The sequence below is a fragment of the Macaca mulatta genome, chromosome 2, assembly GCF_049350105.2.
Source record: "Macaca mulatta isolate MMU2019108-1 chromosome 2, T2T-MMU8v2.0, whole genome shotgun sequence".
NCBI classification, from domain to species: domain Eukaryota; kingdom Metazoa; phylum Chordata; class Mammalia; order Primates; family Cercopithecidae; genus Macaca; species Macaca mulatta.
The window spans coordinates 142,542,718-142,686,896 of record NC_133407.1 but is presented as its reverse complement, the minus strand read 5'-3'; the positions used below and the strand labels follow the sequence as shown (position 1 = coordinate 142,686,896).

Here is a 144,179-nt window from a genome sequence, read left to right as displayed (position 1 = left end):
TACATAAGAAGAGAGTAGGCAGCCACCAACAAATATGGTTTAAAGGGTTCAGGCAGGGCTCCTGTTTTTCAGTATGTTTTCTCTTTACTCTTTGATGTGTAAAATTTCTTTGAGGTCAGAACATTCCTCTGAAATTAAAAAAAAAAAGAAAAAAACCTTTGTGAGGGTATAATAAATAGAAATGTGAGTTGGGAGTCAGGAAACAGAATTCTTTCTTCTGTTTTGTAAGTACATCATTGGCTCTGTGAACTCAGCTAAGTCCCTTAACCTTTCTGTGGCTTGGTCTCCACATCTGTAAAATGACTGAGTTCAGAAATGGTTTCTATCATCCTTTGCAGCTCAAAAATCTGGACTATTGGTGGAAATTCATGCTACTTCATAAATGACAGGTGTCATATTGTTTCTTAGAATTCATTGGATGGGAAGAGAGAAGTAGACAAAAAGGAAGATAAGTATCAAGGCTAGGAGAATCTGAAAGTGGCCTGGGGACACAGAAAGGATGAATATGCTTCTTTACAATTTCACCTCTCATGTGTATTACCACTGCATCTGCAGCATTGCATAAAATGACATGAAATACAGGAGGAGGCTTGCAGTAGTCTAATAGCAATAGTTTAATACTTTCATTTGAAAGACAAACTTCAATTCTGATCCTGGTTCTGCCACTTATTAGTGACTACAGGAAATGACTTAGTAGTTTTGAGCCTCAATTTATACATCTGTAGAATGGGGAAGGAAGGAAGGAAGGATTTATAAGCATTTATAAGCTGGTTTTTGCCCTCTGGATGACATTGTGTCTCTCTAGTACAGAAGATCATGAGCTCTGCTCTCTGCAGGATATTAACTTGAGAGATAGAGGGAATCATCAGACATGCTAATACTTTGGCAATTTCACCAACAGTTAACCTACATTAGTACTGCTCAGTGCTGCATCATTTCAAAGATAGCATGCAGTGCTAATATCTTTAGAATCAGCAACATTTTCCAAAAGTAGTGATGCATCATAGATCTTATCAATATCATTGAAAATGGACTCATATCTAGGTATATGAAAAGTTAAAGCTTAATTATGGATAATTGCTGTGCAGTAAACATAGTCTGTGTTCATGTAGCAAACAGTTTCAAATAACTGAAACCATTATTTTGAAGAGAATAGTCTGAAGTGAAATCCACATTTATTATTAATGTTCCTGATGTTGTCAGAAAAGCTCAATGTTTTCTTGTATTCTAATTGGTTTGTTAAGTGTAAAGCTTCAACCATAGAGAAGAAAACATCTCAGAATATATCTTTAGTTGACTATGAAAATTCATCATTCCATAATGTATTTTTTACACCTTGGAGAGGACTTGATGATTAAAAACTCCTTTTATAATTATTGATATTTTAACTTAAAAGCTCTTTAGAGCCTTTAATGCTTCTTTAGAAATCATGAATCCCAATTCTTCCAGTGATATGTTACCTTAACTGACTACCTCCAAACCAAGAGAAGTTGAATTTCATCTTAACTCTGAGGATGACAGATTTTGAAAACCTTAAAACTTCTTGAGCAGTTTGGATCTAATATGTGGACCTCTTAAGTGGAAAATGCTGTGACTTTTCAGCTCCAGCTATTATAGAATCATCAGAATTTATTCCTCCTTTTATTTCTGCTCAGTAGGAATAGTATTCAAATTTCCTGCAGCTCATTGCTGCAAGATGAGGCAGATTACATATACCTACTATAAAAAGTTTGTGTGGGAAAATATGCAAGTTTCCAGTAATTTTCATTACCCAGTTTATCCATTCATAAATATCTTCCAGTGAAACAATGCAATATATACTTTGTAAGTATTACATATTTCCTTATTAGAATTGGAAAGGAGAACCATAAAATATAACTGGCCACCTCCTTCTTGGTCATTATAGTGCATTTACTGGTGATACTACCAAGAAACATACATTAAGCTCCCATCCAATAGATGTTTTTCTTTATGAGAAGAACAATGTATACATCTTCCCTTTCTTTGTAACCTCTAATGCCATGTACCTGTGTGAAGAGGGGAAATCTAGACTCATTCAGGAGCTCACTGATGAGCACAACAAGGACCCAACTTGCAGCATCCCTACAACATCATTTTATTGAGACAATTGTTATTTATCAGCAGAAGCAGCAGTGGGCTGTTTGTTTCATAAGAAAACTCCCCAGCTCTTATTTAATTACCTTGGAGGACCTTATTCTCAGAAACAACACTATAATGAGTGTACCATCAGACACCAGATTTATTTCCTGAAACAGAGGGGATTTGAAATGTACAGTAAACAGGGAGTTCCTGTGAGCAGAGAATCCAAACAGTGGAGAGAGCTTATTAATGTAGGGCATGGTATTTGACCTCTTTTAATTGGTTAAAATTTCAAAATTGGCTACAGTTTCAAAAACAAGGCTGTGAGGAAGAAGAAACAGCATGGGTGGTGATGGAAGAAGTGACTGGATCTCTAGAAACAACTTGAACTCTTTCTGCTCTGCAGCTTGTTGAATCCTTTGAAGATTTTTCTGCATTATGGCTAGGTTGCTATGCTGATTATGAGACAGATCCTGGTTATGAGCACATCACAGGGTGACGGTCTTGGTACATGATTGCATTATTGTTTTCAAGTATTCACTGTGTATCATGAAGTTGTTATCAGGTAAGTCTTACCTAGATAGACATCCTTGCTTTGACAAAATAAGTTCTTAAGAGATTCGTTTGTTTTATTTTGGCTGATGTGAAATAATCAGAATGACAGAAAGAATGAGAAAGAAAAGAATCAGACAGGAAGAATGAGAATCACTGTATATGTGATATTCACAAATCTTGGCCTCTTTTTCCCGAAGGTAGCCAGATCTTTTGTGTTCTTTGTGTCAAGGGCATTTATCAAACTTAAAGTAGAAGCTGCTTGAAAATAAATTTTCTAATTGCCTTTTGTGACTGTTATTGAGGAAGGGGAGGCAGAAGAGGGAGAGATATGAGAAATTCCCTAAAGTAGAAGTGGGGCAGAGAATGACATGATAGGTGCCAAGTGTATCGGAGACCAGCACCATAAAGCTTGGCAGCATGCCAGGTGGCGGGCTCTGGAAAGAGAATGGTGGTGTGTCCAGACTGGGATCCCTAGGTAAGCTGGTCAAAGGTGACCCTTTTTTCTAGGCTCACTTCCCTAGGGTCAGCCCCCTGGCTTGGCCTGGTTTTTACACTGGAGTCTAAAGACATCTCCAGAGCATGATGAGGGAAGGGTGGAAACACCCCTAAGGGTTGAAATTCAACCTCCTATCAACTTGGCAGAACAGGGGCCTGTATTAGATTTCCAGGGCTGCCAAAACAAAGTACCACAAACTAGGTGGTTTAAACAACAGAAATTTGTTCTTCCATAGTTCTGGAGGCCAGAAGATAAAGGTATCAATAGGGTTGCTTACTTCTGAAGGCTGTGGGGAAGAACTTGTTCTATGCCTCTTCCCTAGTTTTTGGTGATTGGTTGTTAATCTTTGATAATTTTTGGCTTGTAAGCCCATCACCCTGATTTCAGTCCTTGGCTTAATCAACTATGTACATAGTGATGCCACTTGCTGAGATGGGGAAGATTGTGGGAGGGACAGATCTACACAGGAAAAATCAACAATCATATTTTGGCCAAGTTCAGACTGAAGTGCCTATAGACACATAGATAAGGATGTCAAGCAGTTAGCTGAACAGATAAGTTTCGGGCTGAATTAAGAGGTCAGGGCTAGAGAGTCCTTGTTGTACATATTATATTTAAAACAGAGGTCTAGATGAGGATGAATGTAGAGCTTGAAGAATGTAGGCACAGAAAAGAAGACTAAAGGAAAGCTTGGTATAGTCACACTTCAATGACTGAAACAGGAGAGAGAACTAGCGAAAGTGATTGAGAAGTAATGGTCAGTGAGATGGAAGGCAAATCGTGAGAAATCAAGAGAAGGGAATATTTTAAGAAGGAGGGAGTGGACAACAATGATAAATACTGCTGAGAGGTCAAAAGAGATGAAGAGAGAGAGAGATGATCATTTGAGTTGGAAATATGGAAGACACCCTGTTAAGACTGGTTTCAGTGGAAAGGGAAGGAGTAGTATGGTGGGAAAGAAGCCTGGTTTTAGAGGATTGAGGGAGAATAGAAGGAGAAGAAGTAGAGACAGCAGCTTAGAGAGCAGAGAAACATGGATATATAGAGCTAGATGGGATTATACTGCAGTGGCGAAAACCAACTAAAAGCTTCAAACAAAATTGGTTTGTTTCTTGATCACATTCCATGACAGTAGCTAGAGGTCAGCTATGCCCTGTACCATGTGTCTTATGTCTGGACACAAGCTGACAGAGTTCCCCCAGTCTGGGGCACATCCTTTTGATAGAAGAGAGAAGAAGCAAGAGACAGAACCATGCCATGCAATGTCTCAAATCTTCAGCTTGAATTTGCCATACTACACATTTACACACATTCCATTGACCAAATCAAGTTACAGGCCAAGCCCAATGTCAATGGGTAGAGAAGTACACTCCTTCTGTAAGGCACTTCACTGCCTATGGTAATGTGCAGAAATGAAGAAATAGTGAATACTTGAAGACAATAATGCAATCTATCCCCTCACCTCTGCAACCACCACATACACACACCTTTTTTTTTTTTTTTTTTTTTGGTGGGTGATATAGACCATGTTTGCCTGCTGTTGGAAATAATGCAGTAGATTGACTAATTGAAGAAAAAATCCTGTGAGGAGGTGAGGTTGCTTTCTTAGGGGTAAGAATACTATACTATTAACAGGAAGAAAGGTATAGAGAGAGTACAGAAACTGAAAGGTTGGTATGCTTGCCATGTTTTTTATATGATGACTTCTTGATTCTAAATTTTGGTTCTGTTTTTGCTTCCGAATAATGTGTAAGATCAAGGTACTTGGGGAGTATGTTTTCTGAAATTTGAATGTTTAGACATCTTTTGTTCCCTGTTGCCTTCAACAAAACAATTTGATGGGTCTGGAATTATTTTTTTAATCTCCAAATGTCTAGCCATGTTGCTACATTGTCGTATAGTAGTATTTCGGTTATAGAGGTGTTTAATACCATGATCTCGTTATCTCTAGGACATGCCCCCCGCGGGTTATAGCAGCTCAATGCCTACTTATTGAACGAGTGCGTGCATGAACTGCATGCATTACATTTTTTCAGACAACTCTTTAATGGCTCATTCTTTAATATTTTTAATTAGATCATCTTTTTTAGCTCTGGCAGAGTAAAATGCAATTCTCTTTGATGAATACTAAGTATGAAAGGAAAAAATAAGTGTTATAAGCATGTATTTTGAGAATGAAGTCCTGTAAAATGTAGATAGATCAGGTACAATTAAAAACTAACATGTAGGTTGTAGTCTCCTTTCTTGCCTGAGAGAGTATGAAGAAAATCATGTGTCTATTAAGGTGGTAAAGCAGCAAGGCTTTCAGGGTGAAAACTGGATCTTCCTTACAGTCTGTATATTAAGATCATCAATCTTAGTAATAACTTCTACTAGATGAACAAATATAAGAGATTTCACCTACCCAGAGTTAAGAAATGAACTCACTTCCTTCTCATAAAATATCCTTTCCTTCATAGCAATGGTAAAACGTGGTAACTCAAGTAATTATCATTGAAGAATGAGAACACCTACTTAAAGCATCCTTGCATAGATGGCTTCCTTGCCCTCTTCACTGAGCAAAGCCGTTGGGATTGGAGAGATGGGTGTGAATGCTCAAGTCTATGGCACTTCAATATGCCATGGCATTTTTCAGTAAGTTTTGAGCTATTGAGTTGCTAGTTGTCTTCTTTTAAAACCATGATTCTTAATTATAAGAAACCCATTTTGACAAAGATTGAGAGCGGCAGAGACTTAAGTGGAAAGTTAACTGTCAGAATATCATCTGCCCCGGCCCCCCGGCCCCCATTTTTCTGTGTTCTGGAGAGTATTTGGGAACAAAGTTCCAATTTCATAGCTATTGCTCTTTAGTATATTAATTGGCAGTGATAGGAGGGGGAAGTTCATGACATTTCTGCCCAATAACTTTTAAATTATTCCTAAAACAAAAAAATCACTTGGTTCATTTTTGAAATTTAGGTGTTGTCTAACCAATAGGAAGCTCAGGGACCTCTGGGAGACAGCAAGCCTTCTTCTGTAGTTTGGCCGTGGAGAGACCCAGGTTTGAAAAATGATTTTGTCACCTACTACTTGACTGAAATTGGGAACGATTTTTGTTTTCTTTTTGGAGGCTGGTTTTACTCATGTATAAATATGAATACTAGTGTTTGTCTTATTAACTCATCTATTTACTCTTTTAATTATCGCTGAGTAGTTACCATATACTCATCCCTGGTTTGTGGATACTAAAAATGCAAATAACAATAGCTAACATTTGATGAGTATTAACAAAATATAAGCCACTCTGAATACATCTCTTTTATTGTTCCCATCAGATTTGTGAGAAAAATCGATTACCATTATGTTCATTTTACAGATAAGAAAGCTGCACTTAGAGTTCAAGTACCTTGTCCAAGTTACATAAATTAGGAAGCATGGAGCCGAAATTCAAACCAAGACAGTCTTCAGTTGAGAGTTTATTTTCTTAACCACTGTGTTATACTGCAAAGGTGTAATGATACACTCTCTGCTTGCTAGTATGGACACAGACAAGAAAGTAAGCAATTATAATAAATGGATGTGCGAAGTATCCAGGCATTGTAGAGGAAAAAGCATTTACTTCCTTAGAATCAACTTTATTTTGAGATCCAAGATCCTGATGAATCTACAGAAGTCTTATCTGATGTGTTGGATTTTGTGCTGATATCAAAGCCGTTGGCATCAGAAACACGCATACATACTATATTGTTGGAAATGTCAATATTTAACATCAGTCACTCTCTATAAAAATTCATGATGTTATAGTGATAGAGTACCAGAAATCTTACCAAATTTCTGCTACTAGGAAATACTTAGCACAGGCCGCCATTTATATTAAGAAGATGATTAGACTATTTTAAAGATTCTGATTTTGTTAATGACTGATGCTATTAAGAATACAATTCACAGAAAATATGCTAAAAATATTTTCATTAATCAAGTGCATATTTTAATAAAAACCAAAACATAATTTTTATAAGCACATTATAGGAGGATGTGATGTGTGAACTGTACTATAAAGGCACCGATAAATCAGAATGAAACAAATGAAAATAATTAATTTTTAATGACTTGAAGTTTGGGTCAGATAAAAAGTGAAATTAGAACGTTTTGAATTAGTAGCAGACCGCGAGCTTGAAGACCTCGATAACAATCCACCCTTTGTATGTACGGTGTGCTATTAACTTGAAAGCAAAAATGGCCTCTGTAAAACATTGCCTTTTGTTAATTAGACAACTTTGAGCCTTTGAACATGAATCATTAACTACTGATATTGCCCTAAGGCCAAATATTTGTGATCTCCTGGGGCTGTGAGAGAGAAAGAAGAAAAAACGATGAGGAAAGGAAAGTGCTTATTTCTCAGTTTTAGATTATCCAATTATTTCAAGTAGAGAAATATCATTAATAAGGTCACTTAAAATAGAGTAAGTGGGAAAATAGGAAGACAGCATCCCTGTTTCAGCATGGAATTTTATGACAATTACAAAAGCCTAGCAATCTATCATTTTAATGGTGGCAGGAGAATAGTGGGTTGCAAGCTCCTCTGTGTGAGGAAGATGTGACATGTACCAGTAACATCTCTATTACTACAAAGTAGGGGACCCAGCTTTCAAGCAAAGCCTAGCTACTATTATTAAGGACTTCTGTGATGTTCTTGGCCATGTGAGACTGTAGATTGAAAGGGAAATTTCATTATATCTTTAAACATTTAAATACTTGGCTTCATAGTTCACTGATCTTGAGCAGCCTGACTCTCATTTTGATTCAGGTTTCCTTTGTTCCTTGGTTATTTATTGATGGTGCCTTTCTCATTTATTGTGTCACATTGAGAGGCGCTCCCTCCCTAAATGTAGAATTACTCTGGTGTGCTGATTTTGCCAGTGATGTGACAGATTTCCTGGGATAATTTGTAGGATTATCTCTTTGAAGCTCTGGTGTCAGGATCCACTGCACACGTGGTGAGGAGAGTATTCTTTATCTGCAAAACTACAGATTACTAGGAAGAGCCTGCTTTACTCTGCTCTTACAGCTCTTTTGTGGCCTCTGTTTCTAGGAAGCAAAAGAAGTAGAGGTGATAGGTAAGGACCAAAGTGTTCTCCACTCTGTTCACATCAAGAGACTTCAGCACCCAGAGACTATAAGCAGCGGCTGAGGAGAAATGGAGTGAAGAGGTAGTGTCAAGGAGAAAATGGCTCTGAAATACTTCACAATATAGAAAGTGCTGTATTTAAGGATTGTAGGTATTAGTATTATTTTTATTTCTTGCTTTGACAATTTAAATTTCCTGTGCTCCCTCTGAAATGAAGCAAGGGACCAGGCTGTATTTTTCCTTCTAACACTTTTCTCTTCCCTGCCACTTTCTTTCCTCTTTGGTACTTTTCATGCTATGCCCCTTACCCCTCCTCTAATAATGAGGTCCAGTAAGCGGCGAATAGAAGGTCTGGGCATATCCACTCCCTGTCTCTGTTCCATGACCCCTGCCCCTTCAAACCATGAGAAAACTAATGGTGATCTTGTCGACTATTCCTATGTTCAGAACCTTCCACATGAGTCACAGCTAGTTTCTACTCCAGCATCCCAGCCCTCTAAGTGCCTCTCCCAATGTCCTCTCCCTCATATCTAGCTTTTTCTGTGGCCTATTCTTTGTCTCCATTGGCAGGTACTTTCTTTTTTTTCTTTTTAGTCTCTTTATGTGCTCAATTTTAATAAAAATCATGGCCCTTTTGCACCGTTAGAGGCATTTTGTCATAATCTTCAGGCAATAAAAGAGAGAAACATTTCAAATGAAAGCAACAGGGACTGTGCCCAGATCATCTTTGTTGGATACATGCCAGTTTGCACAGCTAATGGTCTTCTTTGTGCATGGGTGGTTATTAGATGTTTAATGACCATTGCTCTGTTAGAACTCTAGATGGTCTTAGCTCTGGGTGAACAGTTTAAAATCTGGCTGCGTTAGCAAATACCTCATTGTAAGAAGACATATTTCTTCCTATTTCTAAGTGAGGACACAAGGAAGATTTAGTTTTTTATTTTTGTGGGGGATGAGATTCGGTGGGACAGTGGATCTGTTCCATCAATAATTCTTATTGAAAGACTGCTAGGTAAGGATATCATAAGCACCTGGGTATTTAGAATGAAGGGTGATATAAATAGAAATAAATCTTGTTTATAATTTTATTTATGGAGGAAACACATAATTTCTTGATCAGAGATTTTGGGATTCTGTTTCCTTCTGTTTCCCTGGACCTAGGAAAGGACTTGGTCCATAATGGATACTCAATAAGTGTCCTAGCCAACTACATAGTGAATGAATGAATGCAAAATGTAAACACAGGAAGAGAAATACATGGCAAGCAGAAGGTAAGTACTCAGACACTGCTAATGAAACCATCAGTCAAGGAAAGCCAGCAGTTCAGTGGCAGTATCTCTGGTAGAAAAGGTGAATATACATGGAAAGCAAGTAGTTTTCTTTTTGTGACCTCTCTGTGCCTCTGTTTCTTCATCTGTAAAAATAAACAGTCTGAATTAGATCAATATTTTTAAAACTTTAGCTTTGTGCATGATAATCACCTTGTTGAAGAGTAAGTTTGGGAACCTACTCCCAGATAATCTGATCTGGTGGTTCTGGGGTAGAGGTTAGGAGTCTACGTTTTTCAAAAGCCATGTTCAGTTACCTCCATGGATTGATGGCCAGTCTTTGAGTTGGCTGACCTTGGGTCAAGCGTACAGAGTTCTGGCTGGAGTGAAGCTATTCAAGTATACAGAAGATGGCCTTCCCAACTCAAAGAACTGCTTTTCTCAAAACAGGCTGTGAGTGTAGCAAGCACTATGACTGACCTACCCACTTCAGTATTAACCAACTTGGCTCTCACATGCTCACGTGGTAGAAATGGCCTTGCTCAAAGCACCAAGATTCTTCTGATGGAGCTGAAGTCACAATGGGTTTGGCTGCTTCCTGTTCTGGTGAGGCACTTCTGCCTTCCAAATGCCATGCTTTATGCTAACAAAACTGACAAGACTCTGTGTCAGCCTTTGCTGATGTTATTGCTGAAAAACTGGTACCTGTTTTTACTTCACCTTGTACCTTCCTAAGTTCTTTTCAGCTGAGTTGATGGACTGTGGCACTCCTGACTTGAGCTCAAGTACATATGCCTTAAGTAAAATGGCATTTATTTTCCTTATCTTTCATTTTTTATGTAATTTTTACAGGAATACACTTTGTAGTTTTATAGCTAGGAAAAAAGTGAATGAGCCCAGGTAGTCTTGTTAAATACCTCTCTTCTCTGGGTGTAATGGAATTTAAAAAAAAAATTCTGATAAATCTCTCCAATCAGCTTGACATTCCTCCCATCTCTTCTTTAGGTGACTCTTATTTCCTGGTTGGTGAAGAATATCTATGGCATTCCATAAGTGCTTCTGTCTTAACAGGGTCTTGTGAAACATTTATTATTGTTCATTGGCTCCAGTTGCAAATATTGTAGTAAGAGTTCATTTCCATGATATGTTTTGGGAACTGGGGTGATGCTGACAAAAGAGCACAGTGCCTGGCACATAGTAGATACCCATAAATGCTGTTGGATGAACAGATTAATGCCTAAGTTGGGGATGTCAAGTCCTGACTCTGCTATTTATGAGTTCTGCCTTCTGAGGCAACTCATTCAGCCTTTCTGAACTTCAGTTTCCTAATCCGTAAATGAGTTCAGATTAGGTGGCCTCTTTCTGCTAAAAAAAAAAAAAAAAAAAAAAAAAAGTTGCAATTCTGATATGACTCTAAGCATAAAAGGTACCTTGGATAGTTGTGATTGTATATTGAATATTTGCCTTACCTCTCAGGATGCTTTCTGCTGCATATTCAAAGTAATAGAATCCTAGACTGAAATGGCCTAAAGGACATTTATTCTCTTATATAATAGGAAGATGAGAGGTAGTGCAGGCTTTATATTTCAGTGATTCAGCAGCTCAGCAATGTCACAGGAACCCAGGAGCTTTTGTATCTCTGCTCTGTGATCTTCTGCATCAGCTTCATCTTTTTGCTGGTTCTCCTGGAGACTTTATGTAAATTGAAGTGTCATGCTTTTCACATCCAATGTGAGAGAGAAGAAAAATCTCCTAGCCAACTACATAATATAGTTCCTTTTCTTCAGTCTGTTTGGGCCAAACAAAGACCTGTGCTCCTCGCTGGACCAACTGAGCCCCCACAGGATTAAATAGGGTGATTAAATTTGACTGATCATGTGGGATGGAATAGACATGAGTCTACTCATGCAATGTCTACTTAGGTTTCTTAATCATTTCTGCAATTGCTCTTCAGGTGCCAGTCATATATCTTCTGTCCATTATTAACTATTATATATCTGGTCTTGCAGTGGTAAATAGAAGGCAAAATCTACTTTGATGCCTTTATGTATGTACTAGTAGGTATTAGGCTTGCTATTGTAACTATGACAGACCAAGAACCCAGTTTCAACTTGGTTACTATATTGAAGACACCTTTGATATATTTCAAGTTATTCCTTCTTTTCTCAGTATTTTTTAATTCACAAAAATTTTATATCATGTACAACATCAATCCTTTTTGGCATCTGTATTTGTCAGGGTTCTCTTAGAGGGACAGAAGTAATAGGATATATATAAAGGGGAGTTTATTAAGTATTAACTTATACAATCACAGTGTCCCACAACAGGCTGTCTGCAAGTTGAGGAGCAAGGAGAGTCAGTCTGAGGCCCAAAACTGAAGAACTTGGAGGCCAATGTTCAAAGGCAGGAAGCATCAAGCATGGGAGAAAGATGTAGGCTGGGAGGCTAGGCCCATCATTGTTTCACGCTTTTCTGCCTGCTTTATATTCGTTGGTGGCTGATTAGATGGTGCCCACCTGATTAAGGGTGAGTTTGCCTTCTCCAGCCCACTGACTCAAATGTTAATCTCCTTTGGCAACACCCTCACAGACAAACCCAGGATCAACATTGCATCCTTCAATCCAATCAATTTGACACTCAGTATTAACCATCAGAGCATTATATAGAAAATCCAGATTAAGTAAATAGCACATTTCTTGCTCTCCAGGAATTCAGAGTTTCATAGAAGAAGCAAGAAAGAAATACTCAAAAAGTTAAATTAGAATACAAGGAGAGTACATGTGAAGTGCCAAAGGACCCATAACAATATATAACCAACTACTAGACACCTACTGTGTATGAGGCGTTGTTTAGGTGTGTTGTATATGTGGCTATATTTAATTCTTGCAACAAACCTACTAAGTAGATGGTGATATCTCCATTTGATGGAGGAGAAAACTTAGGCTCACAGGGATTAAGTACAAGACCCAGATAACACAGAGCTGGGATTTGAACCCAGAGCTCTGTTTCCAAAGCCTGTGTTAATTTTACTACATCATGCTTTGAACAATATGTAAAAGTAAGACCAGAAACTTCCAACCAATTAAGTATTTTTTATCAACTTATTTTGGGGTGTTGGGCTAAAGGGGATGCAATTAAGAGGAGTTAAGGTCACAGAACAGAAAAGGGTGATTGTCACAGATTGAGTTCTCAAGAAGCAGATGCTAAAATGGAGTTTGAGATGCAAGACATTTATTGGGTTTCAACACATGCAAAGGGGAACAGCAAGCAAAATTGGACAGAGAAAGAAGTTAAACTGTGGTGCAGGCCCAAGAAACTCATGGCCAGGTTGGCAGGGAGTGCTGCAGTGAGCATTGCCCTGCATAGTGTCCTGCTACAGGCTGAATGGCAAGACCTGTCTAGCCCCACTTTGCCCAACCACTGGATAAAGCTATCCTGGGAAGGGCATGACCTCTGTGAACCAGCTCTCTGCAGCTAAGGTGGTCCTGCAGAGGTTGACAGCTGGAGGCTGCCTGCTGGCAATACTCCCTGCAGCAGGGAAGCAAGGCCTTCCTTGAAGGGGACCTGGACCATGCCTTTCTATGTCTGCCACAGTGATGCCAAGGGCAAATTCTGCCTGTATCCCAGTTCTACCCATATCCTAGTTTGTGTCCAGTGGGTGTTACTGAAAGTGGTGAGTGGGGACCTATTTGAGTGAAATGGATAGGGGCCTGGGAGTGATGAGCCCACAGATGTCATTTCCATGCTTGCCAAAATGCTTAGGGAAGGACATATTTCAGTCTGGCCTCATTTCTTTCAAACTAGGATCTCATTTACTTTCTCAGAAGCAATTTTGAAAATGGGCCATGGTGTATCAAAAGACAGGAGTCATGCTTTTTATCATAGCAGTGAGGTTGGGCCAAACCAGGTCACCAGAATTTATTGTTTTTTCAAAGCTGATGGATTTCTAGGATTGGGCTCTGCTGTGGTAATCACCAGATCACAGAAAGCTTCTTGAGGTCAAAAGTTTACTCCCATCATTCAGGGATCCTGGCTGACTCACTGACTCATCTGCTGAGGCCTAGGTTACTAAAGTGACCTGGAGATCTTTTCTTTCCCACACTGCTTGTTTGAGTTTGCATGTAATAATTAAGAGATATTACAGAATCTAAACCACACTAATGAGCCCATGAAACAAGGCTGGAGGAGAAGTGTAGATTCTCCTTTCTCACTCAGATATCACACATAACATTCCACCTTGCCTTGCAGCGGTCAGACAGGTCTGGAGTAGTCTTTCCTGGCTCTCTGAGATGCTAGGATAACTGAGTGCCCAGCATACCCAGTGCAGGTTAGTGGGGATATTTGCAAGCAGGCAGTGTGCATCTATGAAAGAATCCTCCAAAAGAAGCGTTGGAGTTGCTAATGGAAGCTGTTTTTCCTTCTCTCCTTTCCTGTCCAGAATGTGCTGCCCATCTCCTTCTTAGGCTCTGTATTAGTCCATTTTCATGCTGTTGATCAAGACATACCCAAGACTGGGAAGAAAAAGAAGTTTAATTGGGCTTACAGTTCCACATGGCTGGGGAGGCCTCAGAATCATGGCGGGAGGCAAAAGGCACTTTTTACATGGTGGCAGCTGGAGAAAATGAGAGAGAAACAAAAGCAGAAACCCCTGATAAACCCATTGGATCTCATGAGACTTATTCACTCTCAGGAGAATAGCATGGGAAAGACCAGCCCCCCATGATTCAATTACCTCTCCCTGAGTCTCTCCCACAACACGTGGGAATTCTGGGACATACAATTCAAGTTGAGATTTGGGCCACAGCCAAATGATGTCAGGCCCCATCAGGTTCCTAGGCTTGCTAGGCGGATGTGAAAGGCCTTGATACACTGAAGCTGAGCTCTCAAGCATCAAGCCACACACAACCTCAGCCAGGAGAACAAGGGAGCTAGCTTTTGGCAGGGTTCCACATGGGCTCTATTGGAGAGACAATTGGTGGTACTGTCATTAGGTACCTCTTAATGGCTTTCTTAAATGTGCTGACTTAAATTTATTTAGTTCTAGAAGTTCTCTGAGCATCATAACTATATTTCAAATTGTGATTTCTATAAATTAGAAATGCCACTTTTCTTCAGCTCAAGAATTTCAATGAACCAATTATTCAAAACCAAATTTAATCAAGTGCATTTTTTTTTCCTTTGCAAGCGTATGTTCCCTGGGCCTGCAAAGAAACACAATGTTGCCATCGGATTGGCTGAACAGAGCTGATAGATGGGGCTGTCAGAATTTATTGCTAATTTGGCTGTTAAGCCTTGCAAGGACTTGACACAGAACTGGTGCCTTACATAATAATATTTAGTGTCTGGCCTTGGGTTTAAACTTCAGTTTTCCCAGGTGTTGGTAAACACATGGCTTTGCTGTGCTTTTGCAAATACCCTCGACTTGGTTGATTTCCTTTGACAGAAGACAATGTACAGTTGTGGCAATTGTTTTAGTGCATTCTGTCTTTGTTCTCATTGTGCCCCATGTGCTATAACTTGTGCGTGCATGTGTGTGTGTGTGTGCACTCATGCACACAGGTGTTTCAAGTACCTCTGACTGTGGCATCCACAACCTATTTTATTGGATAAGGGTATAAATTCTGGCCAAGGAAAAAGGATTGCAGAAGGTTACCAGAGTAAGAGAGTATGGGAAATATTATAAATTCTTTTGTCATATTTAGAGACCAAAAATGTACTAAGAGCACAAAATAAGCCCAAGATTCCCTAGGCTGAATCCTGGCATCACTATTTACTAGTTGTATTACATTGGTGAGTGACTTGTTGTGGGAATATGATCCATGTAAAGTGGTTACTCATTGCCTGGTTAGAAACTGCCCACTTTATGCTGGCTATTGTTACCATCAATACAAGGTTAGAATGTGCTACTGAATGATTGCTTCACAGAATTCATGGACAAAGGTAACCCCATACAACAGAGACAAGGCTTATAGACCAATAAATGATGATCTTCCCACCTTGCACAAGCGTTCATTGAGTTTGACATATGTATAACCTTGTAATGGGATCTCTGCCTCTCCAAAAACTAAATAATAATAAAGGAACAAGGTCTTGCTCTTGAGGATTCCAAAATCAAGATATGTTAGACTACAAGATATCTGAGATATTTTTCAGCATAAAGGTATATGATTTACAGTCTCTTTACCCACAAATTTGGTGATTGTTATCTTCTAATACTCCCAGGGAACTCTGGGATGAATTTAATAGTGTAGCATTCGGTTACAGCTTTCAGGTCTATATATGGAAGATTTTGGAAATACAACCAGAGCGCATTCCTCATCTTCACCTCATGCCTTCAGGACCTATTCTGGCCCAGTGTCTAGTGTCTAGGAACTGAACTGAAGGGGAGGATTTCCCCACGTATTATGGCTGGCTCCAATTTGTGTTCTAGGATGGGTCTCTATCATGGATAATAATTCTAATAGTTAACATTTATTGAGCACTTACTATGTGCCAAGCATTTTGATGATTATGTGCATGTCATATTTAATTGTTACACTCACCTTGTGATCTAGGCATGATTAGGATCTTTATTTTACCTGGGACAAAGTTGAAGCTAAGCGGGATAAAATAAGTGGCAGAGTTGGAACCTCACCCCAGATTGCCAGGCCCCAAAGCTCTTCCTGGTACAAGCATGGTGGCATGGACAGTTCTTTCCTGGCTCTTTTTCACCTTTCTCATCTATAAAGTGAGGGTGCTAGGCTCTGTCTCTAAGACTCTTCCAGTTATAACATTCTATGACTTTAGATGTGTTGAATGCTTTATATCAAATAAAATTTTTGTAGAATCCACAGTCATATACATCATCTCCCTAACTCTTTCTTCTCTTCTTTGGCTTGCTTTCAAATGACCTGAGAGTGGATTGCAGAGTAGTATACAAGCATTTTATTTTCTTCTTTTTACGTGTGAACTCACCCCAGTGGATCATTATACACTTTGGGCTTTGCTGGTTTCTGTGTCTGATTCTGGTCCTGACGGGGACCCTTTCTTGCCTACATTGATGTCTGAGAGCAGCTCTCTGGGGACATTTGGCAAGTCATGGCTTAAACAAGGTAATAGTTGTGTTCCGTAGAATGTTTTCAGCCAAGTTAGCACTGAGGCTTGAGGAAAATAGGTGATAGTTGGCCCTCTATTAAACAGAAGCATTTGAAAATATGTGAGTTCTTTGGAATGCCTGATAGTAAATATGTGGTATAATTTTTTTCAGGTTTAGCCTATCACTCCTTCAGGTTTGATTATTAATGAGGAAGCTATGAACTTTGGAGAGTGATAAAGCACTCCCTGCTCTCTGATAAATGACATGTGAAATCAAATGACATGTAAAGACACAGCAAAGAGAAAAGGAAGGTGAACTAGAAAAATTTCAAATCCTGTTCAAGGAAATGTTTAGGATAAGCCTTTTTAGGCCAGGTGTGGTGGCTCATGCCTGTAATCCTAGCACTTTGGAAGGCCAAGGCAGGTGGATCACTCGAGATCAGGAGTTCAAGACCAGCCTGGCCAACATGGCAAAACCCTGTCTCTGCTAAAAATACAAAAATTGTCTGGGCATGGTGGTACATGCCTTTAATCCCAGCTACTCGGGAGGCTGAGGCATGAGAATCACTTGAACCAGGGAGGCAGAGCTTGCAGTGAGCTGAGATTGCACCACTGCACTCAAGCCTAGGCAACAGCATGAGACTGTTGAAAGAAAGAAAGAAAAGAAAGGAAAATAAAAGCCTTATTAGTTTCTCAGAGATTTTACTCCCTTCCTTAGAACAATGCATAATATAAATGTAAACTTATTCAATACCTGATGACTATGATATTTATAACAAAAACAGCATTACAGAAGGCTTTTGATTTCAACTCAACAATTAATAGCTAAGAATGGGATGATAAGCAAGTATCCATCTTTTATTCTTATATTTTGTCATCACCCATCAGTGTCTAGAATCAGAATCATTCATGTAGGATTGTGTCTGAACTTTGGAAAGATTTTTGTTACTTTTACTTCAGTTTCTTTCTTTGTGAGATAAATTAGAAATTGCTAAAACCCAAAGACCTTGACATTTGAAGGCCAACATAAATTTTTAGGAGCTTCCTCTAAAGGCTGGATATCTTGGTTTCTTAGCTACCTGACCCTCCAAAGACTGAGAAACTAGTTTTTGGAGCCTTCTGATGTCTAAAGCACACATGCACACACACAAAGTTTATATATAGGGAGTATAAAAATGAGGACCAAGGGATGGAAGAAGCAGCAAAACTATGATCATTGGATTTTATATAGTTGCTAAATATAAGTTTAGCTAAGAGCTTCCTGGTTGCCAAGACAAAAATGGCAACACTAAAAATTATGAGCTTCCCCAGTTTCCTTCTGGTGGCAAGAAAGAAAAATATTTATTTTACTTCCGGTGATATTTTACTGTTAGAATATTCCAGAAGGCAAGAAAACAGTAGAAACCCTGTCAGTAACTGTAGAGGCATGCCTCGTTCATAGCTCAAATATATACAGTGGTTTTATAACCCAAGAATAACCCTTAAGTGAGCTGCCTTCATGGTTCAGATTTTTTCTCTCTCAGTTTACTTCTACTCCCTTACTGAGTTGATTGACAATTCTCTATGTATATCTTACATTCCTCTTCCCCAAGAGAGGAGAACTGGTTGGAATTGTTGGTCACTATTCAATATGGAGCATTCCTGTTGGGCACACTTCTCAAGTTAAGTAACCCTAGAAGTTATTTCCCAGCATATAGAACACCAGTTCAGCCATGTATGGCTAATTCGACCTGGTCCAGTGGAAAGAGCATGCCAAACCTCTGAGTAAACATCGTGTTGTAATAGTTTCCTCAAAAGAGAGGAGTGTAACATGTAAGAACTTTAGGTTTTGTGACCATTTGATACACTTTCCTTGCCAGAAAGGAAGAAGCCAGTGTTGACTCTATCCCTTATTCCCCACCTTTGAGCAGACACACCATTCCTGGGAAATGGTAATGGCAGGGTGTGCAATTGTTCCATTTTACCCAACTTATTCAGGGCACCAGATGAGTGAGTATTCACCCTTTTCTAGTCCTAGGCTACTGGGATTTGTTTTCAAGTAGCAATGCTAACAAGTGAAATAGATGGAAGGATCTGAGTTACAATGACCTTATTTTTTGCCTAAAATGACTTAATCAGCATCAGTGAGAGAAACAACAGGTCTACAGAATCTAGAAATCCACTTAATAGTGTAATATCAAGTTAACTTTTTTGTATATAACAAATTCTTCTCCTTCCTGACTTTTTAAATCTCCCCAAATCCTCCCCAGACTTTTTCTCAAGATGGAGACACTAGATCACTGTGGCACCAGTTCTAATTACTGTTTGTTTTATTCACATGTGGTTTTTCTTATTTTAATGCCAGGACAAGCAGGAATGAAGTATGCAGAGGGAAGCATTTAGCAAACACCACATTTTCATTTATTCAGCTTCATACTGTGTTCTTAGTCAAAAGAATGGAAACCATCCCAAAGTTACTTTGATTTCTCCCACTGTATTATTTCCCTATTTAACCACAATTCCTGACCTGAATTTATTTATCTGAATTTATTTACTCTTTTTATTTCTACTACCCAACTTTGATATTCCCTCTTTGTATACAGTTATTTCCTCTTCTATTTATAATACTGCCCATTTGATATGTAACACTTTTACAAAAGAAACAAAACTTTTCCTGGAATTGACTTCAAAAATAAGGTTCCAATATGGACTCTTAACTGGGGATTTAGTAGTATAAATGAGGAACAACTAATGATGAGTTTTATAGCAAAACGAACACAGTTTAAGTTTGATCAACACCCAATATTCCTGGGCAGGGAGTTGAGGAGTCATGTGTTAGACTCCCATGAGTGTAAGTATGAGAATTCCACTTTTTGCCTTGCTTTTCTTTGTCTTGCATTTCCTGCCTGTGATAAATGTGTCCCAATATTTGTCCTTTGGATGTTGTTGTTGAGAATCATTTCTCATGATGGGAAATGTCAAGTCAAATAGTGTGACAGAACTTGTTGAATGATTGAGTCAACTCAACCACCAGTGGTATTGTCAACCATGGCTGTTGAATTAATGAGAACAATTAAAACTCATTTTTCAGAGGTCAAGAGAGGCTCACTTTTGTGACTTCATGTCAGATGATTGATGACTTTGTTTTTGAGATGGAGTCTCACTCTATCACCGAGGCTGGAATGCAGTGGCATGATCTTGGTTCAGTGTAACCTCTGCCACTCAGATTCAAGCAATTCTCCTGCCTCAGCCTCCCAAGTAGGTGGGATTACAGGCATCAGCCACTGTGCCCGGCTAATTTTTGTAGTTTTTAGGAGAGATGGGGTTTTGCCATCTTGGCCAGGCCAGTCTTGAACTCCTGACCTTGTGATCCACCTGCCTTGGCCTCCCAAAGTGCTGGGATTACAGGCATGAGCCACTGTAATGAGCCACCCAGCCTGATGACCATTTTTCCACCCTTTATTTTGACATTTTTGATATTGAAAACCACCTGCAACAGAACACCATTTAAGATCAACGACTAGTGTCAGAATGAAAGAGACACTGTTCAGATTTGAGAGGCAGAATCTTAGAAGAAACTGGGTGTTAGACGATTTGTGTTAGAATTCTAGCTGTGTGATTAGCTGTGTGACCTTGGAAATATCATCAAACCTCTAAAAACCTACCTTCTATTTTTTTTTAACTTGTAAAAGCTAGGTAATGTTCTTGCTTTATTTTAATAATCAAATAACATGATAAATGTGAAAGTTTGCAATCTGTAAGTCACACTGCAGATCTATTATATATTATAATTTTCTTATTTTTTTACTTAAAATCTGTTCTGAAAACATTTATCAAACGTTCCTTAAATTAACTTAGTGAGTGCTATATTGGGTCTTCCTTTGGCAGGGCTGTGTATTAGTCCCTTTTCACACTGCTATAAAGACATACCTGAGAATGGGTAATTTATAAAGGAAGGAGGTTTAATTGACTCACAGTTCTGCATGGCTGGGGAGGCCTCGGGAAACTTACAATCATGGTGCAAGGCGAGAGAGAAGCAAAGGCATGTTTTACACGGCAGCAGGTGAGAGAGAGAGAGGGTGTGTGTGTGAAGCAAAGGAGGAAGAGCCCCTTATAAAACCACCATATCTCATGAGAACTCACTCATTATCATGAGAACACCATGAAGGAAAACACCCCCATGATGCTGTCAGCCTTAAACTAGGTCCCTCCCTAGATACATTGGGGATTATGGAGATTACATTTTACAATGAGATTCAGGTGGGGGCACAGCCAAACCACATCAGGCTGTTAAGGGCTATTTCACAGGAGATGTGATAGTTTCAAACAAAAGGCAAGAAAACTTTTCTTTGAACAAAAAGCTTAATTGTATGCCAGGAAGATTGACTAGAATGCTGAATAAATGTACATCTACTTAAGTAATATGGCTGTATTAGTTTTCTCTTGCTACATAACAAATTACCCCCAAATTTAGCAGCTTAAATGATACATATTTAGTATCTCACAGTTTCTCTGAGTCTGGAATTCTGCTTAGTTAGATGTTTCTGGTTCAGTGTCTCTCATGAAGTTATAGTCAGAATATCAGCTTGGGTTACAGTCATCAAAAGACTTGAGTGTGGCTGTTAATAGGAGGCCTCAGTTCCTCGCTAGCTGTTATCCAGAGGGCTCAGTTTTTTACCATATGGGCCTCACCATAGGGTTGCTTGAATGTCTTCACGAAATGGCAGCTGGCTTCTGCCAGAATGAGTGATCCAAGAGAGAAGGAGGAAGCCACAGTGCATTTTATGACCCAGGCTCTGAAATCACACACTACCACTTCTACTAGGGTTGCCAGATATGACACAAAATACCCAGTTAAATTTGAATTTCAGATAATAAATAATTATTTTTAGTATAAGTATGTCCCATGCCTGGCTCACCTGCAGTATTGTTGATTCCTAACCACATCTTTTCTCTCTTTGTAGCTATCAGTGGTGCTAAAATCTGAGTTCAAAATGCAAAGAATTTCATATATTTAAAATTAAATAAAATGCAGAGAAACTTAGAGGCAGAGAAAACGCCATGTCAACCACAAGTGTAATTAATATTTTCCAAGTAATTATAATTCTTGAAGGACTGTGGTATTATCAGATACTCTCCATCCTGAGCCCTGAATTCTATGTATAGTGTAACTGCACCCCATCAGGGGAAAATACAGGGTGCCTCTAAGTTCAGAAGCACAGGAGAATGAATATAATGTTGTTCACGCCACTTCTCTCTCTCTCTCTCTGTGTGTGTGTGTGTGTGTGCGCGTGCGTATAAGCATATATAAAATTTACATTTTTAGACTTTGTAGACATCCGATAGTTAAATGTCAGACAATGTAAAGACAGAGTAAGAACAGTTAAGGTGTAGAGATAATGCCTGAAGAACAAAGCAATTCTTTTTGAACAGCATTCTGGGATGATGTACATTTATTCCAAATTATCCAATATATGTAGTCTGCATTGATCACAGAAATTAAGTCAATGTGGAGGCAGTATGACATAGTGGCTAGGAATATAGCCTCTATGGGTCCCATTATGGCTCTGGGACTTTAGGCAAGTTTCTTATCTCAGAGGGGCTTGATTTCTTTATCTGTAAAATGGGACAAATAATAGTACCTCACAAAAAAATTCTTAGAATCAAATACATTAAATTTTCTACATAGTAAGAGCTCAAAAACTGTTGGTAATAATTATTTAGGAGTGATTGAAATATAGAAATGAATAAGAATTGTTCCCAAGGAAGAAAAAGTCTGGCTTTGAATAGCTAATCGGAAAGAACTGGTGGCTTCTACATTTTTAGGTTTTATGTGCTTGGTTATCATGCTTGTATAAGACTGATGTGCTGATTGGTAGGGTAAAAATGCTTGCGTCCTTCAGTTGCTGAGTTTCCTCCCAAATAGCAGCGACTGCTTTGTTTTCCCTCAGTTCCTTTGCTCAAAGACTCAAAGACATTCCTGTTTTTTCCACACATCTTCTTCCTCCTCTTCTCTGCTACCTATTGCAGTTAGTGGGAAAGTTTTCTGAAATAAATGAGAACTCTTCCTCCTCTTCTGTCATTTATTTTCCAGATCTTTTCTAAATTATACTTCAAATGCTACTTCCCCATTTGTCACCCACTTTCCTGTCAAGGTTGACAGTGATGATTAGCATACCCTTACATCCTGCCACTCATTCCCCGCCTACCCTAGCGTCATCCTGTGGAAAGGAGTCTGCATTTCCACAAGAGCAACGCCAAGTATCCTTGAAAGGGGCCATGAAATGAAATGCAAAATAAATATCATTGGTGCGCTTCAGAGATGCTGTAGAAGAGACACTTGCTTTGGGTAAGAAAGGGGACTAATGACTGATAAGTTATCATTCTCTGCAAGGACTCCATGAATGTTATGGGAGATTTATCATAATTCACTATGATCTTATTTTATGATTCTTTATTGGCTCCCTGTGGCAAGTTTCTTAATTTTTCTTTCTCACTAACAAGAATGATAATTTGGGGTATGTGAGTGAGATAAAAATTCACAAATAGCTCCAAGACCACGGAGAAATTAGAATTTTTTATTTTGCCTTTTCCTTCTCTCCTTCATCTTTTATCATTGTACTACTTATTTAAAGCTGTTAGAGTTCATTGATTCTAAGGTGCTTTTTCTCCCATACAATTTTACTTCTCTGCAATAGGGCTATGTCTCATGTTTGATGGTGTTTTACAATTAATTGACAGAATTTTTTTCTTTTGCAGAATCACATGCCACAATGGTGCATCTTATAATGGATGATTTCTTAGAAGCAATGAAATAGGGCATTGTCCAGGCTTTGTGCTATGTCTGTTGCATACATTTTCTAATTTAGTCCTCACAATAATCCAGTGATTAATTAACCAGTACGTTTACTCTTAACAAACATTTAGAGTAATTGTATTTGAGCTAATACAATTAATAATAATATTTAACATATATTGAGGAGGCACTATGTAAGTCCTTTACATATACTTTCTCCATTTAGCACTTAGATGACCCTGGGAGATAGATATTGATATTTTCATGTTTGCATGTCATAGGCCAGCAAAGGAAATACTCAGGCATTGAAAAACTTGCCAAAGTTAGAAAGCTAGTAGCAGGCAAGGCAAGATTCAAGACTGGGTTGTTCTGACTTCAAAACCTATGCTATTAACCACTACCCTACATTGTGTCAAATTATTATAATTAACATTGGTGAAGTACTTTACCATTTACAATAGCTTTCACAAACATCTAATTTAATCCTAGCCTAATAACAAGTCAATGCAATTCCTTTTATATATTTTACTTTTAAAGATATAAAACACTGTTAAAAACATTATTAAAAGCCTTCTTAAAAAGGTATTAGCAAACCAAAGAAACATTAAGGAAAACTGAAAAGCTGGGACTGTTTCACTTTATTAGGATAAAGTAGAGAAAAGCTGAATCAGAGTTCATGCTAAATAGTATCCAAAGGATAATTGTCTACTTTATTATAGAAAATCAAACTATTGCACCATATGAGCCTTTGCTCTGAGATCTAAGTTTGCATTTCCAACTAACCAAGGAAAATCAATTGGAGTATTAAAACAATGGGTAATAATAATGTGTAAAATGGATCACTGGAGTTGATAAATATGATAAATGAACTTAGGTCAATGACTCTTTTGTATAGCTTCAACTTTACAGGGAATGACTTGAAAATTCACACTATTAATGTATTTGGGTTAAATCTATTGTCTTGTTATTCTAGTGATTTATGGCCAACAAAAAAATACCCTAAAAGAGGCATATGTCTGGATGAACAAGGGAGCTATAGTTAGATTCACATTGTCCCCAAAGAATTCTAACCATTTAGAATTCTTGGTGGCTGGCAAGGTGGCTGAATAGGAACAGCTCCAGTCTGCAGCTCCCAGCAAGATCAACGCAGAAGGCGGGTGATTTCTGCATTTCCAACTGAGGTACCCAGCTCATCTCATTGGGACTGGTTAGACAGTGGGTGCAGCACACAGAGGAGGAGCTGAAGCAGGGTGAGGCGTTGCCTTACCCGGGAAGCACAAGGGGTCAGGGAACTCCCTCCCCTAGCCAAGAGATGCCTTGAGGGACTGTGCCTTAAGGAACAGTGCATTCTGGCCCAGATAATATGCTTTTCCCACAGTCTTTGCAACCTGCAGACTAGGTGATTCCCTTGGGTGCCTACGCCACCAGGGCCCTGAGTTTCAAGCACAAAACTGGGCAGCCATTTGGGCAGACACTGAGCTAGCTGCAGGAGTTTTTTTCATACCCCAGTGGTGCCTGGAACACCAGTGAAACAGAACCATTCACTCCCCTGGAAAGGGTGCTGAAGTCAGGGAGCCAAGTGGGGGTCTAGCTCAGTGGATCCCACCCCCACGGAGCCCAGCAAGCCAAGAACCACTGGTTTGAAATTCTCCCTGCCAGCACAGCAGTCTGAAGTCGGCCTGGGATGCTCGAGCTTGGTGTGGGGAGGGGCGTCCACCATTACTGAGGCTTGAGTAGGCAATTTTCCCCTCACAGTGTAAACAAAGCCACCTGGAAGCCTGAACTGGCTGGAGCCCAACATAGGTTGGCAAAACCACTGTAGTCACACTGCCTCTCTAGATTCCTCCTCTCTGGAAAGGGCATCTCTGAAAGAAAGGCAGCAGCCCAAGTCAGGGGCTTACACTACAGATAAAACTACCATCTCCTGGAACAGAACACCTGGGGGGAGGGGCAGCTGTGAGCACAGCTTCAGCAGACTTAAATGTTCCTGCCTGCTGGCTCTGAAGAGAGCAGTGGCTCTCCCAGCAGAACACTTGAGCTCTGCTAAGGGTCAGATTGCCTCCTCAAGTGGGTCGCTGACCCCTGTGCATCCTGACTAGGAGACACCTCCCAGCAGGGGTTGACAGACACCTCATACAGGAGAGCTCCAGCTGGCATCTGGCAGATGACCCTCTGGGATGAAGCTTCCAGAGGAAGGAACAGGCAGCAGTCTTTGCTGTTCTGCAGCCTCTGCCGGTGATACCCAGGCAAACAGGGTCTGGAGTGGACCTCCAGCAAACTCCAGTAGACCTGCAGCAGAGGGGCCTTACTTTTAGAAGGAAAACTAACAAACAGAAAGGAATACCATCAACATCAACAAAAAGGACGTCCACACAGAAACCGCATCCAAAGGTCACCAATATCAAAGACCAAAGGTAGATAAATCCACGAAGATGATGAAAAACCAGCGCAAAAAGTCTGAAAATTCCCAAACCAGAAGGCCTCTTCTCCTCCAAAGGATGACAATTCCTTGCCAGCAAGGGAACAAAACTGGATGGAAAATGAGTTTGGCAAATTGACAGAAGTAGGCTTCAGAAGGTGGGTAATAACAAACTCCTCTCAGCTAAAGAAGCATGTTCTAACCCAATGCAAGGAAACTAAGAACCTTGAAAAAAACGTTAGAGGAATTGCTAACTAGGATAACCAGTTTAGAGAAGAACACAAATGACCTCATGGAACTGAAAAACACTGCACAAGAACTTCCTAAAGCATGCACAAGAACTTTGTGAAGCATACACAAGTATCAATAGCTGAATAAATCAAGTGGAAGAAAGGATATCAGATATTGAAGATCAACTAAATGAAATAAAGCATGAGAACAATATTAGAGAAAAAAAATGAAAGGGAAGGAACAAAGCCTCCAAGAAATCTGGGACTATGTGAAAAGACCAAACCTACATTTGATTGGTGTATCTGAAAGTGATGGGGAGAATGGAACCAAGTTGGAAAACTCTTCAGGATATTATCCAGGAGAATTCCCCAACCTAGCAAGACAGGCCAACATTCAAATTCAGGAAATACAGAGAACACTACAAGGAAGCACCTCAAGGAGTGCAACCCCAAGACACAAAATCATCAGATTCACCAAGATTGAAATGAAGGAAAAATGTTAATGGCAGCCAGAGAGAAAAGTCGGGTTACCCACAAAGGGAAGCCCATCAGACTAACAGTGGATCTTGCTGCAGAAACCCTGCAAGCCAGAAGAGAGTGGGGGCCAATATTCAACATTCTTAAAGAAAAGAATTTTCAACCCAGAATTTCATATCCAGCCAAGCTAAGATTCATAAGCAAAGAAGAAACACAATCCTTTACAGACAAGCAAATCCTGAGAGATTTTGTCACCACCAGGCCTGCCTTACAAGAGCTCCTGAAGGAAGCACTAAATATGGAAAGGAAAAACTGTTACCAGCCACTGTAAAACATTCCAAATTGTAACGACCATTGACACTATGAAGAAACTGCATCAGCCAACGGGCAAAATAACCAGCTAGCATCATAATGACAGAATCAAATTCACAAATAACAATATTAATCTTAAATGTAAATGGGCTAAATGCCCCAATGAAAAGACACAGACTGGAAAATTGGATAAAGAGTCACGACGTATCAATGTGCTGTATTCAGGAGACCTATCTCATGTGGAAAGACACACATAGGCTCAAAATAAAGGGATAGAGGAATATTTACCAAGCAAATGGAAAGCAAAGAAAAGCAGGGATTGCAATCCTAGTCTCTGATAAAACCGACTTTAAACCAACAAAGATCAAAAAAGACAAAGAAGGGCATTACATAATGGTAAAAGGATCAAGGCAACAAGAAGAGCGTACTATGCTCAATATATATGCACCCAATACAGGAGCATCCAGATTCATAAAGCAAGTTCTTAGAGACCTACAAAGAGACTTAGACTCCTACTCAATAATAATGGGAGACTTTAACACCCCACTGTCAATATTAGACAGATTAATGAGACAGAAAATTAACAAGGATATTCAGGACTTGAATTCAGCTCTGGACCAAGTGAACCTAACAGACATCTATAGAACTCTCCACCCCAAATCAACAGAATATACATTCTTCTCAGCACCGCATCACACCTATTTTAAAATTGACCACATAATTGGAAGGAAAACACTCCTCAGCAAATGCAAAAGAATGGAAATCATAACACACAATCTCTCAGACCACAGTGAAATCAAATTAGAACTCAGGATTAAGAAACTCACTCAAAACCACACTTGGAAACTTAACAATCTGCTTCTGAATGACTGCTGGGTAAATAATGAATTTAAGGCAGAAATAAATGTCTTTGAAATCAATGAGAATGAAGACACAACCTACCAGAATCTCTGGGACACAGCTAAAGCAGGGTTTAGAGGGAAATGTATAGCACTAAATGCCTACAGGAGAAAGCAGGAAAGATCTAAAAATCGACACCCTCATATCACAATTAAAAGAACTACAGAAGCAAGAGCAAACAAATTCAAAAGCTAGCAAAAGACAAGAAATAACTAAGATCAGAGCAGAACTGAATGAGATAGAGACATGAAAAACCCTTCCAAAAAATCAGTGAATCCAGGAGCTGGTTTATTGAAAAGATTATCAAAATAGATAGACCACTAGCCAGACTAATTAAGAAGAAAAGAGAGAAGAATCAAATAGATACAATAAAAAATGATAAAGGGGGTATCACCATTGATCCCACAGACATACAAATTACCATCAGAGAATACTATAAACACCTCTACACAAATAAACTAGAAATTCTAGAAGAAATGCATAAATTCCTGGACACATAAACCCTCCCAAGACTAAACCAGGAAGAAACTGAATCCCTGACTAGACCAATAACAAGTTCTGAAATTGAGGCAGTAATTAATAGCCTATCAACCAACAAAAAGCTTGGGACCACATGGATTCACAGCCAAATTCTACCAGAGGTACAAAGAGGAGCTGGTACCATTCCTTCTGAAACTATTCCGAACAATAGAAAAAGAGGGACTCCTCTTTAACTCATTTTCTGGGACCTGCACCATCCTGATACCAAAGCGTGGCAGAGAAATAAAAAAAAGAAAATTTAAGGCCAATATTTCTGATGAAAATTGATGCAAAAATCCTCAATAAAATAGTGGCAAACCAAATCCAGCAGCACATCAAAAAGCTTATCCACCATGATCAAGTCAACTTCATCCCTGGAATGCAAGGCTGGTTCAACTTATGCAAATCAATAAACATAATCCATGACATAAACAGAATCAATGACAAAAACCACATGATTAACTCAATAGATGCAGAAAAAGCCTTTGATAAAATTCAACACCCCTTCATGCTAAAAACTCTCAGTAAATAGGTATTCATGGAACTTATCTCAAAATAATAAGAGCTATTTATGACAAATACACAGCCAATATCACACTAAACGGGCAAAAGCTGGAAGCATTCCCTTTGAAAACTGACATAAGACAAGGTTGCCCTCTCTCACCACTCCTATTCAACATGTTATTGGAAGTTCTGGCCAGGGTAATCAGGCAAGACAAAGAAATAAAGGGTATTCAATTAGGAAAAGAGGAAGTCAGATTGTCTCTGTTTGTAGATGACATGATTGTATATTTAGAAAACCCTATTGTCTTAGCTCAAAATCTCCTTAAGCTGATAAGCAACTTCACCAAAGTCTCAGGATACAAAATCAATGTGCAAGCAATATGAAAAATCACAGGTATTCCTCTACAACAATAATAGACAAACAGAGAGGCAAATCATGAGTGAACTCCCGTTCACACTTGCTACAAAGAGAATAAAATACCTAGGAATGCAACTTACAAGGGATATGAAGGACCTCTTCAAGGAGAACTACAAACCACTGCTCAAGGAAATAAGAGAGGACACAAACATGGAAAAACATTCCATGTTCATGGATAGGAAGAATCAGTATCACAAAAATGGCCATACAGTCCAAAGTAATTTATAGATTCAATGCTACCCCTTTCAGGCTACTATTGACTTTCTTCACAGAATTGGAAAAAACTACTTTAAATCTCATGTGGAACCAAAAAAGAGTCCATATAGCCAAGACAATCCTAAGCAAAAAGAACAAAGCTGGAGGCATCTTGCTACCTGACTTCAAACTATACTACAAGGCTACAGTAACCAAAACAGCATGGTACTGGTACCAAAACAGATATATAGACCAATGGAACAGAACAGAGCCCTCAGTAATAACATCACATGTCTACAATTATCTGATCTTTGACAAACATGACAAAAACAAGAAATGGAAAAGTATTTCCTATTTAATAAATGGTGTTGGGAAAATTGGCTAGCCATATCCAGAAAACCGAAACTGGACGGCTTCCTTACACCTTATACAAAAATTAACTCAAGTTGGATTAAAGGGCTTGAATGTAAGACCTAAAACCATGAAAACACTAGAAGAAAACCTAGGCAATACCATTCAGGACATAGGCATGGGCAAACACTTCATGACTAAAACACCAAAAGCAATGGCAACAAAAGCCAAAATTGACAAATGGCATATAATTAAACTAAACAATTTCTGCACGGTAAACGAAACTATCATCAGAGTGAACAGGCAACCTATAGAATGAGAGAAAGTGTTTGCAATCTGTCCATATGACAAAGGGCTAATATCCAGAATCTACAAGGAACTTAAAGAAATTTACAAGAAAAAACAGACAACCCCATCAAAAAGTGGGCAAAAGATATGAACAGGCACTTCTCAAAAGAAGACATTTATGCAGCCAACAGACAAATGAAAAAAGGCTCATCATCACTGGTCATTAGAGAAATGCAAATCAAAACCACAATGAGATACCATCTCATGCCAGTTACAATGGCAATCATTAAAAAGTCAGGAAACAACAGATGCTGGAGAGGATGTGGAGAAATAGGAACGCTTTTACACTGTTGGTGGGAGTGTAAATTAGTTTAATCATTGTGGAAGACAGTGTGGCGATTCCTCAAGGATCTAGAACCAGAAATACCATTTGACCCAGCAATCCCATTACTGGGTATATACCCAAAGGATTATAAATCATTCTACTATAAAGACACATGCACACATATTTATTGTAGCACTACTCACAATAGCAAAGACTTGGAACCAACCCAAATGCCCGTCGATGATAGACTGGATAAAGAAAATGTGTCACATATATACCATGGAATTTTATGCAGCCATAAAAAAGGATGAGTTCATGTCCTTTGCAGCAACATGGATGAAGCTGGAAACCATCATTCTTAGCAAACTAACACAGGAACAAAAAACCAAACACTGCATGTTCTCACTCATAAATGGGAGTTGAACAATGAGAACACATGGACACAGGGTGGGGAACATCATACACTGGGGTCTGTCAAGGGGTAGGGGGTTAGGGGAGGGATAGCATTAGGAGAAATACCTAACGTAGATGACAGGTTGATGGGTGCAGCAAAACACCGTGGCATGTGTATACCTATGTAACAAACCTGCACGTTCTGCACATGCATCCCAGAACTTACATATAATAAAAAAATGAAAATTTTTAAAAAATCTAGAATTATCATAAAGGCACAGAGTTGTAGAATTTTAGAGATAGGAGGAGTCTCAGGAGGTTGGGCATTTCCCACTTACACAGATAGAACATGAGCTCTCTTAAACAGCCATCAATATTTCATTTCTTCTTTCTTGGGCATCTTCTTTAATTGCAATTTGTCCTTGTCTTATAAGTCTTTATAGGTACCTGACCTGGGTTTGTGGTTTTGATACTTTTATTTTCTGGAACAATACCCTTTCTAATCCCTTTCTGACAGGGGGAGGGGAGGCAGTGATATGGAATGTAATGTCACTTTTGACAAAGGGGTAGAAATATTACCATTTTGAACACCAGGCATCCTTTTCCAACATGTCCCATGTTTTATGCAAGAGATGGATTATGTTTGGCCCTAAATGCCTGCCTTTTAGTCAAAGATCTCTAGGGTGAATGAAGCACCTACCAACTAGGTAAAGGATTAGTAACCAAGGTGAGGAAAGGAAATCTTTCTTTTATCCAATTCCAAACTTTCCCTTCTTCCTGTCCTTCTGTCTATGGAGCAAAACCCTCACAATAAAAAAGCCTGTATAGCCCAAGAGACAGGCAATAATTTTTTATCTCAATATTTAAATAAAATTTCTTATATTTTTCTTTAAAAATATTACCCAACATTATTTGCCATGGAATTACAATGGATTTAGAACTGGAATATACCTCAGAGATTATCCATTCCAAATTCTCTTATTTTGCAAATGAAAGATTTTGTAACTGGAGTGATTAAACGCCTTACCCAACAACATATAGCTATTTGTGGCAGCTGTAAATCTAGAACCTTTGTGTTACAGTCTGTTTGTGCTGTTGTAACAAAATACCACAGATTAGTTAATTGATAAAGAACAGAAATTTATTTTTCACAGCTGTAGAGGCTAGGAAGTCCAAGATCAAGACTCTGGCATATGATAAAGGCTGCTGTCTGCTTCCAAGATGGCACTTTGAATGCTGCATCCTTTGGAGGGGTACAGCGCTGCACCTTCACATGGCACAAGGTGGAAAAGCAAAAAGGAACAAAACTCCATCCATCAAGCCCTTTTATAACAGCATTAATCTATTCATGAAGGCAGAGCCCTCATAATCTAAACACCTTCCAAAAGACCCCACCTTCCAACACTATTGCAATGGGGATTAAATTTCCAACACATGAATTTTGAGGGACACATTCAGACCATAGCACCTCATTTGCTGACTCTCAACTTGACTCTCCCCCTACAAAAAATTTTTCAATTTTCAATTAATATTGTAAACTTCTTACAAGTAAGAACAATTCCCATAAAACTTTTTTCTTTGGAAAACTGGCAAAAGATCCTGACTAGGTTGCGAAAGAGATTGCTCTTTAAGACAAAGTTTCAGAAATGACCTTTGAGGGCATTTTCCATATTTCTGATTAGTGGGTGCAATAACCTTTAGCTGAAGAAAAGGGCACCCCAAAGAGCAGAGCAATAATAGAGGAATTACTTTGGCAATTACTATTACAAGTCCACCTTTGAAAGCAGGTGGAGAAGTCAGTGATGGAAAAAGCCAGCATCACAACCTATGATAAGAACAGAAATGTCAATATCAACCATCTAGGGCATTTCTTTGCCTTCTCTGATTGGTAGCAAAAAACAAAACGAAACAAAACAAGCAAAAAAAAAAAAAACCAGTATGGTTTTTTCCAGTTTAGTGAAAGGTATTTTCTATGCAGCTAGGTGTAATTAAACCTAAGAAATTACTTGGTATCTTTTAATTAATATAAGCCATAGCCTTGCCACCTCTAAAATGAAAGTAGTGTAACTGAACCAGCTTACCTCATATGATAAACATAAATTTAATAAATGATAAGACTGAGAAAACCATTCTGGTTTTGAGTGAAATGTTTGAACTCTGTTTAGAGCTTCCTCTTAATGAGAGTAGCCTTTAGATGCATTTCTTTAGATTATTTTATTTAAGTGCTGACTCCTGCTTCCCAGTTCTCTATAAGATATGGAAGAAGACAGAGCGTATCTTACTTAAGATGAGAAAAGCTTCAGGTCATTTTTATTTAACCTATTCAGCTGAGGACAATTGAGTGAGGGAATGCTAGATGTACCCAAGTGTATGCCTTCAACATTTCCCGCAACACAGGCTTGGCTTTGCCCATGGTGGGCATACCGATCATAAACAAAGCCCATCCTAGCATAGCAGAACACAGATTAGACCAATAAACCCTTTATTTGAGCAAGTTACATTTGCTTTAGTTTCTTTTATCTCACCAAAGAATGCAATGAGAAAAAATTACCTTTTCTCTGACATTAGTTTTTCTAGATTCCCAAATCCTTCTTTTTCTGTTTCCACCCCCCCCCCCCACCAGAATTAAGAATTTTTGGCTTGTGGTGACATGGAGTGTCAGCAGTTTAAAAAAAAAAAAAAAGACCTTCATGACTCTGCCATCCATCAGTTCACACTCCCACTTGGGACCATGACAGTTTTCTTGCAATTTCTCTTCCCTGTTGCCTCCTTGAAGGAGAAAAATACTGTCTTTTATCCATAGTTTACCCATTAGGGATATCCTGAGAATAAATGAAACCATCACATGTTGAGATAATCCTCTGAATAAAGATCTCTTAGAATCTGATACCATTCAGAGTTTTAATAGAGTTACAGAGTCCAAAATCTCTCACTCTTTGCCGGGCTATCCCAGCTGTAGTGCCAGAAGAACACCACCTGTCAGCTCTGTGCCAAGCCTTCCCTTCTCCAAAGCAGCCACCATCATCTTTTGACATCTTTTTTTTTTTTTTTTTTTTTTTAATTGAGACAAAGTCTCACTCTGTTGCCAGGCTGAAGTGCAGTGGCATGATCTTGGCTCACTGCAGCCTCCACCTCCTGGGTTCAAGTGATTCTCTTGCCTCAGCCTCCCAAGTAGCTGGGACTACAGGCGTGCACCACAATGCCCAACTAATTTTGTATGTTTAGTAGAAACATGATTTCACCATGTTGGTCAGGATGGTCTTGATCTTTTGACCTCCTGATTTGCCTGCCTTGGCCTCTCAAAGTGCTGGGATTACAGGCATGCACCACCTTGCCTGGCCCATCTTTGACATCTTAACCAGTGCTCCTAACCGGTTCCTGACCTCCAATTTAGAATAGGACTCTACCTGGACAGATGATTTAACAAACCATATAAAACAAAAATATTTATAGCTATATAGCACCTTTTTAGATATAAAAGTACTTCCTCATTCATTAACAGAAAATTAGGCCAAGATTTTGAGGAATATGCTTTCTCAAAACCTGAAGTAATCTTCACAAACCAGCTATCTTAAGGCATCAGCCTAGCTTTGCCACTGGACTTAAAATTCCTGTGTTAACAGCTTTCCCCTCTGGGGAGAGGCCAGAAATGTTATGAGAATAATGAAGCCACCACTGGATTCAGACAATTTCCTGGACAAAAAATGAAAATGTCCTGTGAACTCAAAATAATGTTAGTTATTCTGTGGACTTCGTGGGTTGCTGTGCATGCATTTATGCATATGCATTTTTATCTCTGTTTCCCTGGACACTCCTTCATCAAATTTAATTGTTCTCATTTTTTTCTGTTAATACCCCTTGACCACATCCAAATCCTTGATTTCATGCTAAGGCTTTGAGACACTAAGAAGGAGCTATGCTACTTGGTATAAGTGGAGGTTCCACTTCAATTTGAGAATTTCTGAAATTGCCTTAAGCTGTAATCAGAGCAAAGGAGCAAGTGTCAGAATATTTCTGTCTGTAATGGAAATAACCAGAGAAATGCAAAATATTTTTCTCTAGTCAATTCTCACCAATTCTATTTTAGATTCCAAGGCAACTGTCAGTTTGATACCTGGGTCCCTTTAAGCAGAAGTTTTGACTTGCAATAAATTTAACAGGCTGCAGGTTATTAAATGACTGTTTTCTTTATAACAGCTCCCTCTCCCTTTTGTTTGAAAAATTAAAAATGGAAATCATATAGTCAAAAAATCCTGATTTATTTAGGTTCCTCCTTAACCTCACTTGTCCAACCAATTGGGAGAAACAGTGCTTTTAGAAGAATGTCTTAATTTTGGTTTCTCTGGAAGCAAACTCTGAGAAAAGAAATTGAGTACAAGTAGTTGATTTGGAAGGTGATCCCAGGAAACAGCAGTCTAGATGTGGGGAAGAGAAAAACAGAAGGAGTCAATAAAGCCTTTCTGATTAAACAAATTACCACTGTGGATAACTGAAGCTCATTCCTGCTGGAGAACTCTGGGAACTAGTGTAGAACACACAGCTCCATGCTCTCTCCCTGGAGGAGTGAGAGAGCTGGGGCATTTATAAAACAACTCCAAAACCATCAGATTTTGTTTGAGAAATGCTGGTGGGGATGTTTTGCAACTTACCAGCAATAGGTCCTTGATTATATCACTTAAGTCCTTGAATTTCATTTTCTTAAGAACAAAGTGAAAACAAGAATATTGCTTCACAAGATTGTGGTAAGAATTCCATGCACTAGTGTGTTAAAGGGGTTTGTAAATTACTAATTTGCTAGACAAATGTTATTTATTATTAATATAGGTGAATAACACATGCTCTACACCACCAAGGAGCTTGAAGTCTTATAGAATGAAGACATAAACATAAATAAATACAGCAGTTCTCCCTTATCCTTGGTTTCACCTTCCACAGTTTTCGTTACCAAAGGTCAATCACAGTTCAAAAATCTTAAATGGAGAATTTCAGAAATAAACAATTCATAAGCTTTAAATTGTGCACTGTTCTGAGTAGCATGATGAAGTTTCACACTGTCCAGCTCCATCTTGCCTGGGTCATGAATCCTCCGTTTGCCCAGCGTATTCATGCTGTAGCTGCCACACATCCACTAGTCACTTAGTGGCCATCTCAGTGGTCAGATTGACTATCGCAGTATCGCAGTGCTTGTGTTCAAGTAGCCTTTATTGTCCCTAATTGTTCTATTTTATTATGAGTTATTATGGTCAATCTTGTACTGTGCCTAATTTATAAATTAAACTTTATCATATGTATGTATGTACAGGAGAAAAAATGCATAGTATATATAGGTTTTTGTCCTATCCGTAGTTTCAGGCATCCACTGGGGGTCTTGGAATATATTCCCCATGGATAAATGGTGAGTACTGCAACTATCAAAGACAAGATGTAATCCGTGCCATTAGAGAGGAACAAATTTGTCTGATAGTACAATGGATTAGGAACCTAGGCTTTGGAGTTCCAACCTTTGCTCTGCCACTTATTAGTTTTGTGATCTTGGGCAATTTACTTGCTCCCTATGAGTCTCAGTTTTCTTATCTACACAATGGGAATGCCAGAAATGTTCATGAAGTTGGTACAAATATTAAATTAGACAATACAGGTAAAGTGCTTAGTACTTATTAAATGGTGGTATTATCACTATTATTATTATTTCTGCTGCTACTCCTACATGGGACTCAGAGGAGGGAGAGATTACTAGTTTGGAATGTGAAAGGCTCTGGGAAGTCTCCTGACATGAGGTAGTGAATATGGAAGTCCTTCATTAACTACTTTCTATCATCAATTTCAAGGTATGATTAATCATACATAAGGTTACATGACTGGGGCATTATAGTCTGTAGAACTATGGAGGCAGACATAAGAGAGGAAAGGCATTTTAAACATGAGAAATGGAACATGGAAATGAGAAAAGACTGCAGTGTCTCACGCATGTTTTGCAAAGAGTGAGCAGAGTGGTGGGCATGAGGAGGAGGAAGAACGAAGTGGGAGATGGTGTCAGTACAGGGAAGGTCTCAGGGACCAAGGTAAAGAGCTGGAGACCCAATTAACATTTCGAAGAGATGAGTGACTTGGAGTCATTGCTCTCACAGCCTTGCAAGCCTGAGCCTTCAGATCCACTCATGTGTGGCCTCTTCAGTCCTGAATCCAGAGCCACCATTGTACTGCCTGGCTTGATTTCCTTCTCCTTCCTCTGTCCTGGGTGCTTCTCTTCTGACTCTCCCACTTGTCTTCTTGCTAGTCTTTGCTAATGCTGCACTCCTCACCTGGAGTCCCCTTTCCCAATTGCATCGTCCTTAATCACAGCCAGCCATGCATTTCCCACAGCGATCCCTTCTGCCTTAGCACTTTCAACACTTTTAGTCCCTACCTTCCACTTGACCCATTTCCCAACAAGAGTAAGGCCTTTCAATGCAGAGAATGTATTTTCTATTTTCATATTTCACATAATTTTGGATTCACAGAGAGTTCTTAGCAAATACTTGGCTGCTGAGACCAGTGGCCATACCTTCCCAAAAGGGCCTCAGCTTGTGTTTGTTAGGTCAATTGTGTCTTTCTTGAATGCACCTGGTCATAGTCAGCGTAGTAAAATGACAGGCCTGTCTCGACTTCTTTAAAGAAGGTCTGGTGATGTTACCATTATATGGCAATGTGAAATGGGATCCATGAAGCTCCAGGTAGCAATTTGGGAAAAAAGACTGATGTTTTCTGTGATATTTTGGATGTAACTCTCTTGTGTGCTATTAAATTTCACCTCTATTCACTACTAGCTTTGAACCAGAAGTCAAGAGATCCCATTTTAGTTCCAGATTTTCCATGAACTAGCTGTGTGCATTTGGGCCAGTGTTTTCCTCTCTTTACCAGTAATGGCTGTCATTTATTTGACTGAGTGCTAGATACCCTGCTAAGTGCTATACATTCATTATCTCAATCTTCACATCACCCCTGTGAGGTGGGTACCACGACTCATCCTATTTTCGGATGAGTAGAATCAGGTTCCAGTCAGTAAAGTAACTGGCTCAGAGACACAGAACTAGTTAAGTGGCAGAATCAGAACTTAAAGCCCGGGATGTCTGATTCCAAAGTCTATGAGTTTAACCACTATGCTTCATTGCCTCAGTTTCTTCAATACTCTGCATTTTCAGCCTTACATAAAGACATGGGACTCAGATCTTTAGGATAATTTCTAAGTTTATGACTGTACTCTAGGATCTCATGTTATTTCAGGCATGAAGTAGAGATCTGTAACTTGTAACTCTGCCATCATCCAGCTTCTAGCTAAGGCTATTCCCTGAGGAAAGTCTCTCACTCTCACTTTGCAGGGTGTGTGTGGTGGGGTGGCTGACCTCTGCTCCTCCCACCACCTCTGGGGCTGGCATGGGACCAAGGACCAGGCTGATCAGCTTGTTGTATCCTTGGGCCACAGTGCTTGGTTCAGATTTGACCATGTGATTTAATTCAGGCCAGTAGTAATGAGGTTCAGGAATTTTGTTCTGACTTTGGAGGGAAACAAGTACTCATTTGCACTGAAATTGAACCTGGGAAGATGTAGATTCAGAGCTCGTAGCAGTCAGCCACATTGCTGCTTGTGGAATCTGGGAATAAAACTACACAGAACAGAGGAGAGTCAAAAGAGGGAAGGACTGAATCTTAGTGACATTGTGATATCCCCTGAATCCAGCCCTGTCTGAGGTCAAGGTCTAAGGCTGAACTCTGCAGATAATTGAACCAATGTATTCCTTTTGCAAGGTTCAGTTTTCTGTTTCTGAGCACCAAAAGATAAGAGGAGATCATGAATCTTTTCTTTTTGGCACAAACCTACCAAAATCTGATTGAACAAGCAGTTTCTTCAGGATCACACCCAGTCAGAGTGCATCAGGCCTGGAATCACCTCTAATTATTGTAGGACATATATTATTACAGTGGATGGAAAAGTACCTAATTTATCATGTGATAAAATATCTGTTAAGTGGTACGATGAAACTTTATGATTCCCTTCTGCCAAGAGGCTTCCTGATCATTTGCTTGTCTCCAGAAGACGTTAATTGCTAATTGTCAATGTGCATTTCAGGAAAGTGAGCTGCTGACCGTGATGCCTGTTAGCTTCCAGTGGCAACTCATGTCTGTCCTCTTCATTTCTTTGTAATTACATTTGAACTTTGAAACCCAAAATCATTTCGATTGAGGCAATATAACTTGATTGAATGAATTATCTCTGTATTTTTACATTAGTCATTATATTTCACTGAATCGTGGAATGTTAGGGTCAAAAGAGACCTTTAGAGAATAGATTTTCCAACCTCTCTAATTTAGTAGATGAGGGAAATGGCAGCCAGATGTTGACACTGAGTCACAGGGTAGTGAGAGGCTGTTGGGGACTAGAATCAAGGTCTTCTGATGAAACCAGGATAATTTTCACTATACTATACCATCTCTCTTGACCCTGTCCTCATGTGTTACATGAATATAAACTAAGAAAAGCCCAAGAGACATGCTGAATAAGTGTAGTCTGCCAGATATGAATTTACATCATTGATAGTTCCCCCTCCCCAGTTATTTTTCCCCACCTTCTGTTCTTTCCCTGTGTCAGGCTAAGGGGGTTGAAATGTCTCCTGGGTAGCCGATTCAGTCAGGAAACCTACCAAGAAGTGAATGCAAAGTAAGGTAAAACCTTAGGCATTTGTCTCCACAATTTGTGATGAGTTTTAAGGAATTTGTGATGAGTTGTGGTGCCTGGAAAAGAACAAATTTTTCTATGTGATATAAGAAGATTTATTTTCTAATTAAAGGTGGTTTTTGAGTTTTCATTACAGTAGGTTTGATCCATTCTGTGCCTGGCAATACTGTTAGAACTTCAATTTATATTATTATCCTTGAAAATAAGAAGATCCTAATTATTAGTTACATTCTGTAATTTATCTATTTTTCTTTCTTTCTGTGTGTGTTTGTTTTTGTTTTTGTTTTTTTGAGACAGGGTCTCACTGTATCACCCAGGCTGGAGGGCAGTGGCATGATCATAGCTCACTGCAGCCTTGACTTTCTGGGTTTAAGCAATCCTCCAACTTCAGCCTCCCAAGTAGCTGGAACCACAGCCTCCCAAGTAGCTGTTTTTCTTTTTTCCAGATTTACTTTGTGCACCAAGATTTCAACTGTTTCAATGAGAGAGAAGATGAAATTTGTTTTGGGATCACCGAGTCCGTTGTAGACTAAAGCCACTTAGCAACACTGCAAAAATGCCATCTTAATTCATCATTAAGCGTCTCCCTCCTAAAAACTTAATTAGTACACTGCTGTCAGTAGTTTTTCAGAATAAGAAATCAGAGAAGAATCAGAAGGAGGACCAATAGGAAACTTGGATTTCCTGTTGGATTTATAAGGACACATTTTAAAAGATGGCTTTCACTTTAGTGACAGTAAATAACTGGAAGTGCTAACAACCATCCCTGAGGTTGGTTAACCAAGGGCATAGACTGTCACTCAGACTCTCAGAGTGAAGAGGGACAGCTGCAGAAATTACCCTTTGAAAATGGACGTGTATAAGTGATGGCCCTTTTCTGTTGTCTCTGAAAATTTACATTGCAATTCATCAGTACAGCGTCAAAGACAAAATTTAGGCTCCCTGAATTTTTGAGCTTTTGATAGACAGGCTTAATAATAAAAAGTGAGAGCCTCAGTTCAGAATTAGAAACATAACTTAGCAATTTATAAAGTAAAGTTAAATTTTGACACTAAAAAAATCACATCACAAATACCTGTTTAATTATTGATTCTTGCTAGAAGTATTAAGGTCATAAGAAGAAGAAAGGTAACTTTGGAAAATATCAGAATGAAGCCCAGTGTAACCTTTCGTAAAGTAAAATGATTGGGAGGTGATTGTATATTTTTTTAAACAATTAAGCAAGTGATAATATTGATCCTGATAAACTGGGTTTCTAACCAAAGGTGATAATCTTAGGACCCAGTTCTATTTTATGGAAGATGTATTGAGAGCTTAGTGGATGTCTTTTAGAAAGTGTTAAATCCCTGTGAAAAATTCTGTCAAGCCAATAGGAAAACTCCCCACTCTCTGCTAGCAGTAAAGCATATTTTATGGACTTGAAATGTTAAAGGTAAATGGACAAGTTTACTGCCGATTTAGTGTCCTGTCTCTGCCGAGTTCTAAAGCTTCATGTAGTAAAGAAAGGAAGGGCCTTTTAATAGGAACTGCCCCATTGGACCCCTGGAAGGGGGCTGAAGGAGGGCAAGGGACTGAGCAAGGGTGGCCGTTTAACACAGGTGGCAGGTGTTACAAAGATGGCTGTGTTAAGAGTGCAGAAATGCCCTTCGGAGCCTTTTCACAAAACCACTACCACAAAACAAACACCACCACAACAAAAACCAGCCAGGACGGTGAAAAAATGAAAAAGTGCCAGATTGCAGGCCCCCAATCACATCTGACAGGTGGGCACAATGCCAGCCCTTCCTGAGGACCCTCCCAGCCTCCAGGGCTCCTCAGGGTCCACAGTCCTACAAGCGTATGGCACTCTAGAGTTGACCTTTTTCTGCTGTCTGTGCCATTATGTTGACCCATGTTTGAAGATGAAATAATTAATGCAATCTTCAACAAATCCTTATTGGACACCCATTCAGTGGCATCCTATGATTCTTATAAAAGTATCCAAATATGGATTAACATAACTACATTTTTCACTGATACAGTAGTAGATTGTAGACCTCTAATCCAACTAGTTAATTACATTCCAACTAGTTAGAACTCTTCACTTGAATATTAAATAATTAATGCAAATCTTAAATACCGAGTGAACACCTATTGGGTGGCAGATTTTATTGCCTCACACCCCAGAAAGACTCTTTATTTATTGAACAACAATGACATTAAATTAATAAGAAGAACATAGTCCCTGCCATTTGGGTTTAGTGAGGAGACAGGCAATAAGCAAGTAAACAAACAAACAGAGAATTTATAAATTGTTGTAAGTACTAAGAAGGAAACAAACAGGGCTCAATAATAGAGGACATTAGGAGAAAGAAGAAAGCTGAGACCAATAGATGGACCATTACTTGTGCAAGACCAGCCAAGAAGTTATTGGTGGAAAGGAGATTTTAGAATCTATAAGCAATTCCTGAGCTCTATGTCCCAGGTATTGTTCTAGGCACTGGTAGAATAGCAGCAAAAGCAACACCGACTAAAATGTTTGCCTCTATGGACCTTTAATTTTAGTTTGGAGATATAGACCACAAATAAATGAGCAAATAAAAACATATAGTATGCTTATATTTCTAATTACTATGGAGAAATAAAGCAAACCAGGGAAGGTGGATGAAGAGTGCCAGGTGGCAGTGACTTACTCTATTAAGTACTTTGATTGGGAAAGCCTCACTATTAAAGTGACATTTAAGCAGATACATGAAAGAAGGGAGGGAATGAGTCATGCAGGTATCTCAAGAAAGAGCACACTAGACCTGCTTTGTCTAATATGGTATGCACTAGCAACATGTGGCTGTTTACATTTAAAGTAAATAAAACACGTACAATTAAAAACTCAATTCCTCAGTTGCATTGGCCATATTTCAAGTGCCCAATAACCGCAAGTGCCTGGTAGCTACTGTACCTAAAACAGATCTAGAGCAGATCTAGAACAGCACAAATCTAGAACATTTCCATCATGACAGAGAGTTCTATTGGATAGACAGAGGGACTAGCCAGTGCACAAAGACTTTCAGAGGAAAGAGGGTATGGAGTGTTTGAACAATGGCAAGAAGACAGGCACAGTAGTAGAGGACTGACTGACGGAGGGTGCGAGGTCTCAGCGGTAGCTGGCAATGATAGGAGCACAACTGGGCCTCGAAGGCAGTTGTAAGAATATGGGCTTTCACTCAGAGTGAGTTGGGAAATCACTGGAGGGTTTTGAGCTAGGGAATGCCATGCTTAGTCTTACATTTAAGGGGATCATTCTAGCCTAGGGTCAAGGGCAGGAGCAAGGGGACCATTTAGGAGTCTCTTGTAGTCAACCAGGCAAGAGATGATAGTGAATTGATCCAAACCAATCATAGTCTGGATATTTTTAAGGCAGAGCCAAGAGAATTCGCCAATATTTCAAGTGAGAAGTGATGGTGGCATGGATTGGGTTTGTGTCATTGGAGGTAGTGAAAGGGTTGGATTCTGATTTTGCACCAAAGGTAGTGCCAACAGGATTTACCAGTAGAGCAAATGAATGGTATGAGGGGAACAGAAGAAGCCAGGATGTGTCCAAGATTTGAGACTTAGACAAAATGCAGGTGGAGTTGCCCTTAGCAGATATGGGGAAATTTGGGGTAGAGTACGTTTGGGGGGAAAATTAGGAGTTCAGTTTCAAACATGTTACCCTTAAGAGGCTTAGTAGAAATCAGGGTAGAGATGCATATTAAAGACTAGAACTCAGGAGAGAGATGTGACCTGGAGGTAGAAATTTCAACTATGAATGTGCAGGTGACAATCAAAGCCCTGAGACTGGAGTGTGTGCAGATGGAGGTGTAAGGACTGAGTCTTGGGGTACTCCACAGCGAAGAGTTTGGGGAGATAAGGAGAACCAGCAAAGGGGCTGAGAAAGACTGGTCTGTAAGGTAGGAAAATCAAGAGGGCGTGGAGTTCTCAGTTGCCATGGGAAGAAACTGTTTCTGGGAGGAGGGAATGATCAACTGTGTCAAATGCTGCTCACACTTCAAGTAGGATGAGGACTTTAAAGCAGTCATTCAATTTAGCAGCATGGAAACCACTGGTGTCTTTTTCAAGATCAGTTTCAGGGAAGTGGATTCAAAAGAGTATGGGAGGGGATGAACTAGAGAGTTTTGCTTTAAAGGGCAGCTGAGAAATGAGGTGATAGCTAGAGGGAAAAGTGAGTAAAGATTGTTTTGTTTTGTTGAGATGTAAGAAATTACAGCACACTTGAATGCTGATGAGGATAATTCAGTAGAGAGGGAAAATTTAATTATGCGTGAAAGACAGGGAACAACTGCTAGGGAAATATCCTAAAGTAGGCAAGAGGGGATGGCACCTACTGCGCAATTGTGGGGAATGAATTTAGGTAGAAGCAAGGACAGTGAGTCCAGGAAGCAAACAGGAGTGACAGGAGGGAAGGCAGGGCATATGGACACAAATGCAGGTGGGAGGGTAGATGTGGTTATGAGAGCATTCAGAATTTCTCTTCTTATTGCGTCTGTTTTCTCCATGAAATAAGGAGCAAGGGCATTCATTAGCTGGGAATGAGGGAATGGGAGGAGTTGGGATGCTAGGGGAAACACAAAGCATGAAATACTTCTCTTAGGAAAGGGTGAGAGGGAATGGACTGGGGGATGCAGTAGGATTACTGGGTACTGCTATAACCCTTTGAGGTTCAAGGTCTTTAACTTAAAGGCAGAGCATTTTTAATGGTTGTAGTTTTCTTCCCCTAGCCATTTCAGCTACGCAGGTATAAAATCAGGGCTGGTAAAGAGTTGGATTTACCTAGAGTAGGGTTTGGTTGGAGAATACAAAAACAATAAGGGGCATAAAATTGGGGGTTGTATACACATCAAGGAATGACACACCTGGCATAGAAGCTGGGTAATAAGGAAGTGAGGACATATGAGGTTTAAAGGACAGGAAAATGGCTTTAGAACTAGCAGACTGCTTGTCCTAGTTGGGAATGAAGAATCACAGGAGGCGATGGATCTGCTTTCCAGAGTGGACTATTTGGAATTGAGATATGGAGCATTGTTAGGAATGATGAGGTCCAGAGAATGACTGTGGGGTAAGTGGCTGAGACTGTGTATGGGACAAGGTCATTGGAAGACAGGAAGGAAGTCAAGGAATTAAGATGCCATGCAACTGGAAGGATTCTCTACATCAATATTAAAGTCATCAGGAATGATGACAGGAGCAGTATTGGAGAAAGCAGCAGTAAGTCAGGACCTAAGAAAGATCTCCAAGAATAATGGGGAGTGACAGGGATCTGTAGAAGCCTGTAACAAGAACTAGTAGTAAGGGGTAAAGCCAGATCTTGTGGTGTTTATAGAGGAGGGGAGGAGAAAGGTCTTTAAGTAGAATGAAGCATAGGATGCCTTAGAACCCTATTCTTTCCTTAAATGCCTTTATCTTCACCTAACTACCATAAATACCTTTTTCCTGCTGGGTCAGGGGAAAGAGCTGGGTTGGCACCAGACAGAGTTGGCACTGCTCATGATTTTTGTCAGTTGAGGACAAATTGTGTTCTTATAATATTCCTGGGTCTCAAGGTTGTGAAGACACATAATTGCAGAGATGCCAGAGGGAACATGGCCCATTGGTGAAAGTTTTCAGTTCTAGAATCAGAAAATCTATATCCAACCTGCCTTTCTCTACTTACTGTGTGACATTGGGCAAATCACTAAATCTATTTTTGTTCTCCATGTTCTCATCTGTGTGACAGAGTTAATAGTAGCAATCCTTACAATTGCATGGCATCTTAATCTATTTTATCAAATTGTGGTGAGGATTAAAGGAAATAATTTACATTAAGGGCCTTGAATGTAGGATGTAACTGGTAAGTTTTAGCTATTGTCAATGATATTCAGATTGTGATGTTCATCTTTACTCAGCAAAATGTACTTTGCAAAGTACCTTCATTCCTAGATTGGGAACTGGTTGGTTCCTTACAGATACTGGATTTGTAATTCAGGTAGGTCTCACCAGAAGTAAAGGCCTCTTAGATTTCCCAAACAGGACTTCTCCCCAGGCTGACCTAGTGGATTATCTGTCCTCCATTCAACAGTTGAGAAATCTCCAAACTGCTTTCCACAGTTGTTGAACTAATTTACATATACACCATCAGTCTGTGAGTGTTACCTTTTCTCTGCAGCCTCACCAACATCTGTTATTTTTCGACTTTTTCATAGTAGCCATTCTGACTGGTGTGAGATGCTATTCCATTGTGGTTTTGATTTTCATTTCTCTATGATTAGTGATGTTGATCATTTTTTCATGTTTAAAGAAACATAAATTATTCTACCAAAAGGTACATGCACTCATATGTTCATTGTAGCACTTTTCACAATGGCAAAAACAGGGAATCAATCTAGATGCCTACAAATGGCAAATGGGATAAAGAAAATGTGATACATGTACACCATGGAATATCATGCAGTCATAAAAAAGAACAAAATCATTTTCCTTGCAGCAACATGTATACAGCTGGAGACCATCATCCTAAGCAAATTAACACTGAACAGAAAACCAAATACCATATGTTCTCATTTATAAGTGGGAACTAAACAATGAATAGACATGGCTATAAATATGGGAACAAAATACACCAGAGGCTGCTATAAGAGGGGGTGAGGAAGGGTGACAATGGTGGAAAAACTAATTATTGGGTACTGTGCTCACTACCTGGGTGATGGGATCAATCGTACCCCAAACCTTAGCATCACACAATATACCCTGCACATGTACCCCCTGAATCTAAAATAAAAATTGAAATAAAAAAAGCTGGTTGAAAGGAGAATTTGCTTGTGACCTTGAGCAAACTATTTAATCTTTTGAACATTAGTTTTGGTATCTGTACATTGAGATAATAATACTTCTCTGATCTTACTCAGGTACTCAATAAATATTTGCTGAATCAGTCAATTCGCTACTACTTGGAGGAAGCCTATCTTTACAGCCTTATTTCTAACACTCCCCACCTTGAAATCCATGCTGTAGTCATGCCAGACTATCTGCATGTCCAAGAGCACACCATTTACTTACACATCTCTGTCCTTTGGCTGTACTGTTCTGTCAACTGGAATTTCATCCTTGCATTTCCAAACAGCTACATTCTGCTTTTCTTAAAGGATCAATCATAAAATAATCTCTTTTTTGAACCTTCTCATTGTCTTCACTGAATTATTCAGTCTCTGTTTTCCCTCTCCAAGGCATTCTGCATGTAGAGTTATGTTTGTATTGACCATAACACTGTATTATAGTAGGGGATATAGGTGTTTTCATTATTAAAGGATGGGTTCTTTATGGGGAAAGGTAAGTCTTCCTTATAATTACACCTCCAAAGGCTAGCTCAGTACCTCAAAATTAGAACATGCCTGATAAATGTTGGCTAGGTATATAGGTTATAAGCAGGCTCTGTGTTGGTTATTTTACATCCATTTTCTTTCAGATTTTTATAGTAGTATCCCATAGGGATAATTACTATTATTATCTCAACTTTGAAGATGAGGTTAAATTCTTGTCCAAGGTCTCAGTAACTGGCAGAACCTGTATTTAACCCTAGACAGTTTGACTCCAGAGCCCATAATCCTTAGAATGTAGCTACTAAAATGGGGGTTTCAAATACAGAACTCTCATTTTGGGCATCTCTCATGTTCCAAGATGCCAACTTTGCAAATCATTTTTGTGAAAAATAGGATTTGCTGAAAATGTGCAGTGCAGAAGTCTGCCATCTATTCTTACATCAGTACAGTTATTGCTGTCTCTCAATTTTGTTTCTTTAGGAACAAAGTTACTTATTTTAATCTCTTCATTAAAACTTAATTTTCAACTCCGAGAGCTACTATGTTTCGAGCGAGAGGGGGCAAAAAAAAAAAAAAAATGCATAAAAGCAGAATTGGAAGAACAGGATAATTAGAAAGAGTCGTGTGCAGCTGGGCCTATTTCTATATCCATAATTTGGTAAGAAGCAGATCCTAGCACGTCATAGAAGAGCCTCACTTTATGTTTTCTTGGTATTTCTGCAAAATTCCCCATCCATTCTCTCTTCCTCTGAACTACTGACATAGGAATCTAGATTACACAATTTATTATTTGATTTCGTGGTGTCTAGATGTTTTTGGGGTGCAAGATTTCCTAAAATTCTAAGATTTTAGAAAGTTGGAGCTAAGAGACAGCTAAGACATCATCTGTCCAAGTCTATCATTTTTTATTTATTTATTTATTTTTATTATACTTTAAGTTCTAGGGTACATGGGCACAATGTGCCGGTTTGTTACATATGTATACATGTGCCATGTTGCTGTGCTGCACCCATTAACTCATTATTTACATTAGGTAAATAATGTAATTACATTCCTCCTAATGCTATCTGTCCCCCTCCCCCACCACACGGCAGGCCCCGGTGTGTGATGTTCCCTTCCTGTGTCCAAGTGTTCTCATTGTTCAATTCCCACCTATGAGTGAGAACGTGTGGTGTTTGGTTTTATGTCCTTGTGATAGTTTGCTCAGAATGATGGTTTCCAGCTTCATCCATGTCCCTACAAAGGATATGAAGTCATCCCTTTTTATGGCTGCATAGTATTCCATAGGGTATATGTGCCACATTTTCTTAATCCAGTCTGTCATTGATGGACATTTGGGTTGTTTCCAAGTCTTTGCTATTGTGAATAGTGCTGTAATAAACATACGTGTGCATGTGTCTTTATAGTAGCATGATTTATAATCCTTTGGGTATATACCCAGTAATGGGATCACTGGGTCAAATGGTATTTCTAGTTCTAGATCCTTGAGGAATTGCCACCCTGTCTTCCACAATTGTTGAACTAGTTTACACTCCCACCAACAGTGTAGAAGTGTTCCTATTTCTTCACATGCTCTCCAGCACCTGTTGTTTCCTGACTTTTTAATGATCCCCATTCTAACTGCTGTGAGATGGTATCTCATTGTGGTTTTGATTTGCATTTCTCTGATGGCCAGTGATGATGAGCTTTTTTTCATATCTCTGTTGGCTGCATAAATATCTTCTTTTGAGAAGTGTCTGTTCATATCCTTCGCCCACTTTTTGATGGGGTTGTTTGATTTTTTTTCTTGTAAATTTGTTTGAGTTCTTTGTAGATTCTGGATATTAGCCCTTTGTCAGATGGGTAGATTGCAAAAATTTTCTCCCATTCTGTAGGGTGCCCATTCACTCTGATGGTATTTTCTTTTGCTGTGCAGAAGATCTTTAGTTTAATTAGATCCCATTTGTCTATTCTGGCTTCTGTTGCCATTGGTTTTGGTGGTTTAGTCATGAAGTCCTTGCCCACGCCTATGTCCTGAATGGTATTACCTAGGTTTTCTTCTAGGGTTTTTATGGTTTTAGGTCTAACATTTAAGTCTCTAATCCATCTTGAATTAATTTTTGTATAAAGTGTAAGGAAGGGATCCAGTTTCAGCTTCTACATATGGCTAGCCAGTTTTCCCAGCACCATTTATTAAATAGAGAATCCTTTCCCCATTTCTCGTTTTTGTGAGATTTGTCAAAGATCAGATGGTTGTAGATGTGTGTTATTATTTCTGAGGGCTCTGTTCGTTTCTATTGGTCTATATGTCTGTTTTGGTACCAGTACCATGCTCTTTTGGTTACTGTAACCTTGTAGTATAGTTTGAAGTCAGGTAGAGTGACGCCTCCAGCTGTGTTCTTTCGGCTTAGGATTGTCTTGGCTATATGGGCTCTTTTTTGGTTCCATATGAACTTTAAAATAGTTTTTTCCAATTCTGTGAAGAAAGTCACTGGTAGCTTGATGGGGATGGGATTGAATCTATAAATTACCTTGGGCAGTATGGCCATTTTCACAGTATTGATTCTCCTATCTATGAGCATGGAATGTTCTTCCATTTGTTTGTGTCTTCTTTTATTTCACTGAGCAGTGGTGTGTAGTTCTCCTTGAAGAGGTCCTTCACATCCCTTGTAAGTTGGATTCCTAGATAGTTTATTCTCTTTGAAGCAATTGTGAATGGGAGTTCACTCATGATTTGGCTCTCTGTTTGTCTGTTAATGGTGTATAGGAATGCTTGTGATTTTTGCACATTGATTTTGTATCCTGAGACTTTGCTGAAGTTGCTTATCAGCTTAAGGATATTTTGGGCTGAGACGAGGGGATTTTCTAAATATACAATCTTGTCATCTGCAAACAGGGACAATTTGACTTCCTCTTTTCCTAATTGAATACCCTTTATTTCTTTCTCTTGCCTGATTGCCCTGGCCAGAACTTCCAACACTATGTTGAATAGGAGTGGTGAGAGAGGGCATCCCTGTCTTGTGCCAGTTTTCAAAGGGAATTCTTCCAGTTTCTGCCCATTGAGTGTGATATTGGCTGTGGGTTTGTCATAAATAGTTCTTATTATTTTGAGATACGTTTCATCAATACCTAGTTTATTGAGAGTTTTTAGCATGAAGGGCTGTTGAATTTTGTCAAAGGCCTTTTCTGCATCTATTGAGATAATCATGTGGTTTTTGTCTTTGGTTCTGTTTATATGATGTATTGTGTGTATTGATTTGTATATGTTAAACCAGCCTTGCATCCCAGGGATGAAGCCAACTTGATCGTGGTGGAGAAGCTTTTTGATGTGCTGCTGGATTCTGTTTGCCAGTATTTTATTGAGGATTTTCTCATCAATGTTCATCAGGGATATTGGTCTAAAATTCTTCTTTTTTGTTGTGTCTCTGCCAGGCTTTGGTATCAGGATAATGCTGGCCTCATAAAATGAGTTAGGGAATATTCCCTATTTTTCTTTTGATTGGAATAGTTTCAGAAGGAATGATACGAGCTCCTCTTTGTACCCCTGGTAGAATTCGGCTGTGAATCCGTCTGGTCCTGGACTTTTGTTGGTTGGTAGGCTATTAATTATTGCCTCAATTTCAGAGCCTGTTTGTGGTCTATTCAGGATTCAACTTCTTCCTGGTTTAGTCTTGGGAGAGTGTATGTGTCCAGGGATTTATCCATTTCTTCTAGATTTTATAGTTTATTTGCATAGAGGTGTTTATAATATTCTCTGGTGGTAGTTTGTATTTCCATGGGATCAGTGATGATATCCCCTTTATCATTTTTTATTGTGTCTATTTGATTCTTCTCTCTTTTCTTCTTTATTAGTCTTGCTAGAAGTCTATCAATTTTCTTGATCTTTTCAAAAAACTAGGTCCTGGATTCATTGATTTTTTTGAAAGGTTTTTGGAAGATGTTTTGAAAGATCAGTTCTGCTCTGATCTTAGTTATTTCTTGCCTTCTGCTACCTTTTGAATGTGTTTGCTCTTGCTTCTCTAGTTCTTTTAATTGTGATGTTAGGGTGTCGATTTTAGATCTTTATTGCTTTCTCTTATGGGCATTTAGAGCTATAAATTTCCTTCTGCACACTGCTTTAAATGTGTCCCAGAGATTCTGGTATGTTGTGTCTTTGTTCTCATTGGTTTCAAAGAATATCTTTATTTCTGCCTTCGTTTCGTTATTTACCCAGTAGTCATTCAGGAGCAGGTTGTTCAGTTTCCATGTAGTTGTGAGGTTTTGAGTGAATTTCTTAATCCTGAGTTCTAATTTGATTGCACTATGGTCTGAGAGGCAGTTTGTTATAATTTCTGTTCTTTTACATTTACTAAGGAGTGCTTTACTTCCATTTATGTGGTCAGTTTTGGAATAAGTGTGATGAGGCCTGGAACATGTAAATGACTTGCCTAAAGTTACATAGCAGGGAAGTGGCAGCACCAGAATTGGAGGGCAGATCTGCTCACACTCAAACTAAGACTTTGGACACTAGATCAAGGTGTCTCTTGCCTTCCAAATTAGATGTTGAACATCTCTTCAAATATTTACTCTTGCCTTCATATAACAAACATTGACAGAATGTTTTCTATGTGCCACACATGTACTAGGTATTGAAGTATGAAGAGGAATATGTTCCCATCTCGAGAGCTCAGCCATGGGGCATCCTTACCTCAGTCCCTTGAAAACTCATTCTTACAGGCATGAGCATTAACAAAGGTGTATACAGAATCCTCTCAGATCTCTGTGTGTACAAATAAGTTTCCAAGCAGGAGCTGGGAGGCAAAAGTCATCCCAGCAGAGGGATGGACATTTGCAGTGGCGTGGTGCATGAAGGAGGATGGTTTGGCTGAGAGCAGAGTGTACAACGTAAGAAGGTATGAGAATGAGACGGGAGGAAGAATAAGGGAGCCACTTGGGGAGTGCGAGCAATGAGGCTGATGACTGTGGACAAGGGTCAAATTTTGAAGGGCATAATATGGTATCCCTAGAATGATAGACTATATTCTATAAAGAGTAGGAAATTACTACAAGTTATTAAGCAGGAGAATAATCTGATCGGGCAATATTCTCTTTACTTTTCTTAAACGCCCGTGTAGAGTCAGGGTTGTGTTGGGTAGATAATAACTGATATGGTTGGCTGTGTCCCCGCCCAAATCTCATCTTGAATTATAGTTCCCATAATCCCCATGTGTTGTGGGAGGGACCTGATGTTGTGGGAGGGGTAATTGAATCATGGGGGAGTTTCCCTCATGCTATTCCATGATAGTGAGTGAGTTCTCACGAGATTTGATGGTTTTATAAGGGGTTTCCCCCTTTGCTTGGCTCTCTTCTTCTTTCTGCCGCCACGTGAAGAAGGATGTGTTTTCTTCCCCTTCCATCATGATTGTAAGTTTCATGAGGCCTCCCCAGCCTTGCTGAACTGTGAGACAATTAAACCTCTTTACTTTTTAAATTACCCAGTGTCTGGTATGTCTTCATTAGCAGTGGGAGAATGGACTAATACAATAACATGAACTTAATTGACTTAGAAACTAGACTCAGTGGTAAGTTTCCAATCAAATATGCACTTTCTCTTTCAGGAATTTCTGGAAATGATCATGCTTTATTAAAATTTATTGGCTTTTTTGGACAAGTACAATGGTTTATACGTATATTGGTTGCTGCAAAAATTATAGCCTTTAGAATAAAGAAGTAGCCCACCTATTCTGTCTGTCTCACTATTATACTTCCCTACTGCCATGCATGTAAAATGAAGGCAAAATGTAGAAGGAGGCACAATGGATAAGCCGCGGATGCTCAAGAGGAACTTCAGGGATTCACATTGGGCAACTAACTCTCATAGGTTGAGAGTTAGTGGATATTTCAAACCCATCTTGGCCTTCATTTCTCCTTGAGTTGTTTCCTTATATACTGCTTACATCCTGTATTCTCTTCTATAGAGAGTTCCATAAAATAACATTCTCCAAGTTTTTTAAAGAACATTTTTATAGTCTTTCATTATTCTAGTATAAATCCACTTTCCCTTAGGTTTGCCATGTAGATGTTTGTAAACTGACCTTTGGTCTTATCTGTGATACTTGTTAAGTATTGCAGAGTATATGGTGAAGCTAAGTTTTACCAATGATACCAAAATTTTATAAGCCTCTGTCTTTCTCTGGGGCCTTTTTCAGTCATAATAGACAACGTCCTCTATCTCAAATTGCCAAGAACCCACAGCAAGAAAGTAACACATTGAGATGAGATCCACAGAGAGACACATCAGAGTGTGCTGCTTTGGCCTCTTTCAGTAATGCTCCTCACTGCTTATTTAACGACTGAATTGTTGTAACAGAAGAGAGTGTTGGAGGGGATTAGGAAGTCTGGTAGTATGGGCAGTCAGTGCTCTGACCTTATGTTGTTGAATTTACACCAGTCTGAGTATAGATGTCTACATCTGTGTCTCGTTGCCTGAGGCCTCCTCCAATCACAGCATGCAGAGTGGAAGTGCTGGTGAATAAATACCCCCAGAACGATCCTTTAAAAATGGCTGATGAGAGTTGGTATATATATTAGTTTCCTACTGCTGCTGTAACAAATTACCACACACTTGGTGGCTTCAAACAATACCAATTTATTATCTTACAGTTCTGGAGGTCAGAAGTCTGACACAGGTCCCACCAGGCTATCTCAACAGGCTGTCAGGGGTGTGTTCCTTTGGGAGGGTCTGGGGAAGAATCTGACTTCTTGCCTTTTCCAGCTTCTAGAATTCCACAGTCTGTGGCTCCATATTGCTCTGACCTCTGCTTCCTTGGTCACATTTCCTTTCCTGACTCTGACTCTTCTGCCTCCCTGTTGTAAGGACCCTTGTGATTACATCGGGACCACCCAGTTAATCCAATCTAATCTCCCCATCTCAGTATCGATGTCCTTAACTTAATCATGTCAACAAAGTTCCTTTGGCCTTGTAAGGTGATATATCCACAGGATCTGGAGGTTAGGGCATGGACATCTTTTGGTGGGTGGTGGACATGATTCTGCTTACCACAGTGTATGAATATTCTAGTTTCCTCATTCTTTAAGTGGGGTAACTGAAGCATATGTTCTGCTGTTTTCAAGGTCTCCAAGTGAGATTTAGCCCTAGCTGTTCATATTGGTTACTTGCGCAATAAATACCCTTTCCTGGTTTCCTTCCCTTTCCCATTTCACTGCCTCATTTCCTGCCCAATGGCTCCCAGAATTACCTCCCAAGTCCAAATACTTGTATTTAAATCCTTTTCTCAGGGTCTGCTTCCTATAGCTTGTTTAACTTCTGTCATTTCTTATGAGTAAATTTCTTTGAGTGCTCAAATAATGGTGGACAAAGGGACAGGTCAAAAGGACACAGGTGCCAGCTTGAAGGAAATCCCACTGGCCAAATCTGGGACAACTGGAAAACCAAAATAAATAATCATAATAAAGAATTACAATGTATTGAATAGAGTATTATAAGAATCCATGAGTCCATAGATAAACAAAAAACAAACAAATGAAAATGGAAAACTCTTTCTTATAGTCAAAATCCAACTAATAAATGTAGAAAGGAAGATGAAATTATCAAATCATTATTTGGCAAACATCATAATAATAACTAATCCAGACAAGAATATTCAGTGACTCTTAAAACTAGTAGGTGAAAGTTTGAGGAGTAGCAGGATATTTACATAGTCTCAAAGCATTTCCCTCATGAGACAATTACGAAGGGTAAAAGAATAACTTTATAGTGGAGAAACCTGATACACTACCTTAACCAAATGACCTAATTGACTTATGGAATATGGGATATATATGTAGCATGTGCCTTCTGATATGACGCACCGAGAAGAACTCAGCATCACTTCTGTGATGTTTCTGCCAAAAGTGTGAAACTTGAATCTAATCTTGAAAAAAGATCTGACAAAACCAAATTGAGGGACATTCTATAACCTTGGCCTGCCCTCTTCAAAAATGTCAATGTCATAAAATACAAAGAAAGACTCAAGAACTATTCCAGATTGAAAGAAACTAAAAAGACATGAACACTAAGTGAAACACTTAATCTTAGATTTTTTCTTTTGCTATAAAGAACATTGTTAGGCAATGTGATAAATCCAAATAAGGACTCTAGATTAGATAATAGTGTTATCTCCATATTAATTGTCCTGATTTTATAAATTGTACTGTGGTCATGTAAGAGAACATTCTTTGTTTTAGGAATTACACACTGAGGTATTTAAGGATAACTGGACATCGTGTTTGTAACTTGCTCTTAAAGAGTTCAGAAGAGAGAAATGAAACACATGTAGTCAAATGTTAACATTTGGAGGATCTGGGTAAAAAGTACATGAGAATTCTTTGTATTATTCTTGTAATTTTCCTGAATGTCTTTAAAATTATGATAAAATTTTAAATGCACAAAAATTGTATGGTGTTTTGAGTCATTGGGTCTTTGTGCTTGCTTACCTCCATGATGGATCTTGTCATTATGAGATAAGTGAAGTGTCCTCAGAATTCTTGAGCCACGATATCTCTGTCTATATATGTCCATTGGGAAACCCAAGGATGTACTGACTATTAAGGAGACTTTCTAATACCTGTACCAGAGCACAGGATTTGGATTAAAGAAAACAGAATTTGAGTCTTGCTCAAAAGTTGTAAGACCTTTGATAAGTAATTTCACTTTTGTTGGCTTTAAACCGTGTCTGGAATGTGAAGGGCTTGATATCAGTGATTCTTCTTTAACCCTTCCAGAACATTAATTTATTATTCTCATATGTCCTTGAGTATTTAAATAACTGAGTCTGTTCTTCTGAATGTGGCTCATGATGGCTGCCTTATAATAAATTCCACTTGATGTGGTCATGAATTCATGTGAAAGAAACTTCTGTTGTAAGGTTACTTGTTTGTTGTTTTAAAGGAAGAAAAAGCCAGATGAAGCAGTCAACAAAATTATTCAGTTTGTGATTCTGTTGACTAGATTTTCTCACATAGGAAATTGTATGAGTTTAGGCAAACAAACTTCGTAATAATAATTATTGAAAACAATTTACTTAGTGTAACAAATATGCCCCATTTGTTGAGTTGGGATTGAGTTGGTTTATTTCTAAAACCTTCGGGCATATGTTAGTTCCCAATTTACATTGAAGGATAGAATTAAATGGTCTAATGTAAAAAGCTAGGAACAGGGGGATCTGAGCTGAGCCACAACATCAACCCCACAGCTGCTTTGCTCCTTAATATTTGGCAGAGGGTAGTTCTCCAGTCATTGCCCTTCCTCTTTCTTAAATAGAAGTAATGAGGCTTGAACCTCTCTTGCCTCTCAGGAGTGCTGCAGTGATGAGTGGAAGTGCCATTTGAAAACTGCTGTGAGTTCTCTGCTAGGAAGATATTTAAGTAACAAAGCATCCTCATCAGAGTACAGTCAGTTATTCCTACAAAGCCAGCACCAGGGGACTGAATCTTTTCATAAGAGCGTGATCTAGAATGTGCTGTAGATAGCCATTGGCCAGGGACGGGGGGGCGGGGCGGGGAACGGAGGGAGAAACGGGGGAAGGAATAGGCTACCTTTCCTCTCTCACACCAAGTATTCTTATCTCAGTACTCTTATTTTTTTATGGCACTTATCATAAACCGAAATTAACTAATTATTTAACTTATTATCTAGTTGCCCTTCAAAAACATAAATTCAAAGACAGCAAGAAACAAGCGTGCTTTGTTTTCTTGTATCCCTTGACAAATGGTAGCTCAATAAAGATTTATTTAGAGATTAATGAATGAATTAGAAAATCCATGATACAATTTTGCTATTCTTTTTTGACAGAATTTGAGCAAATTTGCTAATATGCTTATAATTGCTCTTAAACATTTGAATTTCCATGGCCAAATAGGCAATTTCCCATGCATGTGATTTTTAAGATACCAATTGTAGACAACAAATAAATAAGTTGGCATGAGATGCTTAAAAGTGAGTACTTCATCAGCACAATCTTCTTAAGGAGCTTCAGCATGTATACCTAGTATCAGTGAAATGGATAATTGAGAATGTAGATTTTTTTTTTTTTTTTTTTGGGAAAGTAATGTGTGTGTGTGTGTGTGTGTGTGTGTGTGTGACAAAGTCTGGCTCTGTCACTCAGGCTGGAGTGCAGTGGTGTGATCATAGCTCACTGCAGCCTTGAACTCCTGGGTTCAAGGGATCCTCCTGTCTCAGCCTTCTGGGTAGCTGGGACTACAGGCACATGCAATCACACCCAGCTAAGTTAAAAATAATTTTTTTTAGACATGGGAGCTCGCTATGTTGCCCAGGCTGGTATCAAACTCCTGACCTTAAGTATTCCTCTGCCTCAGTCTCCCAAGTAGCTGGGATTACAAAAGTGAGCACTGCAACCTTGAAGTAATTTTTATATCTGTTTTTTCTGCTCCATATCTTATCACATTTTGTTGCGTTACATTGCTATAAAAAGCGCATCATCCACTTTATATCCATCTCTTTATATCCAGCTCTTTATATCCAAAGAGCTAAGGGGCTCATACGACTGCAGGCAGAAAGGGAGCAAGGTGGCAGTAGGGCCACTCACTGGGATTAATCATTTGTCACAGGTAGTCCCCATACTTCTATGGGTAATTGATCTTTACTTCCATGCTGGTTTTAAAGATGAAGAAACTTGTGTGTTGCACCTTCCAACAGCCACCAGTGAACATTTGCTTCATCCGTCCCTCTGTACTGGTGCCCCATAGTCTGATGTCCTTAAGCAATTCATGAAATACAGGTGGGGAAGGATGAGGACTGTCTTTCTTTTATTAACTGCCTCAGTTCTTTAATGGTAGCTGAAGCAGGGAAATGACCTTGGTGCTTGAAAGCTACACTTTTATTTATTTATTTTTTAAACTTTTTGTAAGAAGCCTTGGTGGGGGTCTTTTTTGCATGTATTTTGGACACTTGATCCTTGATCATTGTATTATTACCTTGACCCTCCTAAAGAATGACATTGATTATGTCATTCTCATTGTTCAAAGTCCTTTAGTGGCTCCCCTCTACTTAGAGAAGATAGTCTCAGGCCTTCACTCCAGCATACAGGTTTCCTCATAATATAATTCTAGGATAGTGTCGTGGTGATGAGCATTGATTCTGGGTTAAATACCTGATTCTGCCTCTTGTGACTTTGAACAAATTGCTTAACCTTTCTGAGCTTCCTGTTTACTCATGTATAAAATGGAGGAAACAAGAGAACCTGTCTCATAGGATTGTTTTGAAGATTAATGCAATCATTCATATAAAGTGCTCACCATTGTCCCTGGAACATTGTAAAGGCTCAAAAAAGTTTGTTATTTTTACTACCTCTCCTCCCTGAACCAGTCCAGCAACTGAACTAATTATTGTTGCAAGTACCCCATAATTTACATTTTCCTTCAGACTTCCTTTGGTTCATGCTTTTCTTTACTCTTTCCCCGACTTTCCCAAGTTCAAATGCTCCCCGTTCTCTGAGGCCCTGCCACAGTGTTACCTCATCTCTAAATCCTTCCACAAAAAAATATTTGCCCCTGTTTTTCCCTCTACAGTTCTAAGAGATCTCTCCTTTCCCTGAATTCCCTTAACACTTTTTGAAAGCCACAGCCACTTAAATCAAGGAGGCTCTCTGGAATTCCACTTAGGTGAGGTCTGAGGGATGTGTCTTCTGTGATGAGGTAATGTCAGTCCTCTCTACCATGCTGACTCTAACCAGTAAAGGGGACCACCCATAATTATGCCCAACACATAATAGTTGCTCAAAAAGTATTTATTCAGTGAAAGGACCTTTCCGTGACTACTGTACAGATCACTCCACCAGAATCCCTAGTTTCATCCCAAACTGAAATTCCTCAGAAAGCGTGTGTTGAGATTTCAAAAACTGTTGAGCCTTGGGTGTGGGGAGGATTTGGTGACATGTCAGATATATTGTATGACTCATGAATTTAAACTGGTTTGGGGGATTCTATATGCTAGAACTCGATCTTTTCAAACTAAGAGTTCTTTTCTCCATGACAGCTATCATTTTTGCTCATGTTAGAGCTTCAAAATGATTGCGTGGGAAGTGGAATGCTTTGGTATTTGAAAAGATTAGGAGGAGTTATTTCTGTCTTGCTATCTTCCCTTACAAGATGGCAGGGAAAAAGATGACACCCCTATATTTTGAAAAAAAAATGTATTTTTTATCCAGAAGAATAGAAATGGGCTTGAGGGTTGCTGCCTGTGGTTTTGCTCAGCGCAGTTGATCGAGGCAGGGTGTTGGGGTAAAAACAGAATGGAACTTCTACACGTTATAGGAGGTAACAGCAAGACTGGTTATCAGTGTTATAAGATAACACTGACTGGTGCCTGTTGGAAGGTGCAATATATGTATAGCCAGAAATATATATGACCGTAGATTATTCCTCCACAACAGACTTAATGAAATTAGCCTCAGGCAATTTTCCTCATAATGCAAGGTGAGAAAATTTGGGGGGAAAGCTTAAGTTTTCCTATTTCTAAATAGGAAAGGCTTTAGTTCTAGTTTCAGCTTCTCCAGTCACGGGTTGAGAGTGCTCGGCTAAATTATTCTCTTTCCCTGGGCCTCCGTTTCTCCATCTGCAAAACAAGGGTATTGAACTAAATGGTCTATAAAGGTTCCTCAAATTTTTATCAATATGCCGTGATGAGACATATCAGGTTGGGAGCACCCATTTGGTGAGTGAGAAAAGCCCAACTTGTTTTGTATGTCATTGTGAAGGGTATGCCCTACCCAGGATTCACAATGACAGTCAACTACCTAGACATAGTCATCCAAGCAGGACCCCCAACTGTTGTGGTTGAATTGTCTCCCAAAAGTTCCTAACTGCCAGTACCTCAGAATGTTACTATATTTAAGATGGTCTGTTTCAAGAAAATCAAGTTAAAATGAGGTCATTAGGGTGGACCCTAATATAATATGACTAGTGTCCTTACAAAAAGAGAAAATAGGGCCAGAAGCAGTGCTTCATGCCTGTAATCCCAGCACTTTGGGAAGCCAAGGCGGGTGGATCACCTGAGGTCAGGAGTGTGAGACCAGCCTGGCCAGCATGGTGAAACCCTGTGTCTACTAAAACTACAAAAATTAGCCAGGCATGGTGGCGGGCACTTGTAATCCCAGCTACTCGGGAGGCTGAGGCAGGAGAATCACTTGAATCTATAAGGTGGAGGTTGCAGTAAGCTGAGATTATGCCATTGCACTCCAGCCTGGGCAACGAGAGCAAAACTCCATCTCCAAAAAAAAAAAAAAAAAAAGAAGAGGAAATAGGACACAGACACATGGAAGGAAGATCATATGAAGACATAAGGGGAAGACAGCCATCTACAAGCCAAGGAGAAGAGCCTCAGAGGAGACCAACCCTGCCAACATTTTGCCTTGGACTTCTAGCCTTGAGGACTATGAGGAAATAGATTCCTGTTGTTTAAGCCACCCCGTCTATGGTACTTTGTTATGGCAGCCCCAGCAAATAAATACAAGGACTGTGCTCTCTAAGGAAAAGTAGAAATGCTATTGTGGTGGGGGAGAATAGCAGGAAAAAATTGGGGTGAGAGAAAAGAGTTTGCAGGGCTGCTCCTAAAATTGTGTTTCCTAAGTGCCCGGTCCTTGGGTCAGAAGTTGGGCATACATTTACTCATTATTTAGAAACGGGGGAGAAGACAATTGAGAAGTTACCTGGGGCCATGTGTCATAGGCCCTGGGCATGCAGTAGTGAATAAGGCAAATATCTTCCAGTGGTGAATAAAGTCAGCAGCCAAGATGGTTGCTAAGATGGAGAGAACGGCCTAATATAAGACGGTATGACAGGCAAAACTAACTTAATCTGAGCTCTTTGAAGGCTTTGTCTAAAAAGCTCCAAGGAAAGAGTGAGGATTAAGCAGGAGAAAAAGGAGGAGGCATTTCAGTGAGAGGATCTATGTGAATGTGAGAAGGTATGACCAAGGTTCTGAAAAGCAGTCTAGTGGAACTGCAATACAGCGAACAAGAAGTAGGGATGTGGAAGTATAAGCCAGTAAATTAGAAAAGATAAGTAGCTTAATTAGCTTAATACTTTTCATGGAGGAAGAGAAAAGACTAGGGTTAGAATTTAATTGACCAAGCCATTTGGCTCTGACTGCTAGCCATTCTAGACTTTATCCATCATTCTTTCACCTTCAAGATGACTAACCAAGGGATGGTCAAGCCTATCATATGCATTTTTTTTTTAATGCATGGAAAGAGCTTTTATTCTGGATTCCTCTTTCCATATTCCCTGGGGGACTGGCCAGGACAACTTAAAAAGAAAATTTTAGGATCCTTAGAGTCCAGACCTCTGCCTCCACTCTTCTACATCCAACTTTGAGTTTTCCTCGCTCCCCAGAATGGATGTTGCCTACAGAGAAGAAGAGAACCCAAATGAGAGAGGTGTTATGAGTAATTGTAGAAATTCTGAACAGCTTTGCTTAGAGAAAGTGAAAAAGAAGAGGGAAAAAGATAAGGACTGTTTCCTAAGAGGCCAGTTTAAAAGGCTCTTCTTTCAGCAAACTTTCAATTATAATTTCTCCACTCCCACCAGGATCTCCTGTTACAGAGCTTTGAGGGGGAGAGAGAGATGTCTACCACTCTGCCCCTAAGCAGTATTTTCTGACTACACCATCTCCACGGTTTGACATTTCCACAGTGGCTGTGTGGCTTTCTTTCCCTTCCTCCTCTGGTGTCATTACTCCTTCCCAAACTTCTCCCTAACCTGACCTTTGGTAGTTGTGATACAAGAGGAAGATTGTGTGTTAATTTCTGGTATTCATTTCCAAAGTGCAAGATTTGCTGGGGTAAAAAAAAGATGGCTGTACTCTTTTGAATAAGGCTTCCAGAGTTTGAGGAACTGTGAAAGTGTACCCCACTGAACTATGAAGATTAGGTACTCATCTGCATGGTTACCAAATCTACTGAAAGTTGGTATGTGCCCAGAAAATGTAAGCTGTTACGTTGTACGTTCAGAGTAGCACCTTGGGGAGCTGAACACAAATCCAAACAATCCCAGATCATTACAAGTGGCTCAGCCCAAGCAAGATGTCCTGGGTTGTATGATTTCCACAAACTTGGAATGAAGTTAAGGGAAATTTTCCCAGGTCTCAATATGGAAGAAAAGAAAGAAAGAAAATTTAAGAAATGCAATCTGTTTCCCCAAATCAACCAAATGCCAGCTTGCTCTCTGCAACAGTCCAAAAATCTATTACAAGACAAAACAAAGTATAACCAGGGAGATGAATGCATTTGCTTCTAGCAAAAACTTATTATTCACTCCAAAGTCAAAGTTGTGAATGAGTTCATTCATTCAACAAACCTCTATTGGCTTTTGGATGGTCCAGTGTTTTTCATTGTTTACAAATTGCTCCTCTCAATTTATGTAGTTAATGGGAAGCTAACTATAACTTGTAAGTCTGGGGAAATGAACTGAAATTAAGCTTTTTGTAAGATGGCCAGTTGAGTATTTCTCCAGAGAGAGACCAATAATTCAGAGGAGGTGGTGATGGAATCTGCCTCGGACAAATCTCCTAATGATCAAAACAACAAGAAGTATAATGTCCACCCATATACTTGTTGAGAGCAGAATTCGGGAAAATAACCTTTTCTATCAATCTCTTCTTGCTATCAGGAATTTCTGTGATCAGAAGTCAATCCAATTAAAAACCCAAGGAAAATCCCATAGGAGTAGAATCTAGATTCAGAAGTATTTTGTATTAAGTTATACTACAATGTCTTTGACCTGTTTTACTTTTGGAAACGGAGGGATGCAATATGGAGTTTGGGGGTACATGTATCCAAGTATGAATTGTTCTTTATTACTATTCCAAGTATAAGGCCTTGTTTGTTACACTAAGAAAAGGATCAGAATTTTGTCTAAGCAAGTGAACTAGAAATATTTGTATTTAGTGGGCAAAGGACAAGCTGAAGAGGATTCATTTGTGCTTTTAAACACCACAAAATCAGTTTCAATTTTCCAAACATGCACTTCCTATTTTCTTTTCTTTCTTTTTTTTTTTTTTTTGAGGCGGAGTCTCGTGCTGTCACCCAGGCTGGAGTGCAATGGCCGGATCTCAGCTCACTGCAAGCTCCGCCTGCCGGGTTCACGCCATTCTCCTGCCTTAGCCTCCCGAGTAGCTGGGACTACAGGCGCCCGCCACCTCGCCCGGCTAGGTTTTTTTTGTATTTTTTAGTAGAGACGGGGTTTTCTTGACACCACAGACACCAAAGAAAGCCTGTACTAAGTGGAAGCCACTGACTGGGATAGTCTTAAGCAATTAGGGCAATCTCACATCTGTTTAGTGCTTGTGTCTTACATATTACCACAGCTGAGGTTCCACACTGAGGCCCCAGGGCTTGGAAGGTTTATCAAATTGCTCTTGCGAGCTTCTCTTATCTCACCAGGAAGGCACTCCCCCCAGTGATTATGTGGAATGGCTTAAAAAATTAAACTGGGAATAAAGCTTCATCTGGGGACCATAGGCTCCTCATACAACCCAGCCTCTCCCTCTCCCCTCTGCACAAAACCTTGCTGTAGTTTCTCTCCTACTTCAGCTTCCAGTGTAGTTACCCTGTATTTTTAGGAGCCCCTTCTCCTTTATCAGAAGGCCTCCAGAGTCCCCAAGTCCTCCGGGAAGACTTCTTCCACATCCTTGGAAAGTCTGTGATCACGGCAATTTGTTTGCTGCGTAGGATGCCCTGTCTCGGGATGCTTGCTTCTGAAGCCCTCAGCTCATCTTTTCATTCTGAGCTTAAGTAGTGAAATCTGAAATTTGAGCTCCCCAATCTGACCAGGGATCTTCTTCCCTGTGCTGTTGTGCCGTTTCATCTTCTCCGTGTAGTCATCATACTGGATGGTCCTTTACGTGGATGTCTATCTTCCTCTGTGACTACACCCTGGAGAGCAGGGGCAGGGTGGGCTCATCTTCATGTCCCTGGTGCTTGATATGGAAGAGGCAAAATGCTTCCAAAAGGACTTATTCCATTACTGAATATCCGTATGATAGATGGTTATACAGCCTTTAATACCATGGTTTCCAAGATAGTTTAATAATATAAAAAGATGCTTACATTTTGCATAATAGAAAAAAGTGTACAAAGCTATATATACTATGATGCTAATTCTATACTCATAAAGGTATATATTTTTATAATTATATGTATATCTACATATATAAATACATACACAGAGAAAAAAGAAACTAGAAAGAAGTGTACCAAAATCTCATCTGGTTTTGAGTTGTGGAATTATATGCTATTTGTAATAAATATTTTTCTCTAGATTCTCTATAGTAAACATATACTACTGTTACAATCAGAATAAAAAATGCGATTTTTAAATGAGTTGCAAACACGAACCATCTTATGATGGTGGAAGCACCCCTAAGCCAGTTAGAATAAAATTTGGTAAAATCAAGTACTGTTAATAAGTGTGTGGTGCTCTGATAAGTGGGAAAATAATATAAGAGCATATATTTTGGTTAATATTCACAGTCGCCTTCTTTTCATAGTTTCCTCAGTAGCACAGGAGATACTTAAACCAGTCTGCCTCTTACAAGATTGAAAGTAATACATTTTTAAACTAAGGGTGACTGAGATCACAAAGACACAGGATTAGGCATAAAACTCTTCACTAACAGTTCTCCAGGGAATTTATCCTCCTAGCACCCTCAGCCCCCAGAATGATCTATAGGAAAGTTAAGATGCAATTACTTACAGCATCAGAACATGTCTTTGCTCTGGATGATGTGGTATATGATTAAAATGGGAGACTAACTTTAATGGTTAAAAAATAAAAAGAGCAAGGTAGCATTTTCTTTTTTATCTAAGGCTATGGCATTAAATGCCACATTAACAAGCCTTCTGTGGGGAGGTTCCTTGCAAGATTATGACACCTACTCTTTTCTTTGTTCCTCATTCTCAGGAAAGAACTGAATTCACCAGGCCAATGAGATGGCCAGTCCAGTACTCTGAGTGCCTTTTCAGCTAGAACAGTTTCATGGTTAGTCTTGGGCCTGGGAGTCTGACAGCCAGGGCTGCTTGGCTTCATCACTTATAAGTGATGAACTGAGGCTCAGTTTCTCTATGTGAAAAATGGGGACATGAATACCTACTTTACAAAGTTATTAAGGATTCCACAAGATAATACAGGCCAGGTGCTCACCACGGCATCTGAAGCATAACAAGTGCTCAAAATGTGGCCATATTTGGGACCTACTTTTACTCCCACTCACTTTCATTTTGACTGATTGCTTGACTAGTTTTTTTTTTCTTTTGCAGCTTCAGTTTCTTCCAGTTCATTGTATGGATTTGTTGTCACAGCCATGGAAGACCTGTCCTTTACTTTTTCCTCTTTGGCTTGTGGTTTCCGCATATTGATCTCAGGTTTGAGTCTTAAATTAGACCTTGCCTCTGCTCCATTGTTCCTGACTCAAATGCTGAATATTTGGGGGTTATGTGTTCTCTATTCCTGACCTAGATTTGGTTTGTGGACCATTATACAGGTGGAAAACTACTGGTTTTAGTCATACAGTCTTGAGTTAAGTCTCAGTTGTTTCTTACCAGCTGTGAGATTTCAGGCAAGTTGCCTGGCTCTGTGAGGCTGAGTAAACACTATTCTCTAACATAGGGACAACACGGGCAACTGAAAGGATTCAAAGTAATCTATGTGAAGCTCCTAGCAGAGGGCTTGATGCACAATAAATGCTTCTCCTCACTTTTCCTTAAGTCACAGCTGTAAAAATGTAGTCCTGTGTGCCCCAATTATATGGTTTGTTTTCCTTCTCCTCATGACCACTGTCTTCTATTTACATGAATGAGGCATGCTAATATGCAGACTGATGCATTAAAATGCTACCTTATTAATTCAGTATACCCCCCTTATTAGGAATTCATGATCATTCTGTCAGGGCCCAGGCTGAAATTTACCTTGTCAATCTAATCTTATGGGAGGGAGACAGGGAGGCCTAGGTGGAAAGGAGAGGCATGATCTGACCCACTTTGTGACCAGAACTACTTTCATGAGGTGCATGATACTGGATTTGCTTCATATTTAATATATAACTGATGTAATGGGCTGTCAGGCGGGCAATTACATAATGCCACTTTCATGTCTTACGGCATCCATATAAACTTGGGAGGGGCCTAGATGATTTCCTAAATATAAACATATCCACAGACTCCGCAATTTGGTAATTATGCAAGAGCCATTGTGTCTGGCTCTTCCCTGTGTTTTCAGGCATGTCAGATACCCTTGCAAACTGCTCAATTTATATGAACTTCACATTTCCCCATTTAAGCTTTGGAGCTAAACACTTGAGTTTGTCATTAATTTTGTAAAAGCTTTCCATGGTTTAGTGCTAAAGAAAGAGTGAGTTTGGTGTCTTCTCCACAAAATCTATACATTTCAAAATTTTAGGAGTGTGTAACAGAAAATAGTATTGGGGAGTTCAAGATTAGAAGTAACATTTAGCCTGATATAAGTATAGTTTTGGAATATACCTCAGATTCCCAGCATATAAGGTTTCTTAAAGAAGAAAAGATAAATAAATCTGAAGACATAAAGAAAGCCTGCATTGTCATCTCCCGCTGTCAAGTCTTCTAGGAATTCTTTAATATGAGAAACCCACTGAGTTCTGTTTACCTGTTCTGGGCAATGTTGAACAAGCAGATGTAAAAATCATTAGTTCCCTCAGCATCTCCTTTTTACTAAAGAAGTTGGTATCAGTGCATATGGGGGAAGCGGGGGTGGGGGCAGGGGGACTGTCCACACCAGATTAGATCAAGTCCTGCAGAGATTCCAGGCCAAAATTATTCTAGACCTCCTGATAATGATTCTGAATCACCAATTTTTAAAGAAACATTTTTTTTTCCTCCAAGCTAATCCCTTTTGAATGATTAAAAAAAAAAAGTCTATTTGCAAGCAAGGCGAGAGTGAAATAACTGAGGTGAAGAAAGCATTTGCAATTGTACTTAGAATGCATCAGAAGTAGTTACACTTCCCCTTTCAGTGAATAGAAAGGGAAAAAGTATGGTTTTTCCCAGCAAAGTGTTGGAGATCTAAAATGTTTCCCCCTATCCCAACAATGGTGAAAACAGTAATAGAGAAAATGCCTTGGAAAATGAATACAGAAATAGAAAGCAAACACCAAGTAAAGGGTTGACTATGGTGTCCTTAGCAAACGAATGATTGAATAAATAGAAACCACATGAGAGAAAATATGCACTTTGATATTCTTTGCAAAAAAAAAAAAAAAAGCCGATGATTCCTTTTTGCCAAATCAGAAACACTGGCAATCAAACATTGCATTTGTTTTTATATCCATGGCATCAGTTCAATTTTTCATTAATTAAATGAGCAAGTTAGGGAATGCCTGTTTTAAGAAACTGCTCCAAAAATAACCTTGAAAAATCAGGTTAGAGATACACTATATACCCTGAGGGCAGCAGAAAGCAAAAGAGAAAATATGAAATTAGAAAGTGACCTATAATAACCGCTTCACTGTTAAATGTGACATAACATTCATTATCAATCAGGACCTAGTTTGATGTCTAATTTCACTGGCTGTCTAATTTATCAAATTAAATACAAATGAGAAAATACTTGGCCACGGAAAAAAGTACTCTATCATTTTGTTTTCTATCAGCTGAAAATCAACTGATTAGCACAGACAGGGAAAAGTAAGCTCCAGTACTTTACTGAAGAAAAATGTAAAAGGGATTTTTTTCCCCTAAACTGGGCTGGCAGAAGATATTGTTGATGAAAAATCTCGGATTTCCCAGTGCTTGCTATATCTTCAGAATGGAGAAATGGCTGAGGTTTTCCCCTTCATTTATTGCACCAGTATTTAAGTGCTCATTCTGTCTAAGTTCAAGTATTTGCTTTATGGGCTGAGTGAAGCCTCGCAGATTTGCAACTGCGGGCTGCTGAGGGTCTAATGCATCAGTGCCACCCCTTTTCATAGTTCACGGATGGAAAGGAAAGTTGTAATATGGTCCACTACTCTCTGCATGGTCCACTACTCTCTGCAGACGTTTGAAGACAAGAACTCCTCAAGGGAAACACCCCAAATTTGCATTCAACGCAGCTCCAATTCTGTGTGTTTGCCATACATACTTTGCAGTACTAACGATAGAGACACCATCTGATCTGCCCTGTGATAAAATGTATCCTGAGTAACTTGAGGAACTTGAGGATGTACTGCATTTTTGAAGCAGGCGCACCAGAGGTTATTCAGAACTGTAAAAGAGGGGCCCCGCACAAGAACCTAAAAGGCTGCTGGGCCTAGAACAATCCATGGAGTGCAGAGCACTGAACCAGCAGGAGTCCGACCTGGGTAAGCTGCAAGCCCTCCCTGGGCCCAGGTTTTTCTCACCAATAAATGAAGGCTTTGGGAAGGGATGCTTTGAGCTCGGGTACTTCTTATTTTTCTGTTGCAGCTCATTTGTTTCAAGATCTGAAATTCTGTTTGCCAAAACCCCTTAAGAATGGGAAGAAAGTGATTTTTTTTAAGTGATTCACAAAACCAGGATATTGCCAAAGAAAAATACCTCAGCCTACATCACCTGGACTTTCTGTCAACTTTTCCTTGCTTTTGCTTGTCTGGCACCTGTCTGATGGAATGGTGTGTGCCTGGTGGCAGCTGCCTTTTGAAACAACCTTTATTTTCAAATGGGTTCTTCTTTACCTATTAAATCCCATCCCTCTGCCCTTTGTGGAACTGGCCTTCTACCTAAACCTAGTTCCATCTGCTCTAAATGTTACACACGTTTGCTTTGTAATCCTGAAACAATTCTCCAAAACTGTCTATGTATATTTGGATGAAAAACGTCAATTGTATGGAAGTTGTTTTGTTTTCTGTTAATCATTTACTTGTCTCAGCAGATATCGCCACACAGATAGAGAGACTAATTAGGGTCTAAGCATATAGACAACTGTTAAAAAGAAATAACATGTCATACATTTTGGGACACTTCATAGATGTTTTTGTACTTTGATGAAGAATGTGGATACTACAAAAGAAAATCAGGTTTTAACAAAACTCTTACAGAAATGACATATCCAATATATTCATATATATACACAAGAATTATGTGTGACAGGTTGGGATGTGTGCGTATATGAATATATTGGGGGGTGTGTGTGTGTGTATATATATATATATATTTACCTTTATGCAAGGGATACAACAATACACCTTTTTTTCTTCATATGAACTATCCTCCCACTGCCCATTATGTGCTGGTCAGTACTATTTAAAATACAGAAATCCTGTTCATTAAAATATCTTAATTAAAATAGACATTTCTTCCCTTAGAAAAAGAATTAAAACCTTTTAGGGCCTAGCTTTAAAAAGCAACATGCTACAGCTGATTTATTTTGGTGGTTGTTTTTATGGATGTGAAAAATATTACCACTGCAACTAGCAAGAACTATAAATGATACATTATTGCAATTGTTCTAAAAAATCAGAACAAAACTAATTTATTATAGTTCTGTCTTCATTATACACCACGTGTTGGTGAGTGAAACACAACAAAATTGTCTTTTCTTTTAAAAGTGTCTACTAAAGATAAAAAGAATAAGATAACAATTAACATGTAGTTTGTTACATTAAAAAATTTGATATACATATTTCTATTGCCTGTTAGCTTGTTCTAAGCCTCTTTATTACAAAAAAAAGGAAAGAAAAAGAAAATTCATTGTTTAAAGGCAAACATTCAATTCAGTTGATACAACATTACAGTACAGTCAACTAACATCATTCAACGAAGGTAACAAGTCTAGCCTTAGCTTCTTGAGTTAAAAGTCTGTAGACCAGATTGCTACAAAAGTTTCAATGCTGCTTCAAAACTGTATGTTAGCTTTTTGGAGGACAAGGTACTTTCTACCAATGGCTTCAGAAGGGGTCATGCTACTGGTAAAAGCACAGGGGAACCCCAACCTGTCATTAATCATTTTATTGAGCACTGTAGTTAGAAGAGCATTACTGAGCTTAGCACAACAACTAAAATAAAATAATATAATAATAATCATAATAAGAATAAAAACCAAACACAAACTGGAAGCCTAGAGTCGCTGCCAGCCGTGTCAAACCCTTGCGATACGCTATACTAAAAAAATTTGAAATATCCACCCGTCCTCTCCACTCTGCCACAAACTAGCAAAGTCAAAAATACAAAAGTCTTCAACTGGTTTACTTTTGCAGAATAAAGCAAAAACGTCTTTGTGCTCCTTACTACCAGAAGCAAAATATCCTCTGAGTTACCACATGTAATAGCTTCTGGATGTGTCAACCTGGGTTGGCTTGGTGTCTGCAGAACCATCTTTGTCTTTCTCACTGTCGCCTTCCCAGAGGTTAATGAGTGGTGGGTACAGCTCATTTAGTGGGATTGAAGAGGTTTTTTGCATATACTTTTTTAGTGAGTGGTGGTAGTTTTTTCTCTTAAATCTTTTGGCAAAGTACACAGCAATGGACGCAAGGCTAATGACGGCAAACATAGACCCCATTACTGCAGCAAGCGCTGTACTGGTTTCTTGATCAGAGATGTCCAGCGCGAAGGCGGCATTTTTGGTTGTGACATTTACGCATGACTTTTGAGTCTGCTGATGAATATTGGACACCGTGAGACACACTTCATAATCTGTGGAAGGCTGCAGATGTGTTAGGTTGTATTCATGGACATCTACTGGGACCCTGGCAGTATATGTTATGTGGGGGTTATCAATCTTCATGGTGGCGGACGACCATTTTAAGTTTGACGTCATGACGTTGGAATTAACTTTCCAGGACACTAAGATGGAATGGGATTCTGTCTGCTTGACGTATATTTTTAGCACCTGGGTACCATCCAGAAGGGTCCCATTAACCTTAATTGTTGCTACCCGAGTGTCTGCCCCTTGGACATTCTGGGCAACACACGTGTATCTTCCTGAGTCTTCAATTTGTATGTTAGATATTTCCAAGGTGCCTTCGCTACTTAGCTTGTATTTATCTGAAAGGGTTTCCACAGTTATCTTATTTCCAATGGGCGTGACCCAGTAAATTTCAGGTTCTGGCTCAGCCATGGCTCGACAGTCTAGGAAAACCGTCATGCCGATATCCATGTTTAAACGATTTGGGAAGGTGTCGTGAGATATCATTGGGAGGCACTGTTCACTCGAATCCTGGATTAAAACTTCCTTCACCTGGTGCCCTTTATATTCGGGTGGCATGGCACAGAACATGGATAGGGGCTCCATGAAGCGGATGTTGGTTTTGTTGGAGTTAATCCAGTGGATCACACAGTCACACCTCAGGGGATTGCTATGGATACTGATCTCACGCAGATTGGGGAGGGATTCGACTGTCTTTTGGTAAATGGCATTCAAGGCATTGTTGTTCAACATCAGGCTTTCCAGAGCAGGGACACTTCGGAAAGCCAAGCGGTGGATATAAGAGAGTTTAGGGTTATTGGTGGCTTCCAGCTTTGTGAGTTCAGGCAAGTTATCCAGGGCATAGCGGTCGACAGAAACGAGTTCTCCCATATTGTTGATTCCCAGTTCTTTTAACCGAAGCATATTTTTGAAGTCCCCTTCTTGGATTTTGTGAATGGGGTTTTTGTTGAGGTCTAAGAATTTCAAATTTGGAACTTTTTGCAGGGCAAGTTGAGGGACTTTGACCAGTTTGTTATCATAAAAAGACAGGCTCTCAAGGCTATCCAGACCCACCAAAGCATTTCCAGGAATATCAGTGAGATACATTCCTGCCAAAACTAAGCTTCTCAAATTTACAAGGGGTTTGAAGTTCATATCCAGAATTCCAATCACAGGGTTTTCTCCAATCATGAGAATTTCCAGGTTGGGTGTAGAATCAAACCAGCGACTATCAATAACTTTCAATTTGTTGGAGTTCAGGTGGAGCCTTAATAGATTTTTTAAGCCTGCAAAAGCATTAGCAGAAATAGTGCTAATTTGGTTGTGGTTGATGTAGAGTTCTTGAAGGTTGCTGAGGTCTTGTAGACAGTAGTCAGTCATCTCCGTAATCTGATTTTCCTCCAAATGCAGTGTCGTGAGCTGGGTTAGGTTTGCCAGCCCAACCTCCTTAATGTTAGTAAAGTTGTTTTGGGAGAAATCTAGTTCAGTCAAGTTGAAAAGCTGCTGCAGCTCATCCACAGTCTTTGCGATGTTATTGCTCTGTAAGAGAAGCACTTGTGTGTCACTAGAGAGGTTACTGGGAATCCTTGTTAAGCGGAGGTCATTGCAATCAACAGTCGTGGCTTCTCTGTAAGTTGACTGTGGGGTAAACCAGGGACGAATTTCACATACGCAAAGTTGTGGACACTCACTATTCTGTATGGAAGACTCAGTTAATGAAGTCATTAGTAGGCCCAGCACCAATTGGCAAGCTGCTACAACAAAGCTCATTCTAGCCATGCTGGCTTGCTGAGCAAGCTCAACTCCTGACACCCTTAAGTTTTAACAAAACGTGAACACGATATTGTGATATGTAGGACAGCGAGCAGAAAATGTAAACATTCAAGCAAAGTCTTGGTTGAGCTGTGTAGAATTCCAGAGTCCAAAAGGATGGTTTTCAGGAGTTTTCAAAAGGCAGAAAGCAATCTGAAGTCTTTTAAACTGTGTCTCAATTCCAGGCATGTGCACAGGTCTGTGGCATGAGTTACTTCAGCCAAATTGAAGTCTGGAGATGTGCCTGAAAATTAGATTAGGACAGATGTTATGCTTATTCCATATACTTTCTACATTACAGCCTTTCTTTTGTTTACTAAAAAGGCACAGTCACTCACAAATCTAGTATTGAATACTTTAAAATCCATTCAGGATAACCAAATAGGCTTTTAAATAGTAGGACATTCTTACTATATCCCACTTACTATACTAAAACTAATTTTAGAACTCCTTCAATTTTACAATTAAATTTAGACTCCATGTACCACCAGAGTCATATATGACTGTGTACAGTTGTATGTATACACATGTAAATCACTAAACATGCACACACACACATACAAGTGCACACACTCATACACACTAGAAACACTAAGAAAAAGCCTGCAGATGTCATTTCTTTAAAAACAAAAATGTCTTCAGAAACTACATTTATAGCTCCAAAACATTAAAAGTTCATTCCTAGTAAAAGCAAAACATGAATGGTAGCTTATTAAAGACTCAAAGCTAAGTTTTAGATCTTTACATTTTAGTTAATACCTCATTTGTCTCCAGGAATTGTTTCTTTTCTAAATGGTACATTTTGTAGACATATTCAGCCAATGCTTTTCTAGCTCAATTATTCTTATGCAAAAAGTTAATTTAATATTCTACAACATGGATGGAAACATCAAAAACATGCTTGAAAGATGCCAGTCATAAACGATCACATATTGTATGATTCCACATATACAAGGTATCCAGAATAGGACAACCTGCAGAGACAGAAAGTAATTTGGTCGTTGCCTATGGCCAGGGGTATGGGGGGGTACAGTGGGAGGAGTGCTAAAGGCTACAAAGTATTTTTTGAGATGATGAAAATATTCTAAAGATTGTGGTGATGGTTGCACAATTCTGTGAATCTTCTAAAAACTCTTGACTCAAACATTTTAATGAGCAAATTATGTTATGTGAATTATATCTTGATAAAGTTATTACTTTTAAAGTTAATTTAATATAACTAAAAAAGGAAAACATCAGTTTTTCCTATATTCGAATAGCCACATCAGATCTTGACTGAATAATAAAAGGACTTCATTCTGTCACACCACTGGTCTCCATTTAAAAACACAAACATACACAATAGATGTATTTGTATCTCACACAGATGATTTCATTAATCTCATGAGAATGTCACTCACCGCTTAATGACTGTTGACCACGAACATGTTCACATAACCTCTTGAAGCCTCAAGTATCTTCAGTTATAAAATGGGGTTGCTCATACAACTACAGTTCTCATAGGATTATTGAGAAAATTAAGGGAATCTATGTAAACTTCTTAGTGTAGTAGCTGACTCACATTATATGCTCACAAAAGTTAATAATAGTTGTTATTCATCATCTTATATCTCTAATCCATTTAGTTTTAGCTAAATAGTGGTTGTCAGAGGACAAGTGAAAGAAGGAAAGCTGAGAATATTTGTTTTTATTAACCATCATCTATTGATTTCAATAAAATCTTCTGAAGTCAGATATGTACTGCTCACCTGCTTGCAAAGATGATATTAGTAGTTAATGGCTCTATTTTTTCTGCATTCCTATCAGCTGTAAAAAGCCATTATGGATCCAGTGTTTGTCTTGCTTACCCTAACTGGGCCATTCACTTGCTAAAGTAGTCAAAGCAGAGTACATGTTTTCCTGGTGTTCGTCTTGCTATAGTGCACTTGAGTCTTGAGCACTGAAGAACTTCAGTGACTAATGTATTCTTTACCTTCCTACTATAAGGATCTAATAAAATCAAGCATATGTGTTTAAACCCAGTGCTCAATACATAGCAAGCTCTGAATTCATGCTAGCTGCTATTAACAACCTTTTGACTTTGTAAAACATAGTGATCTTTGTGACTAAGAGTATAAGAATACAAATAGCCAGTACTAAAAGTTATGTATTTAATGAGTCATATTTTCATGGTAAGAAGAAAATGTCCTACAACTTTTTTGTTATACAAAATACGAAAACTGCATTACTGGTCTGACAATAAAGAAAAAAAAAATCCAGATTCTGGCAAGTATGAGACAGGAGTAGGAAATGATTGTGTAGGAGTAGGAAATAAGTGTGTTGCCTGATACTAGATGCCTTCTAGTCTTGGTGGGAGGAAACATACATCTGGCATTCTTCTCCCTCCTCCCCATCTCCAAGTCTGGTTACTTCACCCTTTACTATGTAGTCTTGTGCCACCATAAGGAAAGTCTGGCCAATGATGGACCACATATACAATGGTAGTCCCATAAAGTTGTATTCATAGTACCATATTTTTATTATACCTTTATGTTTCAATACACAAATACTTGCCATTGTGTTACAATTGCCTATTGCCTTCAGGATAGTAACATGCTATACAGGTTTGCGGCCTAGGAGCAATAGGGTATATCATATAGGCTACATACCACCTAGGTTTATGTAAGTATACTCTATGACATTTGCACAATGATGGAATCACCTAATGACACATTTCTCAGAACATATCCCCATCATTAAGTGACATGCCTGTATTTGCAAAACTTTTCAGTATTATAAAACTAGTTTGACTCTGACTTTTATCCGGATATTCTATGAAATGAAAAAATATGGACTGGGCGCGGTGGATCACGCCTGTAATCCCAGCACTTTGGGAGGCTGAAGGGGCGCAGATCACGAGGTCGGGGGTTCGAGACCAGCTTGACCAACATGGTGAAACCGTGTCTCTACTAAAAATACAAAAATTAGCCAGGCGTGGTGATACACGCCTGTATTCCCAGCTACTCAGGGGCCTGAGGCAGGAGAATCGCTTGAACCCGGGAGGCGCAGGTTCCAATGAGCCAAGATGGCGCCACTGCACTCCAGCCTGGGCGACAGAGTAAGACTCTGTCTTAAAAAAAAAAAAAAAAATACCGCAGAGAATAACATTTTTATTATTAACTCCACAAATTTATTTCACTTTTGTTTCTGTTTAGAGGAATCTTGAAACAGGTGCAACGGCCACAATAAATTGCTAAGAAAACTTCTGCCACAGGTTATTTCTCAATCATAACTCAAAATAGAAAACCAAAAGAATAAAGCTACCGTTCATAACTGAGATAGAATTTCAACTAATTTTTATTTGTTTATTTATCTTTGAGACAAAGTCTTGCTCTGTCTTCCAGGCTGGAGTGCAGTGGCGCGATCTCGGCTCACTGCAACCTCTGCCTCCCGGGTTTAAGCAATTATCCTACCTCGGCCTTCTGCATAGCTGGAACTACAGGCACGTGCCACCACGCCTGACTAATTGTATTTTTAGTAGGGACAAGGTTTCACTGCATTAGCCGGGATGGTCTTGATCTCCTCACCTCGTGATCCGCCCACTTCGGACTCCTAAAGTGCTTAGGATTACAGGTGTGAGACACCGCACCCGGCCTCAACTAATTTTTATGTTTCAAATGAATGTAAGGAAATGTATCAAGAAGTAAAATATGTATTAAAGTTGTGTGAGAGACTTCCAAATCAGTCTATTAGTATTGAGAAATAGCCTTTATGGGGCTATAGTTTGAACATTATTACAGCTAATACCCCCATTTTAGTTTAAATTATATGATTTCAGATAATTGTGTTGAAATCTTCAAAATTTTCTTTGACATACACACATACCTTTTTCAACCAACCAACCAACCAATCAACCATGGAAACCCAGAATGTTAGAAATCAGATCAAGCACAGAGGAAGACATTTTTTTCTTCTACATTCTATAAGAATGTATGTATAAGAATTTCCTCTCCACATCCTACAAGACATTCCTTTGGCAGCAAGGAATTAAACATCCTTAATACAAAAGGAGGTGTTAAGATATTTCTATTTCTATTTAATTCTGAATTCTCTTTAGTAAATTTCACCAAATGTTTTTAACATGACATTATACATAGAACAACTTTTATAGCGCCCTTAAGCCAGTTTAGATGTTTGCAATGTAGGGCATTTCTCAGGAGCTACTCACTAATAGTATTTAAATGTAAATCCATTATCACAACAAGAAAACTACAGACCAATATTCCTAATGCATACTGATGCAAATCTTCTCAATAAAATGTAGCAAACCAAATTCAAAAGCATATTAAAAAGATTGTATACTATGAACAAGTTGGATTTATACCGGGAATGCAAGGAAGGGAATGTGAAAAACAATTAGCATAATATATCACATTAACATAATGAAGAAGTGAAAACACATGATCATCTCAATTGATGCACAAAACCATTTGACAAAATTCAACACTTTTTCATGATAAAAACACTCAACAAACGAGGAATGGAAGGAAAGTACCTACACATAATAAAAGTCACATATGAAAAGTCCACAGTTAAAATCATACTCAATCGCGAAAAACGGAAAGTTTCTCTTCTAAGAATGGGAACAAGGAAAGGATGCCTATTCTTGCCATTTCTATTCAACATAGTACTGGAAACTCTAGTCACAGCAGTTAGACAAGAAAAATAAATAAAAGGCATTTAAATGGAAGAGAAGTAAAATTATCTGTTCCCAGATTACATAATCTTATATATAGAAAATCCTAAAGATTCCACAAAAAACCCACTAAAACTAATAAATGATGTTAGCAAATTTGCAGGATACAAATCAACACACAAATGAGTTGTATTTCCATAAACGAACAATGACTAATCTGAAAAGGAAATTAAGAAAACAACCCTGTTTACAAAAGTCTCAGAAAGAATACAATGCTTAGGAATGAACTGAGAAGGCAAAAGACTTGTACAATGAAAATTATAAGAGATAACCAAAATAAATCAAAGATGACATAAACACAATGGTGAAACATCCCATGTTTATAGACTGGAAAATTTAATATTGTTATACTGTCTATAACACCCAAAACAATCTACAGAGTCAATGCCATCTCTATCAAAATCTCAATGGTAACTTCCACAGGAAAAATTTCTAAAATTCATATAAAATCAAGAGATTTTACATTGCCAAAGTAATCCTGAAAAAGAACAATGTTGGAGACTTCACACTTCCTGATTTCAAAACATACTGTAAGGCAACAGTAATCAAGATGGTGTAGTACTGACATACAGACAGACATATAGACCAATGGAACAGAGTCCAGAAATAAACCCTTCTATACATGCTCTTTATGATCTTTGACAAGGGTGCCAAGACTATACAATGAAGGACAGTTTCTTCAACAAATTGTGTTGGGAAAACTGGATGTCTACATGAAAAGAATGAGGTTGTACTCTTCCCTTATGCCATATACAAAAATTAACTCAAAATGCATTAAAGACCTAACCATAAGACCTAAACCTTTGAAACTCCTAGAAGAAAACATAAGGGAAAAGCTTTTGGGTATTTGGCAATGGTTTCTTAGATATGACACCGAAAACACAGGCAACAACAACAAAAGACAAATGAGATGACTTCAAACTTACAGCCTGTGCATCAAAGGAGACAATCAACAGAGAAAAAAGATGACCTACAGAATGGGAGACAGTATTTTTAAATTATATATATGATAATGGATTAATATCCAGAATATATTGTAAACTCCTACAACAAAATAACCTTATTAAAAAATGGGCAAAGGACTTAGACAGTTATCCAAAGACATACAAATGACCCACAAGCATATGAAAAAATGCTCCATATCACTAATCATAAGAGAAATGCAAATAAAAAGCACAATGAGGTATCACCTCATACTCATTATGATGGACACTATCACCACAGAAAATAACACGTACTGGAAAAGATGCAGAGAAATTGTAACCCTTGTTCACTGTGATTTCTCAAAAAATCGAAAATATAATCACCATATGATTATATCCCAGTTCAGGGTACATATCCAAAAGAATTAAAGCAGCATCTGAAAGAGATATTTATTTGTACACCCACGTTCATTGCAACTATTATTCACAATAGTCAAGAGGTGGAGGCAGCCCAAATGCCCAATGACAAATGAATGGATAAAGAAAATGTGGTTTAATTAGATCCCGTTTGTCAATTTTTGCTTTTGCTGCAATTGTTTTTGGTGATTTTGTCACCAAATGGTGATTTTGCCTGTGCTTATGTTTTGAATGGTATTGCCTAGATTTTCTTCTAGAGTTTTTATAGTTTTGTGTTTTACATTTAAGTCTTTAATCCATCTTGAGTTAATTTTTGTATAAGGTATCCAGTTTCATTTTTCTGCATATGGGTAGCCAATTCTCCCAGGATTATTTATTAAATAGGGAATCGTTTCCCCATTGCTTGTTTTTGTCAGGTTTGTGAAAGATGATATGGTTGTAGATGGGTGGTCTTATTTCTGAGTTATAAAAACAAGATCATGTCCTTTGCAGGGACATGGATGGAGCTGGAAGCCATTATCCTGAGCAAACTAAGGCAGGAACAGAAAACCAAACACCACATGTTCTCACCTATAAGTGGGAGCTGAACAATGAGAACACATGGACACACAGGGAGGGGAACGACACAAACAGGGCCTGTTGGGTGGTAGGGCGAGGGGAGGGAGAGCATTAGGAAATACAGCTAATGCATCCTGGGCTTAATACGTAGATGATGGGTTGACAAGTGCTGCAAACCACCATGGCACACGTTTGCCCATGTAACAAACCTGCACATCCTACACATTTACCCCGGAACTTAAAACAAATTAAAATTAATTTTAAAAAATGAAAAAATGTGTGGTGGCTCAAACTAGACTGCTCTGATCCCACAAGAACCCTGCTGCTGTCCATTCACATCAGGACCACCCAGGAAAGCAAACAATTTAGCCTTCCCGGCATGATATCACCTAGTCCCTTGGACTATAGAGTGAGGGCTTATGTGTCTCCTATTTAGAGAGTGTGTTTCATAATTATACAAAGGGTAGAAAATGGACCAACCAACAGGCTGAGTCATTTTTTAAGAGGGTGGCAGTAATAACCCCAAATGAGCTCAACAAAACTGGGGAATCCAAGGAATGGTGCTTGAAGGGAAGTGGGGTTGGTTGTGGTCCTTAAACCTCTTGGCACTTTTATAAAATGGGGCAGGGTGGGGATGGAGTAATACAGCCCTTGCCTCCAATCCAAATGCACTCAAGGACTTAGTATTTAGTCTTATTTTCCAGTTTTGTTTGTTTACAAAGCAACCTTGCTTGATACTGCAGGGAAAGTCAAGTTTTTCATTTTGCCCACTCAGGGCTACCCGCCTGGGTCAGCATCTTCCCTAGCGTCTTCACAGCACTCCTAAGGAAGACTTTTGCAGTGCTCTCCAGAGCTGAGGGGAGTGGAATTCAGTCGAGGGAAAGTGAAAGGAAACTAAGGTTTCCCGTTTCTTCTCAAGGCAGATGTTCTCAGCTTCCTTCACACCTCCTTCCCATAGGTGCAAGAGACAGTACAGCTGGGTTGTGTAGGAGGGCCAAGAAGAAAGGGGCACTTAGTCTAGCCCCACGTTTGGCCAAAGACAGGTACACAGCAGATACCATCCTATCTTCCCCTCTTAATAGCAGGCCAACCACATGTAACCCTTCCCCTTCTTTACTAATGCACCCTCTTTGTGGTACCAGCAACAAGGGACAGATAGGCCCACCCACTCTAGTCTAGGGAGAGTTTTGCTACTATCCCTAAAATTGTACCACCCCCATATCCCACTCCTTTTTGTAAAAACAAAAGGAGTTTAAACCTGTAAGCATGCTATTGCTTTCTATGTGTTAATCAGTTTCCTTCCATTTGAGCTGCATAAGAGGGAAGGGTATCGGAAGCATAGGCCGTAATCTTGTGCCAATCAGTAAAAACCACTACTACACACACACACACGAAAATGTGGTGTGTACATACAATGGAATATTATGCAGCTTTAAAAAGGAATTCCTGTCATATGCTATAACATGGATGAATCTTGAGGACATTATGAAATAAGCCATTCACAATAGCGTGAATACTACATGATTCCATTCATATAAAGTAGTCAAAATCACAGAAACAGAAAGTAGAAAGGTGGTTGCCAAGGGCTTGGAGGTAGAGGGAACTGGTGTTTCATGGGAATAAAGTTTTAGTTTTGCAAGATGAGAAAGTTCTAGAGATCTGTTACACAATAATGTGAATATACTTAACACAACTGAACTGTACACTTAAAATTGAGAGATGATAAATTTAATGTTAAGTGCTTTTACCACAAAAAAAAGTGAAGCCATTATAATTCAGGCCAACTTTTATAACATATACAAATTAATTATTTAAATTCTGCAACAAATAAAAAACAGCTGGAATAGATTTTTTTTTTTTTTTTTTTTTAAAGTGAAATTGCTTTCTTCTAGGGCTGATTGACAAGATCTATCAAATGTACGAAGAAAATGTCCTGCTAATTACCAGGGTGATGTTTCACAAACAAGTCTGGAGGTTTAAAGAAACAAACCCTTTAAGTAACAAAACATGGCTTTAAGGCCCAGAATTTGCAAGGGATGCATTTCGAAAGTCCCACAAACAATTATACAATTACATTTGATGCTTCTTTTTTTTTCCAACAAGATATATTTGGGACACTCTGCTCTGAGTATAAAATTCTGAAGGCAATGAACTGCATGATCATCACCATCACTGCACTTGGCAAGCGCTCTCATTTTCCCCATAGAACTGTGTTAGATAGGAAGTTAGTTCAACAGAATAAAAATATTTGGTGAGACTTAGCACTATGATTTATATGCATTAACTTCTTATGAAGTTAGGCAAAAAAGAAATATGTACTCACAATAACAAGTTGGTTATTTGTATTTCTGTTACTGGAAAAAAAAAAAAATCTGGCAGCTCTGGGGTTGGAGAAAGAATTCTACCCTGGAGGAATCAAGTGTTCTGTATTCGAATTATGCTTCTCTACTTACTAGATGTGTCACCTTGTGCAAGCTGTAGACCTTCCCCAACTTACGATAGTTCAACTTACAATTTTTTGACTTTATGAAGGTGTGAAAGCAGTACACACTTAGTAGAAATCTGAGTACCTATATGATAGCATTCTATTTTTAACTGTCACTGCAGTATTCAATTACACGAGAAATTCAACAGTTTATTAGAAAACAGACTTTATGGTAGATGATTTTGCCCAATAAAACTAATGTAAATGTTCTGACAATATTCAAGGTAGGCTATGATGTTTTGGTAGGTTAGGTGTATTAAATGCATTTTCAACATAATGATATTTTCAACTTAAGATGGGTGTATCAGGACGTAACCCTATCATAAGCTGAGAATTCTCTGTGATTCAGTTTCCATAGCTAAACTTAAGGCTAAGTATATATGGTTCATATATGTACATTATGATAAAAAAGTACCTATGTAAAAATATTCAGCCTAGGGCCTGGGTATGATGGTTAATACCCAGTGTCAACTTGATTGGATTGAGATACAAAGTATTAACCTTGGGTGTGTCTGTGAGGGTGTTGTCAAAAGAAATTAACATTTGAGTCAGTGGGCTGGAGAAGGCAGATCCACCCTTAATCTGGTGGGGACAATTTAATCAGCTTCCAGCAAATATAAAGCAGGCAGAAAAACATGAAAAGGAGAGAAGGACCTAGCCTCCCAGCCTACATCTTTCTCCTGTGCTGGATGCTTCCTGCCCTTGAACATCAGACTCCAAGTTCTTCAGTTTTAGGACTCGGACTGGTTCTCCTTGCTCCACAACTGGCAGATAGCCTAGCCTATTGTGGGACTTTGTGATCATGTAAGTTAATACTTAATAAACTCTCCTTTACACACACACACACACACACACACACACACACACATATATATATATCTCCTGTTCTGTCCCTCTACGAGAACTCTAATACAGATTTTGGTACCAGGAGTGGTTCTAAAGGAACAGAATATTAAAGGATGGAGTTCCTTCATTGATTTTGGGGTTTCTGGAGTTGGCTACTTAATATGATTAGACCCCAAAATGCTAAGGACTCTACTTCTAATAGTATGGAGAACACTGATAGTCGTTGGTGTTAACTATTTAGAGACTTATGCAAAATAAATGCATTTGACACTGCTGATTCACCGCTTGTCAGAGGCATGGAGTTTAGTGACCCTATACATATAATACCTTTGACCATATGTGGAGAACCAAGAAACATGATGAAGCTGGTTGGTTGCTCCTAAGTTCGGTGGACAAAGTGATGAAAGAAAATGATGAACTCAGGGATTCTATCTCCTTGCTTCAGAAGCAGATACTGAGCCTCAAATCTGCTAAGACTGCCCTGAGTCTTATCTCCTGAAGAGAAAGAGCTGAAATTGTGGAAAAACAAACACAAGTTCTTATGCTAGCGGCTGACATGCAATGAAAGGTGCATGCACAGCCTTGCCAGGTATCTATAGTTAAAGTGAGGGCATTGATCGGAAAAGAATGGGACCCTGAAACTTGGAATGGGGATGTGTGGGAAGACCCTGATGAAGCTGGGGACACTAAGTTTGTAAACTCTGAGGAACCTTTTTAGCCAGAAGAAACAGCTTCCCCATCCCCAGTAGTGGCAACATCCCCTCCCCAACACATGCTGCCATAGGCCTTTCCACCTTTTTCTGAGGAGACAAACCCTGCACTGCCTGAGGCAACAGTGGTGGCCTCTCCCCTGAGGCAGCATGCACAGCAGCATTTCATCATCAAATGGAAGTGGCATATACATGATCATGCTCAAGCAGGTCCTGAAGGCACAAGTAAGTTACATAAGGAAGTGGCTCAAATGCCCATGGTCTCCACTCGGGCCACCCTGCCTTCTCTCCCCCAGCCTGCTCTGATGGCCTCATGGGGAGTTCCCTATGATCAGCTGACAGAGGAAGAGAAGACTAGGGCCTGGTTCACAGATGGTTCTGCATGATGTGCAGACACCACTCGAAAGTGGGCAGCTGCAGCACTACAGCCCCTTTCTAGGACATCCCTGAAGGACAGCAGTGAAGTGATATCTTCCCAGTGGGCAGAATTTTAAGCAGTGCACCTGGTTGTGCACTTTGGATGGAAGGAGAAATGGCCAGATGGGTGATTATATACCGATTCATGGGCTGTAGCCAATGGTTTGGCTGGATGGTCAGGGACTTGGAAGAAGTATGATTGGAAAATTGGTGACAAAGAAATCTGGGGAAGAAGTATGTGGATTGACCTGAGTGGTCAAAAACTGTGAAGATGTTTGTATCCCATGTGAGTGCTCATCAATGGGTGACTTCAGCAGAGGAGGCTTTTAATAATCAAGTGGATAGGATGACCCGTTCCATGGACACCACTCAGCCTCTTTCCCCAGTCACCCCCGTCATTGCTCAAAGGGCCCATGAACAAAGTGGCCATGATGGCAGGGATGTAGGTTACACATGGGCTCAGCAACATGGACTTCTGCTCACCAAGGCTGACCTGGCTCCAGCCACTGCTGAGTGCCCAATTTGCCAGCAGCAGAGACCAACACTGAGCCCTCGATAAGGCACCATTCCTCGGGATGATCAGCCAGCTACCTGGTGGAAGATTGATTATATTGGACCTTTTCCATCATGAAAAGGACAGAGGTTGGTCCTCACTGGAATAGACACTCCGGATATGAGTTTGCCTATCCTGCATGCAATGCTTTTGCCAAGACTACCATCCATGGACTCATGGAATGCCTTATTCACCATCATGGTATTCCATACAGCATTGCCTCTGACCAAGGCACTCACTTTACAGCTAAAGAAGTGTGGCAGTGGGCTCATGCTCATGGAATTCACTGCTCTTACCATGTTCCCCATCATCCTAAAGCAGCTGGATTGACAAAACAGTGAAATGGTCTTTTGAAGTCACACTTAAAATGCCAACTAGGTAAAAATATTTGCAGGGCTGCAGCAAAGTTCTCCAGAAGGCCATGCATGCTCTGAATCAGCATCCACTATATGGTACTGTTTGTCCCATAGCTAGAATTCATGGGTCTAGGAATCAATGGGTGGAAGTGGCGCCACTCACCATCACCCCTAGTGATCCACTACCAAAATTTTTCTTTCCTGTTCCCACGACATTTCGTTCTGCTAGCCTAGACATCTTAGTTCCAGAGGGAGGAACGCTGCCACCTGGAGACACAATGATTCCGTGAAACTAGAACTTAAGATTGCCACCTGGACACTTCGGGCTCCCCCTACCTTTAAGTCAAGAGGCTAAGAAGGGAGTTACAGTTTTGGCTGGTGTGACTGACCCAGATTACCAAGATGAAATCAGTCTGCTACTCTACAACGAAAGTAAGGGAGAGTATGCATGGAATACAGGAGATCCATTAGGATGTCTCTTAGTATTACAATGTCCTGTGATTAAGGTCAACGGAAAACTACAACAGCCCAATCCAGGCAGGACTACAAATGGCCCAGACCTTCAGGAGTGAAGGTTTGGGTCACTGCACCAGGAGAAAAAAAAAAAAACAACAACCTGATGAGGTGCTTGCTGAAGGCAAAGGGAATATAGAATGGGTAGTACAAGAAGGTAGTCATCAATACCAGCTACAACCACATGACCAGCTGCAGAAACAAGGACTGTTGACTGTCATGAGTGTTTCCTCCTTGTTAAAAACATGTTTGTGCATGTATATACCTGTACTAATATCTTTTTTTTCCTTTATCATGTGACATAAGATTTATTGACTTCATATCAGCATGTAAGTATTGTTAACTTTATGTAATAGTATTTGGGTTGGGGGATTAGTGTGTTTCTGGTTGTAGGAAGGATAGTTGTATTATGTTAGGTGTAATTATGCCCTCATTATTGTCTTTATTTGTATGTATGGTCTCAGGAGATGTGTTCAAGTTGACAAGGGATGGACTGGCGATACAAAGTATTAATCCTGGGTGTGTCTGTGTGGGTGTTGCCAAAAGAGATTATCATTCCAGTCAGTGGGAAGGCAGACCCACCTTTAATCTGGTGGGCATGATCTAATCAGCTTCCAGCAAATACAAAGCAGGCAGAGAAACATGAAAAAGAGAGACAGGTCTAGTCTCCTAGCCTACATCTTTCTCCCGTACTGTATGCTTCCTGCCCTGGAACATCGGACCCGAAGTTCTTCAGTTTGGGGACTCGGACTGGCTCTCCTTGCTCCTTAGCTTGCAGACAGCCTATTGTGGGACCTTGTGATTGGTTGAATAAACTCCCTTTATATATATAATAGTCACATATACTAATGGGAGATATATAATATATATAAACTATGTATACATAATATATAATATATATACATATATACATGTAATACATATGTATATAAAAGATATACATCTATATTAATATATACATATGTGTATATAAAATATATATAATATGTATATATTATATATAAATATATACATAGTTTATATATATTATATATCTCCCATTAGTATATGTGGCTTATATATAAGATATATATATGTAAATATATCTCCCATTAGTTCTGTCCTCTAAGAGAACCCTAACACACTGGGAAAACATCCAGCACATCGTGCGCCCTCAAATACTCATTTTTGAACCTCTGGAACCCTATCAGATTTGCCTTTGAATTTCATTTTCATCTTGTTATTGGGAGTAATGAATAATCTCTTTAAGGCCCTTGGGCATGGTAGATGCTTAGTAAAGAGTTGTTATCATTATTATTTGTCATTTCCATTATATTTTCAACCATTATCATTGGAATTAATAAAATTCAGAGACCCAATATTTTATTAGAGCTAAACTGAAACCCTTTCCAGGCAAATTATAAAACACAAACCTCCAACCTGGAAATTATCTCCATCTCATAGATAATATAATCACAGCAAAGAACTAAAACTTTGATCCCCAAATGAAGAAAAATGCCTTCTGAGGGCGTGAACTTTATTTATCCTTTCTGGATTGGCCAAATTCATATCATGTAGATAATGTTAAAATAAAAAACATTCTTTTAGCTCTTTCTCAGGCTCCAAATAGATTCAGGGCTAATGCAGCATTCAAATTTGCTTCCTTACTTTTAGGAATGGCTTGAATAATAGAGAAATGGGATTTTTGTTCAACCAAGATTTCCTTCTGGCCCTACAGAGTTTAAAAAAAATAGATTGCCTCAACACCAACATTCCCTGTAGTTACTCCATGGGGCAAGGTGGACCCAGACTCCACTGTGTGGACGGACCTCCCAGAAGGATCCTCCTGTCCCTGAAGGCCACTCTGCCTCCTGCTACAGGTCCCAGTGCTGATTGTGATACTTAACAAGGGCTTTCAGATGTCTGAAACAAGAGTATAGCATAGAGTTAAGAATGTGGCTTCTGGAGAGACAAATTCAGTTTCAAATTCAGTTCTGTGACCTTGGGTACGTTACTGAAATTTTCTAGTCTCAGTTTCCTCTTTAAGAAAATGGAGATTATGAAACCTGCTTTATAAGGATTGTGAGAGAATCAGAATGAACTGTTAAATGTAAAGCTTTTGGCAGAGTTAAGAATGTGGCTTCTGGAGAGACAAATTCAGTTTCAAATTCAGTTCTGTGACCTTGGGTACGTTACTGAAATTTTCTAGTCTCAGTTTCCTCTTTAAGAAAATGGAGATTATGAAACCTGCTTTATAAGGATTGTGAGAGAATCAGAATGAACTGTTAAATGTAAAGCTTTTGGCAGAGGGCCTGGCACATGGCAAGCCCCCAGTAGATGTTAGCTACTATTATTTACCGGATTGATGTCTCGTATTCAATCTGAGTCTTTTTCATGGGTGTTGAAGATGAAAGTAAGTCACAGATAGTTGAAATCAGTAGAGAATGCCTTTTGTGATATGATCCAGTACAAGTTCTGTACCTTAAATAATGTAGCTAGCCAGTACAGGGTGGTCAAAGAGAGAAATTACAGTACATTTTGTATTGAGGATGTATTTGATTCTTCTTGGGAAGGAAAGAGGGCCTTGCACATACATTCTGAACACTGAATCTGCACAGACTATTTTTAAAAACATTAGTTTCTTAGACATTTTTCTGGCACCTGACCCTTTGTGACTTTTAGATTTCTTTCTCCAACAATTTTCCAAAATTATGTTCCCGGTTCACACATTATCCAAAGCCAAACACTCTGTAGTGTGTGTTAGTGATCACAGACGGAGGGTCGTATGGGAGGAAGAGCTATAATAGTCTCCATAATGCATTAAGGAAACAATAAAGTATATCCCCTTGCAAGGATATAATGGAGCTTCCTGAGGCTCTTTTTGCATAAGGAACTGTTCCTAAAAGCCCACATTATTCATCAGCAAGCAGTGCGGCCACACATCTCAGTAGGCCGGGCAACAGAACAAGGATCTTCGCCAGGAAAGAAATTCTTAATTTTGGCTTCACCACAAACTTTCTGGACGACCTTGAACAAGTCATGTAACTTTGTATCCTATTTTATTTATCTTACTTTAAGTAGTCATAGCTTCCCAGACCTAAAGGAACCTCAGGAAGTCGTCAACCCATTCCTCTGGTGTCATGGAAAACTTTACTTCCAACCATTTTCAGAGAGGCAATGCTTCCTCCGTCTCCTTCTCTTCCTTTCTTCCCTTCTTTTTTCTTTCTCTTGTGTTATTAGATTGTTTTGGAGGGATGGAGTTTGATTGTGACAAGGATCTCAAACTTAATTCTTTCTAGGGCCAGGTAGGTGTAGGGAGTTGAGTGTAACACAGTAAGAAGCAGTAGTCATGTAGAAGGCTGGAGAGTGCATGAATTCCAAAAGGCATCCCAAAATGTTTTAGCTGTGCAGGCCAAACAGAACCTATCTGCTTTCAGAGTCCCTTTATGGCCCATGGCCAGTTTGCAACCTCTGAATATAAGTATAAAAAACAGCACCTATAATGCTGGGCTAACGGGAATATATGGTAACTAGATGGTTAGATATACATTTTCAAATAGTATTGGCAAATACTCCAAATGTGAAAAATCTATAAATTCAGTTTATTATGGTGTGAATCTCTGTTCAGAAGAAAACTTCTTTAGTGCTTTAAGAATTACATTTCCAAAAATTCATTTTACACTCCTTTCTTTCAGAAGACCTACTTTAAAAGATAGTCAGCACCTTAGAGATCCCCTAGGTGATCCAAATTGACCCAGATAATTGCCAGGGGAACAAAATAAAACCAGAGTGCCTTGCTCCCAAATTCAGTGTATCCTAATCTGGCCATGTTAAATTTCTGGGGTGGTTTTACTGGCTCCCAGAGAAAATCAGATTGTTCTCCTCCTAATTTTCTTTTCCTTTTTTCCTTTTTCTTGTATGTTATTACTATTAATTAATACAGACAAAAATTATCTGGTGTACTTGGGTGATATAAATGTACTAGTGTACAAAGAAGGGGATGGATACAAGTGATCTTTTGATTCTCCCTTATTTTCCTTCCTCTTTCAGGCGAGGGCAAATCCATCACACTGCAGGTGCAGCCTCATCCAACATCTCTGGGAAAAGCCCAAAGGCGCAGCTGGTCTCCAAGTCGAGCATAAAAGCTGGGGTCACAATTCATTCAGCTCCTAAGAGGAACTGGGCATGGATGGCACTTTAGCCCTTTCAGGAGGGTTGGCCAGGCATGGGAAGCAGGGTAGGCTGGACTGGATGGACTTAAGAGTTACAACAGAAAATGTAAAAAGCAAAAGAAAAATGAAAAGCCAAAAGTCCAGTGCCAGCTGGCACAAATCCAAACCCAGGAAGGTGGTCTTGGGACGGACGGGAAGGGTGTCTATGAAAGAGCCCTAGGGAATAACGTAGACCTCAGAGTCTAACTTGACTTCAACTGATCAAAAGCAAGCAGGCTAGCCTCCCTGTGAAATACACAGAAGCACAAACTGTGAAAGGTAGAGACGGCCTTACAGATCACCTGACACATCTACAATAACCTCTCATTTTGCAGAGGACACCTCAGAGAGGTGAGGTCACATATTTGGAGGCCAAGCTCCACTCTCCAAGCACCCTGTCCTGCACTCTAGATAAGAGAATCCCACACTGCTTTGCTTTGTCTAGGGTTAAATTCATCATCTTTACCATGAGGGCAGGGCCTACAATTCTTTGAATGACATTAGTCTTTAGTGCTCCATTAATCAATCATTTATCAGTAGCATAGGCAAACATCACTCAATTTAGGGATAGTTCAGTGGCTGGTTTTCTTTAATAACCTCCATTTTGACCTTTGCTTAGGTAGGTTGGGGGTTGTGTAGCAACTTCAATCAGTTACACTGATGGCCAACTTATTCCAAAAAATTAGTCAGGTCAGCTGAACAATGTTCATTGATTTTTTTTTTAACATGGCAATAAATTGATTGTAATGTTGATCTGTGCTATATAAGCAGAGCCGAATTGCATGTATAATTTGTAAAATGCATAGGTTAAACTTCTCTTAATTGGTGATAGAACATGTGCCTTTAAAGTCTATGAGGGCATAGAAATTCAAATGAAAGAAACGTATAGATTTTTTAAATAATTAGGAGTTGGAGTTAGACATTCAAGATAGGAAAGCCCTCATGAATAATATGAATGTAACTAACTCTACTAGTAAACTTACTTTAATAAAAGACTATGTACTAATCACTACACTGAGTGATTTATGTATATATGGTATGATCATCCCTATTCTTTACAATGAAGTCAACTCATTTGTCTCAAGTAAGCTAGTAAGTCATGGACATAGATGCTGTCTGGTTCTGAGTCCTATATGATTCTCAGGTAGTTTGAGCAGCAGCATGGTACAAGGGCTGGAGCACTGGACCAAGAGTTAAGGGACCTTATCTCTGGTCTTGACTCCAGCTCAGTGCATGTTAGCCATCTTTCCTGCCTCTAAATGATGAGGCTGGGCTGAAACTAGGGCTCCAGCTCCAAGGTACTGTGTATTTGATGCTTTGTTCAGGTTTCTACTCTTAAAAGATAGATACCCATGTAAGCAGCACTTCTTGATTGGGAGCAAAACACTTGCTCCTAGATTTTTAAGAGAAACTGTGTTTAGCTTTAAAAAAGAAATTGAAAAGAAAGGTACAGTCTCAAGAGGCAGACAGAGCTGGGTCCACATCCTGGCACTACCTATGCCACCTGGCACAAATGACTCCACCTCTGTAGGCCCTGGCTTCCCCCTCTTTTTGATGGGCATAGTTATACCTACCTCATTTGGATGTTCTGAAGATTAAATGAGATAACAGGTCTTGAGCAGTGGATCATAGCAGGATTTCAACAAATTTCCTTTGGCGTCAACTTAGACAATTAGAGTCAGGTGCTGAAAACCTAAGTTAATAACTACTCTTCCGATAAGAAAATTAATTTATTTCCTGAAAACAATCTCCTGAAAATTATCTGGAACTTTTCTTCTTTTTAAACTAGGCCTTCTTTGGTGTTTTGCTTTTTTTTTTTTTTTTTTGCTTTTTTTTTTTTTAAAAAAAAAACCCAACATCCCCAGGAGCTAGGTACTATGATTGTCCCCTTTTTACACTGAGGAAATAGATGCATAGAGATATTAAGTAACGTGCTCAAGATAAACATCTAGAAAGTGGTGAAGGAAGGAATCAAATGGAATCGTCTTGGTTTCAAAGCCCGTGCTCTAAGTGCCACCTCTCACATGACACAAAATCATCCCAAAGAATCCCCAATTTTGAATCAAATGAATGAAGTATCAACAGTGTAGTCTAGCTGCCTGGCAGCATTTATAGCTCCTAAAGCCAACACCAATTTTTCCCAAATGATTTGAGCCCAGCCAATTACAGTGAAGACCCTGGGATAGTTCCTCTGTTCATTGAACAGCTTGGGTGCCACAGAAATACCCTCTATCCCTTGGGTAAGGATAGAGCAGATTTCTAGAATATTAGAAAAAGTTTAAAGCAAAGGCAGTTTTCATGGAATCTGAAGTAAGAATAAAGCAGGTCCTGAATTTGAAATTAATTTCACTATTATATACAGGTGCACAAGAAAGTGTTCTTCTCCCCCAGACAAAAGAGTGGGAAGGACTCAGGAAGGCCCAACTTGCAAACTCCCCAGTATCAAGTGGCTGCCTTCAAAATCCAACCCTTCTCTTCCCAGCTCATTTCCAGTATGTATTTGCAAAGGCCATGCCATTTTTGAAGGTAAGAAAAAAAGTCACACATTTATTTTAATAAGACAAAAGTTAATTAAATATTTGCATTCTAGTTATTAGGATTTCAGTTTTGCAGGTTAATGGTGAGCCTCTTTAAAGAATTCTCCTTTGTGATCTCTCTACACCAAGATAGGTTGAATGACACCTGAAGCATTTCCATATTCTTAATTGTCCGGAAAGAAGTGTTTCAAACAAGTTAAATCCTTCACCAGAGAAACACAAAAAATAAAACACGAGATAGGCATCTACCAAAACATTTATATATCCATCTCAGTCATTCGGGATGCAAAGATGTAAATAACAGTAAACTACAGGAATTAAACTGCGAGCTCAAGAAAGACAGAAAACACCCTTTCCAAATAATGAATTATTTTCTAACCTTGCAGACACCTCATTTTTTACATCTTAATGTTAATTGCAGGGTAGTTTTGGCTGAGTAGTAGTTGTAAGAGTAACAGTAGTTAGTACTTATTAAGCTCTTATTATGCAACATGCACTGCACTGAATCATTTACATAAATTATTTCATGGAATGCTCACAACCCTATGAGGTGAATGCCATCATGTTCCTATTTTTATGAGTGATGGAATGGAGACTCAGAAAAATAAAATGAACTACCCAAGGTCTTGGAACTAGTACAGCAGAGTGGTTGAGGTTCTTTGTGAATCCAGGCATCTGATGCCAGAACCCAAATCACATCGCTTTTCTATCCCAATCCGTCTAGGCAGGGAGAGTCCTTGCCAATATTTCAATACGCCAGCATGAGAGTGTGCGTCTCACGGAGTGAGGAACCCGTTTCCGTCTTGTTCACTGTGAGTCATTCCAGGGTCAGGCAATGAGTCTGACATCTACATAGTGGGCACTCAATAGATAAATCAAACAGCTGGCTGAATCAAATCGAATGTGCTTTCTAGGTACCCAAATATGACAACAGGTTTAGGCTTGCAAATACTCACAGCTCTGGTGGGTCTCTCCTACATTTGGTGCTTAAGAAAACCTTGCAATTTAGCACAAATCCATCCTACGGTTTGTGATTGAGACAAACCTGCTCTGTGATCCATCCTTTTCTCTAGACTCTGATGAAATCTAGTGTCAATCAAAATGCAAAAGAGATCCAATAAAGTGATGCCAATTGAATCACACTGATTTAATTAAAAATACATTGAGTGTTTACTGTGTCACAGGGCCAGAAAGACCAGACCCTGCCCTGAAACAGCTTCTAATCTTAAGGGGAGTGAATAAGACAAGTACACAAGTTACTCTAAAAAAAAAAAAAAAAGAAAGAAAGAAAGAAAAAGAAAAGGTACATGTCAAAAGGGAGGACTAAAGAGACAGGTGGATCTCCGGGAGGGAGGAATGAGAGTTGCTAACTTGTGTTTGCTCTATCAGCACTATCTAATGCAACTTCCTGCAATGACAGAAATATTCTCTCTGCACCGCCTAGCATGGTAGCTCCTGAGTGGCTACTGAGCAAGTGAAATGTAGCTGGTGGGAATGAGACATGGAGGTTTTATATTTTATTTCAATTGACTGGAATTGCATTTAAATAGCCAGATGTAACCAGTGGCTACCACGCTAGGCAGCACAGCCCTAGATCTCCAAACTTAGTTTTCATGAATCTGGAGATTGTTTTAAGGGAATGCACACTGTCATGCCTCATGGAGATTTTGATTTATTAAGTCTGGGATGGGGTCTGGGAATATCTGTGTATTTTGAAAAGCACCAGAGTCCTGTCATGCAGACCACATTTAAAAAGACTCCAGCCTTAGTCTAGCTCTGACCTACCACCACTCACAGGCTCAGAGGATCCAGCAGGCATGTCAGCAAAGACACAGGTAGCCATGGCTTTGCTCTAAGTCACACTGTTTCATTCTTCCAGTCACTCTTCAAGAGTGTTCTCAGAGGTGACTCAAACTCTTTAAGTCCAAGGTTGTTTTATTCATCCTGGTAGGTACTGCACTTAACACAGTGACTAGCCTGCAAGTGTTCAATGAAACAACCAGAGTACGTCACAAAGTATATTTAGACCTTTCTTCATTTATTGCACTTCTCTTGCTATACCTGAGAGAACAAAGGCTGTCTGAAACAGGTGTATGGACTCTTATAAAGTTCACGTAATTTGAATCCAGAAAGAAATACGTAAGAATTATTTTACCTAAACCCTTAGGATGGAAGCAAGCAAAGGTTTCCATCAGAATAGAGCTCCTCTTTTCAAGCATCAGAGTACACCATTGCTCTCCTTATTTACTGTATTCGAATATAGTAACTGAAGAGCAGTTTACATAGAAAATAACTTAAACAAAAAATGTTCAGCCCTGTATGAAATGTCATGACTCCCACCATATTCCCTAAAGAAAAGGCTGAATGAAACTTTTTAGAAATTAAGAGCTTTTGATGGCAAATTTGCTACACAGGGCCTAGTAGAATGCTAGCCTTAGAGGGGGTACTCGAAAATGACTGTTGAATAACAAATACGACTTTTTAGGTGATACCTATTTGTTTTGTACTTTAGGCATTTTAGTTACTTCCTATTAAAAATATGTGTCATTTCTAGATCACATTCTTAGACAACGTAATTACAGAAGATATGAAGTAAAAGTAATTCTAAAAACTAGCAGGGCAAATGAATATTATTGTGAGAAAGGTAGAGATGGTTTTTGAGAACTCAGGAAATTATTTCTAGATTTTTCCAACAACAACAAAAAAAACGAGAATGGGAAAACAGGATCCCTGAGAAGGCAGCTCTTTAGAATATGAGAATGAGCATAGGCTTTGGAGTCAACAGATTTGAGATTAAAATCTAGCTCCACACATGATACTTTTCTAGTTTCCACATCTTCCTTTGAGAGTAGTGTCAGCATCCTTTCCTCATGTGGTTGTTAAAAAGATGAAATGAGTTAATATGTACAAAATGCCTACATCATTTACCATGAGTCCATCCCATGATCTGGGTCAAAGTGCTTGTTAGTTACGGATTGTGGATTCAAAAAAGATGTTGAAGTCCCAATCCCAAGGACCACAGAATGTGGCCCTTTTTTGGAAATAGGTTCATTGCAGATACAATTCGTTTAGATGAGGAGTACACTACTGGAGTAGGCTATAGGCTAGGCCCCTAATCCAATATGACTGGCGTCCTTTAAAGAAGAGGGAAAATGATGTGAAGACAGGGACACACAGCAAAAACACCATGTGACAATGAAGGCAGAGACTGGAGTTCCACAGCTGTAAACCAAGAAATGCCAAAATTTGCCAGCAAAGCCCCAGAAGCTAAGAGGCAAGGACTTATTCTCTTACAGGTTTCAGAGGGAGCATGGCCCTGTTGACACCCTGATGCTTTCATCTTGGACTTCTAGCTTACAGAAATGTGAAATAATAAATTTCTATTTTTTTAAGCCACTCAGTTTGTGGTGCATGACCATGGCAGCCCTAGTAAACCAAATAAGTGTAAGATTTTAAAGTAGTTAACATTGGGCTGAGCACAGTGGCTCACACCTGTAATCCCAGTGCTTTGGGAAGCTGAGGCAGAAGGACTGCTTGAGCCCAGGAGTTCAAGACCAGCCTACCAACATAGTGAGATCCCATCCCTACAAAAAATATAAAAATTAGCCAGGCGTGGTGGCGTGTGCCTGTAGTCCTAGCTACTTAGGAGGCCGAAGCAGGACGGTTGCCAGGAGTTTAAGGCTGCAAGGGAGCTGTGATCACGCCACTGCACTCCAGCCTGGGTGAAAGAGTGGGACTCTTGTCTCAAAAAAAAAAAAAAAAAAAAAGTAAAGTAGTTAATTGAAATGTGTATTAGCTACCATCTAAATTATTTTTATATGAATGCTTATTTTATCAAATAGGGTCCTGACTTTCCTCACCCTGCTTCTCCCTGTTGTACTCTTACTACACATGATTGATTATGAAAAGAGTTTGCTTTCTACTGTTGCCTGTATATCCTACAGATAGGGAGACAGAGGTACCTGTTCCTTAACTTTAAAAGCTGTGGTAAGCTCCATGATCTTTGTAACTTCTTCTAGGATCCAGCAGGCTAGACTTCTTATTATTCATGAACTACCTTAGCTCTGTGCCAAAATCATTTTCCTCCCATGTTCTGAAAGTCACACACCAGATACAGTTTGAAGAATCTTGAGCCTTTAGTCTTTCACAGCCCTTTTAAACCCAAGATTCTATCATAGGCAAAGAAAGTAGGATGAGGGAAAAAATTTTTTTCTGTTTAAATCACTTGTAAGATCAAGAAAGTTTTGTTTTTCTTTTTAAGAAATGGACTATTTGCATAGCTGGAATCATAAAAGTGGCAATTTAACATAATTGAATTGAGAAACTGACAGAAGGCCCAGCACAGAACAAAACATCAACCAACAACTGGGCTGTTTTTATTGTTCCTTTTTAGTACCAGCAAGTGAAGTTATTAAAAACTACCATGAAATCAATTAATTTTAGTCTTTTACAGATTATTTTAATTCTCTTCCTGTAATATGTCTATATGAAATAATTGCTTTGTAATTAGCTGCATGATTAAATGTTAAATGCTAAATCTTTACTTTGGCAGGCTTAATATGCCTGGAAGGCCCAGTTGCACGACTTCTGTTAAGTATTTCTCAGTACAACATTAGGTATCCTCACTTCAAACAGATTTCACCATGCCCTGTTAATCAATGTTGCATAAGGAACTGGTTGCTACAGTGGTTCCGGATTGTACATTCAACACTACACATACACCAGTGGAAAAAATAGACCCGTCACTGTGGGTACTGAAAGTGCCAACATGTAGGCGGCTAATACCGAGCCATAGATTTTTGGATGCTGATCAAGTCAAGCAATTCCATTAGACTATATCAGATTTGCTTTTGCTCCCAGACTGAATTAAAGTTTAGTTTGTAATGGAGAGGATAATTCTCCTCATCAAGGAAATGGCTAACATTTTCACATTCATTTCAGAACATTTATTGCATTTTTCTCTGCTCATCTAGAGCTCTGTACTGTCTTCTGTTATATTTTTTAAACCAGTAGTAATCTGTACTAATTATCTGACATTTTAACAACATTTTTATTTAAAAAAAAAAAACAAAAAAACCCACTAATATCCAATGTCCTTAAGATGGGAGCCTTTAGCTCTGATCTAGTGATATTTCTCTGAAGAGCCTGACTGCTTAGGATTCGCTCATTAGAAGACGAAGTGCTGTTTAAACTTTAGACTGAGAAAATGCCAAGAACATATCCCTTCCACATTAAAATGTTCCTTTAAAATCTGAAGACAGATATACAGAAGTGTGCATACATGTAACATAAAAGTTCCTGCTAGTCAAGGTTAAAGACAGCAGTGCTTGGGTGAATGACACAGTACTTGTCCTTTGACTTGATAGAACCCAACCACATTGAATGCCATCTTTTTTTAAAGAAGCAAAGTAAAGCCATCTGTCCCTGAACTCTTAAAATAAACTTTGTTTCAAATTCCTTTTCTAAACTAATTTTTATGACTATTTCTAATGAAGACTTAAAGAACTAGACATTTTTAATCACTGCAAGGAAATGAAGTAGAGGTGTGCCTGCTTGTTGAAACCTTCCCTCTGAAGGCTTGGGGGTCACAGTGGGTCTCTAAGTAAGTGGCCAAAGACAGGGGTGGGGAACAGAATACAAAACAGAAACTGTGGAAGGTGCTTTACCTACATTCTTACAACACTGGGACAGAACATCGGTTTTCCAGCTTCTAGATGGCAGGTGGTGGGGCTTCTCAGTCTCCACAATCAGCTAGGCCAATTCCTGTAATAAATCTATCATATCTTATCTATCCTATCAATCAATCAATCACCCATCCTATTCATTCTCTTTCTCTGGCGAATCATGACTAATTCAAGTAATGTCACAATTCCCACAGCTATAGGTGAACCAGCTGAAGTTAAAGCCAAGTTCGTTGCACAGGACCTTTCTGTGATACCACCTGCCTTAATTGTCTTATTGGACCCCAAGAGTACATTGCGGCCTTCTTTTAGACACGTAGAAGAAAACTAACTTGTAGAGTGAAACCTTCTAATGCTCAGGGAATTTGCAAATTAAATTTTCTGTTTGACTGAAGGTTTCCTAGAAAGCTTTTGTAGTTTCAAATTGTAATACCTATATTTTTGCCTTTAATAAGGGTGGTTATATATTTTTTATTAAGACATAGTTTTCTTCAAGGCCCTAATAATGAACTCATATTGGAATTTTTTTTCTTAATCAAAAGCCCTGGTTAAATTATTTTCTTCCAGTCTTCCCTTTTCTTCTAAAAGTGGACTGAGGGTGGAGGGGATCTAGTTAATTAGGATTTCTGTTAATCAGGTTTTTTAATTGTTTTGGTAAATTAAAATCAGGTGAAAGTTATGTCCCTGAATTTGAAAGAGTTTCTTATTATAGCTTTTCCTTGATGCCAATGTGTTCCCCTATCTTAGTATGCATTTGAAACTAATGGTCCGATACTCAAAGTGCTCAGATCATCGATGACCTGGACACCATAAATCCACCAGTGCACATTAGTGGATGGTCCTTAATTACACAGCTTAGGCCTGTGTAATCATATGGTGCAAAGGAACAGCTGAGAACATTAAAATGCATTACAAATAATAGTGCATTCTATAATCTCTCTTCAACTAATATGTTTATTATTAAAAGTAAAAAGAAAACTTTTAGTTGAATATCCACATTGTCCTGCATAACCATTAAAATATAAAAGAATCCAGTGCTATTATAAGATCATCTTTATTGGTTTACCTCCTAGTTTTCTAATAGAAATTGTAGCTGGATTTTGAACTTTTAATATAGAAATGTTTTAAATGAAGCAAAATTAAAGTTGTCTCTTAGAAAGACTAAAGAAAGGTTATTTCTTAATAAAATAAATTTTAGAGTAAACTGCAGTGCAATCACACGTACCTTAAAAATTTCTGTAGAGTTTTTGATTTAAGGGGACATAATTTAAACTATAGAACATTCAAATGGTTATAATAGTGAGGAAATATATTTTAATGGTGGTTTATTATTACTTCAAATTACATTTAATTGAGGATAATGAAGACATAATTTGAAAACAAGACCAGAAAATGAGAATTATTTTATTGGAGAATTAAGCAACATTAAGTAGTATGCTTCAGCAACTTAGCATAAAATGTGAGCAAGTAGTTTATTTTCACTTCAGGGTTTTCAAGTCTCAAAAATCCAACTAGTACCTATGTTGGCACTCACCAAAAAATTCTGGGTACACAAATATTACCATCAACATGTGGCTAGTAAGTAGGTTTTTGTACCATTCCAAATGCCCACAGGAGTGATAGAAATGAATTAAAATAGTTTATTGAGCAACTCTTCTGTGTAAGGCACTGAGGGCAGTGGCAGGGGAGGTGGGGAGAGCTGTGGAGCATCCCAGATGGAGGGGGAGTTGTACACAAAGCGGTGGTATTCTGAGCCAGTTGTGAGCATTTCTTTCCAAATCTGAGTTCAGAGACATCACACTGGTAGCTTAAAATTGGTCATAAAAAGGAGGGCTTACCTTTTTAGAGAGCCAGTTGTTAAACATTTACAGGCATGCCACTATTGTAAAGGTGCCAAGGCAGCAGACACCAATAGGGGACAAAATAGGAATGCTTTCATTTTGAATGGGATTTTGGTTATGCCACAGTAGCAATGGAAATCAAGACAGAAAGGTAGGATGGTTCCTAGGTATGGAGGGCCTTTATGCTTCACTAAGGAGTTTTCTCTGATTTCTCATCCTTATCAGAGACTTAGAAGAAAACAGATGGTACATTAAAGAGGGAATGAATAAAGAAAGGTTTTAAAAAGGGAACATTTATAAGATGTCTTACTCCACTCCTGTCACTACAATACAATACTTGAGACTGGGTAATTTATAAAGAATATAAATTTATTTTCTCACAGTTCTGGAGGCTGGGAAATCCAAAATCAATGTACCAGGAGATGTGGTGTCTGGTGAGGCCTGTTCTCTACTTTGAAGATGCTGCCTTCTTTCTGTGTCTTCCCATGGCAGAAGGGGGCAAAGACAAAACTGAAGCCGTGTCCTCACATCCTCACATGGCAGAGGAGATGGAAGGACAAAAGGAGACTAAAGAACTCCCTTCAATCTCTTTTATACAAGCATTAGTCCACTCATGAGGGCAGAGCCCTCATTACTTCATCACTTCCCCAAAGGCCCCACCTCTTAATACCATCACGTTGGGGTTTAAGTTCCAATATACAAATTTTAGAGGGATGCATACATTCAAACAATAGCATAAGGGATGGGCAAGGTTAAAGTCAACTCAAAAAGGATGGGCAAGCAACCCTGAGTGAGCTACCACAGGATGCAGAACCCAACAAGAAGCAAGGGACCCATTTATGGGTCTAGTCCACAAACATCTGATTCCTGGGGTACAAAGCAAAGTGGAAAGGGGTACCGGGTGGAACTGGAGGGACATCAAGAATATCCAGCACAATACTATAGCCAGGGGGGACCATTTAATGCCTCTTTACAGGGGAACCATGGGATCCCGTCTATAATTCTGAAAGATGAATCCACCAGCTGTATGTTAGACTAGAGAGGAGGCACACTACATAGGGGGAAACTGGTTAAGAAGTACTTTCAATAAGCTAAAGGAGAGGTGATAAGGGCTGGAATTGGGGTGGTGTTCACAGGAACAAAGAAGAAGTGCCATATTTGGAAGACACTAGGGAACTATAACTAGAGAGGCATCTATTGGATACTGCAGTTGACTAGATGTGCAGACAGGGGAGGGAAGAGTTAAAAATAATTTCAAGGTTGAGCCTGAGTGATGTGGTAACAGCAGTTCTCAAAACAAGATAAGGGCCAGCAATGGCAGGAGCTCATTTTGGAAGTGGGGTGAGTTTCCATTTGAATGATTAGAAGAGGGCGGGAAAAGACAGGCTGGAGTACTTCTCCTCCTGCTTCCCTCCCTGCTGAGTCAATAGGCAGGGGTTTCCATCCTCTACAAAAGGAACATTCTCTCTCCTCTTGTACAGCCACAGTTCACTCTGCATCCCGGAAACCACTTCTTCCTCTTGCTGCTTCAGTGATGTTGTGATTTTCAGGGTGAAAATATGCAGCAGGCATTTGGAAACAAAGGACTGGAGTTTGGAAGTGACATTATGGTTGGAGAGAAATTTGGGAGTTTTTCTCATAATCTAGTAAGTAGAAGACTTAAGATCTCAAGGGACACAGAGAGAAAAGCAGGTTAGGAATAAAAGGGTGCAGGGGAGTCCAAGATTTACTGCCATAAAGCATGCAATAAAGGATAACTCAGCATCTTGCTGAAAAATAACCAACTCTATCCCCACTATCTTTTTTTGATAAGTATTTAGTAATAGTGTCTAAATTTACTTATAAGTCAATACAAAGATGGAACTAAAACAAATTGTTACAAGGGCAAAATGCTAACTCAGTGTTGAAATGGTCTAATATTACGACCCATAATTAAGATCAGGCAGAAAAGTACATCTCTCCACTGAGGACAAATCAATAACAACTAAGTGTTATGGTCATTAGAGCCCCAATGAAATTGCCATCTAAAGCTTGTGGAAGATCTTGTCCACTCACCATCAGTCACCTTTGTTCATGCGAACAGCAGCCAGATGTGGCTAAGTGCATTTTACACAATGAGTTCATGAATGAGAATGATAGTGCATGCATGAAGCATTTGCATGCCAAGCAAGAGAAATGTTTCAGCTATCACCAAACTACTATAAAAAATCTACATCTGCGGGCAACACAGGTGATGTGTTGTCAATTAGCAAGTGTCTTAATCAGAGGTTCACTACAATGAAAGGAAAATGTAGAACAGGGAAGAAAAAGGCAATGAAGAGCAGAAAATAAAACAAAGTAAGCTAATTTACTAGACACTATGTGCCATGTTCACATGCATTATATCTTCCCATTCTCACAAACTTGTGGTGCTACATCTTTCTTTTTTTTTTTTTTAAACCAAGATTCAGAGAAGTTAATCAGCATGCTCAGAGCCACACAGAAATGGAGAAGAAACTTTCTTCCTGGCGTGCCCGACTTGGCATATGCCAGTCCACACATGTAAGACACTGGCATGCCACCCAACCTGCCAAGACTCAATAGAATTGCTCACACAATTTCCCTCTCCACCAATTCAACCCTTCTGTTATGGTGACATATCTCTTCGGTATAGGATGCAGTCTCTTGGTTTGCTGAACTTTGTACAAGTTCTGCCTTCTCTGAACTCCAAGTGCACTTTGGAAGTAGGCAGAAAAGAAGGTCCCCTTTTATTCTATTCTAAGCCTCACTGGTCTTCTCCCTGTTGATCAAGCATACCAAAGTCCTTCTCACCTCTGGGCTCTGGCTTACAAAGCTCTTCCCTCTCCATACCCTTTGCCTGGCTAACTCTCCCATGACCTTCAGATTTTGGCTTAAATAAACGTCACTTCTTTAGGGAGGTCTTCTCTTCGAAGGCTTTATGTTACATTCTCCTGGCCTCATGTACTTCTTCACTGGACTTAACACAGCCATCATTTTACACTTACTTGTGTGATAATTGGATTATTGCTTTTATCTCACATCAGACGGCAAGCTCCACATGGGAAAGGAACACACATCAACTGTTTTGCTTACCACTGTACTCCCAGCTCACAGAAAAAGATCTGCATACAAGTGGGGCTGTCGATATCCGCCAAATGATTGCAGTGAATGTCATGTTCTAAGAACTGTACCAAGTGCTTTCCCGTACATTCTCATAGCAGCCCTATGGGTAGACATTATTTCTCCTTTCTACAGATGAGTTTGGGGGCAATAAATTGAGTCTTTTAACCAATACTGAGCATAGCTATTACGTGACAGAGTTGAGATTCAAACCTGTCTGGTCTGAGCCCGTTTTTCTGCTTTGTTGCAGAATTCCTACAGATGATCACTTAATTATTTTGATTTGCTTCTATTCACTCTATCACCCCAATGAGTCTGGAAACTCGTCTGGACAGAAATAACACCATGTACATTTTCTTCAACCCTCATATCACCTTTCTAATAGCACTTGATACTCAACATGCATTTAATGAATACTTTTTGATTAATAACACTTCCTTGGCAATAGTATCACAAAAAGCATTCCCAAATGAGCTCAACTTTCTATAATAACCTCTCTAAAGCAGTAACATAGTAATATCTCTGAGTATAATACAGGTTTATGAACTACTCATTTTCTACCAAAATACAGATGAAATAACTTTGTAAAAATTATTTTAAAGAAGCAATATGGTAAAATGAAATAGACATATGATATGGAAATCCCTTTCCTCTTTCAATGACTGAATATTTGCTAAGTACATTTTCCACATGCCAAATGCTTTCATAGGTGCCAGGGACCTAAGACTCAGTCACAGTCTTTTCCCTTAAGGAGCTGCTTGGTGGTGGTGGTATTACAGGATGTAAATAAAGATAACACATGCTAGACTTGAGTGAGGACAAGGAGATGTGGGAAAATCAAGGACAGTGTGACTAACTCCGTCTGGAGGAAAACCAGAGTTAAGAGTATTGTTCCTACGCATACTTCTTACTAGCTGTAAGATACTGGCAAGATCCTTGTCTCGGGTTTTTTTTCCCACATCTTTAAAATGGGGATAATACATAACTCCCAGAGTTGGTATGTGTTCCTCTCAGCACACTTAGAAAACTCTATTTATTGGCTTGCAAGGGTAGCCAGGTGGCCAGCTGTGCGGTACTGGCTTTCCCCCAGAGCTAAGAGTCTGGATATCTACAATTACCTGTAAATGTGATCACAGCAATTGGGAGGCACTGATGATGAGGATTAAACAAGACAATGAATATGAAGTTCTCTACAAATAATTACTATTTCCATCTCACAAAGAATTCAAAGAAAATCAAGTTAATGGTATCCTCAACTCTTCCCTTCATGTGCAAGTGAAAATCAGCTAGCTGAAACATGGGAGGTGCTAGGGAGGCCAACTCATAGCAACCGGCCTCTGTGGATTCACCAGGGATCTCCCGAAGGGTCACACCTGATTTGGCTTGCCTGGTGACTCTCTCTCTTTTTTTCTTTCTTTCCTTTTTTTAAAGAGACAACATCTTGCTTTGTCACTCTGGCTAGAGTGCAGTGGTGTGATCAGGAATCACTGCAGCCTGGACCTGCTGGGTTCAGGTGATCCTCCTGCCTCAGCCTCCCAAGTAACTGGGACTACAGGTGTGCACCACCATGCCCAGCATGCCTGGTGACTTTCTCTTGCTTCCAGAAAGATTTGTGGCTAAATTGCACTGTTCTAATCTGGTCCTAACCAGGAGCCTTGTGGTTTGGTCAAGATACAAGGTAATGATGATACTAAGAATTAACAATAACAATGGTAGCTGCATTGTCTATGGACCATTTACAAGATGCTCAGCATTGTTCTCAGAGTTTTACATGGCCCAACAACCTTAATGTTACAATGGATGCAGAGAGATGAAGCTTTTGGGTTTGTTACAATGTCTTAAATTCAGCTCTTCTTGGTGGAATGATAGCTCTGAATCTAACACATTCTCTTTATTTGGAAAATGTGATTCCATGAATTACCAGTTAGGGGCATTATAATATTTTCAGATAGAAAAGAGAGAGTGGGATACAGAAGAGGATCTAGAAACAAACAATAAAAGGCTCTAATGTATTCACCTGTTTGCCAGTTCTTTCAAGGCACATCAGCAGAATCCAGATTTCTCATGTCTGGACAAATATAAAGCAATCTAGGGGTCAACCACAAAAGGTGACAGCCATGTGAACTACTGGCTTCATAAAATACCTAGTCTGAGTCTTCTTGTCCCTTAAAATCTCTCCACTTGCCTCAGAATTAGCATCCTCAGAATGCAGACTTGTAGCAGGAGAAATATCAGATGTGAACATAAATACTTATACTCATTGCTACTATATGCTAAGTATGTACCTTGGAACAGGAACTGTTCTAAAGACTTTATATGCATGTTCTCACTGAATGATTCCAACGATTCTAAAAGGCAGGCTCTATTATTATCCCATTTTGCAGATTTAGATACTGAGGTTCCATGAAATCACTCTAGATCACACAGCTGAGAAGCAGTTCTGAAACTAATTCTTCCCAAATCTAGGACATGCCTTGTTACCCACTCCTTCCCCTGCCTTGGGCTGCACGTCCTGTAATACGATGGCAATGACTGACACATTGCTCTGATGCTTCACTTGCCTGTCAGAAGGACACCTTAAAGCAAAACAATCTTTAGAAGCGAATCTCAAGCAGTAGTTTTTAATACTGCTAGCAGTTTGAAGCTCATAAAAATCATTCAGTACTTTTCATGGCTGGGCGTGGTGGCTCACACCTGTAATCCCAGCACTTTGGGAGGCCGAGGCAGGTGGATATCTTGAGGTCAGGAGTTCGAGACCAGTCTGGCTAACATGGTGAAACCCTGTCTCTACTAAAAATACAAAAATTAGCTGGGCATGGTGGCAGGCATCTGTGATCCCAGCTATTCAGGATGCTGAGGCACAAGAATTGCTTGAACCCCGGAGGCAGAGGCTGCAGTGAGCCAAGATCGTGCCACTGCACTCCAGCCTGGGCGACAGAAACAAGGCTCCATCTTAAAGAAAAAAAAAAAAATCATTCAATACTATTCATTAGATTCAGCAACCTACTTATTTCTGCAAATATCGGCAGTAATTTTTTCAAAATTAATCACTTTACCTGTCTTTTCCCTGTGTAACAAAAGATGCTTTTCAGTTTTTAGACACCTTCTAAATTTAGACAATGATGATATAACTTAATAGGCAGTGAGATGGTAATGGTTAGGAGAATGCAATCTGTATGTATTCTCATCCCTTTAAAATGATTTAAAGAGGGTTTATAAATATGTTGTTAATAATAATTTTAAAAGATAATTCAATGATTGGTTAAATAAAAATACCAAACTAGATTTCAAAATTAAAAGTAGTAAAAAAAAAAAAAAAAAGGTGATTTATTTTACATAGACTTTAATATGGAATTATGTAATTTTTTAAGCGGAATGGGCTGAAAGCTAACGTAGTCCAGTCCTCTTGTTTTATCGCTGCAATTAAAGAGGAAGAAACATAGCCAAGCACTTTAACAGTACAGGTTTCGAGTCAGACAGACCCAAGTTCAACCCCTGCTTCTCCACTGACCAGCTCGTCCCCTATCATTCACAAGTCACAGAGGCAGTTCTTGAAAATGCCCTGCCTGGGAAGCAGGAATGCCATAAACTGAGAATTCAAATAAAGGACTCTCTCCTCTAAAACAGATGTGTATCCATTCATTCATTCATCCACTTGACAAATATTTATTACATACACACTAGTTGTTTGACCTTGGGCAAGTTACATAGTTGCAGTCTGCCTTGGTTTCCTGAGCTATAAAGTGGGTGTCTGTCTACATTACAGAGTTGTTGCAAGGATTAAAGGAGTTAATGCACATAAGGTGTTGGTGGTGGGTCTTAACACGTTGAAAAGGCACAGTGTAGGATATCATTATTCTACTGCTACTGCTATATGCTACGTTAGGAAAAATGGTGGTCACTAAAGCATCTCATTTGCATAGAACTAACCTCTCGCTCCAGAGATCCATCCTGGTAGTGAAGCCATTTGGGAACTTGTTCGCCGGGACTCCAATTTGACAGTGTGAATGAATGCATGAAGAGAAAAATATCCCACCAGCATTTGCCCACTATTTTGTGTTTTGCCTTCAGATGGCTTTGAAGTGACCTACGTTTTTCACATGGCCTTCCCGTGAGAAAGGATGAGTTTCTGAGTATGTGAGGAAGCTGGCTATGTCCCTGTAGAACACAGCAAAGCTAACTGGTCCTTTGGGGGTTAGGCCTTACATGTAGTCCTCACTGCATGGAACCACAGTCAGTTGGAATAACAACCTGGAGAAAGCCAGTCATTGCTACTGCACTGTCCTTATGGTTCTCTGATGGTCCGAAGAGTTCATGTAGATTCCACATGTGTCCTGGAAACGCTCAGGATATGGCTGAAGTCCTACCTAACTCTCATTCCCGATCCTGGAAACCACAGAGAATGAAAAGAACCTTGAGTAGTCGTGCGGCTTCTCAGTCTTACTTCTCATAGGAAACCTTACACTCATCAACCCAGAGAAACCAGAAATAAGACCTTGAGGGAAAGTTCTCTCCAAAACTCGTTCTGATGTGCAAGTCTTACTAAACAAACAACAAACAAACATAAGCTTGTATGAAATCTGTCTCCCCTGCTCTATATGTGTGATATGTGTGAATATCTGTATACACTGATCATTATTCTCTGAAAGTTAAAATGTTCCTATCAAAGAAAAAACAAAAATCAACAAAAAATCATAAAAAAATGTCCATTCTTCCCACATGTTCTGGGTTGTCCTATTTTCTATCTCGTTTTCTAACTCTAGCTGCCCTCTCCTATGAACCTTTCTTCCCAGATTGTCACAAGTATTTTTTAAGTGGCTAAGGTCAGCTTAAGATAAGCCATTAGGGAGGGGGTGTGGTTAATCCTTAGGTGGAGGGGAAACCCAGTTGAAGTTTCCCTGCATGATACTTTTTAATTGATGTGTCCCAGGTCCTTGCTTTTTTCGGTAACCCAAGAGCTAGCATGCTGAGTCACCGTCATCTTGTTACCGGTTAGGACTCCACAGTTTAGGAAGCAGCTACCATCTGAGTGGAAGACACTAGGTCTGAGAGAGGCAGGAGTCTCATGTCTTATCCCACCTCCAGTCTTCTCCTAGATGCGTGACCCCAGACAAATTCAACTTGTGCTAGGAAGAGGAGCCTCACAAGACCACTTCTTTTACAGATGAACTTCATTGAGTGACTTGTCCACAGTCACAATGAACCTTTCCATGACTGTGATCTCTCAGTTATTGGGGAAAAGGAGAAAGAACAATCACATTTGGTATCTCAGGATGTTACAGGTCAAATGAGATACATATTTAAGGATCTGGCAAAGTTTAAAGCTCTAAAATATGAGGCAGTGACAGCTTTGTCAACTCAGCTGCATCTTCTCTTCATGCAGCGTGTGCTGTCCTACGTTTATTGCTATCGACTTTCTGTTTCCAGCCTCCTCTCCTGTTTACTCAAGACACACTGAATTCTGACCAAGTCCTACAAGGAATTAACTCCATCTTCAGTTTAAAGTTCTCGACAAACTTAAGGAGTCTACCCTCTCTCAAGCAACCATCCAGCATACTTATGTTCAACGAGGCTAGATCGAAAATCGTCTCCCGCCGAGCACTTGTGTGGCAGGTAAAAGCCCGTTCTGTGAATTAACCAGTATGTTTCATAAAGCCTCTGCTGGCAGCCGACATCTGAATTAAGGCTGCTGCTTTTGTACTTCTGTAGCCTGCACTCTCACCATCATAGCACACTATGCTGCACTTGTCAGTCTCCTTTCTGTAACCCTGACTAGACTGAAGCTCACTGAGGGCAGAGGCAGGATCCTTGGCACTGCTGACATTTGGACCAGATAATTCTTCGTTGTGGGGCTGTCCTGTGCTGTGCATTTTGTTGAGCAGCATCCCTGGCTTCTACCCATTAGATGCCAGTATACCACCCTCATTTCTACCCTCACTTGTGACAGCAGCTGACAAAAAAAGGTCTCTAAATATTGCCAAATGTCCCCTCAGAGGCAAAAATCACCCTTGGTTGAAATCCTCTGTGCAGAATGCCTTTTTCATGCAGAGCACTCAAGAAATACTTGTAGGAGAATGCACAGGTTGATGGAAACAAAATGCTCCAATGTACAAGCTGCAGAAAAATCAAGCTAACTTATTTTAGTTTTATTGCTTTCTGTAACGCCTGGCATACAGCAGGTGCTCAACATATACTTGTGGGGTGAACAAATGTTTAATGATTGTAAATGGCTTCCTGTACCCCTGGTAAAATTTTTCCCCTCAGGTGGGCCCAGGTGAGGTGGTGAGCAACTGTCAATGCTAGGGAGAGAACAACAAAATCTCTTAGCTATGGAATTAGGGACTAGAAACATCACCTTGCAGAAAGGTAGGGGCTGTGCCCAGACCATTAGCTCTCCATATAATTCTAGCTCTTGGGACAGAAATCAAATTATTTGCACTGGTAATATTTAAATCATCTACCAGTGTTCCTGGATCCTTTAATGCACAACTCTGATAGGGCCGTGAAGCACCAGGAGGGTTGCAGGACATCCAGAAGGTCAGACATTGAGTCATTAGTGTCACTGCTGGGAATTGAGCCTGCGCCTTCCTGATTCTCTGTACAGTACTTGATTACACTGATTATTATGGATGCAAATTAAGACTTATCACTATTGTGAAATAACAATGCAGGTTAATGATATTCTTTATTGCCATGCTAACATTTTTTTTCTAGAGGGGAAAATTATAGGCATGAAACCAATTAAGCCACCTTTCTTTCTTTTAAAGCTTTTTTAGTTTTTCTAAAGGATGATTCTTTCTATGGCTCACTGCTTAATAGTGCAAACTCATTTTTTGTTTCCTAGGTCTTACTGAGATAGATGCTAATATTGGTACTGCCCACAGTCCCCCTACAAATTGAAAATGACTAGGCTAATACATTATCTCACAAAGGGCAGTCATAAATAGGAAGAGCAAATATTTTGAAATGAATATTCAACGGACATTCTCCTGAAGAGGTTAGGCATTGCTGGAAATGGCTCCCTTGAAAGTCTTTGTTTACAAGATTGCCCTTTCCTGGACACCCCTGTAGGATGGCTCTCTTCCCTGGATTGAAATGGTGGCTCCAGAATACAATGGCAGACTAATTTATGTGTTCCCCAAACTTAAATATTCCTTTACTCCCAGGTCTACAAAATATCTGCCACAGAAACCTTTCACATAGAAGGATGTCATGTCATATGTATATTGTTAATGTAACTATGGTAACCAAAAATGCCACCAGTGTGTCTGTTTCATACACAAATGAGGGGACAGCTGTGGAGTCCACATGTCTGCCAGTGGTATAATAGATGTGAGCTAGGACAGCCTGGGTTGGAAAATTACAACTCATTTATATTAATCAGAGCTTTCAAATAACACTCCAACCTCTGAGCAATAAAGAGTATAAATGGAAGGCAATAAGCCACTCTAAAAGCAGTTTTCACTCCACAGATTTTAAAACTAAGTGTCTTAAGCTGATACAGCAGCATCTTTAGAGGGTACTCTGAAGTCAGAGTGGACAGGACCTTGGGAATGTATTATTCCAAGTTCACCCTTAGCTTCTTCGCATCTCAGTTCATTAGGTAAAATGGTTCCATATAAGTTAAACGTTTATGTTAATTGTGGTACTGGAGGTATGGCTTACATAAACCTTTTAGTAATCTCGCTGATTATGGCAGTTAGTCCTTCCAGCCTTATTCTCCCAACTTGATTATGTTATACATGACAAAATTGAAGGTTGGTATGGAGTTAAGCAACTGATCCAAGATCTTCCAGCTATGACTGGATAATAGCTTGCTAACCAATCAATCAACTGATAAAATTGTTAATAACTCCCGACATTTGCCTAGAGCTTTGAAAACATTCAAAAAGTAAAACACACAATAGTAGTAAAGCTTGCATATTGTTTCTTTTAAAAAACTGTAACATAAAATGGTATGTATTTTAATTATTGGATAGTACGCTTAACAGTTCTACAGGGTGCCCATAAAGTCTGGAAACATTTATCATTTTATCATGGATTATAATGCAATGTCAATAAACCATTTATCATGCATTTATCTATATTTGAAAACTTGGGAGGCTACATTCTGTAATAGATCTGTAAAGCAGGTGAATGCTAATATGCTAAAACAAGAAATTAAAAAGCAAACTTCACCTAAAAAGACTTGAGAACAAATGGATCCCTTGGTCACTAAAGTATTGAATTTTACAGATAGGGTTTAACTTTTATCTCTATTCTGTACTTTGAGCCAAAACAAGAGAGAATAAATGTTTTTCTGACTTCATCTATATAATTTCATCCTGAATTAAATATTAATCAAAGCTCTATTCATGAGTTAAAGATACTTTCATTGTTCCCAGAAACATACGACTCTAAATGATCATATGATTCTAAAATGGAATTTGCTTTATCTCCAGATTGGCTTAACCCAAAGTAGATGTTCAGCATAATTTTTAAAAATTAAATACAATATTTGAATAACCTGACATTAGTGCTGAAATGAATCATTCAGAGAACTATTATTTTGTAACTTAAAAATAAATTTTAAGTAAGCATTATGCAAGTCTTGTAAAAATGGCATCTGCATCCTATAATTTACCATATTTTATTTATGACTTATGGCCTACTTATGGTGGTATAAAAAGCCCACCATTCTGATTATTTATCATCATTATTTATATTCCACTGGCTTGGGAAGTAGCAATATAACTCTGTAGAGACCGATTTTCTTTAGTACCTAGTATATTCCCGTGAGTGTCACTGCTTTAGAATATGTGGTAATGGCTCTAGCAGTTTAGGTCAAGAAGATAGCCTTAGCACAGACTAACTAGAGATCAGTGGTTGAGTTTTTCCTTGCTTTCCCAGAATTTCAGACATTAACCAGAGCTAGCTGAGGTTATTTTTTTAGAACCACAGTCTGCAGTTGGATCCGGTCTTGAGATCTTTTATTTAGCAGAATGATCCTTTTCTAATAATTAAACACTTTATTACTTTTATTTACCAAGGAATGAGTTCTAATCTTTCCTTTCATTAGACTTGCAGAGTAAAGATTACACAGGCAGGTTAACTGCCAAAGATAAGGTTTCACAAATGTGAGCGTCGTTTTTAAGTTACCAGGTTTCAAAAATACCTTGATAACTTTACAACAAAATGGTTTATAGTCTAGAAATGTCAAGTTTATTTTAAGTTACCCTTCAACTCTATCAGGAAGACAGAATTCCAGGCGTGAAGAGCCAAATTAAGAGTTTATTATGATGATTTGTTACTTTCTGACTTCTATATAGCTCTAAGAGAGAAAATGCAAACTTGGCTATAACATTTTCTTACTGAAAATGGATTCAATTCATTTTTCCCCTCCTGGGAAAATATGGCCTTATGTATAAAAGGCATTGAACCTGCAAAAATAACTTAAGGGAACATGTAAAATAGCAGACTAACATCTGTTGTCCACCCCTCCCCCCAAACACTGGGCCCTCCAAAACAATGTTGTCTTTTTTTTTCTGGTGGGGGGTGGGGGGTGCTGTATTTTAATGTCCCTTTCAGTGAATATATAGGATACAGGGGCAAATGCTGTTCCGTGAATAGGTTCTTTTTCCCTTCAACAGTGTTTGAGGTTGACAAAAGAAGAGGCCACTGGGGCTGGTTAGTCGTAGGTATTAATGAAATCGCCTGCCTCACGTGCGGCCCACACTGCCTGCCTTTTGTTCAGCTGTCGCACAATGCCAAGAGGTGAACAGTGCAGTGTGGTCACTCAGCTAATGTTAGACACAGCAGAAAGGCCCTTGCTCCACAGTCTATTGCACGACTGCCTCCCCGTTCACTGTTCTGTGACCTGAAAACCATTAGGGTAACTAGGGATGGGACAGTTGCATCACCTCCAGTTTTACAAGTTTGGTGCCTTAAGAACAGAAATGACTTTGACCAGACAGTGGACATTCTCAGGAGATCTTCATGTCGGTCAACGACAACGATCTTCTACTGTAATGAATAGCTCTGAAGATGAGTACCAAATTTGAGCAAGAGTCAAATTATTAAAAGAAAACTCGAAAAGTTGAGGGGTGAATTCAGAAATCACTTCAAGCCGCTGGAAGTGGGTTAAAGTTACTGTCTGCTTCACACAAACCTTTTCCTAACTAGCACAGAATATCCAGCTTGAATACTGCACGAATATATACAGCCAGGTAAAGAGCAAGCAGCACTTTGAGCTTTCAATACAATAGCACTTAAAGAATTTGTCTCTTGAATAAAGGTGTCAGCAAGCCATGGAATTTCCAAACAGAAAAACTCACACTGTGTCTTTATTCTATTTTCTTAAGGTCTATTGTTAACTGAAGACTCCTTGTCTTTTCAAATTCCTTCATGTGAATGGATGAGGCCAGACATCTGCCAGGATCCGCTCACATTTGCATGCAAATCAGAGACTTCGGGACACATATGGCCCTGGAGCCAATAACACTTTTACTCTAGATTTATACTGATTAAAGTGCCTTCCTGAACTTTCCACTCCTCCAGCCCTAGCTTTTAAAAATGAAATAATGAGCCTATTCCACTAATATTATTTAGACTGTCATGGCAAAACAAAACAAAACATGTTGTCTTTTATCCTCCACGCAAAAGCCCAAGTCGGCAGTACCTGTTCCCTCAGCCAATTAGAATTCCACTTTTCCTTTACTAATTTAGGTTTGGGAATGAAAATACTTACGGTGGGATGGGATTTATACTCTTAGCCTTTGCCTGTGAGGTTCAAGTGCTTCAAAACCATTTGTACCCCGGCCAGTCATTCCCTCACGGCCAGGCTCTGTTCTTGGCGTTGGGGCTACAGCGGTGAACACGGCAAGCAAGGTCCCTTCTGGATCTGGCATCCGGGCCGAATCGCCTGGTCCGCGTTTCCGCGCGGGCTCCCCTGGAACCGTCCCGGGACGAGCGGCCCTCCCGCTGCTGGACTTTTCCCCCCAACCCCAGCCTGCCAGGCAGGGACTCCCTGGGCAGGAGGCGGGCGCCGCGGGAGGCGGGGAAGCGCCGAGTCGGCGGCTGCCCACACCCCTCTCCACGCAGCACAAAGGACACTCGCTGGCAAACTTTCCTCGCTTCTGACCCCGGCCGAGCCGGGAACTCAGCGCCGGCTCTGTTCCTGGCGGGGATGAGGCTTCCCTAACATTTTAGGCTCTCTGGCAAGCGTCCTTAGGGTGCCACTCCTTCTGGGCTCAAGGCTCACAGGCTGAGGTCTGTCCCTGCGTGGACCGCGGAGAGTTGGGTAGATTCTTCCCAAGGCTCTGACTTCAATACTTTCAATGCCTTGTCAATTATGCCTCTTGCCCCTTTCTCTTACCAAGGCCACCGCCAAGACACCCTTTTTCTTTTCTCTCTCCATAACCCGTCACTTTCCTTTCCCTCCTCTTGGCCCTCTTTCCAACTCCCTGGGCACCCTTTCCGCGCTGTTCTCCAGCCCCAGCTGCCTTCCCCAGTTCACATCCCGGCAGCCCTCCTCCCTCCCAGTCCCCGGGCACCACCCTCCCCTGGTCGGCCCCTGAAATCCATCGGGCTCGGCTCCAGTCACTGCCTTTTTCCTATTTCTCTCTGGTCTGCCTTCCCAACTAGCGCTCTCCCACACCTTTGTTTTTTGGTAAGGGGGACAGAGGGAAACGGGGCACTATATTCCCGTTTCCCGACTTCGTCATTTTCCCCAGCTCCATGAGCCGCGCTCCCTCGTCCCCCTTAGGCCCGCGATCTTATCCCGAGGTTCTCCAGACCCTGCAGAGTCTCCCACGCCACCAAGTTTGCCTCTACTTCCCCACAGTGCCTCCCACACCTCCCCCGCGGCGCGGCCGGCCAGGGCACTTACCCCGAGGCCCAGCGGGTGGGGGTGTTGGGGTGCGCACGGACCCGGCACCCGCGGCAGCAGCAGCAGGAGGAGGAGAAAGACGAGGAGGAGGACCGGCTGAGCGGCGCCTCCTTCCCAGTCCGCAGCGCGCACTGGCTCCTTGGGGGACCCCCGGCAGAGCACCAAGACTGGAAACGAGGCGGCGACACAAGCAACAGCTGCTGCACGAGGCTGGGCTCAATCGGCTCTTGGAGGCCAGGGCAGGGGGAGGCAGGAGGATTGGGAAGGAGGGTCGAAGAAGTGGGGTGCAGAGGGCGGGGCAGCGAGCTGCCAGGTCCTGAGGAAGGCGCCCCAGGCGCCTAGGGATGCCGCCGCGCAGTGGCCGCCGCCCGAGCTGACGCCGCCGGCCCCTCTCCCTGCCCGGCGGGCGCTTGCAGCCGCGGGCGCACGGGCCTCGCCTAGTTCCGCCGCTAGCTGCCTGCGCCTTCGGTGCGCCCCGCTTTGTGCTCCCCGCAGCCGGCGTGCACCTGGTGTAAGCAAAGGCGGTCAGCTGATGGGCCGCGCGCGGATTGGCTGCTCCGCCGTCTCCTCCCCTCCCGCCCGACCCCCTTCCCGGCCTCCCCCTCCCGCCCCCGCCCCCGCCCTCGGCTCAGCCCGGTGCTGGGCACCATCTGTAGACCGCCCAACAAAGGCGCAGCGCGGCGGGCCTCGGGTGGCCGGGCCGCGCTGCGCCGCCGCGGTCGTCGCTGCAGGGAACAGCCGGCCGCCGCTTTTTGTCTAGGGGACAGCAGGCTGCGGCTGGGTAGAGAGGCGAGGCGCACTGCCGTTTCTTAGCAAAAGACAGACCAAAAGAAAAAAAGCGTCCGTGCTAGGAGGCCAGCTAGGCACAATAGGGCCACATCTCTTTGCAAGGTAGAACTCGGGCTCGGGAGCTGAGAATCAGACACAGTTCGGCCTGGGGTTGTGAGAGCGAAGTTTCCGGGTGAAATCCGACCCTGCGTCTTAAAATACAGGGCGCGTCCTCGGGCTGTGTGTGCGCGCCCGGGGGCGTCCTCCGCGGAGCTGGCCCGGGCCAGTGTCCTTGCCGCGGGAAGGAGGATTCGGACGCTTAACTCGGTGGAGAAGCCGCTTCCCATTTGAGGAGGCTTTCCGAAAACGTTTCTGAAACTTTGAAATTACAGCTTTCTGATTTGTTAGGTGTGGAAGTTGTGTTTAAATAGGCGGTGGAGGACTGAGAACGCAGTCTTATGTGGAGGGTGTCTCAAAGAAAGGGGAGGAGAGTGGGGAGGGAATGGGTCTTCGGAAACTGCACGTGAACCTGCGTCTCAACTTCAAAGTCGCCAGCCCCGGAACAGGGCTCCAGAGAAGCCTTGGCATCCTTTATTGGGGGAATCGGCTTTAAGCGAAAGTATCATTAGCCCGTCAGTACTGAACAACTTCTGGCAAAGGAACGTGGTGACATTTCGTCATGATGTCTAAGCTTAGAACTTCTGGAGAATTTAGAAGGATACATTATTAGAGAATCATCTTTTGGATTCTTCAAAGCCACAGGATAAATTCAATGTCAGTAATCATGTTCTTGATCCCTATAAAATTTCTTGGTGTCTGGCGTAGTCTCTGATAAATGTTTGATGTCTTTGTGTGTCTTAATACTTTGTTATCCTGAAACTGTGTCATGTAGACATAAATGGTCACAATTTGTCTTAAAAGGCTTTAGGAAAAGATGATATTAGCACTTGGGCTGGAAGGTCGTGCAGAGAAGAGGAAGAAAAAGGCCCACTGCTGTCTACAAATGAATAGGAAGATTTAAGATCTTTCAAAGCAAGTTGAGTCTAGACCCTTACCCAAATTTTGTAACATGATTTGGTCTCTTCCCCCCTTTTCATGCAGATTATCCATGGAGTTAGCATGCAGATAGCATGGAGTTATCTGATAGAAGGTGGCCTCTGGTGGAAGTACAGAAATCGAATGGTCAGGGAAAGAGAGAATGCAGGTTTCTTAGGTAGTCTGTGTTAGGTTTCCAGCCTGACTTCCTGGGAGTGGAAGAGAGATGAAGTTGTGCCCTTCGAGGAGGAGCTTTATAGAGGTAGGTCTTGGAGGAGCAGTTGGAGCAATTGATTAATGATGGTGAGAGTTGCTCCTAGGAGGCCAGATCTAGAACAGCCTCCAGGTTTTGGAAGAGGCTTCATGAGAATGGTATGAGTCAGGGACCAAGGTATGAATTTTGAAACCAGGCCAACACTGCTTAGATCCCAGCCCTGCAATTTATAAGCTGTATCCCTAAGGGCAAGTCACTTTGTCTCTTTAAGCCTTAGTTTCCTTGGCTGTAAAGTAGGGTTAATAACAGTACTTATCCCAAAGGATTGTGGTGGTTAAGTGGGAGTAAACACATAAAATGCTTAGGACAGTGTTTAGTATATAGTAAGCATTCAACGACAGGTGTAAACTCTAGGCATTATTAGGCAGATATTGAAGACTAAAATAAGACATCACTTCAGACAGGTGGGATAATGATTCCACATGTGACAGAATATCTCAAAGGCACTAGCTGCTCCAATGGAGGAAATGGACTCTGTCTCCCCGCTGTTCAATTCATTTCTTTTCAAATTAGCATATCATTTATTTAAACTAGTTTCCCTCTTCCCCAAAGCAAGAGTGAGAAAGGCAGCTTTTCCCATTTCTACTTGACCACTACATGCATTTGGTTCCAGACAGAGAGAAGAGCATTATCATTAGGAAGACGTGTGTCAGGGATGGGGGGAGGGAATTTGGGTGAGAGGATGGGGTTTGCTGTGGACAGAAGAGGACACATGAGCATGACAATTATAAAAGAGTCCGAAATGTGGTGCAATTATTACAAATTTGCTGAATTGCCTGAATTGGTAATTGGTCCACATTTTAGAGATTGTTAACTCTGCAAAGGGGTTTTGGGACTGTCTTGTTAACTGACACTTAAAAGCTCCTTGTCATTGGGATGGATGAAGAGGAAACATACAGTCAATGAACCAGCATAACCAAGTCTCTTACTTCTTGCTTAAAGAGCTCAAATCCATCTGAATTACTCCTAGTGAGCTCACCCAGTCCTGGGATCCTGAATTTATTAGTAAAAAAGCACTTAATAGTTATTTATTAAGGTGTGGTAGAAGACCTTGGAATCTTTGAAGGAGAATGGAATTGGAGACAAGAGCCCAAGAGTTCCCAAGAGAACAAGGTCTTACTGTTGATGTAAAGAGTTCTTGCCCCTGGATTGGCTGTGTTGAGACACTACAAACCCCTCTGGATTCCTGCACCCAGTCCCTCGAGGTTCTTTAGCTTTCGTTTGAAGGAACATTGTAATTGGTATTAGCCTAACTGTACTGATCTATGTGGTAAATGAAGAAGAAAAAAGATGAAACTTCAGAAGATAATCATATTTGAATAATCTTTAAAAGAACATCTGTTTTTTGAAAAGAAAATTATCATATGCCACTTAAAACTGCAATTTTTCAAAGTTGAAAATATGTCTCTAATTGAAATATTAATAGAGTACTGGTAGTCAGAGTTCTTTCCAATTTCTGAACTAAAATTGTAGTTTTAAAACAACCACCAGCAAGCTCTTAGAGGGTGATGGCTGCAGCTTAAAATTATGTGACTATTGTGATCATTGTTAACTTTCATACCAAATATATTGTTTCCCTAAGAATTTTTGACAATGAGTGAGTTTACTACATATACATAGTTCCTGTTCTTCTAGGTTTCTTTTTCTTTTTCTTTTTTTTTTTTTTTTTTTTTACTGCATATGAAACATCCCAACAACAAAAAAAAGGGATTCGTTGAGATTTCTGTAATTAAAACTAGTTTTTGCATTTTTGCATTTAAGCTTAAAAATTTGACATAGAACTAAAGTGACCAACCATCTTAGTTTGCCTGGGAATCTCTAGGTTTTAGTCCTAAAATTCTCAACATCTCAGGTAACCCCTTAGTCTTGGATAAACCAAGATGGTGGGTGGTTCTAAATGGAACTAACATTAATAGGTTTATGGTGCTGTTGCAATTTTAGTTGAGTTGCAGCTTTGCAGATATACCAAATAACATTTTATTCCTGACTGAATAAAGGGTTCTATTTCCACTTGTAGAACTTGGTTGTTGCAGAGAAGTTGACAATCATTGTATTGGTCCATTCTCATACTGCTATGAAGAAATACCCAAGACTGGATAATTTATAAAGAAAAAGAGGTTTAATGTACTCATAGTTTCCATGGCTAGGGAGGCCTCACAATCATGGCAGAAGGCAAAGGACGAACAAAGGGATGTCTTACATGGCAGCAGGCAACAGACCATGTGCAGGAGAACTGCCCCTTATAAAACCATCAGATCTTGAGACTTATTTACTATCATGAGAACAGCACGGGAAAAACTTGCCCTCATGATTCAATCACCTCCCACCAGGCCCCTCCCACGACATGTGGGGATTATAGGAGCTACAATTCAAGATGAGATTTGGGTGGGGACACAGCCAAACCATATCAGTCATCAAATCCAACTTCTTTATTTTTGTAGATTAAGAAACTAAGCCCTAGAAGAGGAACACGGCCAGTTTATTTACAAATCCTACTCTGAAAGCTAGACCGTATACTCTTTGGAGAGGGATGATGTGACCAGCTCCCAGCCCAGGGCCTATACCATGTAATGGGTACTCAGTAAACTTCTTTAAAATAAATGAAACCATAAATGTCTTTATGTAATCGGATCACATTATTTCATGAGTATTTTCTTCATATCATTAAAAAGTCTTTGAAGCTATAACGCTTAATGGCTGCATAATTCTACCAACTTTTTGTTGGTGAGAAATAAGGATTTTCTCAATTATTTGTTATCACATATAATAAACATACTTGTTTAAAAATACTATTTTGGTTATTGATCTATAGATACAAACTACACTTTATTATCAGTTTAACATATTCAACTTTTTCTATTTCCTTACTGTTCACCTTTAGCCAGCCAAACCTTACTAAAAAATAAAAGAACATTTGTTTGCTTTTGTAAAGATTTCAGTTGATAGAATTTTGGAATCTTCTTTGTTTTTAATTGTTTGCTCTCCATTCTAATTTCTCTTTTGTTTGTATAACAATGGTTAACATAAACTAAGAATTAACTCTGTGTCATTACATTACACTTAGTAATTTTTTTTTGCATTGAGAGAGGCAGTCTGGTGTAACGATTAAGAGCCAGAGCTCTTGATTTGGGGTCCCTAGATTTACATTACAGCTCAACACACTATGTGAATTTGAACAAGTTACTAAGTTCTCTGTGCCTGTAATAGTACCTGTATCATGGAGTTTTGTGAGGATAAAGAGGTGCATATGCAGCATACCTATGTAACAAACCTGCATATATACTCCCAGAGTCTAAAATGAAAGTTTAAAGAATAATAATAAAAAAGATGCTCAGCATCACTGATCATTAGGGAAATGCAAATCAAAACGACAATGAAATACTACCTCATGCCCATTGGGATGACTATTCCACAAAACAAACAAACAACAACAACAACGACAACAACAAAAAACCACCAGTGTTGGCGAGAATGTGGAGAAATTGGACCCTGATATGGTTTGGATTGGTGTACCCACCCAAATCTCATGTCGAATTGTAATCCCTAATGTTGGAGGTGGGGCCTGGTGGGAGGTGATTGGATCATGGTAGTGAATCCTTTATGAATGGTTTAACACCATCTCCCTAGAGCCGTTCTTGTGATAGAGTTCTTATGAGGTCTGGTTGTTTAAAAGTGTGTAGCACCTCCCCCATCTCTCTCTTCCTCCTTCTGTGGCCATGCAAGACATGTCTGATCCCTCTTCGCCTTCTGTCATGATTGAAAGTTTCTTGAGGCCTCCACAGCCATGCTTCCTGTACAACCTGCAGAATTCAATTCAATTGAATTGTGAGCCAATTCAACCTCTTTTCTTTATAAATTTCTCATTCTCAGGTATTTCTTTACAGCAGTGTGAGAACAGACTAATACACAATGCTTGTGCACTGTGAGTGGGACTATAAAATGATCCAGCCACGGTAGAAAACAGTATGGGAATTCCTCAGAAAATTAAAATTAAAATTACCATATGACCAAGCAATTTTAATTCTATGTGCCCAAAAGAACTGAAAGCAGGGTCTCAAAGAATTATTTGTACACCCACATGCATAGCAGCATTATTCACAATAACTAAAACATGGAAGCAACCCAAATACCTATTGAGGGATGACTATATAAACAAAATGTGGTATATACATATGTATTAGTCTGTTTTCACGCTGCCAGTGAAGACATAGCTGAGACTGGGTAATTTGTAAAGAAAAAGAAGTTTAATGGACTCACAGTTCCACGTGGCTGGGGAGACCTCATAATCATGGCAGAAGGTGAAAGGCACGTCTTACATGGCAGCAGACAAGAGAATTGAGAGCAAAGTGAAAGGAGTTTCCCCTTATAAAGCCGTTAGATCTCGTGAGACTTACTACCACAAGAACAGTGTGGGGGAACTGCCCCCATGATTCAGTTACCCCCACTTGGTCCCTCCCACAACATGGGAATTATGGGACCTACAATGCAAGATGAGATTTGGGTGGGAACACAACCACACCATATCAACATACAATGGAATATTATTCAACTTAAAAAAATTAAATTCTGACATACCCTACAACATGAATATGAAATGAGGACATTGTATTAAATGGAATAAGTCAGTTACAAAAAGACAAATACTGTATGATTGCACTTATATAAGATACTGAAAGTAGTCAAAATCATACAGAAAGTAGAATAGTGGTTGCCAGGGCATGCAGAGAGCAGGGAATGTGGAGTTATTATTTAATAGGTGTAGAGTTTCAGTTTTATAAGATGAAAAGAGCTATGGAGATGGCTGGTAGTGATGGTTGCATAACATTAGGAGAGTGCTTAGTAACACTGAACTGTACACTTAAAATGGTTAAGATGGTATATTCTATCATAAGGAAAAAAGTGTGTATGTGCCTAGCATATAGCAAGCACTCACTAATATTAATGTATTAATATAATGGTCACTGAGAACAAATAAACCAAAGACCATCAGTGGCTTAAATAAGGCAAGTTTATTTCATATTCAAGTAACAGAGTATGTTTCTGGCCGGGTACCCTCTACCTAGTCGTTCCAGGCCCAGGTGACTTCCATTTTTTGCTTCTTGCTCCTCTATGGCTATAGACATTTTTTCATTTGCACAGAGTGTAGAGAAAGAAGGAGAATAAAGGATCACATGGGAACATTCTATGGGCCAGCCTAAGAAATGGCTCATATTATTATTGGTGAGAACCCAGTTACATATCTATGTCTAACAACAAGGGAAGCAGAGGAATATAGGCTAAGTATGTGCCTAGAAAGTAGACAGAGAAATTGTGCAACATATTGCAATCTGTATTAGCAATATGGCAACGTACATTAGAAACACAGTCATCTCTCCTACCATTGGCTGTTACCTTACTTAGTCCTCATAACGAGTCTGGTAAGGTAAGAGAGAAAATGACTAGTTCAGGGACATCCTGCAAGTAGGACGGTTTCATTATAGCAAACAAAATGTGTATACAACAGCTACTAGAGCAGTGCTTTCCAGTTCTCTCTTCAGCTTAAAACTTTTCTTGGTTGATTGCTAACCTAATTACCATCAACACAGTGCCTTCTTGAAGCTCCCAGAGACTTCAAGCAGGGAGAAGAAGACTGTCAGCTGCCCCGCCGGCTGCTTGTACTTCTTATTCTTTCAGTAACGTCTTTCTTCTTTCAGTAACCATAAAACTTTAAGGAAGTTCAGAATTGTTCCTCATAAGAAAGTGCTTAGAGACTGCTGCACTGGAATTCAATGCCCCTATTATCATAAATTTAATATCCACACTTACTTTTAGTCCTAGGGGCCTATGAGGCTATAAAAGAAAGATTGGCAGATAGAGTAGACACAATCGGCTTATACACATTTTGCAGAAACACTGAAGCCCACAGAATTTCCTCTACATTTCATTTAGTACCTTCTTCTGTCAAGTTTGTCTCCATTTTGCCTGTACTTCATTTTATTTTCATAATAGAGAGCTCTCATACTTGTTATCTCTGAGTATGTTAACAGTCTCTTTTGAGTAAAACATTGCCCATGTTGCATTTTCATGGATAACTAAGTATTCACCTACTGGACCAATCATCTGTTGAAATCCGTATTTTCTTGAATTCAATTCATATCGTACTCTTGAGTCTGTATCACTTTGCTCAAACTTTGCATCACATCCAAGCTATCTTTTGGAAAGGAGACTGAATTTTTGAGTTTGGTAGCCTTGGAGAAAGAAGGCTGCAGATGGATGTGTGATGTATGAATGGTGACTTATCTAGTTACTAGAAGCAAGGTCATATTGTAATTCAATTCAGTAAGGACCCGCTGGAGCTATAAAGAGCCTTAGAGATGATCTGGCTCAACCCTTTCATTTTATAGATGAGCAAACTGAAATCTCAAGAAGGCCAACACGTCCACGTACTTCAGAGCATCTTGGAAATTTGACTGGATTTAAATCCTTATCCAAGGTCCCACTGCTGGTTAATAGGAGAGCTGGGCTAAAATCTCGTTTTCTTGATTTTTCTCTTATATTAGTGTAACTTTAATTAGGATCCTCAGGCCTTCCGGAAGTTCATGGGATATACTTTTAAGAGTCTGCGACTTTGCTATATATGAACCTCAAAGCACGGATAACAAAAGCAAAAGTATATGAATAGGATTACATCAAACTAAAAAGCTTTTTCACAGCCAAAGAAACAACCAACAGAGTGAATAAACAGCCTACAGAATGGGAGAACATATATGTCTCATACATACCATACATCTGATAATGGGTTAATATCAAAAATATATAAATAAACAGTTCAATAGTAAGAAAATAACCTGATTACAAAATGAGCAAAATATCTGAATAGACATTTCTCAAAAGAATATGTACAAGTGACCAACAAGTATATGTCGATTTTTAAAAAATTCTCAAAATCACAAATTATCAGAGAAATGCAAATCAAAACCACAATGAGCTATCACTTCACACCTGTTACAGTAGCTATCATCAAAAGATGAAAGAAAAGTTTGGCAAGGATGTGTAGAAAAGAGAATATATATAAATATATATATATATATATATATATGTTTAGAGAGAGAGAGCTCTGAACCGAAGTCAGAAGATTTGAGTGTGTCACTTGCCAGCCGTGTACCTCTCAATGTGCCATTGACAGTCTCTCAGCTTTCACATGCTCCCTGAGAAGTCAGAGTGAAAACATCCATCTGGCCTGCCTCCTCAGTTTCCAGATCAAATCAAACTGTTCAGGGAAGTACTTTGCAAATGGTGGAATGTGTAGACCATTTTATCATGATGCTGGGATAGTGGAAGGCTCTGTGAGTGGTGGGCTTCCAGAATGGGGTTCCCACAGACTGTGGCAGCCTGTGCCATGTGGATGATGTCTAGTGTAGAATATACCAGCCAACTGCACCTGCTCCCTTTCACTTCAGTGCCTGAGAAGAAAACAGAACTGCCAGCAGTCCATGGGACAAATGACTAAATGCCCTCCAGACAGTTCAGAGTCCTCTGCCTTTCAGACTTCGGTTCTTCCTGAAGGAATCTCGGTCTGGAAAGCAGGAAGAAATTTGTTATGGAATTTTTCCATCACAGGCAAGTTTTGGTTTTCATAATAACAGTAATAATAATGGCTAATTAAGTATGAACTGTGTGCTAGGCATGGTGCAATTTCTGCTTGAATTCTATGTAATTCTTAGAATAATCCCATGATACAATTAGATATTATTTATTACTCTCAATTTTTTTTCAGATGAGGCTACTGAGACCTTAATGAAGTTAGATTATATGCCCTGGATCACTAATCTGATACCAGAGCTCAAGCTCTCAACTCTGATGTGATATATAGTCCCAGATTCTATCTATGCCATAATACTAGAGTCTGAAAGGCTTGCACTGTTTTGACCATATCAACACCGATACTACGCCTACTGGGGAAAAGATGCTAAATTCAAAAAACATAATGGATTGAAGTCGTGTCCAACGAGCTGTCCCCAGATATATTCTTTCTAAAATGAGGAACAATGAGGAACATGAGGACTACTGCTCACATTTTATTAGAATAACAGTCACATTCACAAAATAATATTTGAAAGTAGGGTATTTAAAAATTTTTGATGTGTAAAAGGTAATGAAATTTCTGTTTATGACACTGGAGCTTTCTGACTGGGGGCGTATGGAGGGCCAGCCATGAGCCACGTGGTTGATTCTTAAGGGTGGGGCAGTTATACGGGATATGGTTTGCCAAATCACTTCCTGGAATGCTTCCTGGTGAGCCTCTGGTGAGAACTGAATTCTAGACTCAATCTCACCACTCATCACTTTCCATCTCTGACCCTCTATGTTCTGTATGTGTAGAATGAGATCACTGAAAGTATCTGTGGTATTCATACTTTCTTTCCTCCCGGAACTTATAGGTTAAATAGAAAACACCATATTAGGCCAGTTGTGGTGGTTCATGCCTGTAATCCCAGCACTTTGGGAGGCCAAGGCAGGTGGATCACTTGAGGTCAGGAGTTCAAGACTGGCCTGGCCAACATGGTGAAACCTTGTCTCTACTTAAAAATGCAAAAAGTAGTTGAGCATGGTGGTATGTGCCTGTAATCCCAGCTACTGGGGTGACTGAGGCAGGAGAATCGCTTGAATCCAAGAGGCAGAGATTGCAGTGAGCCGAGATTGTGCCACTGCACTCCAGCTTGGGCAAGAGAATGAGACTCCATCTCAAAAAAAAAAAAAAAAAAAAGGAAAGGAAAAAGAAAAAAAACCATTTCAAGGCATAACAGCTAATTTATCCAGGCTCTTGGTCACAACAACCAAATCTACTCTAGCTAATTGGGCAGGAAGATATTTACTAAAAGGTTCCAGTTAGCCTACAGGATCTCTGGAAGGGCTGGAGAACCTGGATGTTGCCCAGCCAGGAATAAGCCCCCAGAGAAAACCCCCTGACATCCCATGTGCCTCTTCTGCTGGAATCAATGTTGTCATTCTTGCCCATCATTCGATACCTATCACACTACGTTCTGGTCTGGTTAGAAACTCTGCACACCTCTCCCAAATGATACTGCCATTGTCCTTGTCAGAAGATCTAAGCCCCTAGCCATAGCTGTCTTTTTATGTAGCTCACTGTGCCGCTGTGCTGCTTGACCAAACCTAGGCCCAGTGCAGAACAGGAAGCCAGCTAGAAGCCAGGACTCGGTGCTGGTTGGGCCAACTCACTGTTCCTGCCATCTGCACTCATTGAAGATGGCCAGAGCTGGAGCTCCTATTCGGCTTTCTCTTGTCACTGTTCCTTGGGGATGATAGTGCCTTGTTGGCTGGTCATGCACTGAACAGGTCCCCAAAGCTCTGCAGATCAAAGTCAGATAATGACCAGACTAGATTATTTTTAAGATTCTCTCTACTGCTAAAATTCCTTGATTCTGTTTTCCAAGGTTAAACTAAAGTAGAGGTGTTTAAACAAGTACTTTCCTGTAGGTCTTGGCTAATTCCAATAAATTCTCTGTAATTATCAGTAGTTAATATTATACCCAAGGAGTATGGCTTTGTCTACATTTACATTGTAGTTGATTTATTCAATTAGGTATATCAATACAAGATTACCCAATTCACATAAAATGAAACGGGAGGTAAGGGAAAAAAAGGGGAACATTTGACGAAGGTCTTCTATGGGATTTCTTTTCAGAAGAGTAGATTTGGGGTCTTTCAAGAGAAGCATTTTTGAGTTGAGAGTACTTACAGATAGGAAAACTGCCTACAGTGTGTGGTGCAAGTTCAAATTTACAAGCCCCTAGCACAAAGCCCCAAAAGTCAAAAGAAGGAGTGGGCAAACTTAAGCTACCTTAAATTATACAGAGCTCTGTTTATATAATCTTTTGGCTCTCTAGAGTCTCTCAATTATCAGAAAATAACTGTTATAAAGGTACCCCAAAGACATCAGATATGAATGAGGTGCCATCTTATTAGGCATAATATGTACATCACTGTATGATAACTTGGGATATACCATGTCATTTTGCCCAAGAGCTTGGGTTCTGGATTTATTCCCTTGACTTTTGGAAGCATTAGTTAACTTATCCATTAGATGGGAATGATAATAGTAACTGCATCACGTTGCAAGGATTAAATAGGACAATATATGTTAAATTATTAGTACATTGCTTGAGACAATGGATGTTTTGTCTGATGCAGTCATTGGAGCACCTACCCTAGCCTTTGGACCTTTGGGGGCCCAAATGGGACCTAAATGGTGTTAGGAGCTGAGCAGTGATTTGGGGAGGCTGCTGCTGGGGAGAGAAAAAGCCAGAGATGTGATATTCATAAATGTGCCATCAACCCACAAGTCCTCCATCATCACCAAGACATAGGGACAGAGTCTCCCTCTGAGTCTCCCTCTGAGTCTCCCTTAGCTCTTTAATATTGCCCTTGATGTTTATTATTGTATTAGTCTGTTTTCAGGCTGCTGACAAAGACATACCTGAGACTGGGCAATTTACAAGAGTTTCGACTGGACTCACAGTTCCATGTGACTGGGGAGGCCTCACAATCATGGTGGAAGGCAAAGAGGAGCAAGTCACATCTGACATGGATGCTGGCAGGCAAAAAGAGAGCTTGTGCAGGGAAACTCATTTCTAAAACCATCAGATCTTGTGAGACTCATTCACTATCACGAGAAAAGCACAGGAAAGACCCGCCCCCAGAATTCGATCACCTCCCACCGGGTTCCTCTCACAACATGTGAGAATTGTGGGAGTTATAATTCAAATTGAGATTTGAGTAGGGGCACAGCGAAACCATATCAATTATGGACTGATTTCATCTATATTTGACTCAGTAGACATCGACAAACATCAGCTACTTGTAAAACATGATGGCCTATGAACTGGGAGACTAGACAAACATGGACACTAATTCAGCAAGTATTTGTTGAGTTTCTACTGTGTTCTAAGAACTGTTTTTTGGCTCTCAGCTTTAGCAAGGCCTGAGAGGATCATGTGGGGGCAGAGGTGGGGACATGAGGGATGAAGTTAAAGAAGAGACATTAGGGTTGACTCTTCCCCATATACATTGGGAAACCACAGATAGCATGAGTTACCATCCCAGTTTGCCTGGGACTGAGGGATTGTCTCAGATGTAAAACAGTTCTTTTTAAAACCAGGATTGAGTGCTTTCCCAGGATGTGGCATTTCCACGCTAAAGCCAGGGAGGTTCTGCTAAATTGGGATAAATTGGTCATGTTAACGTGTTTTTACATCCCCGGTTGGACAGCCTCTCTACCTTTGAGGAATTTAATTCCCTGCATTCAAAATGAAAAGCTTTGAACTGAAATGCAGTGGTGATGTAGTACAGAGAGGTCTGGAGTGAGATTTAAGACAGCAGCTCAGACCCTGGCTCTAGTTCTTGCTATTGTGATGACTCTTGGCAAATTGATTACCTCTCTGAAATTCAGCTCTCTCATCTACACCAACAGAAATACCCACCTTCTGGGAGTTTGAACAGGTTACATGAGATAATATGTACACAAGTGCCTAGCACAGAGAGGGACTGCATTTACGTTTTAATTTTCTTTTGAATAAGAAAACATGTCACATTGGCTTAGAGATAAGAAGTTCCACGCACACACTTGTCTGCATTAGCCTTTCTTCATTTATGCTTCATGTACAGACCTGGTAATGCTATTTAAATGTTTCAATTGGGTGTGTTCCAAGTTACTAACAAAATTGTAAACTCCCCAAATGCAAGCGTTAATCTTTTCATGTCTTGGCTATCTCCTAAAAGCTTCTAGAAATTAGTGTAGTCAAATTTTGGGAACACAAATTGCCGAGATTGGTTCGTAATGCCCTTAGAATAAAATATGCAGCAAATATTTAGTTTTTGATCTGCATTTTATACTGCAAGCCTACCATCGTGAATGTTAATGTTATATATATATATATAAGAGGAGCCAACTCAGAACATATCCTCTTGAAGCCTTTATCTTACCTAAATTATTGCATTTTAATCCCTTTATCCGTGTGATTTCCTTGCCATGTGCAAATGCAAGGGCAGTGAAAGGTGGTAGAGACAGGACAAATGTATACCTTGCCATGCTAAGTAAGCAGAAATCCTTCTGTGCCCATGAGCCTGAGAAAACATGGTTGAAATGTCAAAGCTAACTGTGGGGCCTGGAGTTTATAAGCAGCAACAAGCAGCACATGCAACCCCACATTAGCCAAATGGAGATAAACTTCTTTGTAATTTCTAATTTTCTGTTAACATAATAGGTTAGTCGGTCTGCTCATTTGGGAAACTCTTAAGGGCTTTCTTTAAAAGTACCTAGGGGAGAAAATGTCACCCATTAGCATTGAGCTTGACTCTTCCCATATTAATTCGCTTTCTCTCCTTTTCTTCCCTCCCTCCATCTCTTCTACACCAAGCAGTTTCTGTGATTGACTTTATGCCAAATGTTCATTCAGCATCCTTGGCATATGTTGTTGTATGATGGCTGTGCTGGTCTGCACGTTAGGTCTGTCCTCCAGATGATTGAATCAGAAGAGCCAGAAGCTCTGATGGCAAAAGGCATTGCAGATTCTGAGACATGGTTCGGCCCTGGTCATTGGGATCATCCCCTAAACCAGGCTGGAGAAATCTGCTAAAATCACTTAACTAGAAACATTCCCTTCTGCTGCTTGAAAGATGTTCCTGGGTTTGTGCCCATAGATTGAAAGAGGTGATTTTCAGCATTTTATTTTTAGGGTGGCAGAAGGGAGGTGGGCTTCAGCTGAATATTGCCAAAAGAGCTAATATGACCTTGGACTTCGTTAAAAGAAGTATTGTCCTTAAAACAAGGGAGGAGAGGTTTTGCTGAACATGAGCGGTGGTCTTTAATTTATTCATTTATTCGACAAAATATATGACACCTATTCGGTGAAAGGCACTGTGCTGTGAGAGAAATAATAAGTAGCACAGCAAGACAGATGTAAATTGTATTAAATGAGAGTTCTTTGAGGGGCTACTGCTTTCTAGTTTGGCTCATGAAACTGCTAGATTCTTTTTTTTTTTTTTTTTTTTTTAGACAGAGTCTCGCTCTGTTGTACAGGCTGGAGTGCAGTGGCGTGATCTCGGCTCACTGCAAGCTCCGCCTCCCAGGTTCATGCCATTCTCCTGCCTTAGCCTCCCGAGTAGCTGGGACTACAGGTGCCTGCCACCACGTCTGGCTATTTTTTTGTATTTTTAGTAGAGATGGAGTTTCACTGTGTTAGCCAGGATGATCTCAATCTCCTGACCTTGTGATCCATCTGCCTTGGGCTTCCAAAGTGCTGGGATTACAGGCGTGAGCCACTGCGCCGGGCCGGGAACTGCTAGATTCTATACTCCAGCAGTTACAAACCCAGATGTCTGCAGGGGGCTGGCAGATAAGTGAGCAAAGTGACCTGTTAGGGACTGTGCCAAATTGCAGAGGATGTGCCCTGTCTAAAGTGGGCAGCTGCTATTCAGTCCTATTTGATTGCCATCTTTTGAGACTGTGGGTCTGGCTTTGCCAAGAGAAACTGGGAATCCAAAATTTGGGTGAAATATTCTATTTAAAAATGTCAAGATAGCAGCTAAGTCAAATTTTTAAAAGCTCTGTAGAATGACTCAATGTCTTTGGGCTACATCCTGCTCATGGGCTTCTCATTTGTAAATTCTTTTTTTTTTTTTTTTTTTTTTTTTGAGACGGAGTCTCGCTCTGTCACCCAGGCTGGAGTGCAGTGGCCGGATTTCAGCTCACTGCAAGCTCCGCCTCCCGGGTTCACGCCATTCTCCTGCCTCAGCCTCCGGAGTAGCTGGGACTACAGGCGCCCGCCACCTCGCCCGGCTAGTTTTTTGTATTTTTTAGTAGAGACGGGGTTTCACCGGGTTAGCCAGGATGGTCTCGATCTCCTGACCTTGTGATCCGCCCCTCTCGGCCTCCCAAAGTGCTGGGATTACAGGCTTGAGCCACCGCGCCCGGCCTGTAAATTCTTCTAATAAGTAGTGTTCACCCAATCAAGGTGTATTTGCCAATAGTTACAGGAGTCCTTTAAATTGAGATTTCACATAAATAACCAATTGGTGTATGCGATAGGTAATATTGAATGTCAACTTTTTTGAATTGAAGGATGCAAAGTATTGTTCCTGGTGTGTCTGTGAGGGTGTTGCTGAAGGAGATTAACATTTTAGTCAGTGGACTTGGAGAGGCAGACCCACCCTTATTCTGGGTGGGCACCATCTGATCAGCTGCCAGCACAGCTAGAATAAAGCAGGCAGAAGATGCAAGAGCAGACTTGCTGACTCTTTGCCTTCATCTCTTGCCTTCATCTTTCTTGCCTTCTTGTCTCTCTTCCCTTCATCTTTCTCCCGTGCTGGATGCTGCCTGTACTGGAACATCAGACTCCAAGTTTTTCAGCCTTTGGACTCTTGAACTTACACCAGTGTTTTGCCCGGAGCTCTCGGGCCTTTGGCCACAGACTGAAGGCTGCATTGTCAGCTTCCCTACTTTTGAGGTTTTGGGACTCAGACTGATCCACCCCTGGCTTCCTTGCTCTTCAACTTGAAGACGGCCTATTGTGGGACTTTACCTTGTGATTGTGTGAGTCAGTTCACCTAATAAACTCCCCTTCACATATACATATACCCTATTACTTCTTTCCCTTTAGAGAACCCTGACTAATATAGTATAGATTGCCTGGACTTCTTAATAATAATGACTCTGTTTGCTTAATGTAACAGATAGGTAAAGACAAATGAGTGACACCCATGCAATTAATATAATTTTGGTGGGGAGTAAGAGGAGTTTGTTCTCCACTTACAGTGGAAAGTTTTAGTGTATTCTGCTGCACATGACATGGGAGTATTTTGCGCCTCCTCTGGAAAGAAGTAAGGGGAATAAAACCCCCTGGATTCTACTTGCTAACTTGAGGGTGACTAAAGCGATTTATCTGGAGGTTCCCCAGGGTGGATTCGTAGTGGACTAGGGCCAGATTCTCTGCTGATGCTTTGAACTTATGTCCAGAGCATCATCTGCAACACAAAAGACCTTGCCTGCTCTGTGTCCTGGCCAAAGAAATGCACATGCTCAATCGCTGGGTTGTGGCTCTTGAGTAACTCCTGGAATTACCCGGCTGGAACTCCTATTCCTTTTGGACCACAAATTTCATATCTTTACCTGCTGCCTATATCATGCTAAAAGTTAAAAATGTTATTTTTAACAGTTTTTACATAAATGTCTCAACTAAACCATGTAGGTGGGCTAGCCCCATTAACAAGAGAAGCAATGGGCCATTTTCTCACTGGTTATTAACTATGTACGTTATCTATGAAATAACAAATCTGGCCATGGTTACCATTGTATTCTGTAGGGTGGAATAGAAAAGGTAGAGGGTATATATTTCAGTTGCATTTTTAAAATTGTTTATTTTATTTTGTTTTTTAATTGACAAATAATATTAGATTGGTGCAAAAGTAATTGCGGTTTTTGTTAGACAAAAACCATAACTACCTTTGCACCAACCTAATAATTGTACATATTCATGGGGTACATAGTAATGTTTTGGTACTTAAAGTGATCAGATCAGGGTAATTAGCATATCCATCATCTCAAACATTTATCATTTCTTTGTTACTGTATTAGTCCTTTCTCACACTGCTATGAGGAAATACCTGAGACTGGGTAATTTATAAAGGAAAGAAGTTTAATTGACTTACAGTTCTGCATGACTGGGGAGGCCTTAGGAAGCTTACAATCATGACAAAGGCAAAGGAGAAGCAGGCATCTTCTTCACAGGGCAGCAGGACGAAGTGAGTGCAAGCAGGGGAAATGCCAGGTGGTTATAAAACCATCAGATCTTGTGAGACTCACTCACTATCACAAGAACAGCATGGAGGAAACCACCCCCATGATACAATGACCTCCACGTGGTCCTGCCCTTGACACATGGGGATTGTGGGTATTACAATCCAAGATGAGATTTTGGATGGGGACACAGCCAACCCACGTCATTTGTGTTGGGAACAGTTGCATTTCATGTTTTTTTTTTATTATTATTATATTTTAAGTTCTAGGGTACATGTGCATAACGTGCAGGTTTGTTACATATGTATACTTGTGCCATGTTGCTGTGCCGCACCCACCAACTCGTCAGCACCCATCAAATCGTCATTTACATCAGGTATAACTCCCAATGCAATCCCTCCCCCCTCCCCGCTCCCCATGATAGGCCCCGGTGTGTGATGTTCCCCTTCCCGAGTCCAAGTGATCTCATTGTTCAGTTCCCACCTATGAGTGAGAACATACGGTGTTTGGTTTTCTGTTCTTGTGATAGTTTGCTAAGAATGATGGTTTCCAGCTGCATCCATGTCCCTACAAAGGACACAAACTCATCCTTTTTTATGGCTGCATAGTATTCCATGGTGTATATGTGCCACATTTTCTTAATCCAGTCTGTCACTGATGGACATTTGGGTTGATTCCAAGTCTTTGCTATTGTGAATAGTGCTGCAATAAACATACGTGTGCATGTGTCTTTATAGCAGCATGATTTATAATCCTTTGGGTATATACCCAGTAATGGGATGGCTGGGTCATATGGTACATTTAGTTCTGGATCCTTGAGGAATCGCCATACTGTTTTCCATAATGGTTGAACTAGTTTACAATCCCACCAACAGTGTAAAAGTGTTCCTATTTCTCCACATCCTCTCCAGCACCTGTTGTTTCCTGACTTTTTAATGATCGCCATTCTAACTGGTGTGAGATGGTATCTCATTGTGGTTTTGATTTGCATTTCTCTGATGGCCAGTGATGATGAGCATTTTTTCATGTGTCTGTTGGCTGTATGAATGTCTTCTTTTGAGAAATGTCTGTTCATATCCTTTGCCCACTTTTTGATGGGGTTGTTTGTTTTTTTCTTGTAAATTTGTTGGAGTTCTTTGTAGGTTCTGGATATTAGCCCTTTGTCAGATGAGTAGATTGCAAACATTTTCTCCCATTCTGTAGGTTGCCTGTTCACTCTGATAGTAGTTTCTTTTGCTGTACAGAAGCTCTTTAGTTTAATGAGATCCCATTTGTCAATTTTGGCTTTTGCTGCCGTTGCTTTTGGTGTTTTAGACATGAAGTCTTTGCCCGTGCCTATGTCCTGAATGGTACTACCTAGGTTTTCCTCTAGGGTTTTTATGGTATTAGGTCTAACATTTAAGTCTCTAATCCATCTTGAATTAATTTTCGTATAAGGAGTAAGGAAAGGATCCAGTTTCAGCTTTCTACTTATGGCTAGCCAATTTTCCCAGCACCATTTATTAAATAGGGAATTCTTTCCGCATTTCTTGTTTCTCTCAGGTTTGTCAAAGATCAGATGGCTGTAGATGTGTGGTATTATTTCTGAGGACTCTGTTCTGTTCCATTGGTCTATATCTCTGTTTTGGTACCAGTACCATGCTGTTTTGGTTACTGTAGCCTTGTAGTATAGTTTGAAGTCAGGTAGCATGATGCCTCCAGCTTTGCTCTTTTGACTTAGGATTGTCTTGGAGATGCGGGCTCTTTTTTGGTTCCATATGAACTTTAAAGCAGTTTTTTCCAATTCTGTGAAGAAACTCATTGGTAGCTTGATGGGGATGGCATTGAATCTATAAATTACCTTGGGCAGTATGGCCATTTTCACGATATTGATTCTTCCTATCCATGAGCATGGTATGTTCTTCCATTTGTTTGTGTCCTCTTTGATTTCACTGAGCAGTGGTTTGTAGTTCTCCTTGAAGAGGTCCTTTACATCCCTTGTAAGTTGGATTCCTAGGTATTTGATTCTCTTTGAAGCAATTGTGAATGGAAGTTCATTCCTGATTTGGCTCTCTGTTTGTCTGTTACTGGTGTATAAGAATGCTTGTGATTTTTGCACATTAATTTTGTATCCTGAGACTTTGCTGAAGTTGCTTATCAGCTTAAGGAGATTTTGGGCTGAGACAATGGGGTTTTCTAAATATACAATCATGTCATCCGCAAAGAGGAACAATTTGACTTCTTCTTTTCCTAACTGAATACCCTTGATTTCTTTCTCTTGCCTGATTGCCCTAGCCAGAACTTCCAACACTATGTTGAATAGAAGTGGTGAGAGAGGGCATCCCTGTCTTGTGCCAGTTTTCAAAGGGAATTTTTCCAGTTTTTGCCCATTCAGTATGATATTGGCTGTGGGTTTGTCATAAATAGCTCTTATTATTTTGAGGTACGTTCCATCAATACCGAATTTATTGAGCGTTTTTAGCATGAAGGGCTGTTGAATTTTGTCAAAAGCCTTTTCTGCATCTATTGAGATAATCATGTGGTTCTTGTCTTTGGTTCTGTTTATATGCTGGATTATGTTTATTGATTTGCGAATGTTGAACCAGCCTTGCATCCCAGGGATGAAGCCCACTTGAACATGGTGGATAAGCTTTTTGATGTGCTGCTGAATCCGGTTTACCAGTATTTTATTGAGGATTTTTAAATGAATGGCATAACGGTTGACATTAACAGTGTGAGGTGATCACTCACTAGTTCTGAAGAACTAAAGATGTGACTGGTAAATTTGTTCAGATTTGCCTTTATTAGACCGGGGAAGCTAGAATTCAAGCAGAAACTGTGACCTACACAGAAGCTGAAATTAACATATTTTATCCAGATTCACCTGGATTAGCCTGTCTCACATTGTCATAGATAAAACATGATTAATACGCTTTGGGAGGGGCTGGGAGATTGAAGAACACATTTTACACTTGGCCATAAGAGGAACAGGTGAAGCACCATTAGCTATTGAATTTTTGATTTTTATTTTTTTCATGAAAAATTTGTTATTTTTAACATTTTTAACGTAATAAACAGAAGAATAAATTATGTGTCACATAAAAATTTGTGTTTCATAAATTTATGTTGATTGATGTGCTTTTGACACATCACATTTTCAACATTTATAATTTTCTTCCAATGGGGAGTTGAAGTTTTTGTGCATTCTTTCTGTATGTTTATGCAAAGTGTGTTTTTCAGACTCTTTGTTTGCATGGTTTCTGTGCACTAAGGACTTTATAAAAATCAAATCATTCTTCATCCCAACAATCTCATGAGGTAGATATTGTTATCTGGCTTCACTTTGCAAGAGCTGAAGCTTAGGGCAAATAAGAAATGCTTAAAATCTTGCAGTTAACAACTTATAGAGCCAGGATTTGAACCCAGTTCTGTCTTATTCTCATAGACTTCATTGCCAGCTGTGAAATATCCATGACACCTGTTTACACCTCAGAGAAGTCACTTTGATATATTTATATTAACTTCTACTGAGAACATAGTTAAACTGAGGCCAGATATTTTTAGCAAATGCCTTTAAACTGGGGAGGTGATTAACACTTAAGAGGCAAAGAGATAGCACAAGACCCAGGTTTCTATTAAATTTGAAATTAAACGGAAATATAGTTGACACCTGTGTCTTTGCGCAAATTAACTGCTATAACTAAGTAGAAATTACCCTCTTCCTTGTGGAAATATGCCAGTTGGAGCTGTGTAGGTTATGAACATCTAGCTTGCGATTTGAAAAAAGAACCCATTCCATAAGCCTGGGCTCATGGGACTTTTAGGCAAGTCATTTAGATCTGATCTCATCAAACCGGCTGTGTCAAAATGCATGTAACCGAAATAGAATTTGGCGCTCGACATACCCTAGTACTTGTTCAGTGTTGCCTTTGAAAAAAATACAAGGTATCAATCAAAAGTAATGTAGACAATTCAAATCTTTATTGGAATCTCTTGAATAATGTCAAGGCAGATAAAAATCTGAAAATCCCATCCACCTTTATTAAAATAATATCTCTTTAATTCTCTCAAACCCAGTATCTCTCAGACCAGGAGCTGACCTTAAAATTAAGGTCTTTATTTATTTATTTATTTTTAAATATTGCCTCTCTCAAGCCTTGCCTGAATTCTCCACCTCCTCAATCCCAGGAACCAACAAGCTATCGAAGACAGACTTTGCACAAGAGGACAAAGGAAGGTAAGGCTGGGAATACTGATATTTTATTTTTGCTCTGTCAGACATGAAAATACTATATGTAATTCCTAAGGATTGTGTGTAACAGAGATACCAGGACACACTGCATCCCTAAGTCTCCCTTGCGCCATTGCCGTGGGCAAGACTCAGGAGCCACAGGAGTTTCAGGGAGAGTACAAGAGTCGAGAATGGTGAGAGATTCATGTATGTGGTGGGAGGGGAGGTAAGATTCACAGGTGGATTGAGTTGAGGCATGAGTTGAAGCTTAGCATTGGGGTGAATATGACAGACTTTTTTGGTATGTAATTTTTAGATAACATGTGATGCCTTCTGTTTCAGGCAGCATCAGAACGATCCCCTGCCACAGTGACTATGTCAGAATGTCATTGACCTTGCCTTTGATGCACTCTGATGAGCTTGCCTCTCTCTTTTCCATTTATATCCATCTTTCCCACTTATATCCGTCTTTCCCACTTCTGGATACCGATCAAATGTCAGGTTAGGTTGGAATCATAGAAAGTCATGCTTGGAAAGAACCTTAAAGGTCATGCACTTCAGCAGTTCCCAAATCTCATAGCTGGGCTGCATTTCAAATATGCATATTCTTGTATTGCACTTCTCAGAGTTTTTTCATTTATTTGTTTGCTATGGAACCCCAAAAACTGCAATTAAAAAAATATTCCCAAGTGTTTTTTTAACCACTCTGCTTTGAGAAATCTGGATTAAATTCACCTGCTTCCATCCCACTTGATCCTATGCCTGCTACTCAATTCAGTCCACCTGTGAACCTTACCGCCCCACTCATCACATACTTAAATCTCTCACCACTCCCTCCACCAGCAGGGCTCTTGGTCAGCCGAGGGATGGTGTTGGTGATGGCAACAGAAGCTCACATGTACTGAGTGCTTACTAATTGTCAGTCACTGAGCTAAGGGCTTTACCTAATTTATCACTCTTAATATATATAGCAATCTCAAGAGACAAACAAGATTATTATCCTCGTTTTCCCTTCAGTCATTGAATTTGCTGTAAACACACTCTTTTCCAGGTTTCTGCTCAGGTATTTCTCCCCTTGTGAGGCACTCCTGCCTACTCTATGGTCTTGGTGATGTGCCTCACCTTTGTGCTTCTGCAACGTCTGTGCTAACTTCTGTTTTCCACATATTATTGGGACGATAATACATTTAACAGCCAAGGGTGTGGAGTTACTCTGCCACTTCCTGGCAATGTGGCTCCAGGTAAGATAAACTTGCTCTGCACCTTTTTTTAATCTGTAAAATGAAGAATAAAATAGCACCTCCTCTTAGGTCTGATATGAGGACCAAGGCACAAATGTATGTTAAACACTTAGAATAGAGCCAGGAAGAGAATAAATGTCCTGCAAATGTTACCTATAATCTTATTATACCAAATTTTAACTGTCCATTTACCTGGCTTTCCCCTTTCATAGGCTATAAGCATCTTGAAGGCAGAGATTATATCTTGTTCAATCTTCTATCTCAAGTATCTGCTACAAGACCAAGCAAATGGTAAGTGCTCAATAACTGGTGATTCTTCAGGTCATCCTTGTCAATGAAAGGGTTCAGAATAAAACATCATAAAGACCTCCAGCCCGCACACTTATTTATTTCTCTGAACATTTACAACATTACTAAATGATACCACTCTAGTGTCAATTAATAAGAATAATTTGTTTTATTGTGATTTAGTCACAGGGCCCTATACATTTACCCACTGCTTTGCCTACCAGACAAACCTAGATTTGAATCTTGCTTGCTTGCTTGTCTTGCTCTCTGTGTGTCATTGGGCCAATCATTGCACCTCTTGGATCCTCATTTTTCTCATCTATAAAACAGAGATGATATAATACATCTTCCTTGCAGAACAGTAAAAGGATTAGCAGTGTTGTATGAAGGACATGTTGTGTGGTGGCTGGAATGGAAAAGATGCCCAGGAAGAGGGATCTATGCTTTCTATTTCATGGAAGGAGTTCACCACAAATATTTGTTAAGTTAGTCTTGGCCTCTGTTTAGTATAGCCATACACCTCAGAGATGTTGAGGGTCTGGTTTCAGATGACTACAATAAAGAGAACGTTACAATAAAGCAAGTCACACACACTTTTTGGTTTCCCAGTGAATATAAAAATTGTGTTTACACTACGCTATAGTCTATTAAGTGTGCAATAACATTATGTCTAAAATGTACATACCTTAATTTAAAAATACTTTATTGCTAAAATATGCTAACAATCATCTGAGCCCTCCTTGAGTCATCATCTTTTTGCTGGTGGAGGATCTTGCCTCAGTGTTGATGGCTGCTGACTGATCAAGGTAATGGCTGCTGAAGGTTTATGATGGTTGAGGCAGTTTCTTAAAATAAGGCAACAATGAAGTTTGCTGCATTGATAAACTCTTCCTTTCATGAAATATTCCTCTATATCACGTGATGCTGTTTGATAGTATTTAACTCATAGTAGAATTTCTTTCAAAACTGGAGTCAATCCTCTTCAACTCTGCTGTTTGTATGGTAAATGCACCTGATAGCATTAACTTAAACACACCCTGAGAATGACCCTATATGGTAGATGCACCTGAATATTTGTTCTGAGACAGGGATTCTAGGAGTTGCCAACCTGGAGATTAATTCCTTGCCTATGAGGAACATCTGAGTCCTTGTCCCATCCCATGGAACATGGGCCATACTGGGGATTGAGACCCTGAGTTTGGGGTTAAATAGAGGTTGCCAGGTGGAGGTCGTTAAGGGGAGCGTATTAAGTGAAAATGCAGTGTAAACTGCATGCTGTTTGCAAATTGTCACGGCCTTCCTGTCCAGCCCACCACCACGGGATCATTTATGTATGTAAGGCGGTTCTCCTGTCCAGCCCTCTGCTACTGAACTCCCTCCACTGTATGTAATCCCCTAATAAACCCCACATCTCATTTGCTGACTCTGGGTGTCATCTTCAGCTTCTTGAACATGGTGCCTTCACTATTGAGGTTAATAGGGGTTTGGCACAGCACTATTGCTTTATCAACTAAGTTTATGCAATATTCTGAATTCTTTGTTGTCATTTCAGCAATGTGCACGCACTTTCATTAGGATCACCAGGAGTAGATTCCATCTCAAGAAAATACTTCCTTGGCTCCTCCGTAAGAAGCAACATGTCACCTGTTTCATTTTTATGAGATTGTAGTAATTCAGTCACATCTTCAGGCTCCACTTCTAATCGTAGTTAGCTTGCTATTTCTACTACATCAGCAGTTACTTCCTCTACTGACATCTTGAACTCCTCAAAGTCATCCATAAGGGTTGGAATAAACTTCTTCCAAACCCCTATTAATCTTTTATTTTGACCTCCTCTCATGAATCACAGATGTTCTTAATGGCATGTAGAATGATAAATCCTTTCCAGACAGTATTCAATTTACTTTGCCCAGATCCGTCAGAGGAATCACAATCTATAGGCTTATGAAACATATTTCTTAAATATTAAGACTTGAAAGTTGAAATTACTCCTTGACCCATGAGCTGCAGAATGAATGCTGTTAGCAGGCATGAAAACAACATTCATCTTGTACATGTCTGTCAGAGCTCTTGGGTGACCAGTTGCATTGTCAATTAGCAGTAGTATTTTGAAAGGAATCTTTTTTTCTGAGCAGTAGGTCTCAACAATGGGCTTAAAATATTTAGTACACTATGCTTTAAAGAGATGTGCTGTCATTCAGGTGCTGTTGTTCCATTTTGAGAGCACAGGCAGACTAAGTTTAGCATAATTCTTAAGGGCTCTAGGATTTTCAGAACAGCCAATGAGCATTGGCTTCCACTTAAAATCACCAGCTGCATTTTAGCCTCTAATAAGTGAGTCAGCCTGTCTTTTGTAGCTTTGAAGCCAGACATGGACTTCTTTCTAGCTATGAGAGTCTTAGATGGCATCTTCTTCCAGCATAAAGTTCTTTGATCTACACTGAAAATCTGTTATTTAGTGTAGCCACCTTCTTCAGTCTTAGCTAGATCTCCTGGATAGCTTGCTGCAGCTTCTCCATCAGCACCTGCTGCTTCACCTTGCACTTTCATGTTATGGAGATGGCTTCATTGCTTAAACCTTATGAACCAACCTCTGCTAGCTCTAACCATTTCTTCTGCAGTTTTCTTACCTCTCTCAGCCTTCATAAAATTGAAGAATTAGAGCCTTGCTCTGGATTAGGGTTTGGCTTAAGGGAATGTTGTGGCCAGCATGGTTTTCTTTTCTTTTCTTTCTTTCCTTCCTTCCTTCCTTCCTTCCTTCCTTCCTTCCTTCCTTCCTTCCTTCCATCCTTCCTTCTTTCCTTCCTTCTTTCCTTCCTTCTTTCTTTCTTTCTTTCTTTCTTTTTCTTTCTTTCCTCCCTCCCTCCCTCCCTCCCTCCCTTCCTTCCTTCCTTCCTTCCTTCCTTCCTTCCTTCCTTCCTTCCTTCCTTCCTCTCTCTCTCTCTCTCTTTTTTGCTCTTGTTGTCCAAGCTGGAGTGCAATGGTGTGATTTTGGCTCACTGCAACCTCTGCCTCCTGGGTTCAAGTGATTCTCCTGCCTCAGCCTCCCAAGTAGCTGGGATTACAGGCACCTGCCACCATGACTGGCTAATTTTTTATATTTTTAGTAGAGATGAGGTTTCACCATGTTAGCCAGGCTGGTCTCAAACTCCTGACCTCAGGTGATGCACCTGCCTCAGCCTCCCAAAGTGCTGGGATTACAGGCATGGGCCACCGTACCTGGCCACCAGTGTGGTCTTCTATCCAGATCAGTAAAACTCTTTATATTAGAAATAAGCCTGTTTTGGTGTCTTATCATTTGTGTCTTCACTGAAAAAGCACTTTTAATTGCCTTCCAGAAATTTTCCTTGCAATTTATAACTTGGCTTTTAGCACAAGAAGTTTAACTTTTGGCCCAATTCAGCTTTTGACATATCTTCCTCACTAAGCTTAATCATTTCTAGTTTTTGATTTAAAGTTGGAGATGAATGACTCTTCCTTTCACTTGAACACTTAGAGGGCATCATAGGGTTTTTAGCCTAATTTCAGAATTGTTGTATTGCAGAAAATATGGATGTCCAAGGAGAGGAAGAGAGACAGGTGAATGGGTGGTTGGTGGAGCAGTCGGAATACAGGTATTTATTAAGTTTGCCATCTTATATATGGGCATGGTTCATGGTGTCCCAAAACCATTACAAAAGTTGTATCAAAGATCACTGATAACAGATCACTGTAATAGGTTAAATAATAATGAAAGAGTTTGCAATATTGTTAAAAGTACCAAAATGTGACATAGAGACATGAAGTGAGCATGTGCTGTTAGATAAATGACACCTACATTGGAGACTAAGAAGAGGGGAGGGGTGAGGGATAAACAACTAAATATTGGATACAACGTACACTATTTGGGTGATGGGTACACTAAAATCTTAGACTTCGCCACTATACCATTCATCCATGTAACCAAAGACCACTTGTACCCCTAAAGCCATTGAAATAAAAAGTATGTATGAAATAAATTGAAGAAAAATGGCACCTATAGACTTGTTCTATGCAGGGTTGCCACAGATGTTCAATTTGTAAAAAAAAAAAAAAAAAAAAAAATGCAGTATCTGAAAACTACAATAAGGAGAAGCACAATAAAACAGGGTGTGCTTGTGCTTTTCATTGACATGAAAACTCTTTTGGGCCTGAAATCTTTTGAGTCAAATTTCCTGAAGTGCTAGTATGGTTGAATTGTGTGCCCCTAAAATATGTGTTGAAATCCTAACTCCCAAAACCTCAGAACGCGACCTTTTGGGAAATAGCATTGTTGCAGATGTCATTAGTTAAGATGAGGTCATTCTGGGGTAAGGTGGCCCCTAATTTGATGTGACTGGTGCCTTATAAGAAGAGGAGAGAGAGATGCAGGGAGAAGAACGCCATGTGACAACACAGGCAGATTGGCGTGACCTGGCTGCAAGCCAAGGAACCCCAGGGACTGCTGTCACCAGCAGATGCTCGCAAGAGGCAAGGAAGGATTTTACCCAGAATCTCACAGGGAGCATGGCCCTGCTAACACCTCAGTTTTGGACTTCTTGCCTCAAGAACTGTGAGAGGATACATTTTAAATTGCTTCAAGCCACCTAGTTTGTGGTATTTTGTCATGGCAGCCCTAGGAAATTAACACAAGTACTATGCTAAACTTAATGAGCATGTTTAGCTACTCTAGAAAAGTAGCTTTCTTAGAGTTACTCTAGAAAAAAAGAAATATTTCTATTACTTATGAAAATGAGCACATTGAGGTTTTCCACAGGTGATGGATTTTTCTATCCTAGAAGTGATTATAGCTATAGAATGACTGGCTGACTTCCAGGGGAAAGAGAAAAGAACCTCTTGCTTTACCACACTATTCAGAGGCTTTTTTTTTTCTTCCCCTGAACTTCCAAACTTTTTGCAAAGAAGTTTGGGTCCCAGGAGGACCAAAGGGCTTTCAGTCGTAAGATAAGAAAATTCTGCTTGCATTTACTATTTATGACTTGTGGCTTCATATTGTCATGTGACCACATGATGCTCTGCTTTTAAGAACCTGCAAATGACATGAGATTCATTATTTTTTCATGTAAAGAGGATGATGGCAAGCTCTGCTGTGTAATACACAACCAGGCTGTCACTCTTGCTCTGGAATTGGTATTAACATTGTCCGTTAAGAAATTAGTGGACTACACGCCATATTCATGAACATAATATTTGACACACAGGCAGTATTTGATGGATAGAGCATTCAAGTGTTTAATTGCAGTACATGATTCATGGGAAAGTCTTCAACTCTGAGCAATTTATTCCCTGGTACTAAACTCAGGAGCATATTTTTCCAAGGAAAGCACACATCTAATAAGGAAACCCATTAGCTTTGTTCTCATATTTCTCCTCCAACAAGGGGGCTGCTGCTATTTGTACTGCTAAGTTTGATTCAGTTTCTCAGTGCAAGCAGAATGAAATTGAAATAGTCAAATAAGTTGGAGTAAATACTAAAAATTCACCTTATAGTAATCCAAAGTGTCCTAGAAAAGAATTTATTTTTATTTGTTTGTTTGTTTTTGTTTTGAGACGGAGTCTTGCTCTGTTGCCCAGGCTGGAGTGCAGTGACGAATTTGTATGTATTTTTAAAAAGCCTTTCTTCTGGGGGAAAGAAAGTTTTGTGTTTCGGTCTGAAATACTGCTAATTAGAAACCCAGTCCTGTCATGGAAATGCTGCTCTGTTCTGTTCTTTGCACACGTTCAATGCTAATGTATTCTGTTCTTTGCACACGTTCAATGTTAATGTATCCCTCCTAATGGCCTCAGCTTCAAGGAATGTCTTAAGCTATGGAATGATGAACTTCCTCTCTTTTTGTTGGAAGAAATTCCACATTTCCTTGAGTCAATTTTTGGCCCAGGGTACTACTGCACAGTTATGACTATTTTTAGTGGTTTTCTTTTATACTTTAACATGTTCCCCAGAATTGTCCTAAAATAGCTGAATGATCATGTAATTATTTTCTCTTCTTTTGAAATTCATCTTCCATTGCTTTTGGTGTTATCTCTGTTCTCTAAAACATTGAATAAAGGACATTCATTCATTCATTTGTTCAACTATTGTCTACCAGTGGAGTTGGTGAACAGAGGCTCTCTGCCTGTATCTGTACCATTTGCAGGCTAAGAATGCTTTTTACACTTTTAAATGGTAGGGAAAAAATTGAAAGAAGGGTAGTATTTTGCGACACATGAAAATTATATGACATTCAAATTTCAGTGTTCATAAATGAGGTTTTACTGGAACAGGGCCACACTCATCTGTTTACTATTGCTATGGCTGCTCGTGGCCTGGAAAAGCCTCATGGCCAGTCTAGTAACTCAGGACTTCTGCCTCCTTCTCATGGCTCCAAATTCACCAGCACTGCCCTAAGGGCTCTTGTTCCTAGGATGTGCCACTGCCTTGCATCTATTTCTCTCTGGTCTACCCAGTCCCTTTTGTGTGACACCCCAGTAGGGCTCTGCATGGCTTGAACCCAGATGTTTTCCTTTCAGGGTAGATCAGCAGCTTATGATCTAGCTGTATCCACATCCCCATCCAGCCTCATCTGCTAGTTTGGCATCCCACGTACTCTCTGTCT

General features: G+C 39.8%; 1 protein-coding gene across 2 annotated transcripts; it reads right to left on the bottom strand.

Annotated features, from left to right (window-relative positions):
* Positions 1–69,135: 69,135 nt before the first annotated feature.
* On the bottom strand, positions 69,136–114,438 carry LRRN1 (leucine rich repeat neuronal 1). Of its 2 annotated transcripts, none has more exon segments than NM_001194133.3 (2): positions 69,136–72,452; positions 113,957–114,438. In NM_001194133.3, a coding segment is annotated over 1 exon segment (2,151 nt). In that variant the 5' UTR covers positions 72,176–72,452; positions 113,957–114,438; the 3' UTR covers positions 69,136–70,024.
* Positions 114,439–144,179: the final 29,741 nt, after the last annotated feature.

Bases quoted from the DNA above. Each gene is read 5' to 3' on its own strand.
- LRRN1 (XM_015130354.3), bottom strand. From the start codon at position 72,175: ATGGCTAGAATGAGCTTTGTTGTAGCAGCTTGCCAATTGGTGCTGGGC.